The following is a 144,179-nucleotide window of genomic DNA, read 5'->3' as shown; positions in this document are numbered from 1 at the left end:
CATTCAATAATTCACACTGTAGTTTTGACAAATAATAAAGAGATACCTTTTTAAATATATCAATACTTTTATTGAGTGTCATTTTGGAGTGTCTGGGTACCAGACAAAAAACATTAGAAAACCTTTAACACCTCTGCTTTCCTGTCCTGTAGCTAATGACCGGGACCTATATTGGAACATCTGTGCAATGTATTGAATATTATTTTATTAAAAAAAGGTCACCTTAAAAAAAAAAAAAAGAGAGAGAAAAAGAATTCTGAAAACAATACTTAACTCTGAACATTCTGCACAAGGAAAATACAAATTTAAGCACAATGCAAGTTTGATAGTTCCCTCCTCATTGTAAAATAAAGAAACAAATAGTGTAAGTGTGTCTGTATGCAGTGATGAGTATTTGTTTTTCCATTTGCATTAAACAACCTATTTGAATTCCCTACAATTCCTAACACGAAGGGCAAGACTAAACCAGTGGTCTGCGCATAGTTAACAATTTTGTAACAAATTACAAATCTCCCATCATACTTCCTTCGGCCTAGGCCACATCCTTTTGTACCATCCATTTGGAATTATTTTAGGATGATGCAGAGGATGCTGGATTAATGACGTCAGTGCACTGTGGTTCACAGAAAGGACCGAAGCGACCATACACATCTTTCGCCCTCACGGCAAAATAATATGTCGACCCTGACACAAACTGGGTCAAGGTGCACGCCATGGGCAGTGGCAGTGCCTTCACCTCCCCGATCTTCTTCCACAGTGACTGAGCTGAAGCACCAGATGCTGTCCCCTGGTTGTCCTGGTGATAGGCGTACAGGTGATAGGTATCTACAGCGGCGCAGTTGCGGTCTGTTTCCGCAACACACCAAGAGAGAACGATCCCGTTTTGGCTCTGCACACGGGCCAGTTTGAGCTGGGGCTGCTGCGGTGGTGACGTGTGGGCAGCCTCGGGTGGGAGACGTGCCGGTGGCGATGGTGCCAGTGGTAGTGGAGGAAGAGAGGTGGAGGAAGAAGAGCTTGGACGGGAAAGAGATGGAGAATCCTGAGAGAGAACAAAGAGGGAATGTAAGAAAGATTATTATAAGAAAAAAAAAAAAAGTGATGTCAAAATTAACGTGTGGTATTGCTGTCCCCTCAAAATAGCTCAACACACAGCCATTAATGTCTAAAACACTGGCCACAAAAGTGAGTACACCCCAAAGTGAAAATGTCCAAACTGGGCCCAATTAGCCATTTTCTCTCCCTGGTGTCATGTGACTCAGTATTACAAGGTCTCAGGTGTGAATGGGAAGCAGGTGTGTTATTTGGTGTTATAGCTCTCACTCTCTCATACTGGTCACTGGAAGTTCAACATGGTACCTCATGGCAAAGAACTCTCTGGGGATCTGAAAAAAAGAACTGTTGCTCTACATAAAGATGGCGTAAGCTATAAGAAGATTGCCAAGACCCTGAAACTGAGCTGCAGTCTGGTGGCCAAGATCATACAGCGGTTTAACAGGACAGGTTCCACTCAGAACAGACCTCACCATGGTCGACCAAAGAAGTTGAGTGCATGTGCTCAGCATCATATCCAGATGTGTGTGGGAAATAGATGTATGAGTGCTGCCAGCCTTGCTGCAGAGGTTGAAGGGGTGGGGGGTCAGTGCTTGGTCTGCATGGCTGTCGTCCCAGTAGGAAGCCTCTTCTAAAGATGATGCACAAGAAAGCCTGCAAACAGTTTGCTGAAGACAAGCAAACTAAGGACATGGATTACTGGAACCATGTCCTGTGGTCTGATGAGACCAAGATAAACTTATTTGGTTCAGATGGTGTCAAGTGTGTGTGGCGGCAACCAGGTGAGGAGTACAAAGACAAGTGTGTCTTGCCTAGAGTCAAGCATGGTGGTGGGAGTGTCATGGTCTGGGGCTACATGAGTGCTGCCGGCACAGTTCATTGAGGGAACCATGAATGAGCAGCGTATGATCCCCTCCCTTCTGAGACTAGGCTGCAGGGCAGTATTCCAACATGATAACGACCCCAAACACACCTCCAAAGACATCTGGAATGTCTCCAGACCTAAACCCTATTGAGCATCTGTGGGGCATCCTCAAACGGAAGGTGGAGGAGCGCAAGGTCTCTAACATCCACCAGCTCTGTGATGTCGTCATGGAGGAGTGGACTCCAGTGGCAACCTGTGAAGCTCTGGTGAACTTAAAATAATGGTGGCCACACAAAATATTGACACTTTGGGCCCAATTTGGACATTTTCACTTAGGGGTGTACTCACTTTTGTTGCCAGCGGTTTAGACATTAATGGCTGTGTGTTGAGTTATTTTGAGGGGACAGCAAATGTACACTGTTATACAAGCTGTAAACTCACTACTTTACATTGTAGCAAAGTGTCATTTCTTCAGTGTTGTCACATGAAAAGATATAATAAAATATTTACAAAAATGTGAGGGGCGTACTCACTTCTGTGAGATACTGTATATAAATTATGCAGTGAAGACTGAAGTTTGATTCTGGATATTTCCTACCTGCTAGATCAAATATTTAATATATACTCTGTTGTTTCTACATTAATTTGGAAATAAAAGTGTTTAATATATATTTATATTGTAATTATTTCACATTTAATGTGCAGTTTTAATCGATTGACAGCACTATAAAATATTAAAAATATAAATCATAAAGAGAAAAAGGTTTTTGTTTTGTCTTTATATTTTTTATAGCAACACACTCACCACAGAGGAACGCTGTGCAGTTCGAACTCCTGAACCTGGTGAGAAAAAAATTAATTAATTAAAACATTAGTATACAACTCTGAATTGATGCATTTAAATAGTCATATTCTGAAGTGATATAGTAAGCTATATAATATAGAGCAGCAATAGCAAGGCAAAAAAAAAAAAAAAAGCAGAAAAGGGAAAAAGAAGAAAACAGAAAAACAAAATAGAGTCACTCACCAGCATTAGTGGTAGAGCTGACTAAAGGAGGCGGCCCAGATGTACGCTGGGTAGTGATGGGGGGAACAGTGGCCTTCTGGACTCCTGTCACTGCACAGCATCCACAAAAAGAGAGAAATTTTAGGAAATGCAACTTAAAAAGGTAGGTTAAAAAGCTCAAGAGAGATAAAAACCTCAACTAGGATGAGGAAATTAAGCAGTGCGAGTTAGTAAAGGTGCGGTTAACATTTACAATTACTATTCTTCATCTAAATTTGCAGGTGAAATCTAGTCACTTCAGTAGGGATCCACAAAATTGCGTGAAAGCGAAAATGTTCCCCACTCAGATTTAAGTTATATTTAAGTTGGTCATGCAAATTTGCCTCGCTGACAAACAGGAAGCGGCTTGGTTTGAAAGTGACTTTTGTGTGAGCTGTGTTTCATACGTCGCTACACTACTGACAAAAGACAATGGACCTTTTTTTGCCCACAAAAATTTGCTAATGTGACCGCACCTTTAAGATTGAGGAATAAAGAGCAAATGTATTTTACCCTGAACATCATCATCATCTTCAGTTAGATCTATCACAGAACCTTTGGGACGCCCAGGCTGTCGAGAGAGGAGTCAAATTTAGTGTACCATAATTTTACTGCACAAAAGCGGTATTTGCAAAGACATTTTAAACTTTGCTTACCTGAGAGGGCGTTTTCGGTGTGGAGGCCTGATTATCTGTTAAAATGAGAGATTAAAATGATTACATTATGAAAAATATGAATTGATAACAGTCATAGTTCAAATGTATATTAGATAATAAACAAAGACATTGTCTCATACCGGTCTTTGAGGCCAATGCGGAAGCTGATGGCGGACCAGCTGCAGCTGCTGCTGACCCTGTCGCTGCAGGTCCCGTGGTTCCTGGAGAAGAGGCCGCTGTAGACACTCCCACAACAGCAGCACACTGTGTAGGTGTGCGGGCAGTTGTCACAGATATCCCTGTGCTGGGTGAACTAACAATCCCTGTGCCACCCGGATACACGGCTCTCGCTAATGACACCGCCGGAGCTGACGACGTGGAGGAAGATGAAACGACACTGCCTGCTGGCTTTTGAAGGATGAAGGTGGTAGCAGGTGTAGTCGTCTTTGCCTTACTGATGCTACTAACCGTAGATAATGACGACACTGGTATTAAACCAACACCACCGGCAGCATTAACTAATGCCCCGCTTTGCCCATTTGCCATCGCTAAAGGCAGCTGAATTAAAAGAGGCTGAATAGACACTGACTGACCCCCTGATGTTACTGGGGTGTTAGTCATGACCCCTGTACCGGGACCCGTTTTTAGTAGTAGGGTGCCTGTCTGAGACTGGCCAGGCAAAGAGGTGGATGAGGGAGTAGAGCTTGTTGTTGTGGAGATGATCTGTAGAATGGGTGCAGGGGCAGCCAGAGCGGAGGAGGCTGGCGTAGTTGGTGTGGACAAAGGTTTGGGCTGAGCTGGGATTGCTGAGGGAAGAAAAACAAATATTTAATGAAATAGTTACTAACTGTATGTAAGAACTAGAATTAATAAAATGTTGTAAGCATTTTATAAAGCTCACCAGTTGAACTAGAACCAGTGGGTGGACTGGACAGTTTGGGATCCACTGTGGTTTTAACAGTACTGTAAAAGAACAGAAATGGTATGGAAACATTAAAAAAAAAAATAGCAATAAATAAATGGTGGACAAGCATTTCAAATATTATTTACTGTAGCTATTTGAATTAGAAACAGCAGCACTATTATGTGCAGTTTTTCCCAAATTAGTGTGTGACCAATAGTACGGCTAGAGAATTAGCTCTTCTGACAGTTACACTCTTAGAAATAAGGTTTTTTTTTTACTGGCATTTATGGTTCCATGAAGATCCATTAACATCCATGGGACCTTCCCATTAACAAAGGAGTTCTTTAGATTGTTCAACACACTGAAGAAAAATAATGGTTATTTTAAGAACTGTTTACTGAAAGCTTCTTTGGGGAACTAAAAATGGTCACAATCACTGCAAAAATACCCTTTTAAGAGTGTACTGAGAGTTTGTTCAACCAATGTGGATTAAGGATGGTGAAATTTCTAGATCTTGGCTAGCAGAAGCCCTGCCGCAATAGGGGCCATTAACACAAAATGCATTTTTGCATTCCACTGTGTTGCACTAAACTTGCGCAAGATGGACGTCTTTGTCCGTTGTACTCGTGTGTTTTTTGCGCATAACAAATTACATAAGGCATTGCATTTATTCCTATTCCACTGCCCACAACTTGCATTTTTCTACACAAAAACACATTCTGTGTGAATGGCCCCTTAGAAGGACTGAAAGTGGTGGAAGACTTAGGCCCTAAACTTAGAAGCTAAATGAAAAATAACGATTGAAATATCTTATAATGAAGCAAGAGGAGCATGAACTTGTGAAGATGAATAGAGATTGATATGTCAGATGTATTTACCGTTGCGGTGTAGTCATGTTGCTTGTATTGGCCTGAGCAGCAGAGGCAGCATGAACCTGATTAATGGAAAACAAAGTGCATTTTACCCTAAGTGAACTAAACTTTACATTGAAAAGCACACTTTGCCTACAAACTTTTCCATAACATTTCACTAAATCTATTTTAGCAGTGATGCACACACTTACCTCTTGAGTTCTCTTTGAGTTCTCTGAGGCCTGATTAGCAGCACCAAACTTTTTGGCTAGCCGGGAAATCTTAGCCTAAAGTTAAATCACACAGTTTTATTGATGATATAATCAGATTGAGCAAAGAATATTGCACTCTCTAGTTTAATGTCATTAAAAGCATCCAAAGAGAGACAAACCGTTTTCAATTTGATGCATGATAGCAATTATTCTAATATAATTCTGGCGAATATCGATTCTGGTGAAAACTTCCAAACTCACCTGTAGTGTGTTAATATGCTGCAAAGCATTCTGTTGTTTGGTTGCATTGTCAATCTTCTCCACTCTCTCTTTCAGCTCTTTTAGGCTTCGGTCAAATACAGTCAACTGCAGCACCCGTAACCGGTCCTCGACTAACTGCTGTACCATCTAAAAAGGAAGAGAGACAAGAAAACTAATTAAAATGTCTTAGGTTTGATAGTCTGGACAGTCCAAGTCTCGTTTGGAAGACTTATGTTTATCATGAACTTTATTTAAGAGTATCATTTTCCACAGATTACTCACAAAACTCAACCAAAACGGTTGAATTTTGGTTAGTTCAACCAAAAATGACAATTGGTTTCTCTCTACATCAGTAAGCACTGTTTCTGAACTCTTGAAACACCTTGACTGTAGTCTTGTTCTTTTCCGGAAATGTACAAGACACAGTATTCCTCATTTAAATAATTCCCGCCTAAGGCATACACAAAAAAAAGGAGGTGAGGCCTAGTTGAGTTGCGTTTGTTGCGTAATGAAACTCGTGGTTATGGTAAGAGGCTTCATAAAGATCGAAAGTAAAGAGTGTTACTGACAGACTGGAAAGAGAGGTGCTGCAACACACATCTCTGTATCCCATTCGTTTGTACGAAAGCATGTTGTTGTCCATGGTATGTGACTGCATGCTATAGACGTTATTAGGATTTGGGCAAATAAATAACAAACCTTCTCCAGTTTATGCCGGCTCCCTGCATTGGCTGTGATTTTCAGCTCCAGCTGAGCCTCCAACTCCTCACCCTCCAGCCTTGCTCGTTTTCCATCTCTCTCCGCCTTGATTTCTTCGTCATCTTCATCCTTCTCCTCAGACAATGATCTCTTTGTACCAGCAGGGGAGCTGATGTCTGCTGTTAAGTAGAGGCAGAGAAAGGTTTTAGGTTTAAAGTGCCTTCAACTATTAAAACAGAGCTATTAGCATAACGAATATTAGCTCCAAGGCTAAACATCATGTCAACACTTAGCTAGGAAACTCAAAATTGTTTATCATTTGAGACACAAAAAAAAAAAAAAAAAAAAAAAAAAGAAAATTGTATAATGTTGTTCCAAACATGTTGCAAACCGATTTTACTTTTCAAAAGATATTGAAAAATATTGCAGCTTTTTTGTCCTTACATGGTGAAATGTTGTTGTGAACCACTTTGATTTTCATTGTATGTGCAAAAACCAGATAACTCAAAATTTGTGTTGCACAGAAGACATGAGAGTGAGTAAATGGTGACAATTTTCATTTTTTGATAAACTATCCCTTTCATTAATCAGATTGCAAAGTAATTCATTATTCTCAGGATTTAAGCCAAATAAATAAATAAAAATAGGAAAGCTCATATTTTACTCTAAGTATTCACAGGAGTGCCATTTCACAGTCTCCGCAAATAAATTGTGTGGGAATGCAAGAATGACAAAGATCTCACCACCCCGAAATTAGAGATTGACCAGTAGTTTGCAGGCAGGTTGAGTTTCTAGACATTCTCACCTCCTGCATTCTCAGAAGTGCCTTCTTCGTCTTTTTGGTCCTCTTTCTCAGCATCTACGTTCATGTTCTCCTCACTACTTTCTTTATTTTCATCTCTGTCTGCTTGGATTTCATCCTCTTCGCTCAAGCACAGAAATCCTTCTTTAACCTCTGGATCACAGTTTAACCCAGATGGAGAAGCAGAGAGAGAAGAGGAGGAACTTTTATTGCTTGTCTCCTTTTTCTCATCTGTGGCCACAAGGGGGTCGTCCAAATCCATAGAAGGTGAGGTAGCCTGTGCGTTGGGTGGAGAGGGGGATCGAGAGACAGATGGAGAAGGGGAACAGCGAGCTGAATCCAGGGCAGGTGACATTAAGTCGGCCTCTTTATGATTCAAGTCCTTCTCCATTACTTTCTCTTTCTCCTTCTCCTTCTCCTCCTTCTCGGTGTGGGTGCCATTCACCAGTGGTGTCTGCGGTTGCGATGAGGAAGATGAGGAAGTGGCGGAGCTGGAGGTGGTGGTTGTCAGGGTGTTGTGCAGAGCTTCCAGTTGCTGCCGATCGCTCATCTTCATAGTTTTGCGTGCACGGAAGATTTTCTTCTGAGGCTCCTCTGGTACAGCTACTTCCATTTTCACCTGCGATAAAACAGTAGGAAGATATGGTCAAACAAATGTCTTATATCCTTAACAGGCTAGTTAGCAAAACTCCTTGCAGTACTCAACACATCTGATTAATCTGACCAAGTACAAGTGTCTTTACTGAAGAGCGGCCACAAGGTGTCACTGTCATTCATCTAAAAGCCATTTCCTGCTGTTCTAGAATTTTCTCTTGACCTCGATCACAATACCTTCTTTTAACTGTAACAAAACAGTAACAAAACTGTAACCATAGCCCTGGAGTTCTTTTTAGATGGTAATTCATCCAAAGTAAAAGTACTAAACTGTTTAGATCTGTTAAATCCACACAATCAGTCTAAGCTGAAGCACCTCTCTCTCACAAACCACCAGAAATCTGTTGTGAAAAAAGTTACCTAACGAAAACCAATAACCTTCCTCAGTTCAATTGACATAACTAGTGAGTTGGTAGGGCCGTAACAGCCAGCAGTGCATCTGATTTCAGAATACTAAGAGGGAGAGCAGACTTTGTGTCCTCCCCCTCAACCTGATTGGTGCAATTCTTAGCCAATAAGAGCTGCACACTACAGAATCTGCTAGCGACAAGAGGAGTTCATTATATAATGCAGATTTTCAAAGCTACCATCGTACTTAAACTAGACTCGTACTTCTGTCTCAGTGTTAATAAATCACAAAAAGACATTAGTTTGTCTTACCAGGCTTCTGTAATGTCTCGTACTTTCCTGTTCATGGATTAGGCAGCCAGTCGCTTGAGGATCCTAAAAGAAAAAGAATTGAAATGTTAGGTTTGAAATGAAGTTAAAAATTGTTTCGCACAACTCATTTCATGCTAAAGTTAATTCTTCATAACCAGATCCAAACATCCTTCAGTTCCTTTTTTAGTACAGCTCCCTCATGTTTTAATAAATAAGTTGTTCTCAAAATGTTACGCAATCATAACCCTGTAGTTTTAACATAACATATGAGCGCTGGCATATTCTCTATTTGATTATCTATTAAACTAATCGACATACTTCCTTGGTTCTATGTATATGGATTACAATCTGTGCTGAATCTGTAGCCAAATGTTATGACAAAGACCACATACAGTGAACTCATTGCAAGCTGTGCACAAATAACATATATCGTCTACAGAGAAAAACAAAGAACTTGAGCAAACAGCTAAAGAAACAAAGCTAGTGACATCCTGTAATTAAAGTAGAAGTTTACCCAATACTACACAATTTAGAAACTAATTGAATTCAGATTAATCACAAATTAAGTATAATCACACAATATGTGGTAAAGAGGTACACTGAAAATTGGTATCCTGATAAGACAAGGTAATATTAAAACCTATTTCCTATTCAAAAAGACTGAATTTTACAGGAGGACATATGTTTACAAAATAAATTACGGTACTGTGTTTTCTGTCAGTGCTTATTGAGTGACTAGAAAATGTCTAAATTAGTACACAAAGAATAGCCACCATAATTAAAAACTCGTGATCTGATTTCCAAAACAATAAAATCTTGTCAAGTTTGAAAAAAAGTGTTACTTTAGCAACTAAACTGTTAAATTCTTGTGAAATTAACTCCTCTCTGCCAACACCAACATTTATAAACAAAGTCAAAATACAGTAAACCTCAAAATATTAAACAATTTCCTGTATGTTCCAATATTCCCATGAATAAGAGTTGATCAAGTTGCTAGCAATGAAATGAACCTGCTACTAGCTTCAAAGCACCTTGCTGGATCCAAAAAAAATTAATCTGTCTTAACTTCATTCTAATGCTTAGCATCAATTTATTCTCAGTACTTATCCTCTACTCTAATTATTCTCATTTTTTCTTTGTTTACTACGCCTCCCAAAAATATCTTGCCAAGGTCCACAGGACACCGCATTGCTGCTGCACTGTTACATTAACAAACGTCATCCTGGCAGGTGTGAATGACGCGGCTTGCATACCATTTGCAAAACCTTGAACTTCCTGTCAGCAGCCATTCCCCCAAGTTCTGGTATCTATGACAACCACGAAAAATACTTTTACTCAATTCAATTAAGTTCCATTAGCTTCAAATAATTTTCCATCCTAAACACTGAAGTGTCACCACAAACTGCTGAGTCAGGAGCAAGACAGGTAACAAGGCTGTACAAGACACAAATGAGGGTGTCAACCAAGCTGACAATAGGTAGCCATTAGTAACCCACAAGGAACACTAAAAAAAAAAAAAACAACATTTTCAGATTTTCATGTCAGTAACCCAAGGGGAAAAACACAAATGTGTGACAAAAACTAAACAGTAATAAAGTGCATCTCTGCATTCCTCCATGTCCTCAGTTTTATATCCACAGACAAAAATACATTCATTTTATAAAAATGGCTGAGCTAGCTTCTGGTAAGCTTGTTCTAATGTTGATCTCCGCACACTGCCTCACTGTGGCCCTCCCCCATCCCAACTGTAAACATAGACACTGAGGTTCCCGCTCATTGCAAAATGGTCGCCAGAGCTGCGGTGTAAAGCCAGGCTCAGTTCTACAGTACTCCTCCTCCTGAGGCTCAGGCCTGAATATCCAAGTCCATCCAAGTTGATTTCAGCGATATAACCTCTTGTGGACTGCTAATAAAGAACTGTTCGCAAAACAGCCGAACACTGCATTTCGATCTGAAAACAGTTTCAAGGTAGATACCTGCAATAATTTCTAAGGTAAGCTGAAAACAAAAACAAAATGTTTACAATATCTAAAAATAAGCAAATCACTAATATTCCATTAAAAGGCATTAAATATCAAAAGATCGCAATGAATTTCGCTCGTTTACGGATTGTACGCAATCAAAACCTCCTTATGCGAAAGACCAAGTATGAAATAAAAATATCCCAGTCGAATGTAAAATAGATGATCTCAATCATGTTAAAACTGCACAATTCTCACTAACAGACAAAACAAAAAAACACTAGAAAAAAAAGAAAAAAAAGAAAAAAAAAAAATCGTAAAAAGGGCTGTTCCTACGATAATACGAAAAAAAAAAAAAAAGCCAACGATTTTGTCTTAAAACAAATAAAACAAACATCCACCAAAATTTCCATTAATCTTACGAGTACACAACAATAAAATTGAATGCGAAAAAATTTAAGTCCTCAAGAACTAAAACAGCTCAAAAAAACAACCTTGAGGTTTAGTCTTCAAGAGTAGGCCTTCATTAGTAGTGAGCGCAAAACCGGGAGCATGCCTAGTTTCCAACTAGCTCAAAGCGCACACAACACAGAAAAGAGGAACAGAGAGAGACAGAGAGAACGGGAGGGGGAAGGGATCTCATGTGGAGAGGCGGAGCACATTCTTTGTAAGGTGTTGGCTGTAACTAGAATAGAAAAACAGTGTAGCTACACACAATTGTAGCGTTACAACCAACAGGACAGCGTTATATGAAACAAAAGGTCACTTTTTGTCTCATGATTCTGTGAGATGATTCATCACCTCAAAAAAAAAAATCTCACTGATCGACCAGCAGTTTTCTAAAACCTGCGATTGAAGGTGTTCCAAAAGAAGACATTCATACAAAAACCTTTAGAAAGAGGAAAATAAAAGGACAAAAAAAAAAAAAAAAAAAAAAAAAAAAAAACAGCAGCAGCAAGAAAGAAAAACTGCCATATGCTGTGAAGCAAAAAAACACCCCTCCCCCACTGCTGCAGGCACAGAGAAACAGGGTGGAAAATTACTGCGATGTGGATCGTACCATTTCAACAGAGGAGGGGCGTCTCATGTGCACCGCTATGTGTCAACACAAGAGGGAGCACAGCAAAATTAAATCTGCTCTGCATTTTAAAAATATACCAAGTGACAACAATTTGCCTATATGCATTATTCCAAAGTCCCTATTTTTCAATAAACAACTCAGTAGCGTGCATCCTAATACAGCCCAAGCATCTTTTGGCTGTAACTTTGCTATTGCACAAAAGCAGGTTTATAACGAGGTAAAAGGTCAAACTGCTGCCATAAACAAATGTAAGCAACTGTATTGACCTCATAATGAGCTATGGTCACCATTTTCTATATGTAATGCCAGACAATTAAGTTTCTTCATGTTTCATGACTTTTGACTATTCCCTCTTAGTCACATGGAATCATTCTCAGCTCATGAACATTTTTCACACAGTTTTGCAAATCTTTCACGACAATGCGAAATCAAATCTAATAACTCACAAGAAAACACACAACGTATTAAACTTAAAAGAATGTTTTCTTGCGAGTTATTCCCAAAGGCAAGGGGAAACAAGCCCCTAATGTTTTATTCAGCGTTTTCCTAGTAAAGAGTCACTTGAAAAACTATCCTGACTAAACATCACTCAACAACTACATTTTAACAGACATAGCATAGCATAGCATGTGTTCTTCTGACACATTTAACTGAAGTGTTGATTCGGCAGTACAAGTACTAATCCGCTTCATGACATTTTCCGATTTTATTCCCTCCTCTTCTCCCCATCCTTTCCTGTCATCTCTCTACTGTGCCTATAAATAAAAGTGACAAAAAGGGCATAATATCCCTACATTCAGTCCATGAGAACAAAGCAGAGGACCTTCCTTATCTAAACAAATCTATTTAAGTTCAGATGGCTGATATGTCTGCGGTCAATTTTCACAAAATATATATATTTGGCTTTTACGAGATCTGTAAAATATGTTGTGCTTATATATATTAGCACAACGGCTTTTACAGATCTCATAAAAGCCTAATGTCATTTATGAGTTCCCAGCAGACATTAAATACTGGTGCGTTTTCACACACTCATATTAGGTCTGACACTGTCCAAACCAGACGCGACATGACCAACGCGCTCTTCCACATTCATCTGCACTCCTGTCCTAGCCATGACAAGCGACACTGCATTTTGCCCATCTCACGGTTTCCATTTTTGTGCATAACATCGGGTAGCCTCACCCATTTTCAGAAACATCAGACAAATCCCTCAATATCCAAAAGGATATGAAGAGAAATGGTGCCGCCTGGAAACACATTATAGAAGTCATGAAAATACAAGGTTCCTAGATTGATGCAGTTTCAGCAGTAATGTGCAAAAACATTACAAGTATGTGCAAACCAAGAAAACTACATACTAATCTGATTAGATGTGATTTTGTCGCAAAGCATTTTGACTTTCAGAGTGGACGGAAAGATCACTTGCCACTGAAATCTAGTTGCGCCACATCTGGTTAAGACACATGTCTGCCTAGCAGCAATGAGCTGCCAACATATTCAGCGCCATCCACAATCAATAAACGTGCATAGATACACACACAATGAACCTAATACATCTCAGGCGCATCTCATGATCGAGCACGTCTAGCCACCTCACACCAAGTGTGAATGGAAGGAAAAGAGTTCTCTGCAAGAACTCTACAATGCATACCAAGTTATTTTCGAAATGTATTGATTTTCACGCCAGAAACACCAGTCCTTCAGGGTTTTTTTTAAACTTTAGAAGACCACAAGGAAAAACTTTCCATGAAATTACAAAAAAAAAAAAAAAAAAAAAAAAAAAGGTGTAAAATGGGAATGGGAAAGAAGTTACTTTATAGTGGGGGTGAGAACACTCACTCCTCCCCCACTGCTGAAGAATGTGCAATCAAAACAGTAATAAAAAAAGACAGGGATTGTACGATAACTAAAAAAACAGGGGTGTGGAGATGCAGAACTTTGAATACAAGGAACACTGTAATAAAAATTCATATTGTATTGTGTGTACGATGTTCCTAATGTCTGATGAAGGCCTTGAAGGAGGCTGAACAGCATGGTTTTAATTTGATAAATGTAAAGCTCTTTGTTTTCATATAGAGGAAGTGTGGCGCCTTCTCAGTACGGTCACATGGGAATAAAATAAAAAAATGAGCATAATACTGCAGCTTTGATGAGAACAAAGAAATTGTATGCCATCAGGGTGTAAAATGAGATTCATTCTCTCTGTTGTATTCATTGGCCTCTATGGCGGCGCACTACATTTAGCTTTATTTTACACCGCTATAACTATTCTGATCTATTTTTGAAATGTCTTATTACGGCACTGCTAATATTGCTTGGTGCATGATTACTGGCTTCTATTTTATTCTAATTAAATTCATTAACAGAATATATTATGATATTTTTAATTGTGGAATTAAAATTTAAAAAAAAAAAAAAAAAAAAAAATTCACTCCATAGCGATTCTGAAAACTGACGATTACGCTTTGAGACAGCCGTTTTACAGGGCGCCCAAACTATACTTCATCGTCTTCCGTGGCAGCAGAAGATAAAGCATTACAGGCCTCATCCTTTGCTCTTTATTATACTGCATTAGTGCCAAATAAACTCCCTTCTTTGTTGGTGTGAAAAAAATAGGATTTTATTCCAACCAAAATCACTTGAAACCAGATCAGTTATTGCGAACTCCTAACTCGCAAGTAGAGAATTCCCATCTTAAATCCCACCAACACAACAACTGTTTGTACAAAAACAGCTTTCCTTTAGAAACTACTGTACGCACAGCCAGCTAATAAGTAATAACAGACACAACAGGCATCAACAGGCTGAAACCAGTTGAGATGATCTCATAGATCTCTCTCATGTGTTTAAAAACACTTGGAGGTTTCTGGAAAAGCAATCAGACTAACTAGTTTCTGTCAATTCTATTTTATAAATTAACTATTTTCAGTTTCCCCATTTAAACTTTGCTCACAGTCTGATCAATAACGCTTTCAAAACCCCACAAAACTGTCGTAAATGTGCGTGAAATAGAAAATATTTCAGGCACTAGAGCTTAAACTCCTTCTAGAATGACAGGAATCAAACGCGGCACCACAACAGTAAACCGTGCACACACTGCAGCTACCACTGAGAGCTGGAATTACAGCAAGGTCTCTTTAAGAGCCCCTCCTCCACTCCTGCCATTTCACACTAATAGCTCTGCACTGCAATAACACAAAATGGCCACCAGCTCGGCTGCTGGCAAGCCAAACAACTGCACTATCCATGTGACTTAAACCGGAATAGATTTGATTTCACAAGTTGTCTAATTTATTTTAGCCAACTTGCATGGAGCATGCGCCTGACTCTCTCTGGTTCCTAACGTCGAAGTTCCTTCCAGCAGTTGATTCTCAATTCGCAAAGAAGGCCCTATCGATTCCTCCTCTTGAAGGTTGTGAAACTTCTTCAATCACTCTTCAAAGCTGTCTTCAATCATTCACGCCTTTGGATCCCACAAAATAACCTGCTATATGATAGCACAGAGGTGGCTTTTTGTCTTCTGGACAGCGTAAAGATGTTTCAATTGACGAGTCAGGTGCTTGTCGCTCCTCCAAGCTATATCATCATCAGTCTTCTGGTTTTGCTTCATCGTGGTGTTCTGCGCTGTTATCGGTACTCTTCAATCCCATTCAATCTTCATCACCTTGTGCTTGACGAGTCACAGTTATAGAATAGCAGCAACATCTCTAGACATGCATGGCTAAGTTAATCTACTTATTTTAGTTAAATAGACTACATTTAGCAAGCACTGTTAACAGAAAGGGCCTAAGTGTGTTAGCTCTACCACAAGGGTGCTCAATCCTACTGGAGATTTACCTTTGTGCAGATTTGATTTTGAAGATTGTGATTGGTTCCAAAAAAGGACCTGAACCAGCTAATCATGCTCCTCAGGATCACCTGTAAATTACCACAGGTGAGTTAAAAGAGGGCTGAACCTAAATTCAGATGAAAGGAAAATCTCAGGACTGAGAACCCCTGAACAAAGTTATACCTGCTGAAATAAACTGGTTAAAAACCAATATACATTTAACACATATGTTTGACACTCATCAATATCACATTATGTAGCAAAATATGTTTTGTTATTTAAAAAATAAAATAAAAAAAATGCCCGCATTTTCCACTAACGATAAAATCAAAAATCGCAAACATGTCTAACTGCGATAAATCACATGTAAGTACATTTAGTGCAATCTAGTAAAATAAACCACACATTCACAGAAGGATTCTGAGAAAAGAAACAACACTACAAAGGTACAGGAAGACAGAGAGCTGTGACCTTACACTGCTATCCTCAAATGCAGGCCACCTTCTGCTTGGAGGAGAAATGTGCAAGCGTGACTAGCCTTCGTGCGATCAAAAGCCTAGTACTAAAACTGAGCACAGATGGGGGAGGGGCAGGGCTAGGGCTGTACCATGGACTTTACAGGGGTGCTACTATTATTCATTTCAATAAGTATTAAACACACTAATATACAATATCTGACACTGACAAATGAGCTGTACTATGTATGTCATCCACTTAACTAAAAAGGGGATGAAAGTGATAAAAATGAATGGGATAAAAATGAATGATTTACTCAGGGTTATACTTTCAGATTTTTCTTACTAAATTTAATAACATGTGGACCGAATTAAAAATGTTAAACAGAACTGAAACTGGAAACCCAGTTTAAACACACATTAACTCACAACATATCAAACTAGCTGAAATTAGTTCTAGAGCACAGTCACACTGAGCTGTAGCTCCACCCTCTTTCTGCTAAGTAACACGGCAGAGCAGACAATGGAAAATTACTGAGAGCACACCATCATAAGGACCGAGAGGGGGAGACACTCTTAACTTGGACGTTACAACGGTTCGAGTTCCAAGCAGACATTAATTACAGGTCTCTTCCATCTGAGGTCCAACTAATCGAGAGGTCTGATATGTCTGCCAAACAGCACTGAGGTGTTCCAGAAAGAGCCAATTGAGCGCACAGAGGCAGACCCAAATATTTTTCAATATAAATATTCAAATATATTATGAATCCGTAATACAGCGGTTCTCAAACGTAGCCCATGATTAGTCGTGAGAGAGCGCAAGCAAGTCTAGTCACATTACCTCAAGGAGCACACAAAGGAGTACATGGAAGGGGGAGGGGAGCATATGTTGGACTCTTCCATGTTTGCAGTAGTCTTTAAAACATGTTGACTTCTACACTACTATACAAGAATAGTATGACATTGAACAGGTCCTAACTATTACATCTTTGAAAGACAGCAAGAAACAACTGTCCTCAGCACCAGAACAGTTTGCAAGACCTTGCCATGATTGAGCAAGCCAAATTATTACAAAACAACTGCAGGCTTTTCATTAAATTATGCATTACGTAAAAAAGAAAGCAGCATAGAATGAAAAAAGAAAAGCTATCAAATTTTTGTGGGGATAAAATCATGATAGTGAGAACACTATCCCTTCCCCCACTTCTGCAAAACGTAGTTAAAGCGGTAGAAATGAATAGACAGGGAATGTACTATTGCTAAAAAGAGGGGTGTGAAAATTCATATTCCTTTGCATAGAAGAACATCTGCCTAAATTAACAATCACAATTTTATTATAGTGTGTTGCTGCATTTACAGATCTAGTAGCTTATATATTTAACGGAGGCCTATGCTATGCCAAGCTTCATCTCAGCAACTTATTTTTTTCCGATTCGTGTGTAGCACTAGCTTTCAATGCAGAGTACACACTCAAACTGCTAGTCAAATTGGTCACCTCAGTAGTTTCAATCAGAATGCCAGCTTTAGGAGTGAGTTCTGAGTCTATATATCCGTTTCAGTAGTGTGAATTCACAAATGGCAAGAGGTATTCATTTGAAATCTCAGTAAAAGTTCTGCCCAAATGCTAATTCATATCATTTTCATTCTTCATACAAGTTCAGTGTATCCAATGGCTTGGTGTTTTTTATTTCCCTGGATGCAGGCCCACATGCTTATTTTACCCTGCATAAGTAGCCACAGATTTGTCTGCACCGCTAATCAGAGACTACGACACGCTGCTGCTGCTGAATCTACAGCACCACGGCAAGAGAAATTATAGTTGAGCTGAGTTGTGACTTGTGAGTTCACGGTGTGAAGTGAACGTGATGAGAAAGACCAAGAACCGCAAAATAACTGTTAGTATAAATAAACAAAATAAACATTTTTATTGCATTGTTCTCGCTGGATGCACACAACAAAGACACTGAAAAACATTGTTGTCTAATTTGTGAGCAAATAACCATGTGCCGGTTCTTTGTAATGAATCATATTTTTGTTTCAAACTTGAGTTATCAGGTTGAATCAGTCTAATGACTCACTCAATTAATTAACATCTGACTCGCTGTCAGAGTTACTGTCATTTTAGTCATGTCCAACTCAAGATGAACAAAAAAATGGTGGCATTGACTAAGACTTGACATGATGTACAATTGCAGGTTCTGTGTGGGGATCTCAGTATTTGTAAATGTTACTGAAGCAGATGCCAGCTAACTCACTCACTAGTATTGTAAATTAGCCAGGTGATTGACAATTTAAGTCAATGTTTTAAGGCAAAACATAAATATCGAAACCTTTGCTTTCAAAAAATTTCCTAGTAGAGATCAAGTTTAATTTTTAATGGATATTCATCAATATTGATGTAATAATTTTTGTCCTGAAAAACAGTATATGTGCTAACTGCGCCGATAAAGTAATTGAGAAACTGTGCTGATCTAGCAACACAAAAACCATTTCTGATTAAATAAACAAAAAATTAGCAAACTATGGCAGTTCTCAGGCCTATGCTTTCTGCTTAACAGCAGCTACTTTATCACGACAGCTATTCAGGTCAGTTATAATTGGAAATATACTAAAACATTGAGCAACAAGAACACCACAAAATTGTATACCATCAGGGTGTAAAATGAGAAAATCTCACTTTAGAAGACCTAAAGCTTTTGCTAAAGTTTCTGAGGAAATAAGAGTGCCAGATCTATATCACATTTTTAAAGTTATGGAGAATTTTGGTATTTATTGGCCTCTATTATTTAGCATTGGTTTAGACTAAATATTTAATTTATAGCTTTATTCTCATCTATTTTTGTAATTCAGTATTGTGGGACTGCTAATCTTCTTGGCTCCTTTCATTCAGCATTTTTGTTTATATAATTTATAATTGTGTGTCGCATTCAACAAAAACTTTTTTTTTATTAATTAATGCAAGTATAATGCAAATATTGTGATATTTGCAAGTGCACTAAAATGTTTTGAAAATTCTTAAATGCATTTTGATTACTACTCAAAACAGATTCATAAAACTGCAAATCAAAATGACAGCTTTGCAAAATTATTCGCTCCTGCATGAAAAACAAGATGCCAAGATCCTCCCCCAATTCTGACTGAGAAGGAAGAGAAAACACTCAAGCAAATACGTAGATGCCCAAATGGAATATACCATTTTCTAAATTGTAGGGCAGCACACACATTAAGAGAAGCTAATCCATCCATGTCAAAAAATAAAATGCAAAGTAGTGTTAGAGAGGGTTTCTGTTGAAATGGGTATAAACATTACCTGCATACAACTTAAAAACTAGTAATTCAATAACTACCTTTAGCCAAAAAAAACAGCTTTCCTCTTGTAATGCTACTGTAAGCACAGCCAGCTAATCACAGACATGACCGGCACAAACCGGCTGAATCCAGTTGAGACTGGCTTAGCTGTGAGTTGTATCAGATCTCTGTCATGTGTCGGTCTAAACTGTTCCTGATAACATACACCAACTAACTAGCGGATCAAGCTACCATATTTAATATTACAAAGAACTGATCTAAAATTTCCTTGATCTGTGTAATGAATTATTACTTTCAAAAACCAACAAAATTATCATACAAGTGCATGAAATGAATCATTTCATGCATTAAAGCCTAAATCCTCCAAGAATGACTGGAACCAAATATGACACAACAACAGTAAACCGTGTACACACTGCAGCTACCATGGAGAGCCAGACTTACAGCGAAGTCTCTTTAAGAGCCCCTCCTCCACTCTGCCATTTCATACTAGTAGCTCTGCACTGCAATAACACAAAATGGCCACCAGTTCAGCTGCTGGCAAGCCAAACAACTGCAGTTGTACAAATGATGTCAATTAAACATGGAAGAAATGACCAAATTAAAATAAAGTGCCTCTGTTTTAGGACTGTCTGATGTAGTGTCTAGCTTGCACGTAACATATCACTTCACATCTGACATTCCTTGCGTCAAGATTTGTCCAGATTTTTTGGCTTTTAAAATTGTCAGCTTTTAATAATGCTGCATCACCAAGATTGTACAAATACCACAGAGGGCACAGTCTGTTCAGTTATTCACGCCTTGTCATCGCACCAGTGATCTTGTGCTAAAGGTGGTCTTCTGGATCACAAAGATGTTTCCACAATGCATAAGGTATGGGCTACTCCTGTGATTCTTGTGATTCTAGTTATCTGATCATACTTCAGTCTTGGGGCATTGCTTCATACTTGAGTATTGGAGAGCTTTAAAGGGATCTCTCTTCAATCCATGCAGACATCCCTTATCTTCATCACCTTAGTGACAGTTATGGAATAGCAGCAATGTCTCTGCACTGTTTTATAGATAAATGCAGGTCATGCAGTATCAGAAATATGGTTAAGTGAAAAAGCCAAAAGCACGTACTAACACGTCTACAATGCATGCGAGTGGCACGTCACATCAAAACTTAATCTGCCCCATTTTAATCAAAGCCCTCTACATTGGAAGCACCTGATGCCTTCAGTTGACAAACACCCGTTTTTATGCATGTCACGCAACAGCTACTCCAGCCACGTTTTCCCCTGTCCAACTGATATAAAATTTTATTCCTTTATATAAATTGAATTTTAAAATTTAAATAACTTAAGTTCTGAACCTTTCTCTAAGCCAGCTGGATTGATTTTTCTGGTCTGTAATATGGTCTGGTCTCTCTTTTTCTCAATAGTTAAAATACTAACAATGTGTAAATTAAAAAATAGCTCAAGTCAAATTTTATATCAGTTATTTTTATTGTAAGGGGTTTATATTGTATCATCATGTTACGTTATTAAAATCTAGTTTCAAGTTTACATCTGATTGGGCCAAACATTTTGTAGTGACATGCCGCTTTAAAGCTTTCAGTATGCAAGCTGTAACACAAGTGTGCTTAATCCCACTCAATCTTTTGTATAAACTAAAAAGTTTAGTTCAGCCCCTAAACAAGCACACAAGGAATCTAATCAAGGTCCTCGGGATCTTGTAAATTACCAGCAGGTGCGCTAAGGTAGGATTGGCCTTAACCGCTGCTGAAAGAAAAATCTCCTGGAGCAGGATTGAGTACACCTGAAAGACTTGTCTGCCAAAATCAACTGATTAAAAAAAACAATCAACTGCTTTTAGTATATTAGCATAGTCAATACGTGATGTGACAGCTAAAATGGCTAACACTTTCATGCTATTGCGAAGTAAATCGCAAGCACCCCACTCACTGTGTTATTACATTTAGTTCATTTAGTATATTTTATATAGTTCTATAAATCATACTTTCACTGAAAGATACAAATGAAAATACAATTAAATAAGTGCAGGAAGACAGAGAGCTGTGACCTTACAGTACTATCCTCAAATGCAGGCCACCTTCTGCTTGGAGGAGAAATGTGCAAGCGTGACTAGCCTTCGTGCGATCAAAAGCCTAGCAGTAAAACTGAACAGAGGTGGGGGAGGGGCAGGGCTAGGGCTGTACCATGGACTTTACAGGGGTGCTACCATTTAATTCAACTAATTTCTAATCAGTAAATACACTTACTACTTCCCACCAAAATGAGTGCTAATATAACTGCAAGGGGGGGGGGGGAACTATTTGTTCTCTTTACTTTAATTCATTCATTTATTCAGGTTTTACATTTTTCTTTACTAAATTAACTTTGAGGTGGACGTGCTGTGAAACAGAATTGAAACCGAGAACTGTTAAAACATAAATTAGGTCTCAACATATCAAACTAGCTGAAATTAGTTCTAGAGCACAGTCACACTGAGCTGTAGCTCCACCCTCTTGCTGCAAAGTAACACAGCAGAGCAGACAATGGAAAATTACTGAAGAGTACAGAGCATACCATTAGAAGGACTGAGAGGGGGAGACACTCTTAACTTGGACGTTACAACTGCCTGAGTTCCAAACAGACATTAAATACTTGTCATTCTGAGGTCCAAATACTCAGAGGTCCGCAAATTAGCATTGCGTTTGTCACAATCTCCTCTAATCAGCGCCCCTCAGCTTTAACGAAAGTGCGAACAAATAGACACACAAAAATGTGTTGATCTAAATTAAAAATACAATTAATTGTGGAAATGAGTCTGTAATACAACGGTTCTCAAGCTTAGCCCAGGATTAGTCATGAGAGAACTCAAGCACGTTTAGGAGCACACAAAGAGTACATGGAAGGGGGAGGGAAGCATAGCTTGTACTCTACTATATTTGCTGTGGTGCCTTTAATACATGTTCATTCTAGACCAATAAAGAATATTAACATCCTCTGGATCACTACTGAATCCTGCAAAAACAGACTGAAACAATAAACTGTTCTCTGTGCCAGAATAGCCAGCAAGACCTTGTCACGACTGAATAAACGATTGAAAAAACTAGCATTCCAAGAATGAAAACACAAATCAAGAATAAGATGAAAAACAGAAGTACTTAAATATTAGTGGGGGTAAAACTCATGGAGGTGAGAACACTCACCCCTCCCCCATTGCTGCAGAATGTGCAGAGTCAAAACGGACGAAAGGACAGGCACGGCACGGATCATACTATTATTTAAAAAGGGGTGTGGAGATCCATTAAAGGAAGTTGTGTAAGGAAAAGCACGACAAGCTATTTAAAATCTGCGCCATTACCACCCGGGCCGCTACAAAGCCTTGAATATCACACTGATAGAAGGTCAGACTATGCAAAAATGGCAAGAACAGTAATGGGCAACTTTAAATATCTTTAAATTAGTAATCAGTCTTACTTCTCAGTATCAAATTTGGCCAATCTATGTTTTTATGTACCGGACTTAAAATTAAAAAAAAAAAAAACACAGTATGACTAACTTGTAAGACTAGTTACACCGGAACTAGGTGAGTTTGATTAGAGTTGGAGCGAAACTCTGCAAACAATGTTCCTTTCAGGACCGAAGTTTACCATCCCTGGCCAAGAAGGTTAAATATGAAATTTTGAATCAAGCTCTTCCCAAATGCTTATAAATTAGCAATTCAATGCTCCGTGCAACATTCAGCGTACATTGCATCCAACGGTTTGATGTTTGTGGCTGCCTCTCTGGATGAACGCTCACATGCACCCAGCGCAAACAGGTATCCAGTGTTTTCTGCACCGCTAATTAGAAGCACCAACTAGACTTTTTATTTTGCCTAGTTGTGAGCTTGCAGTCTAAACTGAATGAGATAAAAAAACTAACGATTAATGATAAGCGCACTGCAGTTTTTAAGGTTATGGAGAAAAATAGTACATTATTTGTTGCTCTCTATTCCTCGGCACTAGCTTTAGCTTCATATCTTTAAAACTACCCTGGTATAGGCTATATCCTGGTTAGAGATGCACCGATTGCAATTTTCTTAGCAGATTTGTAATTTTTTTGCGTGCGTGTGTGTGTGTGTGTGTGTGTGTGTGTGTGTGTGTGTGTGTGTGTGTGTGTGATCTACCGATAACGATTTTTGCCGATTCCGATTTTCTTTCAAAGAACTAGAATTGACAGCATATAAACAAAAATCTACTTTTCTTCAACACAGTTTTATTTTCATAAAAAAAGTAAAAAGTCAGTAATAAAATAAGAACAAAAACAAATTGCAAACAAGAGCATAATTACATGCAATAGAATAGAGAGAGCTATGAAATAAGTTCTCTCAGGTGGGTCTAACAGTAGGTTATTATTAGGGTAAAGGCCTTTGCACACTGAGTCCGAAATTCGCACGCGAAATTTTCGCACGTTAAAAAATAAATTCTACCTCACGTTATGTCAATCACGTTTGCACACCGCCTCCGAAACTTTCGTCCGTCAAAAAAAATATTCGGATCAGGTTTGATTTTCTGCGTTTTTCGCATCCTTGGCACGCATTTTGAGAGAGACGTTTTGACAATTCAGAGTCACCGTACGCGAACGAAAAAATCTCGAATGCCCATCTGACAAGTTGATCCACGTTGCCTACAGCACAAAACAGCAGCTCTGAATGACAAACAACGTGCTGAATACAAAGACAAATTGTGCCAGTAGCAAAGCATCAAACCGAGCCACTGACATCCTGAAGTAAACTTTGAAACGCTCGGGATGATCACGCAGCTCCTTGATGAGGTGAAACTCTCCTTTCTCTATATGTAATCTCGAAATTGGATGGACCCAATATTTCCTCTTTTTAAAGAGGGGACAACTAAATCATGCTCACTGCTTGAAGACTTCATTTTGTATTGTTTTGCGATTTTTTTCGCAACGCATTCATTAATACGCATCGGACTCAGTGTGTCTGACGAATTTTTAGGATTACGAATACGAAAAAACGCATGCGAAAATTTCGGACTCTGTGCAAAGGCCTTAAGAAATACTACATAAATTAAAGTAATCATGTAAAATAACACTTGATAGTCTTCATTGTAAAAAATTAAATAAATACAGATTAATGCTTACAATTAAAGTTAACACCTCAAGAGCAAAGAGCAGAGAGTGATTTTCTTTGTCTTTTGTTCTTTGATTAACATGACAGACAGCAGCAGGAATATTAGACTGTTGTCATTTTAAGTTTACGCACGGACCCAAAATACTGTTCTACAACTTGCGTTATCTTTCTCAACTATTTAACGTTCCAAAACTGATTGTGTTTAACTGAATACCAAGACAGGAATTCTGACATAATTTTGTATGTATTTGAACGTTTAAGCACAGTAAGCCACTCATTGTGGTACTTGCGCGACTCACAATCTGTTTGAGGCTGAGAAGTAGCTTGTGCCACCAATCAGTGGTGCGCGCGCTTTTGGTGTGAGCGCGAAACCTGCAGGAATTAGTAAAATTGTGCGCAATACAAGCACTATTTAACCGAAGTGAATGAGTCAAGTGACTGAGAGGGGGCGTGTGTGTCACTTCTCCCGCTTAGGAGAGTGGAGAGTAAGAACGTGCAGCTGACGTTATTGACTGTGCCGCTGGTAACAAAACTAGAGATTTTCCGATACCCCTTTTCCATTCCCGATACCGATTCCGATACCTGAGCTCAGGGTATCGGCCGATACAGTGTACTAATCCGCTACCTGGGTGCAGGGCTCCGAACCGGTTCAAGGAACCAAAAAATGAACGAAATTGACGAAACGTAACCAGAAACGGAAACTGAATCAAATTGAATCGTTTTGAACAGAAACGCTCATTTGAAATGGCCATTAACCGGTTAAAAACGTTATTTTTCCGTTATTTAATATTTTGATTTGGCAGTCAACCAATCACGAATTCAAATAGTAGCCTACAGCCTATGCAAATGTGACGCTGATGCATCCAACGTTTGTGAAATGCCCGCGCTCACGTTCTAAAGTGAGATGCACGCACTGACGCGCTCAGCTCAGCTGTCATGTCATCATAGGTTAGGTAAGTCACAATGGCAATGCCCTGGCATTAGTTTTTCTGATGATGTGTCACCAACCGTCAAGCATTAGGCCTACATTTAAGTGCAAATGAATGTCAAGTAATATGCAGCTTGTTGTGCGTTTTGAAACCAGCGAAAATTACAGGATAGTAGAACATGAGTTCACACAATGCCACATCACGCACATGCAGCGGTTCGGTGAACGGAGAAAACAGAATAAAACTATAGGCTTACATAACACATATACAACAAAAGAATATTTAGGCCTATAGGCTACGCGAAATATTTCGCCATATAATTTGGTCTACAGATTAACAAAACGAAAGTGGTTCATTGTGGCGCACTCCAACAATCTAGGAAAGGAAACAGACATTCTGCTTGTTTTCGTTATTTAAATGTCTTTTGTAAATGTATGAATTGTGTCTGGCTTTTAAATTACGACCATAAACCATAAATTACGGAGAAGGCTACAAAGCTTACATAATAAATAGCCTGATAGTTTAGCATTCGTTTCGAAAATGGAAACAGTGCCGAATGAGAAAGGTAGGCTTCAGATTCACTATAAATTAATTCGTTTAGTATCTTATTTAGTTTTATTTCTAATAAATAACCCTGTTTTTCACTTCTTCGCTGCTCTAAACAGTGGTTGCTTATGGCAACACAGCACAACTTCCTGTGTTTGCATTCTGAGAAGAATTGATTTCCGATTTGCTGTGTTAAGCAAAGATAGTGGGCACAACTAGATATCGTTTAAGAAAATGGTATCGGATCGGTACATGAGTTTAATTACTCGCCGATACCGATGCTAGAATTTTTTCCTGGTATCGGTGGTATTTCCGATACTAGTATCGGAATCGGAACAACCCTAAACAAAACGGATCGGCTTGGAACCAGAAAGACACGAGACTGACCGGCCGGTCACCGATCCGGACCGATCATGCGAGAAATCGGCCGATTCCGGTCCCTGTCCAGTTGATCGGTGCATCTCTAATCCTGGTGTATTTTTAAAATTTGGTTGTACAGCACTTCTAATATCATACTGGCATTACTCCTAACTCTTTGTAAGTTGCTTTCAATAAAAGTATGTTAAACGAAATCATATAAATGTCAATGCTTTGATATTTGCTACTGCCTAATAAAACAGCATTGCTCATGATGCTCTTAAATGTTTTCTAAAATGCTAGATTCCTTAAACTGTAAATCATAAAATGGCTTCGAGACATAGTTGCAAAAACACACTGCTGCTAACACAACCAAAACCCCACCCCAGTCCTGACTGAGAATGAAGATGACCAAGTAGAAGCATAGATGTCTGGAAGTGGAATATACCATTTTCTAAGAAATGAAGCAGAAGCAGAAAGATCTAATCCATGACAAACATGAAATTCAAGATATATTAAAACAGAGAGCATTGTTGGTTAAAAACAGCTATCATTTTCCAATGCTATTATATGCTCAGCCACCTACTCACAGATATAACCGGCAGAAACTGGCTGAAACCAGTTGAGACTACTTCAGTTATTGACTGTCAGAACTCTCATGTATCTGTCAGAAGTTAAAGGATTCTGGTAAAAGATACTAAAATTAGCCATCTAAATCTACCAAATTAAAATTCAATAGTAAAATTTTACAAAATTGTAGAATTAATTAATTATTCTATTTACTTTCAAAACCCTCAAAATTTTCAAACAGATGCATGAAATGGAACATTTTTCATGCACTACAGCTTAAAATACTTCTAGAATGACCAGAACCAAACACGGCACAACAGGAGTGAAGCATGCACACTACAGCTACCACTGAGAGCCAGACTTCAGCGAGGTCTCTTTAAGAGCTCCTCCCCCACTCTGCCATTTCATACTCTGCACTGCAATAACACAAAATGGCCACCAGCTTAGCTGATGGCAAAGAAAACAGTTGTAAATGCAGTATTTCTGTAAATTAAGTGAGAGGAAACAAAGAGTGTCTTGATCTCAAAGGTTGTCTAATTTAGTCTACAGACAGAAATAATCTAGCCCGTTTCTTCTTTATCCTCAGGTCAAGGTCATCCGTGACCTTGTTTTTTACCTTTTCCTAACTGTTATCTCTTAATACTGTTCCATCATCAAGGTTATACAACTTAAAGACAGGGTACAGTATGTACAAACATTCAAGATGGTTCATCCCACAACCAAATCTGTTGATTTTTTTTTTTTTTTTTTTTTGCTTTATCCTCTGAAGAAATGTACTGACTGTTGTTGCTGAACTCTTGCTTAATAATTAAGAATGAAAACAGCATGACAGTTTCAACAGCTGCCTCTCATTTCCCATTATGTACTGCAAAGCCTCATTCTGACAGCAATTCAACCTGAAGCTCACTGAAATAAGAACAGGAGTAGGGGGCGTTTACACAGGAGTGTGTTTCCAATTTTCCATTGTTTTTCTGTGTAAACATGCGCTAGACGGACTTGTATGACCGTTGCGCTTGGGCCTTGCATCTTTTGCAGCGTCTCGCGCATGACGCAACGTTCTTAAAATGCGGCGCTTAAGTTAAAATCAGTTCAACTTTAAATATTATATATAAACACGTTTTGAGACCTTGCGTTTTTTCCCCATTCCACTGCCCGTGTCTCGCGTTTTTCAAAGCAAAAACGCATTCTGTGAACGAGCCCTAAAAGTACACATGAAATCAAAATTGACCTTATTTATTTTGTTAGCTCAAACTGCTAGTTTTGTGGTGAACAATTAATCCGTGCAAGTCAATCCACACAAAAAAAAATTGTTTGGCTTCGTAATATTTAATCAAAATCTGAAAATGCTCCTCCCGTCTGCAACGGTGCCCCTTCTCTGATGACGTCAGTTTGACGGCTTTGGTTGAAAACGCTTAAACCACTCTCCTGCAACCGTTCGTCTGCTATGAGTGAGAGATGGAGAGGAGGAGCGCTAAAGTAAAACTCTGCCCTCTATTCAATTCCGTTTCACTTGGAAATACGTCACAGTAGGGCTGGGCGATATATCGCATGCGATTGTCACGCGCATTTCGTCAGTAAAGCCGGTTCCCTGATTATCGCGAAATCGCCATCACCTGCTTTCAAATGGAGCGCCATTTAATAGACAGAACCGTAGATCACTGACAAGCGACGCAATATTGCATTCATTATTGAAGGCGATTCATCTGCGATAATGAACGTGATATTGCGTCGCTTGTCTGTGATCTACGGTTCTGTCTATTAAATGCCACTCCATTTGAAAGCAGGTGATGGCGATTTCGCGGTAATCAGGGAACTGGCTTTACTGACGAAATGCGCGTGACAATCGCATGCGATATATCGCCCAGCCCTACGTCACAGCACTGGAGAAAAGTCGTTTGCAACTTCCGGTTCACTCTGACTTTAAGGTGCAACTTACAGCTACGCAAATTGCATTTTGAGAGTTGTTGCATACCAAAAATGCTGTTGCGCAAGTATGCATTGCATTCTCAGTATTGCCACAGAGGGCACTAAAGCAGACATCATGTGTAATGACATAATGCAAACGGAACGAGATGGTGTTTTTCTTGAATATAGTGTCATTAATACCTATTGTCTCAATCTAAAACTCTCTTTCCACTCATTATCTGTGATGATTTCATTCTGATTGAAACATGAACCATGTCCATGTAAACATAGCTAGTTTGAATAGAACCTTGCTAAGTAAGTAAAAATAATTTATAACATTAAGTTTTTTTTTTTTTTTTTTTCCCCTCACCAAAAATGGTATAATCTTTTTCTGACCCTATGAACATTCCATTTTGGGGCCGCTTATTACTTTCAAAACTCACAAAATTGTCAAACAGGTGCATTAAATGGAACACATTTCATGCACTACAGCTTAAAATTGTTCTAGAATGACCAGACACGGCACACACCAGTGAAGCATGCACACTAAAGCTACCGCTGAGAGCCAGACTTAGGCAATGTCTTTTGAAGAGCTCCTCCCCCACTCTGCCATTTCATACTCTGCACTGCAGTAATACAAAATGGCCACCAGCTCGGCTGATGGCAAAGAAAACAGTTGCAATTGCAGTGTTTCTATAAATTGAGAAGAAACAAACATAAAGTCTCTTGATCTCAAAGGTTGTCTAATTTAGTCTACAGATTGAAATAATCTAGCCTGTTTCTTATAAAACAGCCTTGCTATCTTTTAATACCATTCCATCATCAAGGTTATACAACTTCAAGGCATAGTATACTCAAACATTCAAGATGGTTCATCCCACAACCAAATCTGTTTTTTTTTTTTTTTTTGCTTCATCATGCTCTAAAGAACGTACTGATTAAGAATGAAAACAGCATGACAACAACTGCCTCTTGTTTTCCATCATGTGATGCAAAGCCTCATTCTGACAGCAATTCAATGTGAAGATCACCGAAATAAGAACAGAAGTACCTTGCAAATATACACAATCATAAAAGACTGAAGGTGCAACTTGCTGCTACGCAAACTCCATTTCCAGTTGTTGCATACCAAAAATGCTGTTGTTCAAGCATCCATTGCATTCTCGGTATTGCCACTGAGGGCACTAAAGCAGACATTAGTGAAATCTCTACTATGGCCATTCTTCCCTCTAAGGCTAATACTGTTATGATACAGCAACAGTAGAAGCGTAGCAGAGTAGCAAAAAATTCTCTTTCCACTCATCATCTGGAACATCATGCATACACTGGGCAAAAGTCAAAATATCAATTCCGATTTGAAGCTTGTGAGATAAACGTGCACATCATCCCAATCACTTTATTTAGCATTCATGTAAACACCATGTTCAAATTCATCACTCTGAATGATTTCATTTCGACTGAAACAAAAGGGGTCCATGTAATCATAGCTAGTTTGAAGAGAACCTTGCTGAGCAAGTAAGGGTTCACTTTCCACTCTGACCCTTCAACTGAATGGTCCTTTTTGGGGCCACTTGTAATTATGCTGCCTTCACATGCTCTTGGAATTATCGATAATACGTTTCCTAGGTAAAAATTGCACATGAACACCCTCCCATTTTGAAAGTTGAATGTGATGAGCTCGTAATCACGACTTCAGAACTGGGAATTGTCAAATTTCCGTTAGCACGTGAAGGCAGCATTAAATGTAAACAGCCATGATTGTGATTGGCTAAAATCTTTGCAAAGGAAAGCATCAATGCCTCATCAATTATGTGCAGAATGGTTTTCAAAACTCCATATAGAAACGGAACTAAATTGGCACCAAGTCTGCAAAAGACATAATTTGATTGAAAATAAATAAATAAATTATATACCATCTAAAAGCTGTCAACACTGAACATAATTTAGACTAACAAAAGCTACAGATGTGAAGAGTTTATAAATCTGTCACAAGGTATCAGTTTATGTAGTTTGATAAGCAGCTAAGCATTACACATAACACATGCTTTGCATTGTATTACACCATGCTTCTCAAACAAATATTAAGAAACCAAAACATTAGAATTCAATTGTTTACTTACCGTCATCACAGTCAGATTCATTATACTGTTCCATCTTTCAATAAAAGTAACTTTGCAAATCCTGCTACATATTGTGAGTGTTTTACAAACAAATCATTGGTAAAATATGCCAAACAATCAAACAATCCCACATTTACACCATCAGGCACATCATTAGGGAACTTGGGGATCCTTTAGAAATGCATGCAGATATGCAGTTTTTCTACAACCAGGAACACAGCAATGTCTGGGGACCTTACCCAACATTTTAATTTTTCACCATTTAAAAGCAAAACACAGTAACAATTGTAACCCTTTCAGTGACCGAGTACCTCAACTGCTCTCTTCATCAAGACAATTACGCATGTTGCAGAGGTGGAGCCATTCAAATGAACACCACGTCCTGACCTCACAATGTGGCCTTTTCAAAACGAGTCGTTACCACAAGGTGAAATAATTAAATACTCTATATGGGCTGGGAGCAAGTTTTGAGTTGTGTAATTTAACTATATGTACAATGACCCCTTATGCAAAAACATCAACGTAAATTTGATTCCTCTAAACATGAACCCTTTAAACGAGGACCTAAATTTTTCTTGAAGGAAGTTCTCCAAGAGCGAGTACACCACAATACATCTGCCAAAATAAACTGGTTAAAAAAAATAATAATTAAAAAAAAAATAAAAAAAAATCAATAATTACACATAGGCAAATGAATGTTCTTTACAAAAAAAGCTAGCACTTTGCCCCTACTGCTAACAAATCGCAAACACATCACCCACTGCAGAATATTAGTACAACCAAATGAATCAAACCACACACACTTAAAGTTTCTAATGATGACACAACAGACACAACAGACACAACAGACACAACAGACACAACAGACACAACAGACACAACAGACACAACAGACACAACAGACACAACAGACACAACAGACACAACAGACACAACAGACACAACAGACACAACAGACACAACAGACACAACAGACACAACAAGCTGGGACCTTACACTGCTATCCTCACATGAAGGCCACCTTCTGCTAGGAGGCAAAACTTGCAAGACTGCACTAGCCTTAAATCAAAAGTCTAGCACAAACGAATTAGGGTGGGGGAAGGGCGGAGGAGGAGCTTGGATCGGATTGTACCATTAATTTTGCAGGGGTATTACGATTAATACTTCAACAAAGAGGCTTATATACTTGAAAATGAAAAATAAGCAGTACTTTGTACATAATTACACATAACACCAGGAGATAAACATAGTTGTTTTTTTTTAATTAGCCTAATTTAAAAAAGCCCTTCTTTCTCATATCATTAACTTCAAAATGAACATGCTCTGAAAAAAGTTTAAATAGAGAACTGTTCACAAATAGCGTAGTGAGTCTACGCAAAATATCAAACTACCTGAAACTAGTTCTGGAGACAGAGTCACACTGCAGTGTAGCTCCACCCTCATGCTACAAAGTAGCACGGTACAGCAGGCAATGGAAAATTACTGGAGAGTACGGACCATACCATTATAAGGACTGAGAGGGGGAGACACTATCTTGTATCGGCAGAGGAAGCCAGATGCAGGAAACAGCATTAAATGACAGTCTGGTGTTTATATTGATTGGGAATGGTAATAACAGTATCTACTCCCTAACCTTCTGCTGTAGTTCCAGCAGAACAGACAATAGCCAAGTAATGATATGACTATGAAGAGAGATTGTATGGAACGTTTGTGTCTGTTTAGTGCTTATGTAATGAGTAACTTAATGTTGTATGATAACACATGAAAATGAAAAATGCTATTGTTGAGAAAATCTGGAAAGCATCCTGTTTGCACTGTCGCAAAATAAATAATCAAGTCCTGGGTTTAATCAATGAATGAAGAAATGAAACATGAAGAGCTGAGAGTTTAGCCCTAAATTTCATAGATTTGTTCTGCTAATTTTTACTCTAGGATCAAATTTATACCTAGCATGAAGACAGAAAGTAGGCAAAGAAACATGAATCTGATATTTTCTCAGGGAACAGAATGCGAGAGAAAAGAAACCACTTTCTAGAAACTGCCTAGCTATTCAAGTATGTTAATTATTAAAACAAAACTAATAACCAGGAAAGGCAAAAACTTAAAATAATAAATCATGGTTACAGGTTTAGTGCCAATTTCGAAGCACAGAAAAATTGCATGCAATTAATGTGCATATTGAAAACTGAACTCAAGAGACAAAGGCGTAGGTTTTAAACTTTGATATTTCACACATAATTTTATCTGTAAAAAATACAGTGTCACCTAAAAATATGGCATGTTAGGGGCAAGATTACCTGTTTGCACAAATAATGACAGGGAGTAGGGCAGGAAGGGTGACAAAAGTGTTTGGCAAAGCCGTTTTGTCTTTATTTTGCAATTTCATTTGGTGCCACTGCTGGCGTCAAAAAAACCCCCAAACAACAACAACAAAAAAAAGATACATGGCGCAGTTGACGAATTTGACTAATAGGGCCAGTATTGGATTCATGCTGTTAGTTCAGTGCCATAATGTGTGTGTAGTGGGTTCACAAAAACTACATCAAATGCACACATACTTGCAGATGTGCAGCAGCACAGATGAGCAAGCATAATTCCCCTCACAGCACTATTCCAAATTTCTTGGAAGCATCAGTTTAAATGTCAAAACATTAACATTAATGTTTTCATTGTATGCTGCTGGTTTCCATAAAACGCTGAAAAGTCTGTTAGCTACCTTAAATTATTGTAAATGGGATTTTAAATTGGTTGTTAACACATAGTCTGGTTGGGAAAACAGATGGCCAAAACCCAAACCTATTTGGTCCACAAACGCTTCCAGTATAAATGACAGAAGAGCTCTATGTACATATGACACTACTGCATAATTCCTGTAGCTTAACTAGCATAGCATGGCGCTAACAATGCAAAGGTCACTGGAATGCAAATATGCAGATGTGCATCGGAAAGCAGCTGAGTACCGACGGCACAGCGCTCAAGTACAAAGTCATTACTCTGTCAATACTGTAGAGGAACATTAAGTATGTTTAAATATATTAATATCAAACCAGGGCCTATTTAGGTCAGCAGCCATAAATAAATGGTGAGAGCAGATTACACACAGATAAGATCAGGCACAATAGATAAAACCCCATTGTAAATAAAAAAAATTTTGTAGAGGAAATAAAACTGTTCTCACTCAAAAACCTTTAGGTACGACTAATTTTACAATTGCAAAAACCTCATTGGTTGTTAAATGTATGAATAGTAAACAGCACCACTAATAAAGAAAAAAGATGAAGTGGAAAAACCAGAGGAAAGGGTGGACTATACCATTATGTGTTTGTGCATAGGGGAGTGTTAACACCACATGTCATGGTTAATGAGAAGAACAAAAAGCTGTAGCATTTTGAACTAGTTTTGTCTAAGCCCTGTTGACCATTTTAAATCCTGATTTTTATGCAGCATGACCAATACAAATGTACTACTCTTGTAACAATGTTTATGTATACCATTTTAATTAAGGAAGCCAGGAGAAGTCAATCATGTGCCAACACGTGCTATATGAGTGTGGGGGAGGGGTGACAGAAACGAGGCTGTACCATGTGCATTGCAGGGGATTTTAGGTGTTGTCTAACCACTGGTAATGTTGTCGCCAACATTCGCACAGTTTCATCATGCCGCTTTTTTAAGCGCAACAGCGTTTCTCACCTAAATTTTCATTTTTAAATTATGAATCATTACAGAATCAAATAATTGATTTCCGTTAATGTAATAATGCCCAATGTTACATGATTCAAATCTATCATGCATATTCAACCGTCTACTTACGGTCTGTTTGTATGGTCTCGATTTAATATTGAAATACCCGTGGCTGGTTACTACATGGTATGAGCAGTACATTATTACACATATTACATGGAATTAAATAAATAACCTCTTGTGATACAATTTAGGAGTGAGTAAATGATGACAAATTTAAATTCCTAAATGTGACACTAATGTGTGGCCACTCTGAAGCTAAATTCACCCTGATCTATAACATGCATACATACTTCAAAATATACCACAATTATCATGCTGTCACTCTATATACAATTAGTGTAAGATAGGCCTATACTGTTAAAGATAAAAATAGTAAATCATGCCATCTTCACATGAGACCAACAGCAAAGAAAGCTATTCTGTTTACATAGGCTTATGGTGTACTGCAAAACAATCAATGTAAAATTAATCTTCTTCAGCTTCCTCGAGAAGCTGAAAAATGAGAACTGGTGATTTATTTTCACCAATTCAAAATGTATCTTTGCTTTGTTGTGATGTTATTTAAATGTATGTTAACCTCTTAAAATATAAAACATTTATTTCTTTATTTCTTATTTCTACTTTTATTTCTTTATTTCTTAATCAGTCACTAAACGACACCGCATTAAAAATCGTAAAATCACCTGTTGAACACAAAATAGTTGTATCGTTTAAAATTTGTTTTACATCACGTTATCCATATGGCACAAATAGCTAGTGACCTAAAAAACCTTGTTGTTCACAGTGCCGCTGTACATTCAGGAAGTAAAGCTGTGCTACCACAACCGGTTTCAACCAGTTCTGTCCTATTCTCTACACTAAGGATATGAGAAGCTCTCCTCTTCTCCTTCCATTCCTTACCCTATTTTTTGTCAAGTATTTATTTTGATGGGAACATTTCAGTCTTAAAAGATACACATTTTTTGGAGATTAAAGACCAAACTGAAAACTAAAAACTTTTTCGAACTATTTATAATCGACAACAGTATTAAGAATCATGAAACCTCTTAAATTTGATTAATCGCTTTATGCGTAAAATAGTTTGTGTAGTTTGACTGATGTATAATTAAATAACACAATATTCAAGTGGCACTGATAGCGACATGAAATCAGCCTGGTTTCAGACAGTTCTGTCCTATTTTCTTCACTCAGGATACAAGAAGCTCTCTCTTTTCCATTTTTGAGTTTGTTTTGATAAGATTATTTTGAAAAAATTCCAATTTTTTTTGTTTTGTTTTAAGAACAGCACAACCATGACCTGTAATAAAATTAACAGAGCTTAAAAGGGAAGGGAGAACTGAAGTTACTGAACTATGTACTCATGGAAACACATTGTACTTGCCACTGCAAATCTTGCATCTGTAATTGCATTTAAATAAAGTACACTCAGACCTAACATCAGTGAACAAACTATTTGTCTACGACTATCACATGACATAGAAGTGGAAACATACCAGGAAACGCATAACACACCAGCACAGCTACTCTGTGAAGACAAGCACAGTCGTTCCCCTCCCCCCACAGTGAATGTCAACGGGTGAGTGGAAAATTACTAGCAGAAAGGGCTGTACCATTTAAGAGATCTTTAGGGGTGGAACAGAAAAAAACTTTCGTAGTTTAATAATGTATTAAAAGAACACACTATTTCCCCTGAGAAGAAAAAGAAAAATAATATATTGCTTTACTATTATAAAATGAAAGCAGCCATTAAAGCTGTGGAATGAGTGGACAGACAAGGGAAGTAGGACAATTCAGCCATGGCTACTTGGTGGCACATGACGTGCACAAGATGCAGAAAACATGCTATATGCTATATATTTTCAATGGCCATCAACAACTTGCATCCAAAATCGCATACTTCCCTACAATGTAGTAGGGGGAAGACAGTATGTGAACAAGTAGTATGTCCGAATTCACAGAATTCGTAAAACCTAAGTAAACCTCAAGTACCCCGAGATTTCTGAAATGCGCATCCAATGGGCACTTTACTATCCCATGAAGCCACAGGAGAGGATTTGTGAATGGCAGTTTAGTGACACAACTGACACTAGTAGGTCACACGACAATGACAACAATATAATAAATTCGAATTGCATTCAGATTATACATATTCATACTACATAGAACATACTTTTTTAAAGGTGGCAAAGTATGTGAGTAGAGTATGCGTTTTTGGACGCAGTCTAAAGGCCTTTTTACACGGAGTCCGAAAATTTCGTATATGTTTTTTTCGTATTCGTGATCCTAAAAATTCGTCATGCACAGAGACCTTGCACACTGAGTCCGATGCATATTAATGAATTGTTGCAAAAAAAAAAAAAATGAATAAAAAAATATCGCAAAACATTTAGTTTAGTTGTCCTCTTCTTAAAAAGAGGAAATATTGGGTCCATCCAATCCCGAGATTGCGTAGAGAGAGAGAGGAAGGAGAGTTCCAACTCATCAAGGAGCTGAGTGATTATCCGAGCGTTTCAAAGTCTACTTCAAGATGTCAGTGGCTCAGTTTGATTCTTTGCTAGTGATACTGGCACAATCTGTCATTATATTCTGTCTCTTTGTATTTCGCACTTTGTTTGTCATGCAGTGCTTCTGCTTTGTGCTGTAGACGACGTGGAACAACCTGGCATTCTGGATTTTGTGAAAAACGCAGAAAACTGAACCTGATCTCTTTTTTTTATGACGGACGCAAGTTTCGGAGATGGTGTGTAAACGTGATTGACATAACGTGGGGTCGTATTTATTTTTTAATGTGCGGAAATTTCGGATGCGAATTTCGGACTCAGTGTGCAAAGACATTTATGCCGGGTTCAGACTACATGATAGTCACAGTGTCAGTCTAGCGACTGACTTGACAACAGCGTGAACAAACAATGGTTGTACTAGCCTAATGCTAATTCCAGTAATCAGCGGGTTGCCTCCGCTGTCGTTCGCCAGCATTTATCTTTTTCTCACTCTGGCGTCATAGTACCTCGAGGAATCATATAGATAGTTGTTGCCATAGCTCCACGAACCTTTCCTCCATTGCATAACTCCACCTAAGCAGCATCAATACCATTGTCTCTCTTTGCCATGTTTGAAAGCTGTGTATGGAAGAGCTTCTGTGCTCCTATTGGTCAATGTCACAGATGAGACCCATCCTGGAGGACCCCCCCAAAAAAAATGACACATGCTAGTCTTTCTCTTGTGAAGCGTCACAGACGCAGCATCAGTTGTCGTTCACTATGACACACTATACGAGATGAAACGATCGATTCTTGCGTCTCGCCACCAATTGTCTTTTACGAATCACCATAATATCCTACGTCAAACGGATCGTGGCAAAATTGGGTTGATATTGTGTAGTTTGAACCCGGCATTAGGGTGTTTTCAGATCTGTAGATGCTTTGCTTTTTTCCGAAACAGGGACTTATTTTGTTACAATGAATTTTTTCTTCTTTGTTTCGTTCACATTTACAAGGCAACATTTCAAAATGTACCAAAAGTGTTTATGTAAGTTACATGTGAGAAAAACTGTCCTCTTATTGGTCAGTTCCCTCTGCGTCATCCATCAAGACAGACTGACAAGTTTGCTCCATGAGCTTATTGGTTTTATCTGTTGCTATCGTGACACGCAACTTGCTTCGTTGGTCCATTATGTCGGATTGCTTTCTCATTTCAATCTAACTGCCCCACAGTTAATTTTCAATTTTAGCCGTGACCGCGATTTCGGAGCGATTGTTTTGGTGTGGATCTTATGCCTAAATGAACTGAACTAAAGAAGAAAATGCACAAGGTTCCAAAACAAACACTCCAACGAGCCAGGTGTGAAAACACCCTTATTCTCTGGTGGGTGTTGATCAACAGTTCGACTTGACTGCACAACTATATCTCAATGTTGCTCCGCAGGGCTCATGTCCAGGTTTCTGAACTCAAGTGAATGCACCTTTAACTAGGCCTGGACCATCTTTGTTATTGGGCAAGAGTACCGCACACAGAGGAGAATGACAGACACCAACAATTGTTGATGGTTAGCAAAGATTTTCCTAAAATCTCTTATAATGGATCTGTTCCAATCTGACAAGATGGATTCACTGCCGTCAGCTCTAATCCCTGGTAACATGATTCATCAGACCATTCTACTGTCTTCAAATATCGATGACCTCTAGTCCACACGTTTCCAGCCCAGTAATGTTGTGTTATATTAGGACAAAGTCACCGGCTTCCAAAACCCACAGTCTACTATTTCGGTGATCAACCTCAATGAAATTTAAGGCAACAGTGCACCATGTTCTTAAGCATTGCATAAAAGATGTACATGCCAAAACTGGCAACAGCATGTCAGTTGTCTTTACGGCAGTCAGATCTTTCTAGAAATCTCTTCATGAAGCAGTGGCATTAGAAGAGCCCAATGTGGAGCCCTCAGATGGAGTGATCGAACAAGTTCACTTATATCATGGATTATGCCCATTATAATCTCATAGAATTCTACGCTAACCAGAGGTTGAAGAGTGTGTTATTGTTGATTATTGTTGATTTCATTTTATGAAAGCTAGCTAAAGGGTGTCTGCGTAGGCTTAAATATCTAAATAAATCAACTTTGTAATAAATCAGTTGAACTGGCATTACTGATTCAAGTCATCCAAATCTCCTATACGTTTATAAATTAGTGTTCAGCTTTTACACATAAAAAACACATTGCCTTTCAAAGTATACTCCATTTTATAGCATGCATGAACACAGGCAGTTGACTAGAAATCTTGTCTGTAAAATTTCTCTCCAAAAAAATGTCTTTTAATCTAGAGTTTCACACAAGAACATTTGAAGAGTTCAGATGCAAAAATTGAGCATTTTTTTACCAGGCTCCTATGTTTAGGTTAAGTAATTTCACTTCAATGGAAATGAAAAGGTTATTAGTCAGTTATTGAAATGCCTTATTTTCAAAAATGTCAATTCATTGGTATTTAACATATTTGACTGTCTTTTGCAGCAAAACCAGCTAAGTCCATGTGTGCTTTTTTTGCAAAAAACTCTAAGTCAACCTCTTTGTAAAACAAGACATAGTAAAATGTCTGTTTACTTGCTGCTCGTGAAATCCTGTCATTGCCACTATAAAGCCTTGTTTACACTGCACATGTCTGCGGCACGTCACAGCTCTGGCGAGGTTTTGTTCCGTCCTCACACCAGGAGCATTTTAGGAGCGAAGTGACAGGATTCGCGAGACCACGTGATTTGCCTGTCCTATGTTGTTTTTCTTGATTTTTTTGTGTTCTAACATGGGTAAGTTAAATGTTTGTTTTGACCAGTTTAATTCTGTTTATTGTTGTGTTTTTGCTATCCCACATGAGTCTGCACGGGGTGTTTATTTTGAAATTAACAGAATTTTGGTCTTTTATTTTATTATCAAAAATAGGCGCCTATCTTTAGCAAAGTGGCGCGCCGAGCCGCTTCCGGGACGCTTCTGAAACATGCCGCGGCGCGGCTGGTGTAAACACAAGCATTGACTAGAGTGGCCGCACATCAGCTCAGGTAGCCGTGTCGCAGCTGTAACGTGCCGCAGACACGTGCAGTGTAAACAAGGCTTAATGATTTACATGATAAAAACATGATAAAAGCCTGCAGCTCAGCAATTGAAAGCTGGCTCATATGATTCAAATCGAATCATATGATTCGATTTGCGTCTTCTAATTGGTTCTTATGTGGACTTAGAGGCTTTTGCTAACAAAGGGAAGTGGCATTTAGCAGTTTCTGCCAATGAACCGGTATTTGTGAATGGGATGGCACTGGGATTTAGCGGATTTGAAGCAAAAGTATTTGATGAATGTATACTATGTGCGGAGAGCATTCGCTCAATATCATTATCTCATTTTTGACGGAGGTGGCATTTAGCGGCTTTTGCATCTGAACTCTTTATTTATTTTTCGACTGTAAAACAACAGTCATGGGCAACTTGTGGACAAGAAAAAACATGACCTGGGCGAACAGACTATGCATGGTTAGAAAAATCAGGCTGTGCATACAGTTGATGACGAAAAAACGAAGGATACTTTGGGCTTTATAAATAGAAAAAAAAATTAATACTTTTTATTGTTATTGACCAATTTTACTTATAAATGCAGTAAGTTTGAATCAAAGCAGTAGTCAGTGATCAATCTGAATCATTATAGTAAATGAATCTGAGGTGCAGGTTTGTGATTCTCCCATTATTATATATTTATGGTTTCAAAAGAAGCATCTATAAAGGTCATGTTCATTAAACAATTATGGGTGTTTAAAATAAAGAAGGGACACCATTTTGTTGATCATATTTAATGTATTTTTTGTACAGAAACCTTTTGTCAGTATTGTTTTTGGATATAAAACATTCCCCCAATTACCATTTTTGTATATGTAATCTAAAGACATCTGACCTAAATTGGCAAATGCTTTTACTCAGAGCGAGATGCACTGCATTCAGGGTATTCATTTTTTATCAGTTCATGCATTCCCTGGTCTTTGAACCCAAGATCTTGGCATTGCTGGCATCATTCTTTTCTGTTTAAGCTTTTCTATAGTGATATGAAACATGCAACCTAGCAATGTTATATTTAGGCTTAATGACTGCAAGCAAAATAAAATAATGATGAAGTGCAGTACTTAGCAAATTGCAAGATCTATTACTCAAAATAACATTTCAGTGGATTGTTAAGGATCCACTGAAATGTTATTTTAAGTAACAGATCTTGCAATTTGCCAAGTATTCAAAATAACATTTCAGTGGATCCTTAACAATTCACAGTCCCATGATTGATTGGACCTTTAAAGGTGAAGTGTGTAATTTCTGCACCACAAACAACATAATGGTATTGCAAAAATTATTGCTGATTTCCAAACGGGCTTCCACTGTTTAAACAAAAAGGCAATTCCACTCTAACCTCCAAAGTTGACATATCAGGATTTTTTAAAGAAACACAGAATCAAATACCCCTTTTCCACAACATGAACCAGGTGCTAGTTCAGAGCCAGTGCAAATGCAGCACTGATGCATCTCAAACAAGCCTTCCATCAACAATGGCGGACGTTGATGTTCATGGCTTTGCAAACCTACATCGCCATCCAAACACCGGCAATCCAACGCATTCATGCAGCTCGCCATAATTTGTACAGACGGAGATTACAATCGAGTTGCTATTAGCTTGATTAGCTGCTATTTCAAAAATGGTGGTCACAAGTTTCCGCTCATTTTGTTGGCCAAGGTAACCCCGCCCCCAGCCCCTGACACAAGCGATTCTTACTTCTAAACCAGCAATGTTTTGGTGCTACTTACGAACCACTTTTCCCGAATTTCCACTTTTCCGATACATCTTGAAAAAGCCTTCCATCAACAATGGCGGACATTGCATTACTATTGATGCTCATGGCTTTGCGAACCTACATCGGCATCCAAACATGGCCAATCCAATGAATTTGAGCATCTCGCCGTAATTTTTATAGACGGAGATTACAATCAGAGCTGGTGCTTTGGGTGTCAAAAGATAAAGAACTGATTTGAACCTAGGCTCTGGCTCTGAACCAGCACTCAAATACTCCCTTTCCACCAGCACGAACCAGGTGCTAGTTCAGAGCTAGTGCTAGTGCCAGTTCAGAGTTGGTTCAACTGACGAGCCTTCTAAGAACCAGTTTGCCTTTCCATGGGCTAGAGAGTCAGCACAGAGCCAGGTTTTACGTCATTGTATATGTCTCATATTTCACAACAAAGCTAGCGCTGCAGCGCAAAACACAAATACACTAAGCTTGTCTGAGATGCATTGGCGCATGACATCAAAGAACTGCAAGAATGATCCAAAAGCACAAGGAGTCGTATGCTCTACAAACACTCCCGCAGACCTGCAGCACTCTGATGTCACCCGCCGAATGCATCTCGAACAAGGCTTCCATGTTGGTCTTGTTGTTGGTCACGGTAACCACGGCCCCAGCCCTGACGCAAGCAGTTCTTTCTTCTAGCCCAGCAATGTTTTGGTGCTACTTACGAACCACTTTTCCTGGTTCGGAGCTGGTGCTTTGGGTATCGAAAGACAAAGAACTGATTAGAAACTAGGCTCTGGCTCCGAACCAGCACTCAAACTGCTTTGGTGGAAAAGAGGTAAAAGTGCACATTAAACATTCTAGCACAAATAGTTCCACCGTTTACTGCACTTTGTTATTCTTCTAGTTATTTACCTATAGTGGCTAATGAATCGGAAGTCTTACACATTCACAGAAAACAGCTTACATCCACATTGCAAAATAAGATGTATATAGGTAAGCATTGTGGCACTATAAAAACATTGCTGTTTTAAGAATGCCAACCAGCCTCACATAGCATGAAGTTTTGGGTGGGGCTATCTATTTTCTGACCAATGGCAGACATGAGGGTGTGTTGAGAGAAACCTGTTTGAAAACATTTTTTTTTTAATCCTTTTTTTGTTTTGCGACAATACTAGTGGCACAAAAAAAAAAAAAAACACTTCACCTTTAGAGTGAAATTATGGGTAATTAAGTAAACACCTAAGTTAGAGTGAAATTATGGGTCATTTTTCTCGATGATTTTAAGGTATTTCTCAGTCTCAAAATTTTTTTTCTTTTAAACAAAGAAATAAATAGTACTTATATATTGAAATGTATGCTTAAAAGCATACACATAGATGAGATGAAGACTTTAGTTGTATTCCATAGCCTAAATGCAGCTGTTTTACTTTACATGGAGGGGGTCACCTCAAGGGGTCCGATATCTTGAGATCACATGAACATACTACTTATTAATCTCAGCAAAGTGCCTGATATTGGACACTTTTTCTCAGGGAATAAATTAATCATGGCTGACATAATATGTATATTTCTACAATGACATCTGTGACACAAAACTTCTGCAAACAATGCTATACATTCACACTAATATCAGCCAGCCAACAAAAAAAAATGTTAAATGTTACATAAATGTACATGTGCAGCTTTTTATCTTTTGGATCTGTAAATATAAGTGATTTTTCCAGGTTTGGAAGAAATCACATTGCAGCTATCACTTTACAAAACAAAAAAAGATACTTACTTAAAATTCGCTTTATATAAATTTAACATAAATAGCATAGACACTCTAAATTGTGTTGAGAGTTTTATTTTTATGTGAACGGAGTTTCTAAATGAGTTAACACCTGCAATTATGTGACAGGTAAAATCACGTTGCAGTTAAAATATAAACATAGCCGAAATTCAAGATAACAAATATTACATAAACAACACATTAACCTAAATAAATGTATATTAAGTTACGATTATTCTCCGAAAAAAAGTAGGACAAACATTAATTTTGCAAAACCAAGTGTGAAAACTCACCCAGTGTTTTGATCAGTCAGAGAGATTACAACCGGTACCTCCAACAATTCGTTACCACGACGGTCTATGTTTCGTATTGTATACGTTTAAAAACAAAACATCAGCAAACGCGGATTCAGTTGGTAACGTCTTTATCGTCACGCAACGGAATCACGTACAGTCACACAGACAGCAGCACAAGGTGACTGACTGTAGGCTACAGTGAGAGCAGGCTGACAGCAACTCTACAGTGTAGTTTGGTTGGTGATTCGCGCTCTCGTCTTCTCCCCTCCAACGGTACAACAACAGGGGGAGGAGACATGCTTTTCGCGGGACAACATGAGAATCGAATATAAGCCCCTCCTACCTCCACTCGAACGTTTTCAAACGCGTGTTGTTCGCATGTTGAATCTAAATGTCCGTTGGTATTTTAAACAGTTTAAAATCCATAACGGTAATATACAGGGAAACTCGGTTTCTCACTGGTTCAACCGTGTTCTCATCCACCCATGAATATTTTGCTGGGGTTCGACATAGGGTATCAAAGTGAATAGTATGAGAGATTTACGAAACGATCGACAAATAGTGTTTTTAGTAAGTGAATTTTATTGACATTACCTACCGTTAACGCCTTTTAACAACCAAGCTCGAGTTTTGGTCGTACACAAACCCGGGCTATCCTCGTTTCAAACCCTTTCTGAACTGTATTCAGTCCCCTTTCTAAATATTTGTGAATTGGTGCATTAAAATTCGAGTTATCGTATAAACAGCCAGTCAGTACTGATTTATCACGAGTGCTGCGCGGTATAAGGTTTTCGGACATGAAAATAATTTGTGTGAGTTATTTTAGTGAGGAACCGGCTCATAAGAGTCATTCGTTCGGTGCTGCGTTTCCCAAAATTGATCGTGAACGCCACCAATGTTCTCTACGATCAACTAGTCGATGCTTTTGGAAAACGCAGCCCTGTTTGTGCTGCATTTGTTGGTTCACTAGACAGAATCGACTCAAAAGAGTCATTCGTTCTAGAATCGGAGTACCGGTCTTACTATTTCGCGCTGTTTTCTTGTGGCGCCGCTATGCGTTACTATTTAGCGTAATAACTGCACTAAAGCCGCGATGAAACCGCTCCAGAATCAGAATACAGTTCTACTGACGGTTCTCAGATATGCATTGTACTGTTTCTTTTATGTTTAAGAGCCGTCAGCTCTTGCTCTTCATGTTTTTACTTCTATTTATTTTCTCGAACAGTCACTCAAATATTAACAGGGAAGGAGGGCGTGACAGTGGGGGTGGGGGACTTGTGGTGAGGGGGATGGGAGCGTGACCCGCGGGAGGTGTTGTCTGCACATGCAGGCTCAATTTTTTTTAGATAGCCTCTTTTTAACAAACCTGAATAAATAGAAGAAAGGTTAAAAAACAACCAAGTATGTTTTTCACACACCCTTAGCAGAGCTGTTCAACGGTTCGCAATGACTATATATAGCAAGCATAGGATAGCAAGTAGGCTTTATTTTCGTTAAGGTCAGCCATTTTGTTGTCATTACTTGCAGCATGTGAAGCACGAGGATTTCTGTTTGAAATGTCTACTATCTGCAGTACCGCCTGCGAGCTGTTGGGGTGCTCACAAAGATAAGAGAGACGTTTTATGTAACTAATATTAGATAAGATTCACTGGGTAGAGGTCTTTATTTGTATACAAATGTATCTTAATTAAGTTCATTACAAATCAGTTATTAAAGAAGTGATATTTTAATTTCACAAATTTAACAGCCCCTTGTTTTCCTCTGCACCTAAAGTGCTGAACAGTTTCAGTTGGGCTCCACTTGATTGAGAACTTAAATTCATTAAGTTAGAGGAGGTAAAATGTGATCTGACAATACACTGACTAACCTAAAGAACCTACTTCTCTCAGATCATAGAGTAGGAAGAACATTTGGCTCCGCCTCCTTTTTCAAGCCAGGCACAAAGCTCTGAAACGACACTCGGAGAGACAAAGACGACGGTATTTCTGTATCGTATAAAAAGCCACGATAAATAACACTGTTAAATTGAATATCTCTTCAAATCAATTAACTCAATGCCAGAGGTTATTAAAGAGTCACCAAGCGAGGCGGAACACGTAAAGAACACGCTCAAAGGAGGTGCATGATAATATGAGGACAAGTTTAAAAGATTCATCTAAACAGACACTTATAAAAGGGTTTTTATTAAGTCAAAACCTAGTTGCAGAATTTGACATGAGTCATAAGACAAGAATTCGGATGGACTAGTAAAATGCTGTGTGAACTGAATAGAGTAAACTGATGTGTTGTTGCGATTCAGTATCGTGCCACCCAGTGGACTTTGTGAATACTGAAGCAAATTAGTCTTTTGTCATACAGCTCACCCTACTGGCAAATTCCGAGACGACAGTTTTCTTTCCGTTTCTGTTTTATACATCAAGAGAAACAAATAACTGCTGAACTGTCAAAAAAGAAAAAGACAACTGGCAACTGTTCTTAGATGCGAAAAAAAGTCAAGGCAATCATGGCAAACATGTTTATTAAATTAAAACATAAGTATCGTAATAAATAAAACATAAATACAATATAAATAATGCTTCATAATTATTGTTCAAAGGTGTTTTATAATTCCACACCAGCATTAATTAAATGTGATATGAAAAAGATGAATGGTGAACTGATTTAAGATCAGCATGAATCTGTAAGAGATTCCTACATAATGTATCGATCTGTGCAGAGATGCTTTTGTGAGATGAAATGTAATGTAAAAGTAATTACACACAATTTGAAATATTGGCACACATGGGATATTAAAAGGAAAATTACATCACGAGGCAGAAATAACTATTACCATAGGCAAAATGATGAGAAAGCTTTGTTAAACGCAACTTTTGTACTCATTCACACAAACAGACAGACTCATACAAAATGTGCTGAAGGAAAACTTCTTGATTTGTAAAAGGAACTGATCATTTTTAATCAGCGTTCTTTCAGTTTTTTCCTGAAGTTTAATTGGCCACTGGAAAGCAATGTAAACGCAGATATGCGTTAAATTGTTGCGCTTGTTTGGAATGATCTGTAGGAATATACTTCAATGGTCACTTCAGAGTCCTCTGAGACTTGCTTTGGCAGAGTTACACAGCAAAGGTAAAAAGTACTTAGAGAAACACTGCTGAATCCTTATAGGGCCAAAGAGATGACACTTATTAAAACACTTTGCATGTTAGTAGGCTTACTAGAGTATGTTCAATTGGCATAGGTACTAAAAGTGTGCTAAATGTTTTAATAAATAAGGCCCGTTGAGTAAGCTGCAGATTGCAGTGGCAGTGCAATCCCCCTTCTGACTATATTAAACTGCTCAAATGTGTCTAACAGAGGTTGCAGTAGAGGACGGAGGACAAGATACAATTATCACGAGCTCACTAAAAACAGCATAGTGAGCAACTGGGCAACTCTTTTTCTAATTTTCAAAGGTTGTGCAACAAGAGATGATGACAAGTTCCACAAAGGGTTAAAAGGAGTATAAAGACTAAACCTCCACAGCGATGAGATCTTCTGAACATGCACAGTTGAATTATTACAAGATGAATCTTTGTCTCCTCTCGCATCCTTACTATCCTGCTTGTTTTTTTTTTCTTCACAGGTTGCTTTCTTGTGTGTCGTGGCCAGAGGAGGAGATGGGATGCAGACCTCCGTTAGCGTTAAGCCTCTTGGCACGGTACGTCTCGTAGTGGATGTTATGAGTGACCTCCTTTAGGTCCTGGAGGTGAGATCTGAGTATATGAAAACATCGTAATTAGTGTTTTTGGAAATATTTCATAAAGACTGCAAACATGCATTTTTAAAATTATTAATAAACACTGACATATATATATATATATATATATATATATATATATATATATATATATATATAAATAAATGACTGAATAAATAATATTATATACACTAGGCATACTGTTCAAAATTTGGGGGATGATATGATTTTTAAAAGTCATCTCTTAGGCTCACTAAGGCTGCATTTATTTGATCGAAATTAATTTGAACAATATATTAAAAAATATATTCCTGTGATGCAAAGCTGAATTTTCAGCATCATTACTCCAGTCTTCAGTGTCACATGATCCTTCTTATTATTATTAATGTTAAAACAGTTGATATTTTTGAGGGAACTGTGATACATGTTTTCATGAATAGAAAATTCAGAATAACAGCATTTATTTGAAAAAGAAATCTTCTGTAACATTATTAATGTCTTTACTCTCACTTTTGATCGATTTAATGCATCCTTGCTGAATATTAATATCTTTCAAAAAAATCGCATTGACCCCAACTTTTGAATTGTAGTTAATACAATACAATATTAATATCGTTATAAAAATAAAGTTGTATACATCACCTAATCATGAAATCACGAAGCAAGGAGAATTCGCAGTGATTTGGGTTTTCAACTACAGGGATGAAAAAACTTGTTTTGTCAGAAAACATTCAACACAACAATATACTGTACACCAGCAGTTCTAAAAGTTTTTTGGTCATCATGCCCCCCTTTAAACTTTTAAAAAATATGACGCCCCAGATGGTGATAATAAAAATGACCTCTTTGGACAAAATCAGTTTTCTCCCCCCCTGCAGTACCTGTAAGCCCCCCCTGGGGGGCGCGCCCCACACTCTGAGAACCACTGCATGTACACAAGTACAAATGCACAAGGTTTACTGTAAAATAGGTCATATTCTTTATATGAAGTACCTCAAGAAGTTACATTGAAATGTGATTATTAGGAAATTGATGCTGTCCTGCTCTAAGTACTAACAGGGTAAAACAGTGCTAAGAACAGACAGAAAACATGTTTGCTTTTGTAACATTTTGAAATTTAATTCATTATAAAAAGTCAAAAGGTGACAAATAGCACCTGTAGGGACACAGTAAAATGTGTCATCTGATAGAAAAAGTGATTAAAATGCCTTTTGTTCACATGTGTGAATTATTTTGTGCAAATCTATATACTGTATAAACCTAAAACATAATCCTCTTGGAAGCAATTTCGGTCCATGTTTTGAATGCAACATAAGCTGATTTTCTGCAGGGACAGAAAAAAATATGGAAAATTACCCAAATATTTTAGGTGTTTTAGCATTTCACACACATCACAACGATGAACTTGGCAAGAAAGCTTTTGTGTATGCAACCCCGTTTGATTGGAATCACCTTCAATTGAAATTGAACTTAAACAATTTGCTGTCTTTGGATCAATTTAAAGTAGTCATCCGGCAAATGGAAGATGATTCAATGAAATGTAATTGTTTTTAACTGTGTGTGTATGGTGTAAATCTGTGTCGAAACAAATTGTTTTGCTGCTCATTTTGGCCAGGTCACTCCTGTGAAAGAGATTTTTAATCTCAGTGAGTCTTTCCTGGTTAAATAAAGGTTAAATAAAAAAAAAATAAATAAATAAAAAATGGTGATGTGCAAACTCCATTCACACGTATTGGGGTTCAGTAGGGTCACATTGGAAATCTGTTATTCAAAGTCTAATTTAAACCCAGAAACAAACTAACCTGTAGGATTTTGACAAATTTAAAACATATTTTATGGAAAAGCTAGTTTGTAATTGATCAAGTAATGTTTTATCATCAGGTTTCAACGGGGGGGCGTCGGTATGGCACAGTGATTAACTAGAAAAATTAAAAATGGCACTTCATTACAAAAAGGTTGCCGATCCCTGATCTAATAGAACTGAAATAAATATTATTCTGCCCACTCACCCTCCACAATTCCCCAGGCTGTCTTCCTCCCTAAAACTCGTTTGCCATTGACCTGGTACTCTTTATCACTTCCTACCACGGCAAAGGGCATTGTCTCCTGTAATGCACAGATTTAATGGGACAAACATAATGTGAAAACACATTGACCAACAGATGAGATATGAAAGAAGAGATAAGAATGAGGTAAAGAAAAAGAACAGCATACATGCAAGATGTGAGACCTTACCCTGATCTTATCATTATCACTCTTATCCTCCATGTCTTCATCAAACTCTTTCTGTGGATAACACTCGATCCCACACACTTCCAGCTCCTTCCTCACCTGCAAGGGATTATGGCAAACTCTAGTTAATCAGTGTAACTTGATAATAAATCACCCTGTGAATCAGTCTTTCATTCTCACCTTTTGTTTAAATTCAGTTTTCTCTTCAAGAGTGAGTGTGTCCGATTTGGCAATGACAGGAATAATGTTGACCACACGACTCAGATGCTTCATGAACTCAATATCCAATTGGCGAAGCCTGAGAAGGGGAAATAAGTGTGATTAATAGACTGATATAATGAGATTTTATAACAGGGACACTGATCTGCCTGAGGTTCACAGTTTGACTACTGCAGCTCATTCAAGCATTCAGAACTTTACTGGCTGAAAGAGGAGCACTCATGCACATGGTCTTAAATCAACACGGCGGCTTGACTTAATTAACAAATCTGCAACTGCAAGCATTTTTTCGATTATTGACAAATAATAAAAAGAACGTTAAGAGATGTGAATACTCTGAAGAAGCACACAGAAACCCAGATGTCTTATTGCTGTCTACAGTACACTAACATTACTATATTTCTTAACACACTTACACTGTGTCTACACCGGACGCGGGCGGCACGATGCGACACGACAAAAGACAGTATAACCCATTATAATCAGTGATGTTGTCTAAGCTGGATGTGGCGTGACGTGAACAACAAATCTCAGACAGTAAACCGATGCTTCGTTCTATTTATGACATACTGGCAAGAAGGACAAATGCTTTGCAACAGGCGCTAGATAGCGTAGACACAGTGTTAAAGGGATAGTTCACCCAAAAATGAAAATTGTGTCATCGTTTACTCAGCCTCATATTGTTCCAAACCTGTATGAGTTCCTTTCTTCTGCTAATCACAAAAGAAGATATTTTGAAGAATGTGGGTAACTAAACAGTTGAATGACCCCATTGAGTTCCATAGTATGGACAAAAAAAAATACTATGGGGTCTATCAACTGTTTGGTTTCTGACATTCTTCAAAATATCTTCTTTTGTGTTCAGCAGAAGAAAGAAACTCATACAGGTTTGGAAGAACTTGAGGATGAGTAAATGACAGAATTTACATTTTTGGGTGAACTATCCCTTTAAGTACACTAAAACGTGCACTGTGTAATTATTTTTAAATTAAAAGAATTCAAGGACACTTTAAAAGCTCTTCATGCTTTTAAGTAAACTTACTTTGATATGTTGACTGACACAAAGTACTTGATTATAATTTTAACTGCTGTGTGTTATTCAATATTACATTTAAAGTTAAAGGTGCCCTAGAACCAGTTTTTACAAGATGTAATATAAGTCTAAGGTGTCCCCTGAATGTGTCTGTGAAGTTTCAGCTCAAAATACCCCATAGATTTTTTAAATTAATTTTTTTAACTGCCTATTTTGGGGCATCATTAACTATGCACTGATTCAGCGCGCGGCCCCTTTAAATCGCGCACTCCCTGCCCCCCCCAGCTCTCGACTATAATACAGTGCATTTACAAAGTTCACACAGCTAATATAACCCTCAAATGGATCTTTACAAGATGTTCGTCATGCATACTGCATGCATGCGTCGGATCATGTGAGTATATTATTTATTTGGATGTTTACATTTGATTCTGAATGACTTTGAGGCTATGCTGCGTGGCTAAAGCTAACATTACACACTGTTGGATAGATTTATAAAGAATTAAGTTGTGTTTATGCATTATACAGACTGCAAGTGTTTAAAAATGAAAATAGCGATGGCTCTCTTGTCTCCGTGAATACAGTAAGAAACGATGGTAAATTTAACCACATTTAACAGTACATTAGCAACATGCTAACTAAACATTTAGAAAGACAACTCACAAATATCACTAAAAATATCATGTAATCATGGATCATGTCATTTATTATTGCTCCATCTGCCATTTTTCACTATTGTTCTTGCTTGCTTACCTAGTCTGATGATTCAGCTGTGCACATCCAGACGTTAATACTGGCTGCCCTTGTGTAATGCCTTGAACATGGGCTGGCATATGCAAATATTGGGGCGTACATATTAATGATCCCGACTGTTACGTAACAGTCGGTGTTATGTTGAGATTCGCCTGTTTTTTGGAAGTCTTTTAAACAAATGGGATTTACATAAGAAGGAGGAAGCAATGGAGTTTGAAACTCAATGTATGTCTTTTCCATGTACTGAACTCTTGTTATTCAACTATGCCAAGGTAAATTCAATTTTTGATTCTAGGGCACCTTTAATATTTTAAATGTAGTAAAATGCTTTTCAGTACATTCTGCAATATGCTTTAACTATATTTAAAAGACAATAGAAGTAATTATGAAATAAAAGATGTACTTAAGTCAGAAAAGCACTCTTAAGGTCAACTAATTGTATTTGATATGAATGTAAACTATAATATTCATTTAATTGCAGATAACATGCAGTTAAGTGTCTGAAAACATTACATTCAGTTCAAACATAAGTATTCTTTTAAAGTATATTATTTCTGTAATAAGTACTCTTTTTAAAAGTATACACACTATGTGAGCTGTTTTACATGGTATATGTGATAAAGTAAAACATGTAAACTCACGAGTGTCCAGTTGGGGATATGAAGTACAAGCAGCAGTGCACTCGGGTATCAGGGATGCGTTTCTTGCGAGCAATGTTGACTTCTTCCTTTAAAAACTTCTCATATTGTTCATTGATGTATTTGGATATGGGCTCCCAGCTAAGAACAAAAAGGAATAAATCAACGTTGTGGCATGTGGAGAGTTATGTTAGAGTACATGAAACTTTGAAACAAAATTAAACCAAATAGAAAAAAACATACTGGAATTTTTCTTTGTGAAGGCAGTAAAAGAACAGTGTTAAAGTTTAGGTATGCTTAGTTTATTCATGACAGTCAAAAACAGAAGATTCAACACCCAACACAGCAGCATTTTGTCTGAGGCATTTGTATGACTCAGAAAAATACTGTCACTTTAGTGAGACCCTTGGATGTGATCGCTGAGGGCGACCTGCCAAACCAGAATCACATTTGGCATCTCTACCAACAATCTGATTCTTGTCTGTGGAAATTAAGTGCGAATCTGGAAGTCAAAACACTGACCCTCACAATTTGAGTGTGTTTTTGATGCCATTTAGTAGCAGCTGACATAAATTCATGTCCTCTGTTCCCCATATGCAGTGATGCAGGATGCATTTTGGATAATTTGCAAAAACTAAATTGATTGAAACTAGCTATCAGTCCTCTGGATTGAACAGAAATCACACAATACTCACCAATTATCATTGTTGATTTGGTCTCCAAAGCCTGGTGTATCAACGACTGTTAACTTCATCTTCACCCCTCCTTCCTCAATCACTGCAAAATCAACATTTATCACAGCTACAAATGCAGCATGTTAGATTACAGTGATTCTTTCTGTTTAAATACCAGAGTATAACATGGGATCAGACAGGATACAGTGGTCCAATGTCACAAGATAACATTCTTAAAGGTATAGTTCACCAAAAAAATTAAAACTCTGTAATTATTTACTCACCCTCATGTCATTCTAAACCTACAAGACTTTGGTTAATCTTCGAAACACAAATAATTAAAAAAAATGTATTAATGTAACCTAAAAGGTTTCTCTAGCTCCATTGAAAGTCCAGGTAACCAAAACTTAGACCACGTTCACACACTGTCAGTTTTTTGGGATTGACAACCGCATTTACTTACAGGTTTGAGTCTCGAAATATCCCGAGTAAATGACAGAGTTGTCATTTTTGGGTGAACTATACCTTTAATTCAGACATGTTTATCCAGACACAATGTAATGCTGATTTCCACCAGATTTCTAAAGACACCCATTTACACATCCTACAACTTTCAGAACAATATCCCACAGGGGTCTACACAAGGTTAAAACCTGAAATATATTTAATATCTAACCTGTTAGTGATTTTTTTCTGAACTCCATTTGGATGCATATCATTTAGTTTGCCAGATGTTGACTTACCTAGGGGATTCACCATCAGCTGGCCTCCTAACTTGCCCTGGGCACAACATATGCCAGTCTAGACACATCTTACTAATAAGCACCTGTGCTATAGGTCCCCACTGTGCTACAGGCCCTGATGTACTGATTACATAAGCAGGCACTAACTGAGTCTTTCTTAATTATCCCACGATGTCTATTTCTATCAAGGTCTGTCCTATAGAAAACAGTGGATAAAACCCAAAGTCCCTTTAAGGCAAGTCATTTCTGTCACAGTCACTGTCTCATCCTGTTTGTTTTGGTTGTCATGTGCTTCTTTGTTCTAAGTTCCCGCCACTCATCAGTCACCATGGACACCAATCACCCTCACAGCTGTTTGTCATTTACATTTTGTTTTTTAGTTCCTTCCTGTGTTCAGTTCGTTGTCCGCCAGTATTGTTAATGTCAAGGTGTGAGTGTTGCTACCCGTTATTCTGTGTGTTCACTAAATAAACTACGTTTTAGATTATCTTCTTTTTCCTCGTCTATTTGCCTGCAGCTGCCCGTGATAGAATACCAGACCTAAAATGGATTACACAAATAAGTTTGAGCCACGATTTTTGTTTGTTCACTCAGAACTTTGTTCATCTTGCCCTCACCTGCCCCTACGGCGACGAGACACTGAAGTCGTTGTTCTGGATGGGGGCAAACTATCATCATCCCATGGACCTCCCAGACACCTCCGGACTCAACTGGAAAGAAGCCATCATCCAGTGTCTGGAGAGTGTCCATCCCCGGTCCAGAGCACCGCCAGACCCAGAGCCCTGATCGTCCCCAGGGACCGCGGAGTACTCGTGTGAGATCCCCACGCAGACGGAGAGTTAACCCCAACCACAACGCGTCAACCTGAGCCCGAATCTACGCGGACAGTGGTGACCCTCACCCCGGAGGAGGATTCTCAGCTAACGTCTAACCAGGAGCGTGAGCCCACGACATCTGTGGACGAGGGAGAGACGACCACGGAGAGGGAGGACTGGCTGATTGATCCCACCCGGTATCATCATCGGCGGCATTTTCTATGGACTACACAATGAACTCTGTCTTCCTTACCGTTGCTCTGCCCACGCTGACGTCACCGCAGTGCTCAGCCAGTCCTCCAGTCCCATCGCTGCCGGATGGCCACAGCCCTGCGCCGTCTCCGGGGAATCCCTGTGACGTCATGCCGCAGGTCGTACATCCATCAGCAGTGCCCAGGCAAGAGGATCCTGTGGCGCACCTCCCACCATCGACCTCTTCGCTCCATCTTTGCCTGTCGACCTGCTGGCTCCGTCCAGGCTCCTCCCACCTTCGGTTCCACCGGAGACCCTCCGACTGACGGCTCCTCCGGTCTCCCTCATCCGGCCGGCTGCCCCTTGGTTACTCGTCCCACCTCTTCCGCCACGGACTTGCAGGCCGTTCGTTCCACTCCGTCCCTCCACCCCTACAGCTACAGGGGCTTCCTCCTTCCCCTCGGCGTCACCTCAGCCCTCGAGATCTCCAGTTCCACCTTCGTTGATCGTCGCCATGACGTCGCCAGGGTCTCCTAAGCCTGCGACGTTGAGGGAGTTCGCCGGCTTTCTGTCTGCGCCCCTGGATCCACCTGCCGAGTCTCCGTCGGTCATCCCCCAGATGCCGTCAGTCCGCCCAACACCATCTGGGCTCCTCGACTTTGCCATGGACTGTCGGTTCTGGGGAGCTCTTGGTCTGCGCCATCGGCCGTCCACCACCAACGCCGCCAGGGGTTCGTTGTCCTCCCTTCACCACTCCATCACCGTCACTCCATCCACCTCCAGAACCCCCTCCGGCCCTCCCTTAGATGTTTTTGGTTGTCATGTGCTTCTTTGTTCTAAGTTCCCGCCACTCATCAGTCACCATGGACACCAATCACCCTCACAGCTGTTTGTCATTTCAGTTCATTGTCCGGTATTGTTAATGTCAAGGTGTCAGTGTTGCTACCCGTTCTTCTGTGTGTTCACTAAATAAACTACGTTTTGGATTATATTCTTCTTCCTTGTCTATTTGCCTGCAGCTTCCTGTGACAATTTCACTCAGCAGCCATCTTTGAAATGCCTCTCGGGAAGCTATGTCAGTCATGCAAGTACAACCATAGGCAGAACTCATGAAGGATTTCCCCCCCTTAAAAATATCATTAAAATCCATGCTGTGTATTGTAAATAATATAATGATCTAGAGCTGCACAATTAATCATAAAAAGATCACAATCTCGACTCAAGCACCCACGCAATCTTATTTTATTAATGACAACGATTCGCCCGCATTTTTTAAACCTTTGACAAAATCCTACTGAAACATTCAAATCTGTGTTTATGCTGCCAGAGAGAGCAGTTTTGAACCACACAGTAGCTATTTCAGTGTTACAAATATTCAAATTATCACAGAAGTACTGAGAGAAAAGTTTAAAGTTAGTATATAAACAATGATGTCTACAATAGTGATCAAAATAGAGCAAACCACTTTGAAACTTACTTGGCGTGTTAAATAACGGTTGAATCTATTACATCTTATTCCACTAGGTGGTGACAAGTGACCGTTAAAAAATGTATTTGTCATTGAATGATTCTTTCAAAAATATCAATTCATTCAGTAATGAAACAAGTATTTATTAATGAGTCATTGAATTCATTCATAACCATTTTTTAAATAATTCAAACATTTTCCAGCACTTAATATTTTGTCAGAACCTCTAGTAAATTACATGTTATTTTGCTTAGTTGTATATTCAGAATTGTGTGAGATTCGTGATCTCTATTTGAAACCAAAAAAATCGTGATTCTCATTTTATCCAGAATCGTGCAGCTCTATAATGATATATACTTTAAATAATTGTGCAAGTAAGAAAACAATATAAACGCAAACGAGGCAAACATGAGTCCCCCTATTCCGCCATATTGGGTTATTCACTTTTTTTGAGACACTGTTACATGTTTAGAAGTCATGATCGATATGCTCTTACCATGCGAGACAGATTTGATCTCCACAGTCTTTGGAATCTTCTCATCACGACTCCAGCCTGTGCTCCTCCTGCTCACCTGTGACTTGAAGAGAGTATTCACTAAAGTGGACTTCCCAAGACCACTCTGACCTGGAGAGAGAAAGCAAGGAGAAATTGTAAGAAACAACAGTTAATCGGGAAAAACTATAAAAACAGAAACTTAATCACTCTCCCACCCACCAACCACCATGATGTTGAAGTCAAAGCCTGTCTTCATTGTCTTCTTCCGCATCTGCTCAATGATGGTGTCTATTCCGATGTATCCAAGCAATGCAGATCCTCGACCTGACCCTTGACCTTCACCCCCTGTTCCTTGGGGTGAAGGCAAAAAGGGAGTGCTAGAGGGTGGTGCCACATGAGAGGGCTTAGCTGGGACGGCAGGTTTAGGTCTCACTTCAGGGGGCACAATTTCTGACATGTCTGTGTGAAAAAGTGAATGATAAACATTCAATAGATTTAATCAGGCTAGATGTTATTACACTATAAATTCTGTGCCACCTTTGACTCTAGCAAACTGTGCATAGTTTTTGTCATGTGGTGGACATATTTAAGGTGCTGCACATGAGAAAATTGATGAGCATTTTTTTTATGCTAAAAATGTTTTTGCATGTGAAAGTATTCTACATAGCAGGTACAATTAATTTTGTGTCAAAAGCATGTATCCATGTGAAAAAAATACATTTCAGACATGTTGGTGAATTGCCTATTTGTACAACCATGCAAATTATTTGGCTAAAGATTAATCGTAAATTATTAAAAGATAAAGTGTGTCAGACAAATGTACTACTACAAATCCTACCACAAAATATATAACTACCTTCAAATATTCTGAATAGTAAACTTTTAAATGCAATTAATAAACTTTAAAATAGTTTTGTTTACATTAAAATTATATTTGTGATAATAATTTATTTGAAATTATTTAAAATACTTTTATTTAAAATACAAACACTATATAACATATTCTGAATACAACTTTTAAATGCAAAAAAATGCAGCGAAATACAATTTAATTTTCTTTTTTTATAACAATATTAGTTGATAATATTATTTTAAATGCAAGTGGTATAACTACATTCAAATATTCTAAATATTAAACTTTTAAAGGCAAAATAAGACTTATTATATTGTTGTTTACATTAATATCTATATTAATATTTTTGAGAAGCCATATGGCCCTATGTCATATGCTATTTTCAAATTACACTGTATAGCAGAAATCTTGAAATAATAATTTTACCTAATTTAAGTCATATTTCTTCTTCCCTAAAGGACAATTTAAGTACAGCTTTCCCCACTCTTCCCTACTCTGTTTTGCATGTACAATATGTGGACAACAGTGAATAATTTGGCTCAGAAAGACAAAAAACCTGTGTATGTTATTATGTTTTAGTGCTCCTATTTCCCAGCCTAGTCCACTTTAAATGCTCAACTGAGTTGTCGGCCTATATTAACACCATATGCCACCCAAATAAGCAACAAATAATGAATTATTACAGAAGCACTCAACAAATCTCTTTATCGGATTAATCACCCACGGCTCGACCTTTCCCACGCACTAAGACGCTCTTTGAACACCAACGTACACACAACACGAGACATTTCCTTCAAGCGACACTGCGTGATGTGCGTCTTTTTGTAGAGAATAATAATAATATTACTCGCATTTTAAACGTTTCTAGCTGTTTATAAATCACGTGGAAACCAAACATAAGCATAGGTGGGTACATGCACTCATAATCCCCCATTTGTTCGTGTATTTACCTCAGAGGGATTCGTGTGATAACGAGTAATCTTCCCACTTACCAATTTCTGTTTTTGTAGCGATCGCAGGATGTGTTTTATTTTCGTCCTTTTTTCTGCCCCTCTCCGCTGTTTTACAGTCTATTAAAGTATAAGTAGGCTAAGGCAGTAGTTGAACAGGCGTTAGGGAATGATCATGTGTTCAGGTACCTCTCTCCCTCTTTTCTTTCACTCTGTCTCTCGCCTTTCTATTCGCAGCTCGATGCACCTCATTCCTTCCTCCACCCTTTTTTTCGTTACCAAGGAAACTAACGGGAGACTGGGGGATGCAGCGCGCATGCTCAGTGCGCGGGTCGAGCTGAAATTAGGGATTCGGGTCGTAGGGTGATTTTTGGTATTTTTCCGACACTCTGATATTTAACTGTCTGTGATTGTTTTAGCTTGTTTGTACAATTATTTATATAGGCCACTTAAATATTTACCGTTGCATGTAGCCTATCAAGCAGAAAAAATAGGCTGTGTCTTATGATTAATTACAGGACTGGTGACTAGTGTAAAACAACGCGACTCTCGTTTTTCCGTTTCCAAAATATATGACTATCAAAAGAATACATTTCCCTAAATGTAATGTTTATGGAGCAAAATAATTATTTACTTCATACTTATTTTCCAATTCTCCTCTTCATCCTACATTCTGTTCTCATTAAATATCCTGATATACATCATATTATGGAAATAAAGTCTGTTTCGATTGAACCTAAACTCACAATACCACATAACTTTAATTTTAATTTGCACCTTTCTTATGTCATCAAAACTCACATTACACGGCTTTGTAGTCCTGTGCCTGCCTGTCTCATGCGCTCTGTTCACATGTAGAGTGTTTGTGGCGTATGCTGTCGCCACTGAAGAGCCGTTGAGCGTCAGTGTGGCTTTTACCTCATAACAGGGTTATCTCAATGTGTTTAGACAGGCCTGTGCTTGATGATAAGGCAGAGTGCCCATTGCGCATGCTACCATTTACAGTTTGTCCTTTGTCATTTGTATTGTGGATTATATTCAACAAATACTTTGTATACTCATAATTATTTGGGTTTCTAAGGTTCATATATATTGATTCTTGAGCATTTACCCTTTAGGACAGTGACATCACAGTCTAATCACCAATGTTTATGTCACATGATCCCAAAGAGCAGTCACATACAGGGCCTAAAACTAACTTTTTTGGCTGGTGGCTTAAGAAAATTTACCGGCTATAAATATTTTTTACCAGCCAGGTTAGAAACCGGAAGATTAATCCTTATTAAAATGACAATCAGTCAAGAGCAATGAGTGATTGTTCTTTGTCATTTGTTTTTTGACATACAGTGTTGGGGGTAATGCATTACAAGTAACTTGAGTTACATAATCAGATTACTTTTTCAAGCAACTAGTAAAGTAATGCATTACTTTTTCATTTTACAACAAAATATCTGTTACTTTTTCAAATAAGTAGCGCAAGTTACTTTTTCACATTTATTGACTAACAGCTCTCCTGTCCCCATGTTGAGAGAAATAAAGTGCAGAGGTGTTGTGTTCGCTGTGTGAACGTGATGGTTATTGTAGTTCTAGACTAAATGTGAACATGAATTTACTCATCTCACTTGCATGAAAACATTCAGTATTCCTCAAAATGAAAAAGAAAAAAAAACAGTGAAATGTAATCTCAGAATTTTATGCAAACCTGTAATAATTAAGTATATTAAATTACACAAACACACTTTATATATTTAATCTCACTTTATTAATCAATAATGTCTTTGCTGCCGACCTTCAATGATCTAAGTCAACCATACTAATGAGCAAAAATACTTTAGATTATATTTAGAAATAAGAGTGTTGAACGTCCTTCTCCAGTATGCTATTCTTCTTTATTCCAGAATGGCAGCACAGCTGAAAGGTTTGTTTGAGCTGCACCCTCTACTGTACAGGCGTAAATATGCATTTCCTTCAGCCTGAGGCTTTCTCATTTCACTTTTGGTGTGAAAGAGCCTTAAAGGTGCCCTAGAACTTTTTTTAAAAAGATGTAATATAAGTCTAAGGTGTCCCCTGAATGTGTCTTTGAAGTTTCAGCTCAAAATACCCCATAGATTTTTTTTTAATTCATTTTTTTAACTGCCTATTTTGGGGCATCATTATAAATGAGCCGATTCAGGGCTACTGGCCCTTTAATTCTCGTGCTCCACGCCTACGGAGCTCACGCTTGCCTTGAACAGTGCATAAACAAAGTTCACACAGCTAATATAACCCTCAGAATGGATCTTTACAAAGTGTTCGTCATGCATGCGTCGGATTATGTGAGTATTGTATACTGTTATATTGTTTACATTTGATTCTGAATGAATTTGAGGCTGTGCTCCGTGGCTAACGGCTAATGCTACACTGTTGGAGAGATTTATAAAGAATGAAGTTGTGTTTATGTATTAAAAATGAAAATAGCGACGGCTCTTGTCTCCGTGAATACAGTAAGAAACGATGGTAACTTTAACCACATTTAACAGTACATTAGCAACATGCTAACGAAACATTTAGAAAGACAATTTACAAATATCACTAAAAATATCATGTAATCATGGATCATGTCAGTTATTATCGCTCCATCTGCCATTTTTTGCTATTGTCCTTGCTTGCTTACCTAGTCTGTTGATTCACCTGTGCAGATCCAGACGTTACTGGCTGCCCTTGTCTAATGCCTTTTATAATGTTGGGAACATGGGCTGGCATATGCAAATATTGGGGCGTTCACCCCAACTGTTACATAACAGTCGGTGTTATGTTGAGATTTGCCTGTTCTTCGGAGGTCTTTTAAACAAATTAGATTTATATAAGAAGGAGGAAACAATGGAGTTTGAGACTCACTGTATGTCATTTCCATGTACTGAACTCTTGTTATTTGACTATGCCAAGATAAATTCAATTTTTCATTCAAGGGCACCTTTAAAGGAACACTCTACTTTTTTTGAAAATAGGCTCATTTTCCAACTCCCCAAGAGTTAAACTGTAGAGTTTTACCGTTTTCGAATCCATCTCCAGGTCTGGCGGTACCACTTTTAACATAGCTTAGCATAGTTCATTGAATCTGATGAGACCGTTAGCATCTCCCTCAAAAATGACCAAAGATATTCAATATTTTTCCTATTTAAATCTTGACTCTTCTGTAGTTACATCGTGTACTAAGACTGACGGAAAATGAAAAGTTGCGATTTTCTAGGCCGATATGGCTAGGAACTAAACTCTCATTCCGGCGTAATAATCAAGAAACTTTGCTGCCGTACCATGGGTGCAGCAGGCGCAATGATATTACGCAGCATCTCTCACAAATGTCTCCATGGTTGCAAGGCATGCTTCCTGTGCAAACGGGGTCACAGCCGCTACGTAATATCATCACATTTGCCAAAAATAGTACTTTTTTTGTTGTTATTAAAAAAGAAAAAAGAAAAGAAGCAAGCCCAGCCAAGGTGAGAAAAAGTAATGCAAAAATTTAACGCATTAGTTTTTATAAAAAGTAACAAAGTAATGCAATTAGTTACTTTTTTAGGGAGTAACACAGTATTGTAATGCATTACTTTTAAAAGTAACTTTCCCCAACACTGTTGACATTATTTTGTTTGAATATGTCTGTTCAAGCTCATGAAGACATGAAAGAGATTCAGTACTCAGTATTCGCGCACTGTCTGAGATGCGGCTTTCTGGGCGCATGCTGCGGATGTTCGCGCACAAAAAACTTCCCACACAGCATGTGAATAACAAATTGTGTTCCCTTTTGCGTATTCTTGAGCTTGAATATTTAAATTGGCAAGGCTTAAACTTTCGTGACGATACAACACTGCCTCGTCAACTGTCCCAAGCGTCGTTCACATTTGTTCACATTCATGTTCTCACAATTTTGCGTTGTTACAACTGGCCATTGACACTATTTCATATACTAGCCGAGTATATCATATACTTAGCAAGTTTTAATTTAAGGCCCTGATGACACACATATGCTGGTTGTGATATCTTTCCCACTTACTCACAATTAGTGATAACTGTATACATTCATAAATATTAGAGTTGCAGGCCAGTATCAGATTCCAGACAAATATGCAAGTGGTGCTTGTTCATTTTGCCAGGTCAGTGCAATTCAGGTGCTAAAGTGAGCGATTTTTAAACGCTGATGCAGTTGCTACAGTGTTCTGGATGGTTGCTTGTTGCCACGTGAATTGATGTGTCAATTTGAAGTATCATATTATGCACCAAAGTAAAATATTTAGGCTTAATGAGTTTCAAATCCATAACCCTAAATATGAGAAGTGTTATTCTCGCCCAAACATGCACTACTCTCTGATACGTAATATTTTATATGCTAAGATTGTTTATACAAAATTTATATGAGACTGCTGTGTATACTATATTTGGGATGTCTTGAGTCTTTATATACAATCCTTCTAATGCAATTCCAGTAATTTGTCTTTGCACTCACCTGTAGACACGCATTCTTCAGGGCAGGACTGTACGTCAGCTCCACTCCTCATGCCTGCGGCTACAGATGGCTGTAATGGTGGGGGGTCTTCTTGCTCTCTTAACCACGGGTGGGTTACTTCTCTAAATCTGTCACAATCTGTAGTATGAAGTGTGTGTTTGGACTCTTGTTGTTGATCTAGAGTGAATGGACACTGCAGCATGCATCCAGCCATGGAACATTCCAGTATTTCAGAGTTAGTGTGTGTGCTTGGGCTGCCAGAGAGGTCCGGGTGAACAGTGGCATCATGTTTCTTGCCAACAAATTTAGTTGGACAACTAGTAGCACACTTTTTGTATAACCGTGCACCTCTGTATTTTCTTCCGAATCTGTAATCTTCATGCAAGGTCGCTTCGCTTGAAGAGGATTTAGAAGAATCTGAATCTGAAAGGTTGTATCTATTTTGAAATGAATTTCTGACATCCCTTCCTGTGTTTGCTGTTTGGTTAGAGGAAGATCTTCTCCATGCCTGAGGAGTTTTGAAGTATGTAGGTCTACTGTCAGATGTTCTTTTGATCACTGGTCTACAGATTCTGCTCAGCTGACCACATTCAGTGAATGATCTGGGACTCTTCAAAGGGAACTGGAAGCAGCTCATTCGGCCGCACTGATCTGATGCATTATTGTAATGGGATGTGATGACGGACGTCTCTGTCTCGGAAGCTGTGGACTGCGGCCTGCTCTTAAGTTTAGACTCTTGGTTGTCATTGGCACTGGTTTGATTGTGTTGGGAGGAGTTAATCGTCATATTACTTTCATTAGAGCTATCATTGGTGGTGTTACAGTCCTCTGAAGCTCTGTTTTGCCTTGTTGATGAGCTTGATGAAACCAGTTCACTGTATTCCTTTGGAGAACTTCCATTTTTCAGTTCTTGAAAAATATCCTTTTGGCTTGTTGTAGCTTTAGGTAATGAGATTGGATTTGTAGGTGTTGATTGTTTGTAAAGTTGTCTCTTTCCTTCAGCTGAAGCTTGTGGGTGGTTTTGAAGTTTCTGACACATCATGGTAGGTCTTATCTGCTTGGCTGCCCCTAACATTATCTTTGAATGAATGGGCTGTTGTAACTTTTCTGAAACAGCAGGATGTCCATCGCTCTGAATTTTTAGGTTGTTCTCTTCACTGCTTCCCTTGATCTTCTCCAGATTAGACAAGTGGGCAGCAGAATTTATAATCCTCCCTGTCTTAATCAATCCAAGCCGGATTCGAACTAAAGTAGGGTCCTGCGATTGGCGCTTCTTTTGATATCCGGTTAAATTTTGTGGTCTGCTTTCACTTTTTTCAACATGTCTGAGATTTTTAGGGCTTATGCTTTCAACCGTTGAAGGCTTGCTAACTTGGTAGCAGATATTCGAATTTTGTTTTAGTTTCTCTAGCGGTTGAGGTCTGAATGGATCTTGTTGTAGGCCAGTTTGCTTTTTTTGACCCCTCACGTTGGTTATGGGGATTGATCTGACGCTTCTCTCAGTGGATGAAATGGGTGTAAATCTAGATATTTTGCTGTCTGTTGGCCATGTTTTACCACGGATATCAGCAGAACGTAATGGTTTGCCTTTGTCAGTTGGTAACTGTCTAATTGTAGTCTCTATTTGAGAAATGGTCTTTACTGGCTTCAATTGTGGTGAATTCAGGGATGTATCCACTGTATTGATGTTGCTGTAGAACAAAGAACAATAGAAAATGGATGAGAGGCGTTAGGTTTGATAAATGAAACAAAATAACATTTGACCAAATTTTTCAACAGTGTAAAACATTGTAAAATGAAAGACATTAGCAATTATGTAATGTTTGGAAATGACAAATGATAATGTAGTATATTGAGACAGGAGGTTTCAAACTGGGGGTCCAAGGACTCCTAAAGGGGTGCAAGAGGGTTCTAGGGGATCTGTAGAATTTGTAATGATTTTTAGTGTTCTATGGGAGTCAATGGTGCCCTACAACTGTTTGGTTACCCATATTCTTCAAAATATCTTCTTTTATGTTCAGCCGAAAAAAGAAATTTATACAGATTTAGAACAACTTGAGGGTGAGTAAACGATGACAGAATTTTCATTTTTGGATGGACAATCCCTTTAATAATTTGCTTCAGTACAGTAACAATAAAAAAGTATTTAATTTTGCAAACAGCAATGCTTTATAATATCACATTGTTTCTCACACAGTATGAATGAGTCTATATTTTAGGGAGGGCGGTTAGTCATATGCAAATTTGAGGGTCCTTGACATCAAAAAGTTTGAAAACATCTGTATTGAGAGAAACATACCTGGTTGGAGAACTGTGCGTCTGGTTCTCTTGTTCCAAACTTTGGCCGGTCTGACTGAAGGAGGAAATGTGGATGGGCTTTTTTAAGACAACCGAGGGGGAAAGAGGCATGGGACAGGGGGACACTCTAGTGGGTGAGGTAGATGGGTCACATGTGGGACAAGGAGACAGACGGACAGGAGAGTAAGATGAAATAAAGTGGGACGATGGACTGAGACGAGAAGGAGAAGAGGATAAAGGTGAGAGACGGGAGGGAGAGGAAGCTGAGATAACTGGACATGGTGAGAGACTGGAAGGGGAAGGAGAAGTAGGGTCAAGACATGGAGAGAGTCTTGCTGAGAACAGAGAGGATGTGTTGAAGGAAGATCCTGTAGGTAATGTGTTTCCAGTTGGGTCTTGCTCCCCTGGGTTCATTGCAGTATAAGACACAGCCTATGAGATTTCATGAAAAAGTTTGAAGCATGTAATACATATGTAGTAAGTTGTTTAATTTAACATGTCACTGTAACTGAAAAAGAACCTTGACTAAATAAAAAATAAGACTAACACAACAAAAAAGGATTCCAAAGTAAATTTGTCCATTGAATCTAAAGAAAAGGTGTTGGATTATCCTACTATGGCATATAGTGAGTACATCAAATTCTGAAAGTGATATGTAATATTACTGACCTGTGATCCTGTGGCTTGTTTACTGGAAGAGAGGAGCGAGAGAATGAAGGGGGAAGAGTGCGTCAGGAAATGGTGGGTACTAGACTTACATTCCCTCCATTCTTCTCATCTGAAGCTCCACTGTCTCATTCACCCACTCTCTTCACATCATACTCGCTAAATGGCAGAATTTGTGAAACTCCAAAATCAAGTGGAAACTTGCAGAGAACTATTTCTTGACCAGTTTGTGTTTAATATAGTAATATTTCCAAGAGAGGAAAAAAACAGGCTCCAATTGATGATACAATTATCCACTTTATTATGAATGCCATTATTATGTGTGATTGTCCAAAGTATGATTAACCAACAATTTAACATTGTTTGAATCCAAGAAACATTGCATTCTGTTAATGAAAATCGGTGTGCATCTATGCTATACTGACTAAAAATATTGGCACATAAAAATAACTACTAAAACACTTCCAAGGCCTCAGGTAAAAACAGTAGCCCACAAAAAAGACTATAATAACAAAGTGTTTTTTTTTTTTTTTTTTGTATCTTAAGGGCCGTTTAGACATCAGTTTTCAACTAAAAACGGAAATCTTTTTATGCATTTTGGCCATTCATTTACATGACAACAGCGTTTTGGGGGCCTGAAAAAGTTATTGTCTCTGTGTAAACTACAAAAACACAAATTTGTGAAAGCGATGACGTCATGCGCGTAAGTATTAGCCTACATGTTCATTATGTTTGCGCGTAGACAAAGTGACATCGCCAACTACTGGCCTGGCATGAATAATACAGCATTTTTAGTCATTTTCGCGGATCCGTGTGAACAAGGATCGTTTTGACAAGGCTGTCATCTGTATTCAAAAAAACGCAAAGGAAAAACTTTTCCGTTTTTAGTACATCATTGTCGTAACGTACCCTTAAAGACATTGCAAAAGTTAACACATCTGCAACAGATGATACAACTAAAATGGTGTTATTAAAAAGAACAAGTCTCGAATATACTTTTAAAATATGGCAGATTTTTATATCAGCAGCTTGTACTGCTCAGTTTTAGATATTTCTACCATTATTTGATGCCTAATGACAATTATAGCATATTGAGTAGTTCAAATTCCCTATGGTTTACTCTTTAATTCACAGTATATGTATCTTGTGACAGATTTTCCAGATTTTTCAGGCATGTTCACAACCCGGAACATGACCGTCATGACCTGGAAACATTCCATTTTGTTTGTTCATTGTATGTAATGTGTTTTCATACAATACCCCCTTCACACAAATGTCACGGTTGCTCCTCCAGTTTGGCCAAATGTCACTTAAATTTACTCTAACATTGACTTGTGTGGGAGGTTTGTTGGGAACCATCTCTGGATTTGATCAAATCGTTTTGCAGGGCCGAAATCTTTATTTAGTGCTTTTCTGATGGCACATTTTGCGTCAGTGTCGTGGATATGCTACAACAGGTAAACATGTCAATCGTACACTTCATCCTGACCAAAAATTATGCTAGAATAGCAGTATGTATTTTTACTTTCGACTGCAATGTCAAGAGGTGGCTCATTCCTGAAGAATTTATATTCAACTGGTTTAACTTTGACTTTACCACCTTAACACTCTGAACAGCATACCGAGTTCAGTTGCCCACTGACCCAAATTTAATTACCATTACAATGTTTAATGCAAATAACAATCATTGTAAATATAAATTAATGGAGTACTGCAGTATTATTATACCATTTTACTCTGTAATCTGATTGCAGATCATTGCATATAACTAAAAAAAACCCTGTGATTTTGCTAAAGTGGCATCAATGGGTGATTTGGCACGAATGTCTCATTGCTGCGTCCACACATGTCCCATCATAACAAGGCGTTACTGTCGTCATCTCTGCAGTGTGTTTGCCTTGTGGGAGCCAGCGGCTGGTGTCTCATTGACTTGTTGCTCCACTTGTGGGCATCCTGAAGACCAGGCTCCAGAAAATACAGACACGCTCCGAAACCGGCCAGGACCAGGACTGAGACCAGCAGATAGACGGGGACGAACCAGTCTAGAAACATCCAAGGCATTGTGCTATCTCAAAAGTATAGAAAGAGAGAAAACATGGAGACAGTTTTTTTATTCTCTGAATTAAAATGAAAACATGTTTAGTGCAGTATATGAAACATTCCATGATCCATATCGAAATATGACTGTATTGTCACTCATCAACAGTACCTAACAGTAACAATTCCCATTTTACTCTGCAGTACAACATGAAGTACAATCAATGAAGATGAATACACTAAAAATTAAGGACAGCGTGCTATAAAACATCAGCTTTACATCATGTCTCCACATACCTGCAGTCTTTCTTTGATCGTCTGTGAACCGGCACTGTAGTTTGGGGTTTAAAGTGTTAAACCCAGATAGAATCGTCTTAATAAAAATGCTGATTAATGAAGCCAAAAGATGGCTGGTGCATCTACATGGACGATTATATTATTATTTTATTCGATGCTATGGAATGAGGGTTTTCTCACACCCTTGCTTTCGTGCTCTCCTTGTCAAAGCTGTGCCATCCAGTTGGGAGGGGGGTAACCATGGAGACATCTCTGACGAGGAAAGGGTCAGAGCACAAGTTACATAATTTTTTTTTTTTTTTTTTTGTGTAACCCTTTCTTCCCAATCCTGGTCATTTCATGTCAAACTGGATCATGGCAGATATTATTGGAAATCATTTTTAGGAAGGACGTTGTGTTGTATAAATGTTTTCAAATCCCTGAAAAGGTTCAAATAAGCCACAGCATCTTTCATCCGTCATTATTTACTCACACACTCATGTTGTTTTAAACCTGTATGGCTTCCTTTCTTCCACGGAACACAAAAGTAGGCATTTAACAGAATGTTAACGCTGCTCTTTTCCATACAGTGAATGGTGATGTGGTAAAATACAACCAAAGCTGTGAAAATAACAAAAAATTTCATAAAAGCGGTCCATATGTCCATATTTTATATATATCAGTCAGGACCACTTAAGTAAAAAAAATTACCAGAGACAAACTTTTTAGTCAATTTTTTATTGGCATATTTTGCTGAAGTTACATTTGGCGGTATGGCTCTGTTCTAAATTCCCCGTCAGAATGACACTGATTAAATTAAACACAAGTTTAAGGAGGAGCTGGGGAGGAGGTGGGTTGCAAGCAGCGTACAGTGGAAGCAGCCAAGCAGGCAGAGAGACGGAAGCTGCGGCTGACGGAAGTAATGCGCCTTATTTTAGAGTTGCCAACGGAGTCCATAGAAATCGGATCAGCTGATATAGGTGGGGTTGGAATTTGCGAATCAGCTGATAGTGGAGCTTGACTACGAGGCCTGCCTGAACTAACGCAGAATGCTTGATATATATATAAGATAATATAATAATAATAATAAGATAATAATATTTATATATATATATATATATATATATATATATATATATATATATATAATAATAATAAAATGTAATACCTGTTAGACAGGTAGGAAGGCCACAGGTAAATATGACATTTATTTCACTTAAATTAAAAGTTATTTTTTAAAGCCTAATAAAATTTGAAATTGATAGCTTTCAGTTATACTGTAATGTTGAATGTCTATAATTAATGTTTTTTTTTTTTTTTATCTATTTCATAGAGACATCAGTATCAGTATTACTGTCAGTGATACTGGCCTTCATTCATAAAAAGATGCCATTAAACAAACATTTAAAATATCTTTGTTATCTTTCTACATTAATTTGGAGAGTAACTGTGAAATTATTACATTATAAAAATATTAAAACTCCAATGTTTTTATTTGCGATTAAAGGATTAGTTCACTTTAAAATGAAATTTAGCCCAAGCTTTACTCACCCTCGAGCCATCCTAGGTGTAAATGAGTTTCTTCTTTCTGATGAACACAATCGAGTTATATTAATAAATATCCTGATGCATCCGAGCTTTATAATGGCAGAGAACGGGATCAATGAGTATGAAGCTCAAGAAAGTGCATCCATCCATCCATCATAAAAATACTCTGCACGCACATGGCTCTGAGAGTTAATAAAGGCCTTCTGAAGTGAAGCGATGCATTTGTGTATAAGAAAAATATCCATATTTAACATGTTATAGAGTAAAATATCTAGCTTCCGCCAGACCACCTTCCATATTCAACTTACGAAAGAAGTGCAACTGATGCTACGTCAGTTACGCTTCTTTCGTAAGTTGAATACGGAAGGCATATTATTTATTAACCCCCATGTGGAGTACATTTATGATGGATGGATGCACTTTCTTGAGCTTCATACTTGTTGATCCCGTTCACTGGCATTATAAGTTAGGATGCGTCAGGATATTTATTAATATAACTCAGATTGTGTTCATCAGAAGAAAGAAACTCATACACCTAGGATGGCTTGAGGGTGAGTAAAGCTTGGGGTAATTTTCATTTTAAAGTGAACTAATCCTTTACAGAAAAAATGTGATTAATTAGTTAATTTTTAAATCGACTGACAACACTAATCGATTATATATATATATATATATATATATATATATATATATATAAAATCATAATTAAAGGGATAGTTCACCCAAAAATGAAAATTTGATGTTTATCTGCTTACCCCAGCGTATCCAAGATGTTGGTGACTTTGTTTCTTCAGTAGAACACAAATGATGATTTTTAACTCCAACCGCTGCCGTCTGTCAGTCTTATAATGTGGGTCAATGGGAACTTCTTTTATACTTTCTTTTTTTAAATAAAACTTGCTTAGACAAATCCAAATTGAACCCTGTGGCTCGTGACGACACATTGATGTCCTAAGACACGAAACGATCGGTTTGTGCGAGAAACCAAACAGTATTTATATAATTTTTTACTTCTAAAACACCACTATGTCCAATTGCGTTCAGCATTCGCTTAGTGATGTCTGATCACGCTCTGACAGAGGAAGTGATGTCTAGCACTCATTGAAGTATATGCGCGAGACATCACTGCCGTTGTCAGAGCGCGATCAGACATCACTAAGCGAGTGCTGAACGCAATTGGACATAGTGGTGTTTTAGAAGTAAAAAATGATATAAATACTGTTTCTCGCACAAACCGATCGTTTCGTGTCTTAGGACATCAATGTGTCGTCACGAGCCACAGGGTTCAATTTGGATTTGTCTAAGCAAGTTTTATTTACTCTTATAAAAGAAGTTCCCATTGACCCACATTATAAGACTGACAGACGGCAGCGGTTGGAGTTAAAAATCATCATTTGTGTTCTACTGAAGAAACAAAGTCACCTACATCTTGGATGCGCTGGGGGTAAGCAGATAAACATCAAATTTTCATTTTTGGGTGAACTATCCCTTTAAGATTAATAAATGCTTTAGAATTATTTTTCATTGTTAGCTCATGTCTACTAATGTAGTTAACAATTATTAACAATTACCTTATTGTAAAGTGTTACCTGGTAACTAAAAAGTTTTGGTTCCCGATGTCTTCAATTGTATCATGGACCAAAAATAAATAAATAAATACATACAAGAAATATAAATCCAATACAAGTCAATGGGTACAGAAAGTTTTTGATTATTAACATTCTTCAAAATATCTTCATGTTCCATAGAAGAAAGAAAGTCATACAGGTTTGGAACGATACGAGTAAAAATGTATGAATTTTCAGGTGGACTATCCCTTTATCATCTCCTTTTGTGCACGGTCTATGAAATAAAGAAAATCATACAGATTTGAGGGTAAATGATTAAACTGAATTAAATTCTTTAACATGAATGACACTTCCCAGACTAATCTTCCTAATGTAATCTCTCTCACACACAAACACACACTTTGGAGCTGCTACATTACTCTTTAAGTCTTACTAGCTTGAGGTGAGCAATGCTTGACTGAATAAACATAAAGCAGATTCTTAAACACAAGCACACACACATATAATCTCATCACAATAATGCCCATTACACAGTTGTTGGTCTTCAGAGTATCATGCTATTGATAGGCTCAAATGTAAGGCAAAACTGAGCAGCAATGACCTACATATGAGCACAAGGCAAACGCAAGATGTGCAGCTTTCAGCAAAGCCTGAAGGAAATTAAACTCACAAATGTTTCTTGAGCAGCAAATCAGCATACTGGAATGATTTCTGAAGGATCATGTAATACTGAAGACTGGAGTAATGATGCTGAAAATTCAGAACATTTAATGGCACATAGTCAAACTATTTTTACATTTTGTTTCTGGCTCAGAAATTACACACATGATTCTTTAATTTTGTATCACCACAATAAAAAAATCAAAACAAAACAAAAAACACAGATGATTTTAATTAATATTTATTAACATTAATAGACGTTTTCACACAAAAAAAACTTTTATATGTATCATATGGCCAGCTTTTCTTTGAGTAGATTAAATCTAGTAATGTGTAAAGATGATTTGGTACTAAAGCTTTTTTTGTTTTAAGACTACAGTTAATGTCAGCAGCATTTCATTTTAATTACACAACATAAAGAGAGTCATTAACAAAAGGTATTCATATCCTTAACTGACTTAATGGGAAGACCAAAATTCAAAGCAATGCATTTTGCAAATCCATATCTCAAAAAGCACCATACCTCCTGTGAGGTGTGTGTTGTGTGGGTGATTTCCACCAGCATTAAAACTGGAAGACGAATGGATGAATGGAGTGCAAAACACTGCAAATGTTCAGAATGTCTTTTTTAACAAAACACCTTTTGTAATATGAGAAAATAAGTTTGTTATGCTTAAAAAAAAAGTATCGCAGTATAACACAAAATTATGAGAATTGGTTAATGATGTGAATACTTTGGATCAGTAAACTTCATTATTTGAATCTGCATGTGTGTGTGTTACAATTTCGAAGTCTGATTGTTGTCACATTCACTCTCTGTTTTGTCAGGACTGTGTGACTGAAGGAAATCAGTGATTATGGAGGCCACGGACTCGGGTTTGTTGAGGTGAATGTGATGGTCTCCTTCTATGTCAATAATGGTGGCCTGCAGAGGAGTGAGAAAGATATATTTGTACATACTGCCATTCCAGACATACATTTTGCCCTCATTTTTGAGTGCATGTGTATGTATCTTACTTTTTGATCAGTCCAGCTCTTCCGAATCATATCACCATATCCATTAGGTAGAGCAAACGTTTTGAATAGACCCTCACTTGCCCTGGAAAAGAAACATCTTTAAGACACAAATTCTGTCTGATAGTGTATGTATCTGATAGTGTTAGGATAAACAGTATTTTTAACAATCATCCCAAAAAGTATTTGGGCACTAAAGCCTCACTTACGCACATTTATACATCAATTGTTCACAGATGTCAATTGGTAGAGCTGCACGATTCTGTATTCTCTATTTTTGTTTAAAACAGAATTTCCCACAATTCTGAACAGACAGTTAAACAAAATAACATGCATTTTACTAGAGGTTCTGACAAAATGTTAATTGCTGCAGTCTATTTAAAATGTTTAATTAATTTAAATGAATTTGAATGAATTATTTTAAAAAAAATCAGGTTGAATGAATGATTCAATGACTCACTCATGAATGCTTCACTTGTTTCATTGCTGGATTTTTGAACAAATCTCTTGAATGAATAATTCAAATCACAAATAAACTGAACAGATTTTTTCGGTTAAAGCTGCAGTCCGCAACTTTTTTTGTGTTAAAGATTTACAAAAATTATATAATGAGAATATACAACATGAATCCATTTTCTAAACCATGTTTTTGTCTTATCCTGAATCATTATGCTACACTTATAATAAGTGTTTATATTCGGACTATTTCAGACCGAACTGGTAGGACTCGCCGCAGAGTATCACAGTAACTGTGTGACTCGCCATAGACTTACATGGAGAAAAGTAGCTCCGGCTACAATGTTCCTCCGCAAGACACGTACAGTTCTGTTTATTAACCGCTAGAGGGCCAAAAATCACAGACAGCAGCTTTAACAAGGTTTAACAGACACAGGCGAATCATTGTCGTTTAGGAATGAGATTGCGTGGGTATTCGAATCAATTGCGATTTTTTTTAACAATTAATCGTGCAGGTCTGCCACATGGTTTAAATATCTTATTTAGTACAATGACATTCAGGCATTTTGTGTAACTTAACTGTCGAATACTTTTGGGGCCACTTTATTTCAAATAGCAAAATATTATTCATACTGTACATTATAATGTTATGATGCCTAAATTGACTTGAGGCACTTAAAATGTCTTTTATTTTGTATTTATTTACACATAATAGTAGATCATTTAATATCTGCCAGTGCCAATTTACCACCTTGGAATTATAAGGTTCTATCTGCATTCTGAGCGGTTTAAGATATTGAGCTTCAAATTTTTTGCATTTCACTCGACTTTGTAGATAGAACCTTTTTGTTTTCTAAATAAAAAGTCCCAAAATTATGGAAGCCCATTTCCGCCACTAAGTAAAAAAAATAAAAGCAGTTTTTATCTCAGAATTCTGACTTTTTTTCTCACAATTGTGAGTTATAAAGTCAGAATTGTGAGATATAAACTCTTAATTGCAAGATAAAGTAAGAATTCTGAGAAAAAATTCAGAATTGTGAGATATAAACTCGCAATTATGAGATAAAAAAGTCAGAATTCTGAGATAATAACTCGCAATTACTGTTTTTATTTTTTTATTTAGTGACGGAAACAGGCTTCCATACAAAATGTACACAACTTAAAAAAAAAATAAATAAAAAAATCACAATGTAAATAAGTCACAGAATAAGAATATGTGAATAACTCAATTTTGACAAAAATGTCAGATAGAACCTTATAATTTCAAGGTGTTCCAAATTATTGATTTCTGGCCATAACATGAAAATAATCATCATCCTATCAGCACTGGACAGAAATGTAATAATGGTTGAGCATTGTGCATAAATGTATACAGTGTTTCTCATGAACTCTATGAAAACTTGTGTGTGTGTGTATGTGTGTGAATTGAACTCACAGCAGTAGCATCACTCTGGTTTTAATTAGTGACAGCATGTAGAGGCCTTGTTGCATACTAATATTCACAATGTTTTTCTGAAACAAAACCAAATATCAGAAGTTAGCAGAAAAAGATATATCACATTAATCATGATGTGTATAGCGTATATTTTCACACATTCCTTCCTAAACAAGACATTTGTAAAGCAGAAAACAAGATACATAAATGTGGGTTAAACAGTAGAACAAAATCTGAAATCTTGTTAAATGGAATAAACACACAAGTGAAATGTAAAAGAATGAATAAATATATAGAAATGGCTCACCAGGTTGATCCTGAAGTCTCTGGTGAATATAAATCCTTTAAGAGAAAGGAAATCATTTAGAGAGCTACAATGATATAATAAAATGTTTTGTGTGAGCAAAACCTGTGAGAAAGTCTAGGAATGAATGAAGTAGACTAGAGCATGTCTTACCTCCCTCAACCTCTCTGACTGCTCGCTCCAACAGAATATCAGCGGAATGATCGGAAAGAACGGGGTTTGCAATCTTCAACCTGATAGAGAACAATAATAAAAATTTATATATATATATATATATATATATATATATATATATATATATATATATATATATAATACATTACAATTTGTTTAGGGTCAGTACAACTTTTAGGAAAGGGAATTAATGATTTTATTCAGCGAGGATGCATTAAATTGATCAAAAGTGACAGTAAAGATTGTTACATTTTATTTTTAGGTGACATAGTTATTGTACTTATTCAAGTAAGTACTGAGAAATATTAATTAACTACATGTACTTACTAAGTAGGGTTAGGGGCCGTTCACACAGAGTGCGTCTTTGCGTCTAAAAACGCGAGACGCAGCGCTCAGGAATGGGTTTTAAAAAAGCGCAGTGTAACGTTAGAACGCGAGCGAGACGCGCCTTTGAGATGTGATGCAATAATCACGTCTCAAAGGCAATAACGGCAATAACGGAAATAATAGAAATGGGCAAACAGCAGAATTGACAGATACAAGTTTTGACATGGAAAAAAAGAAAATAAGATAATAATGAGCCATGTTGCAGTCATATAAAACAGTTGTCATGCCAACGTACTACTGTAAACAGAAGCTCGCAACGCTTGCCCCGCCTCCGAGTTCTTCTGATTGGTCGACTGTTTTGGAACTGATATTGATGAGCGGCGCTGCATGTAAAAGTTGAAATTCTTTTAACTTGACACGGCGTCTTAAAAACGCGGTGCTCATGTGAGAGGCGCCGCAAAAGACGCGAGACGCGAGCGTAAGGGGCCGTTCACACAGAACGCGTTTTTCTATTCCAATGCGCTACTTTCCCATTGTTTTTCTATGTAAACACGCGCTTGACGGACGTGCATGACCGTTACGCTCGCGTCTCGCGTCTTTTGCAGCGCCTCACACATGAGCGCCGCGTTTTTAAGACGCCGTGTCAAGTTAAAAGAATTTCAACTTTTACATGCAGCGCCGCTCATCAATGTCAGTTCCAAAACAGTGGACCAATCAGAAGAACTTGGGGGCGGGGCAAGCGTTGCGAGTTGACATGACAACTGTTTTATATAATGACAACATGGCGGAGGAGGCGCTCATTATTTTATTTTTTTTATTTTTTTCCATATCAAAACTTGTATCTGTAAATTCTGCAGTTTGCCCATTTCTATTATTTCCGTTATTGTCGTTGTTGCATCACGTCTCAAAGGCGCGTCTCGAGATTCTCACGTTCTATGCTGCGCTTTTTTAAAAACCACTCCTGAGCGCTGCGTCTCGCGTTTTTAGACGCAAAGACGCGTTCTGTGTGAACGGCCCCTAACGGTCATGCACGTCCGTCAAGCGCGTTTACATAGAAAAACAATGGGAAAGTAAGCGCATTGGAATAGAAAAACGCGTTCTGTGTGAACGGCCCCTTATAATTGTGCATGATTTACTGTTATTATTGTAGTACATGTAGTAACGTGTAACGGTCACCTTGATTTTTTTTTTACCAATTTAAAATGCTAGTATGTTACAAAAGATTTCCATTTCCATTTCTATTTCTATTTCTATTTTAAATTCTATTTCAATTAGACAAAGAATACAGAAAAAAATATTTTAAATTGTATTTCACAATATTAGTGTTTTTACTGTATTTTGTTCAAATAAATGCAGACAAGATGAGAAGAGACTTCTTTCAAAAACAATATATATCAATATGAGGTGAAAAAAAATGAAAACTAAACTTAAAATGGCAAAAATGTAGTTAAAGAGGAATGAGAAAGTTAGAGATAAGACCTTACAATTGTGGGCAAGAATGTGGCAAAGCTTACCTGTTGAAACTCAACAGAAAACAAGAACATTCATGTTTATTGCAGACAAACAAATATATGACATCAGGCATTCTTCACCTTTCTTTGGCTTTCTCGTACGTGTACACCTTCTCTTTCCTTTCATCCATCTTGTTGTCATAATGGATTTGATCATTTATCCCTTTTCTCATGTTTTCAAACATGTCAGGCTAAGGAAGGACAAATAAATATTTATCTTGTATGCATGTTGAACAAGAAGTTTTCTCTATGTTTACAGACAGCGACACTAACATGCTCTATTTATAGGGGCCAAGCACTGAAGGTGCGATGGCACCTATTGTATCAGATGGCGTTCTTATTAGGGCCCACGCACCGGTGGTGTGAGGACGCTATTGTAATTGCTCAGTCAATTCTTCTTCTTCTCCGAAATGAATCGCATTTTTGAGGGCCTAAACATGCTCGAAAACTCATGAAACTTTGCACACGCGTCAGAAATGGTGAAAATTTACGTCAGATATGGGTTTCAGAATTAGGTGTGGCAAAATGGCTCAATAGCGCCACCTACAAAATTTAAATTCAGCACCTTTCACGCTACGTTTCACGTACAGGTATGAAATTCGGTAGACAGATGTAACAGCCCAATACCTACAAAAAAGTCCCAGGGTGCAAAATCTGTAAACTCAACAGGAAGTGAGATATATTGAATTTTCTCTGCAATTTGTTCTCTGAATTTTTTGCCATTTCCAGACGTTGTACTTTAACGACCTCCTCCTAGAGCTTTAATCAGAAAAACATCATATTTGGTCAGTCTAGTCTAAAGGCCTTTGCGACGTTAAATTGTGAAGATCTTGAGTTTTCGCTGAAGGACGTCTCTGTGGCAGCCTGAGAAAGTTCGATGTTTCGCCATGAAACAGGAAGTGGTTGTAACTCAGGTATGCAGTGTCCGATCAAACTTCACATGTTTGATAAGAGTCCTGGCCTAAAGACATCTACATGCCAATATTCAGTTACAGTCATAGCGCCACCTGCTGACAACAGGAAATGGTATGCTTTGCACTGTAATTCACTCCCTAAAACACATTTCAATATGCCATGAAGTACCAAACATGCTAAAAACACGTTAAATCATGCAACACTTGGCTATGTGCTACTGTATGCGATTAACGCCATGAAACAGGAAGTTGTTGATCTGCTCCAAACTTCACATGCTTGATAATATTCCTGGCCTGAAGACATCTACTTGGGAATATTCCATAAAAGTCAAAGCGCCACCTGCTGGCAGCAGGAACTGTGGTGCATCAAAATGACTTTGCCATATTTCTCCTCTATTTATCCGCTTAAAGGTCCCGTTCTTCGTGATCCCATGTTTCAAACTTTAGTTAGTGTGTAATGTTGTTGTTAGAGTATAAATAAAATCTGTAAAATTTTAAAGCTCAAAGTTCAATGCCAAGTGAGATATTTTATTTAACAGAAGTCGCCTACATCGAACGGCCAGTTTGGACTACATCCCTCTACTTCCTTCTTTAATGACGTCACTAAAACAGTTTTTTGACTAACCTCCGCCCACAGGAATACACAAAAAAAGGGGGCGTGGTCTTGTTGCGCTCCCACGGAGAAGAGCAAGAGTTGCGTTTGTAGAGTGTGTTTGTCGCCATGTCGTCGAAACGCTGTTATTTTCATCCCGCAGTCCAATCACCTTTGTTTGGCCTTCCCAGGGACGCTGTACTTAGAGATCAATGGTTACAATTTATGTTTAACTCGGTTCCCGATAATTATAATCCACATGTAAAACTATGTTTACAATAACACTGAGCGCGTGCATCTCCACGTTATGGTAAGAGGCGTGACCTTTCCGGGCAAGGTTCGCTAAGCTGCTGTCGAATCACAACACAGGAACCGCTGGCACAATCAGAACTCGTTACGTATTTCTGAAGGAGGGACTTCATAGAACAAGGAAGTCATCAGCCCGTTTTTATGACAGTGGAAACAGCGGTATACAGATAAGTAAATTATGTGAAAAATACTGTGTTTTTTTACACGCGAAACATGAACACATGTTATATTGCACACTATAAACACAATAAAAGCTTCAAAAAACCACGAAAAACGGGACCTTTAAATGAATATCACCCACTGTTCAGTTTTTCTAAGGCCACCGGGTGGCAGTAAGCCTGGGTGCGAGGGCCCTTTCATCGCTGCTTGCAGCTTTAATTATTATTTTTCTTCCGTTCTGGGAGTCTATGGCAGCCCATAGAACCGCTTGCGGGAAAGTTATGAAATTTGGCACCCTGATAGAGGACAGTCCCAACTACAGCAAATTTGTCTCTAGATCAAACTCTCTAGTGCCACCACTTGCCCAAAGTTTCACTCATGTTTATGCTAATAGCTTTTGAACCATAAGGATTAGAAACAAAATTCCTTGGCTCAATATGATTCGATTTGATGGCATTTTCCGTCATTAAATTTTCCTGTCAAATTTTCCTGCCAAAAAAAACTACTTTTTCAAACTCCTCCTAGACGTTTGTTCCAATTTTCATGAAAATCAAATCAGATCATCTTCAGACTATGCTGGCAAAAAGTTATTGAAAATTCTAGAATAACATGCAAACAAATTTGGAGAAGAACATGCCAAATTGGATGCGAGGCTATATCTTTGCAAATGCTTTAGCACATTCTGACTGAACTTGGTACATGTCATCACAAGCATGCCACCGCGCCACACAGTGCCACCTACAGGTCTGGAGATAGCAAAAATAGAAAATGTCTATTTTTGCTCATAACTTCTGAACGGTTATTTCTAAAACTTGTCTTGTTAGATTCGTGGCATTGTGCTGAGTTGAATGATATCCAATTTGACCAAATCAGCCATTCTGGCCGTCAACCATATTGCATTTTGTAGCAAAATGCTGTGTTTTTTTAAACACATTAGCCTATCATTACGAAACTCGATATGGGTCATCAGCATGATGCCCTGAAGGAGCCTGAGAAGTTTTGTGACAGCGCCACCTAGTGGTGAAATAAAAATATTCATATGCTTATAACGTTTGATGTGGTTGACTTATTTTCATGGGAGTCATCACCTTAGATTCCTGAATCCTTGCTTAGTCCAACAATACCTAATATGCTAGGTTTCGCCTTATGGTTTGTGCAACGTTGCGATTTAGCATTAAAACAACATTTGAGAATATCTTCGAAACCGTTAGTCTGATTAAGACACAACCACCATCGGAAATTTAGAAACATAGGCCATTGGCTAAATGTTTAACGCCAAAATTTTGATAGAAAGTGGCAAAAAAAATGCAATTCATGTCATGCATGGGTCATTTTTTATGTACTCATGCATGTCTATAACTCCTAAACTCTGAGGACACATAAAAAAGTGGTGGGATTGCACCTGTTGGTGGCACTATAACTGAACAAAATATTAAATTGCCACTAACTACAATAAAGTATATGAAATAAAATGCTATATTTTACTGATGATTTTACTTCTTGCTTGCTTCTTTGTGCTTGGCCCCTTAATGGCTGATTGCAGCTATATTTGTTACCACTTCTGTCGGGAGGAATCCAAAAGTATCCAAGAGAACTACAGCTTCAACCATCTCAGGGTATAACGCGCTAAACTGAAAAATCAGAACATTCACACATTACATTTACACAACACAGTGACTGTACTAAAACATTGGTTCTTAACTGTTGCAAAACCCAAAAATGTATCTGTTCAAAGGCAGCAGGGAAAAGCTTTATACTCGTGCATAGGCAAGATAGCAAAATGTTAAAGGTGCCCAAGAACGTTCTTTCACAAGATGTAATATAAGTCTAAGGTGTCCCCTGAATGTGTCTGTGAAGTTTCAGCTCAAAATACCCCATAGATTTTTTTTAATTAATTTTTTTAACTGCCTATTTTGGGGCATCATTAACAATGCACTGATTTACACTCGGCGCCACCCCCTTAAATCACGTGCTCCCTGCCACACGAGCTGTCGACTATATTACAGCGCATTTACAAAGTTCACACAGCTAATATAACCCTCAAATGGATCTTTACAACATGTTCATCATGTATGCTGCATGCATGCTTCGAATTATGTGAGTAAAGTATTTATTTGGATGTTAAAGTTTTATTCTGAGTGAATTTGAGGCTGTCCTCCGTGGCTAACGGCTAATGCTACACTGTTGGAGAGATTTATAAAGAATGAAGTTGTGTTTATGCATTATACAGACTGCAAGTGTTTAAAAATGAAAATAGCGACAGCTCTTGTCTCCGTGAATACAGTAATAAACGATGGTAACTTTAACCACATTTAACAGTACATTAGCAACATGCTAACGAAACTTTTAGAAAGACAATTTACAAATATCAGTAAAAATATCATGCTATCGTGGATTATGTCAGTTATTATTGCTCCATCTGCCATTTTTCGCTGTTGTTCTTGCTTACCTAGTCTGATGATTCGGCTGTGTGCAGCTCCAGACGTTAACTGGCTACCCTTGTCTAATGCCTTTTATAATGTTGGGAACATCATGGGCTGGCATTATGCAAATATTGGGGGCGTACACCCCGACTGTTACGTAACAGTTGGTGTTATGTTGAGATTCGCCTGTTCTTCGGAGGTCGTTTAAACAAATGAGATTTATATAAGAAGGAGGAAACAATGGAGTTTGAGATTCACTGTATGTCTTTTCCATGTACTGAACTCTTGTTATTTAACTATGCCAAGGTAAATTCAATTTTTGAATCAAAGGCACCTTTAATAATTTAGCAAACTGTTGGGAATATACAGCTCATACTAATATTAACACATTTAAGGACATATTTGTGTACTTTTAACAATGCGTCATTTTAGTACTGTGATAGGTTGTGCCTTTATGTCAAATGTAAAATCTGGGTCATGAAGCAAGTTCAAAACTACTGTACTAAACAACTCATTTTCATAAAGAGAAAAGCATTATAATGGATGCTCACCATTCCCGCCACATTCCCACCTGTTAAAGAAACATCAAATTATGGTAAATGGACAAGTATTTAATCCAGATCAAAAACAATATAAAAACAATAATTGCATTTATATTTCAGTGTCAAAATTATTAATGTGGTTATGTTACACCAAGATTGTTTATAGGTGTATGTATTAACTCTAGCGTAAAATAAATATTATACATAATTCCTGGGCATTCACAGCACATTGCATCGTTTAGAACCAATAATCAGAGTCTAACATGTAAGGCCCATTCACAACAAAGACGATAACTATAAAGATAAATGTAACAATAACTGTTTTAGCGTCCACACCAGCGGACGATAATGTTCTGTTTAGCTGCAGTTTTGACGTCTGCCGCTTTAAAAGCTGGAGCTCTTTAAAGTAGGATGGATTCTGACTGGCTCTCAATGTTTTTATCGTTCATCAGCTGGAAAAAAAATCATTCTGAAAGTGATTCCAACTTTTCCAACAGGTGTGAACAGGCCTTAAAAATCATTCCAAATATAAAAGATAGCAGAATCCACACCACAACTATAACGATAATGGCAGAGATAAATCATATATATGTCATATATTGACATACATCCTATATCTTTACCCATGTTTGACCCTTTACATTTTTCAAAGTTTGTATTTAAAACACACACATGGATTAATTTAATAGATTTGGATTCATTTAAGCTCAAATCCTTGGAATTAATATTGCAGGTATTCAAAAACGTGGATCATAATCTGGCATGAATAAGGATGACATTTAGAGCACCGGGATGCTATAAATAGTAGGGCAATATGAAATCAGACTTGTGGAGTTCATCCCAGTGTCCTTCTAATGCCCTCTTACTGATCTACTACTATATAGTTATATAATAGAAGAAAAGCTACAGAATACAAGCGCTTTACAGAGCACTACAATAACACAGCTACACAATACTATTATTCATCTTCAGCTAATTTACAGTTTACATAGATCCTCCGACCTTTCACACACTAAAGAGAACTTTGACCCGTCAGTGAATGAAGACCACAGTAAAAGAGTTGACTCACCCATACTGTGTCCAATAATAGAGAATCGCTTCCACTGAAGAGCTGCGAACAAATGGAGAAAAAATACAAATATAGTTAATTATATTTTTGCCTTTTTTCCAGTTAAAAATAACTAGGAATTCTTAAAACAAGATATATTTACTTTAGAAGCAACACTGCATAAGACTGTATCTAGAATACAAGTTTATTTTGCCATACTGTACCAGCAGTAACTTTTGCTAAACTTGCTAAAAAAATTCAGGACACCTTCTCTGAAAACAAGTTTTGCTTCTCAGTTACATTTATCTTGTTGTAAGTATTTTTAGATATTTTAACTGTGGAAAATTAGGCAAAAATTCTCATCACGTTACTGTTTTTGTAGTGAAGATGATTCATTATCAGTTTGTAACAAAGTCCTGAGTTGCTTCAAACCTTCTACAACTCGCCGAACATCTGCCACATACAAAGGAAAGGTGTAAAAGCATCCATCAGGCCTATGAGACGAGAGACCATGACCTGGAAAATCAATGGCTACGAATCTCCAGTCTGAGAGAGATGTGGAGAAAAAGAAAAACAGAGAGAATGAGAACCACTGCCACTTCATCGACGCTTGTAAATGAAGTATGTAAGAATTAATTTATCAATGTGGATCTTCATAATGGTCATGAATTCTTCTCTGCTGGAATCAAATACTATACCTTTAGGAAGCAATGGAATCAGAGTATTGAACGTCCCGCTGTTGTCAGCCCAACCGTGCAAACACAGCACAGGACGACCATGAGAAGGACCCCAAACCTGACCTCTCATCTCTCCCCATGGGACAGTCAGTCGGAACTCAGACGCTGTGTCAAAGTACAGAAGGGTCATCATTAGTTAAAATGCTCCCTAAATGAATTTAAAAGTTCATTTTGAAGCAGCTATGATGAATGTTAATCAATATACTTTTCAATAATTAAAAAAGGCTGTTTCTTACCTGCTCTCCTCATTGCAGTTGTGCCAAAGTGTCTGAGACTTGTGAACGCAGGAATCATTCTCACACCTTGCAGTGAAGTTTAAACCCCCTTACATGAGAGGGAGAAGCTGATGTTTATTAGAAAAAGATATTTTTTAATGTTTTGAAGTTTACTTAACTTGCACCTTATTCATTTGAACATGATGCAGAAAAAAGTTTTCTTCACGGATGCAGAGACAAAATACTTTTACATGAATATAAAATTATAATAAAAATACATGTATATAAAGCATATCTTGATTGTATAGTCATGCTTTTCAAAATTAATTGCATACTTACGTCGAGGGATATTAATTGGCTGTTCTTGAAGTTTACTATTTACAAGCACATCTCGCACTGTAAGCAAAGCGCATCCTGGCCAGTAACCTTGGAGTGGTGATTTCAAAATAAAAGTCTTTTCAACTGAACGACAATTTCGTACCTAAATGACAAAATAAAATAAAACAATGCATTTTCAAAATGTATAACTAGTTTACCACTAGAAAATACTGTGCTATATTTCACAAACGTAAATTCATTGCTATTTCTCGTCCTACTTTTATATTGAAAATATCCGGTCACAATTTGGCATTTTGTACTAATCGTGGCTTCACGCATCCGGAACTGAAACACAAAACATCAGGTAAACGCTAGCGAGCAATGAAATATGCTGTAATTTTGATACCTGCTTTATCATTTCATATAATTTCTGTACTAGTTCGGCGTAGTGCATTCAGCCTCTATATATTTAGGAAACCCCATAATGTAGCCAGAGGCCAACAGCTACATGATAAGAGCAGCAATGAATGACATTCTGTGTTAATTCTTGACAGTTCAACTCTACGCATTCGCAAACATATACATTTACAAAGTACAATGTGCTGATTTATAACACAAACTGTCATTGTATTCCAGGGCTCAGGCACTTTCATTGTTTAATTCAGATTGCGATTCAAATTTGGTGTGGACGGAATGGAGGTCCGCTTCACGCGAGGCAAATCTGCGATCCTCGAGCGCTCGCTCACGCGTCCTAAAACGGAGGTGAGCGTTAGCGCGTTCGCGTTGCTCTTCTCCGAGATGGTCCAATACTGTCAGAGCCGCGTGTACTCGGTGTCTGAGCTCCAGGCCCGGCTGGCTGACATGGGTCAAGGTGTTGGAGCCAGTCTTCTGGATGTGCTTGTGATGAGGGAGAAAAATGGGAAAAGGGAAACCAAAGTATTAAACATACTTCTCTTTATTAAGGTATTACTTTTTATTTGTTTACATATTTTAGATCATTTTGGTTGAAGTTCCCATAGGCTATAAAGGGTTAGTTCACCCTTAAATGAAAATAATGTCATTAATTACTCACCCTAATGCCGTTCCACACCTGTAAGACCTTCGTTAATCTTCTGAACACAAATTAAGATATTTTAGTTGAAATCCGATGGCTCAGCAAGGCCTGCATAGCCAGCAATGACATTTCCTCTCTCAAGATCTATTAATGTACTAAAAACATATTTAAATCAGTTCATGTGAGTACAGTGGTTCAATATTAATATTATAAAGCGATGAGAATATTTTTGGTGCGCCAAAAAAACAAAATAAGACTTACGGGTGTGGAACGACATGAGGGTGAGTAATAAATGACAGAATTTTCATTTTTGGGTGAACTAACACTTTAAGTTGTTCCAAACCCATAAGACTTTTGTTCATCTTTGAAACACAAACTAACAAGATTTCTGTCCATCCACTGAAAGTCTGTTAACCCAAAACTGTCGTTCGTAAAATAAATCCATGTGAATCCAAGTCTTCTTAAGAGACACGATCACTTCATATGATGAACAGATTTGAATTATGCTTTTTTTCAGAAAGCACTCATGAGGATGAGTAATTGATGAAGGATGAGTAATTTTTTTTTTTTTTTTTGGGTGAACTAACCCTTTAACTTTCTTTCTTTCTGACTTCTTCCTAGGTAAATGTGTGGAAATCTTTGTTTGGAAAGGAGGCAGACAAACTGGAACAAGCCAACGATGATGACAAAACATACTACATCATTGAAAAGGAGCCTTTGATCAATGCCTACATATCAGTACCTAAAGAGAATAGCACTTTAAACTGTGCAGCCTTCACTGGTGGCATTGTGGAGGCTATCTTAACCCACAGTGGCTTCCCAGCCAAAGTCACTGTCCACTGGCATAAGGGAACCACACTGATGATCAAGTTTGATGAGGCGGTCATTGCTCGAGATAAAGCTCTTGATGGCAGATAGCAGATTGCTTAGCACAGGTCAAGTCTCAAGTTTTACCCTTGAGTCTGGAGTCTCAGTAGGATTTAAGTTGAATTGATTGTTTTTTCATTCATTTTTATAGCTTTGCTATCAAATTCGCTGCATTTAGCACACATTTCAAATAACTTATATTCTGTATCTGTCTCTCTTGCTTGTTTAATGATGTTACAGAATATTGATGAGGACAAGCCGCATCAGCACAGTCACCTCACTAGTCCAATCCAGTGAAAAACACAATGTGTTTACTGATACACTAATGCAGTGAAGGGTTATCATACAGTTCTCTGTATGAAGATCATAATCTTTGGATGTCTGTTTTGCATATGTGCTAAAAATATGAATAAATTGTAATAAATAATCAATGTAATAAGAATTGAATAGATTGTTAGGTTTGGAGTTAAGTATAAAATCTGCTGAACAGCATGTTACTACACAGATATTGTGTGGAAAAAAATGTCAAATGCACCTTTAACTGTTTAGTTTCCCTAAATTGTGCAGGCAATGTACATATGGCAAAATGAAAGAATTATATCTGTATGAAGTTTTATTTACAGGATAAATTACATTTGGACTTCTTGATCATTTTTGTATTATAGAGGATTGATCTATGTATGTGTATATGTTTCATTTGTTCACATGTTCTGTCATTGTCCTACAATATAATAAAGTCTTTGTAAATTTCAAGGAGAGATATGGAAATACTGTTCCGTACATAAATGTTCCATGGTAACCATAGATTCTGCCGAAACACTTAAACATTGTATACAGTAGTTACAGTAGTTAATACAGTAACATGACCATGATTAATATCAAAACCGTAAGATAATGTAACATTTGGTGTTTCTTTTCCGATGACAGTGGTGGCTGACACTAAGTTACAACAGTTTTATTGCAATAAATGGTAGCTTTTGTCAGGAACTGGATTTAGCAGTTGTATGTGTAATCATGACCTTTGGTAGTGCTTGATTTCCTTGATTTCTTGTAAATAGTGTCATGTTGTAAAAATCATGAACTTGGTCATATGTTTGGGCTCTGGGAAAACACTGAAAATAACATAAATCTTTTGAAAATGTTCAGAGGTATTTAAGCCATGTTTGGGTGCAACCTCCTGCTTCAATTATCTCCAAAAAGTCATTCAGTATGGGCCATATAATGTATAATTTATAATATATATATATATATATATATATATACACAAACACAGAGATATGGCCAAAAGTTGTGGCAGTGAAAACAATGATAAGCATTTCATAAGTTTTAAAGACTTATTGGCAAAAAAAAACATTCAGTATATGGTAAGAGTCAGTATTTCCAGTGATGACCCTTCTTCATAATGCTTCTAGGCCAAATCCTGACTGATGGTGATCCATTCTTGCCTTATTACGGCTTGGAGTTGATCTCAATTTGCCTTTTGAGGACAGACTATAGGTTCTCTATGGGATTATGATCCAAGGAGTTACCAGGCCCAAATCCCAAATTTCAGTGTAATGATCTCCTTCCCATTCCAGTATCACTCTTGTCTTGTGACATGGTGCATGGATCATTACCAGATTGCACCTGGATCATTGGGAGAAGTTGCTCGTGCAGGATGTTTAGATCTCATTTATTCATGGCAGTGTTTTTGGGCAGAATTGTGAGAAAGCCCACTGTCTTGGATGAAAAGCAACCCCACACATGGGCTCAGGATGCTTCACTGTCAGCATGACACATGACTCATATAGCATTCACCTTTTCTTCTCCAGACAAAGTGGTTTCTTTACTGCCCTCCTTGACACCAGGCCATTGTCCAAAAGTCTTTGGCTCACTGTGCGCGCAGATGCACACACACCCAACCACTGCCAATATTGAGCAAGCTCTGCACTGGTGGTGACTTGATTCCGTATCTGACTCGTCAGGAGGAGACGTCCTGGAGCTTGCTGGACACTCTGGGACATCCTGAAGAGGTTCACTAAAAAATATTCTTTGCAGCAATTTCCTTGCATGTGAGTCCATTTTGAAGCGATGATGGCTGCACATCTTTCTTTGAAGGTAGCCACTGCTAAAACAAGAAAACAATGATTGGAAGCACTTTTGTAGCTTTTATACTCCTATAAACCAATCAGAATGATAGAGAGATTTTACCTGACTAGTACTTGTTTACACTTTCCCATGTGCCAGTGATATGTTTAGTGAAATGATGTTAGCTGGTCATTTTGTGCCAGGGCCAAAAAACAAACATACAAACTTGTTGTGATAAAGTTTTTTTTTTTTTTTTTTTTGGTCCATGAAGCTTTTTGCAACTATTTGAACTGCATCTGATCACAATGCACAATAATCTAGAAACAACGTGAATCACAACTGAAGCAGCAAAACACAACATTTATGTCACTACCGAATTCTTTTGGCCACAGCTGTGTGTGTTTATACATTTATCTTTCACCTCAGTGAATGAATGAATTATGACTACAGCATGGTTTCAAATTGATTCTGAACTGAGAAAATGGGAAAAATTACCATTTTTTGCACATATGAAATGCAATAGTCATTTTTGGTGTTGCTTGGTTCTAGCAGGACCTATTTAAATAAGAAAAAGATTCCAAACTATTTTTTATAATTTTTGTGACAGAGTAAAAAAAAGAAAAGAAAAAAGAAGCACAGAACTTATAAAACATAAGACATCTGTAAATTGTGTTTTAATATAAAAGTGTTTCATTACTGATAATGTAATGCCATTTTTAAATTAAAATATAGAGAAAATCTAATTAAATTGTACATTTGTTTTAAGAACATTGTAGTGATCATCTCTAATTTATTTCATAATAGAAATGCTGCTATTTTAAAACTAATGGCAGGTAAAATTTAATTTTCAAGTAGCCTATCAGTAGCCTATCACATATCACTCGAGGTGAATAATACACAACAAGCTCTGTTTACAGTATCCACACACAAACAATGAAAGTTTCATGGCAGAGTCAGGTTGTCACATGATGTTTTCACATGACCTCACGCATCGGAAGTTCAGTGCTGCTCGCGAGTGAATGCTTGTAAACATGCGGTAACCGGAGAAGAACCCGTCAATTAACTACAGAGGAGCAAAAAAAGCCTGCCAAACACATTCAGGTCCCATTGTGCTGTGAACCGAACTGGGATTTTAATGCCGACAGCCTCTGCACGTGATTTTAAATCGCTGACATGGCCGCAGTGGACGCGAATAAAGCCAACATTTCCTCCGGTGAGTGAGAGACAATATAATGCTTGCGATGCGACGATTATGAACGATTATAATGAAGACTTTTAGTGCGTCAGTGAGGTGTTAGACAGCAAAAATGGCTCTATAGTCCTGAATTCGTATAAAGTGGAAAACAAAATAGTGCTTTTATTATTATTCTTTGTGTTGTACATGTGTAATATATATGCTATGTACAAGAATATCAAATGCCAAAGACACAGGAGTTTGATTATCACTGGTCACGAGCGCAGGATAACTCAGTATTTGTGCTGTTTTTAGCCTCAGTCTAGTATTTGACGTTTGTTGGAAGATTTTGTGGTTTGGATGATTCACAAGGTCTGATAGACTGCTGTGTTAGTGGATTATGTATGTGATGTATTTTCCACATGCTTGTTTTCGTTTTTTTCTTCCTCATTTGTGTCCCTTTGACTTTATTTCTACAGTTATAATACACCATAATACAGAGTTCTGATGTTATGTTTATGGGGTAAAGCTCGCTGAATACTGTGTAAACCAGTACATTTGCCACCTGTTTTCATTTTCATTTCACTCGGTTTATGATGACCATAAAATCACTAAATGTTAGGAGGATATAAACCTGATCTGCTCAAAAAGACCCAGTGATTCAGTTTCGGATATCTTTGGAGTTGTGAATTGGAGGCGTGTAGATTTTTAATCTGTTTTATTCCACAGCATTTATCTTGAGTTCTTTATTTTGAATGGCTGACAGATGTTCCAAGGTCCTACTGCACATTTTCTATCCATAGTATTCAATTAGGTATCAAACATCCTGCCACAATATTGCCGGAAAACACAATTTCAGGGCCAAGAAGTAGTTCCAGGTTTGTCGACCAAAATACAGCTCCATATCATTTTCCAGACTAATAATAGCAGTGACTTTGAATGTTTAAGCAAAGTTTCATTAAATTTTTTCCAGTAATTTGCTTTAATGTTTTTATCTTCTTAAAGGAATAGTTCACCCAAAAATGAAATTTCTTTCATGTATTATTCACCCTCATATCATTCCACACCCGTAAGACCTTCGTTCATCTTCGGAACACAAATTAAGATATTTTTGATGAAATCTGTGAGGTATCTGAACCACACATAGGCAGCAACATCATTGCACCTTTTGAGGTCCAGAAAGGTAATAAAGACATTGTTAAAATAGTCCATGTGACTACAGTGGTTCAACCTTAATATTATGAAGTGACGAGAATACTTTTTGTGCATAAAGTCTGTTCTGCAACGTAACATCCACTTTTCAGCATCCAATCAATTCACAATGGATTAAAGCAAGCTCTACAGTTTTTTTTTTTTTTTTTTTTTCTGGCCAATTGTGCTGTTTCACTGAAAAGTATACTAGGAAAATGGGTTGAGAAAATGAATTCACATTGAATACAAAATTTGTAATCAGTTGGAAAAGGGGCATTTTTGGTCACAGTGAAGTGTGTCCAGCCCACTCATCTGTCACATCTTACCCACACTAGCTTTTCCAAAAGTTTCTCGTCCACACTGTAACTTAAATAATTTTTATGCATGCGTAAAACATAATAAAAGCTCACTGAGATGATACCGAGAGACCAGACGTAATAAAGTTCTCATGCTATTCTTCTGACACGATCATTTTATTAACAAAATATTCTAACACTTACTGGTGCGTCCAGGTCACACTCAATCGCTATTGCATGGATGGTCTAAAACCCAATTGCCCTCATGTTTTGCCGCAGGACAGCAATTGCAAGTACATTTTCCGTCATATTTGCAGGAATGTAATATGAAGAATGTGAAAGTGAATAACATATAACTAGCACATGCCGGTATAACCATAGCTATCTATGGGTACAAGTGTGCGCCACATGACTAAACCTGCATCATCGTTTTCGAATACCTCCGTTTTAACAGTCCACACTATAACGCAAATATTAAATTTTTAAACTTATCCACTTTTAGGAGTGTCATTAAAATGCTCAGTTTTCTCAGCACAAAAATGCTGTCTTATTGTGGACGTCTGCGTTGTACACACAGCCTTAAATGTCAATGATTTCGGCTTTTCAAAACCATTTACTACTTTTTCTGTTTTGGCCGAATATTTTCAGTTGCTGAAATTTTTGTGCATGACTAGTTTTTTTTTTTTTTTTTTTCATATTATTTCAATTCATAATTGTGTATCATGTACCTTAGACATATATGGATCTTTTGTTTGGTTGCTTTGTGTGAGGGTGTGTGTAGTACACGAGTGGCCAAGGCAGAAGGACAACCCCTGATGTCATCTCTCATAGGGTTATTATAACATGCTGATAGTCATACCCTTGACATATTATGACAGCAAGAGCGTGTGAGGAGCCATTGTACACCTGTTATCAGGAAACATGGCTACCTGTAAAACAGGACGGATGAGATTTTTCTTGTTATTTTTCGCATTTGATTGACTCTATCACTTGCTGTCAAACTCCAGTGTTCATGAGCGGCTTCAGACCCTCATGTGTGTTGCGATTTTGCTGTCAAGATTCTTATCACTCCAATAGACCACATCAAAAATCTTCCTGTTATACAGTAACAAAAATCTCATGTATTTGAGGCATTGTGTTTTAAGGCAAGATTCTAGTAACTCGGCTGGGACAGACGGACCGGCACACAGATCTGCTGCTAGATGAACAATGAACGATGGTTTTGATTACAGAGAGAAGTGGTAACTCTACCAATAGGTAGAGTTGCATAAGCACTCTCTCCATTTTTGCTTAATCATGCAGTGATCTGCAGGTCAGATGTTCAAGGGAGTAAAGAAATTGGGGAAACCTCAGTTGCTCAATGTGGATGTTACAGGAACTTGGAAATTCGAGAGAAATATAAATAGTGTATTTAGTATCTGTACTTTTCTGCTATGTAGTATGAAATTTCCTATTTGTCAGCACATACACGCTTGTGATCATTAATCTCATTTGAGTGGCTGACCCACTTACTTTTGTCTTTTGTATTTCACTTTCCTTTCAGTCTAGATTAGGTGTTGTCACTCTGGATTGTGATTTATGTGGTATTTATGAGGCATGAAAAAAGGTGTTCCACCAAATTTCCGTTACATATGTGGGTGTAAATGTGTAAAGTACATCTGAATAAATCTGAATTGGAATAAAACTGAAGTTGCAATATGGCTTGGTGCACTGAAAAAAAAAAAAAAAAAAAGGTTGTCAAATAATCAGCTGTGATTTCATTAAATAAATATATGTGCAACATGTTTAAGAGTAGGGCTGGGCGATATATCGCATGCGATTGTCACGCGCATTTCGTCAGTAAAGCCGGTTCCCTGATTACCGCTAAATCGCCATCACCTGCTTTCAAATGGAGCGACATTTAATAGACAGAGCCGTAGTTCACTGATAAGCCACGCAATATCGCGTTCATATCGCAGATGAATCGCCTTCGATAATGAACGCGATATTGCGTGGCTTGTCAGTGAACTACGGCTCTGTCTATTAAATTTCGCTCCATTTGAAAGCAGGTGATGGCAATTTAGCGGTAATCAGGGAACCGGCTTTACTGACGAAATGCACGTGACAATTGCATGCGATATATCGCCCAGCCCTATTTAAGAGCAAAGCACATAATGCTCAATGCTGCTCCACACAAGTTCATCTCTGCATCTGCTGAGTTTGGGTTGTATTTGGGAACGTAACATGTGCCAACCATCTTCCCAAACTTGTAATGGGAAGCACCTATAAACCGGCTGAAAATTTAAGAGCTCGTTGCATTGTTTTTGCCAAAATAAAAGCTCTTTGGTTTGAAGTTTTAAAAAATAATATTACCATATTACCATTGTTAATTTACAGTTGTATTGTAAAATAAAATTAGTATTTTTTTTTTAAATACTTTAGTTTTTAAATTCACTGTGAAATATTGCAATATATTTCTTATTTTGTTTAATATTTTTTTTATTTAGTAGTAATATGATGAATAATATGAAAATTATTACCCTATTATTGTTATTATTATTATTATTATTATTATTATTATTATCATAGTCAATTGGGGGCCAAATGGCGGTTATGCGCAACAAACTACCGTTTTCTGTAAAAAAAGGTTGCATCGCTTCCGGTTCATGTCTTTTGTATGTGCTTCTTTAAATATAGAGCTGTTTTACTCAAGATGCCTTCAAAGATGAGCATAACTGATGTCCATCACATGCATATTGATATCTAAAAGTGTTTTATTTTTCTTCTTCTCACTTACATTTAGATATTTAAATCGAATAACCAACAAGAAAAATAACTACAAACAACCCTTTTTTAATCAGATTTTAAATCACAAACAATTTTTAGCTGAAAAGTTGAAACAATTACCCCCCTACCTTGTAGTCATGTAATTGAGATAAAGACCTTTAGAGCTGCACGATTAATCATATCGCAATCGCAATCGCGATGTCAAGCTTGTGCGATTATATGACGCAAAATGCTGCGATTTTATGAAATAAAATAATAATAAGTTAATAAATAAATAAAAAAAGAAAAAAAATACATGTGTGGACACAACAACCCATTATCTGAGAGCTGTTTGCCCATTTTATACACCACTAATAAAAAGAAGACCAGTCAGTTTCAGTTTAGGCATTGGCATGTGTGGCGCGCATGGTCATGACTTTTCCGGTGTGCAGCGCAGAGAACGGGTAAAGATGGATGCGGAGCAAACGGTCACTGAACTGGTGGCAAGAAAAAACGCTACCTCTGTTATATGGCGATATTTTGGCTATAAGATTATAAACCCAGATTAGTAGTGGTTGAAGAGGAAAGAGGATTTAATTCGGTATCGCTCGCAGCGCTGTTATCGGTGCGTACATGACGCACATACATACAAGGCTCGCGCGCGCACAGAGAGAGAGAGAGGCGCGTTATAGCTCGCGAACTCCAAATTGATTTCTCTTTCGCGTCCTCAGTGCACTTGGATGGTCACATACACGCATTATGTCAGTCAAAATACCCCTCTCAGCAAGTATTCATGTAAACACATTCAGTTATGTCTTAATTGAACGAGGTGAGAATTCGGATGTATATCTGTCCGATGTGTGCGTGCATGTCTTACTCTTAAAGTGACAGCAACCTATAAATACCTGCTGTTGTCTGTCATGTAAATCAAACAACAAAACACAGCTTTAACAAAGATTAATCTATATTAAATTTATACAATGAACAGTGTCATTTTACATTTAATTATTACATTTCTGTGCATGAAAATTAATACTACAGTTAGACCTTATACTTTATTTGTAACTTTATGTAGTATTTATCTATGCTTGTTGTAATTGGTGTACAGTATTTGTTCTTTTTACAGTCTGTTCACTTGCCTTTAATAATGTATTATTTAGGCTAGCAGTTATGCTATGGTATCAGAATAGTTTAAGTGGGCTAAGTAATAAATGCAAAGTTAAGTTACCCCCATCCAATTTTTTTTTTTTTTTTTTTTTTTTTTTGTGCTGATCCGAAAAATGATCCGATCTGTGACATCATAACCGTGATGTGATCCGAACTTTGAGTTTTGTGATCCGTTGAACCACTACAGATTAGTAAAGAAACAAATATCTTAAATGGGATTATAACAAGTTTGCAGTAATGCAAAGATGTTATTTAATTTCATAAAAATATTTTAATTTGAAAACGCTGTGCATTTGTTTGCTGTTGTTGCTAGTTTGAGTTGAGAAATACACATTTCAGCATTATCAGTAATCTGTGTGTGTATTTTCATTGAGAACCAAGCAAGATGACTCATGATACTATTTGTTTATTATATCGCTATCGCAAATCGCAATCGCAATATTGACCTCAATAATCGCAATATGACATTTTCCCCAAATCGTGCAGCCCTAAAGACCTTTATAAAACAGAAATTCACAGAATTGCTCAAGAAAGACACATATATAAATATTTTAGCCACCACTTCCAAAAGACATATTTGGTTCAATAACATGGCGTGCATATTTTTTGTGTCCAAGTGCATTATTTCCTTTTTAATTTAATTTGATAAATAATATACATCACTTTATTCTATAAAACCTTTTTAGTTTGAATTTATTTTTAGTGCATTTAAATAATACATATTTTATGTTTATCTTAAGCCCCCAAAATGTCAGGTGGTGCAACTGTCCGAACAAATGAACAGACTAAGAAAACTATTTAAAATGTGTCTTAATAATAAAAAATGAAAAACTAAATACTATGGCACCATTTAGGTTTGAAACATTGAGGAAATTTATAAATATCACTAGTTTTAAAGCTGTTGAGATAATTGAAAAACTTTTGGTCTAGCAATTTGTATATTCTCAAATGTCAGGGTGGCACAACTGCAAACATGGCTCTTTTATTATGAATTGAAAAGGTAATAACAGTAAATATGATAATGCATCATCCAAAGAACTCCAACTGATCCAGCAGAGTGAAAAGGTTTGTAGATCTCTCTCTCTAATACTAGTAAAAACTGCTCATTTTTAAGTATGGCTGGTTGGTACTCTTTCTATGTCAGGTCAGGTGGTACAACTACAGTATATATACATACAGCTATTTGGTTGTACTGCCTGACATAAAACAGTCAAAACTCAAAATTGCTTAAACACATTGTTCAAGACCCAAAAATATGCATTAAATCAGTTTTTAAAAGATTTTTAAAAAACACATTTTTTGAAGCTTTATTCATCAAGGCCCCATTTTCTGTAGTTTCAGACTTAAAAATGATTTTGGGAAGTGTTTAGTCAGTGATTTTAAAAAAGTGATGTGGAAAAAGAAAGGAAGGAGCAAAGCATAATTTTTGACTGTGCTTATAGAACAGCAGTACAGGAAGTGCAGTGGCAGGATTGACATCATTGACACTTTTATTGTAAGAAATGAAGACAAAAAAGAGACAAAATCCAACATTGATTCACAAACCAGCCATGCTACTTTAAAGACGTGTCCTTGACAAGCTAATGAAGCTAACCAGCCTTAAGGCCCTTTCACATGACTTGCACCACCATGTTATGGAGTCAAACGTCAAGATTTGATGCTTGCATTGTTATGCCATGATCAAAGTTCAGCTAATTTCAACAGTTCACAGGGCAGTGCACAGAAGTCATAGAATAAAGTCATACAGAAAGTAAGTTTTGGTGTTTGCTATGTTAAGTGTTTTGTGTTCCTCTTTCACTTTCTTGCTACCTGGCAACCACATAAAATCCTATCCATGAACCATGATACTATGTGCAATGCTTTTCAGGAGGTCAAATCGGTGCATGATGCTTGCGTTGATTGGTACAATGAAGCCTCAACAAGACTGTTGTTTCATAGATCAAATTCACACCCTCACATTTTTTTTGTGAAGTCTTTGACAACCCACCCAACCACCTATTCCTCAAGTGATCACACATCACTTTGAAGAAGAGAACACTCGTCAGATCTCAAGTGTCGGGTTGTGCACGTATAGGCTGTCTCTGACTTACTCAAGTAGACTGAAGTTCACGTCCTAAGGCTCTAGTTAAGACCATCTTCTCTTTCAACTGTCTTTTATTTGTCTCTTACTTTTAAAGGTGCCCTAGATTCAAAAATTTAATGTACCTCGGCATAGTTAAATAACAAGAGTTCAGTACATGGAAATGACATACAGTGAGTCTCAAACTCCATTGTTTCCTCCTTCTTATATAAATATCATTTGTTTAAAAGACCTTCGAAGAACAGGCCAATCTCAACATAACACCGACTGTTACGTAACAGTTGGGATCATTAATATGCACGCCCCCAATATTTGCATATGCCAGCCCATGTTCCCAACATTATGAAAGGCATTAGACAAGGGCAGCCAGTATTAACATCTGGATCTGTGCACAGCTGAATCATCAGACTAGGTAAGCAAGCAAGGACAATAGCGAAAAATGGCAGATGGAGCAATAATAACTGACATGATCCATGATAACATGATATTTTTAGTGATATTTGTAAATTGTCTCTCTAAATGTTTCGTTAGCATGTTGCTAATGTACTGTTAAATGTGGTTAAAGTTACCATCGTTTCTTACTGTATTCACGGAGACAAGAGCCGTCGCTATTTTCATTTTTAAACACTTGCAGTCTGTATAATTCATAAACACAACTTCATTCTTTATAAATCTCTCCAACAGCGTAGCATTAGCCGTTAGCCACAGAGCATAGCTTCAAACTCATTCAGAATCAATGTAAACATCCAATTAAATACTCTACTTACGCGATTAGACATGCTACATGACGAACACTTTGTAAAGATCCATTTTGAGGGTTATATTAGCTGTGTAAACTTTGTTTATAGCTGTTTAAGGCAAGCACAAGCTCCGTGGGCGTGGAGCAGGAGATTTAAAGGGGCCGCGCTGCATAGATCGTATGTGATGTAAATATGAACTCAAATTCAGTTAAAAAGTTCTGTTTAGCATCTGTATATATTATGTAAGACTCTTTTGTTCACTAAGGCTGCGTTTATTTGAGCGAAATACATTAAAAACTGTAATGTGAAATATTATTATAATTTAAAATGACTGTTTTCTATTTTTAATACATTTTAAAATTATTCATGTAATGGCGAAGCTAAATTTTCAGCATCATTACTCCAGTCTTCAGTGTCACATGATCCTTCAGAAATCATTAATTTATTATTATCACAGTTGAAATATTTGCCTAGTAATGCCTAATATTTTTGTGTAAACTGTGATACATTTTGTTCAGGATTTATTGGAAATAGAAATCTTTGGTATCATTATAAATGTCTTTACTGTCACTTTTGATCAATTTAATGCATCCTTGCTGAAAAAAAGTATTAATTTCTTAAAAAAAAAAAAAAAAAAAAAAAAAAAAAAATATATATATATATATATATATATATATATATATATATATATATATATATATATATATATATATATATATATATATATATATAGCAAAAAGACCATTTACTTTGTGATTTATCCAACTGACACTATCCGTCTCTCTCTTTCTCTTTCAGAAGACGATAGGTTACTGTTTCCGGTGACTTGCTATGGTTCGAATGACTGCATGGATGAGTATAGTAACCCCAGCCCGACCCCTCCAACAGATGGCTGGATAGGTGCTGACCATGAAGAGGAAGCACTGCGCAGGAAGTTAAAGTATTTCTTCATGAGTCCCTGTGAAAAGTACCAAGCCAAAGGCAGAAAACCTTTCAAACTGGGTCTGCAAATACTGAAGGTTCTTATAGTAACTATACAGGTATTTATTTTTTCTTAGATTTTCTAGTGTTGTTCTCTTTCTAGGGCTTGTATGCTCAACCCACTGCTTATTGAAGACAGTGTTGCAGGTCATAGTCTCAGTTTTCCCCCAAATTATTCTTTAACCACTATGATATTCCCTACTATGGGTCCATCAGAATTAACCTTTGGTTTTGCACTCTGAAGTGTCACAGAGTTTGCTAGGTTGGCTAGTAAGCATGAATTTCTAGAGAGATTTAAGCCACAACTTGAAACCACAAAGGACATTATGAGGACGTGAGGAAATGTGGCTCAATGTGCAGCAATTTTAACTATTCAATTCACTGTTGCACAGGAATAAAGGCGAAAATATATACATATATATTATACTCTCTCACTCTCTCATATATACTATTTTTACTTTTATTTGGCACTTAGCAATTGTTAATTTATACAAATTTGTTCTTTTTTGCTTTGTCATGATCTCTAGCTGGTACTTTTTGGCTTGAGCAACGAGATGGTGGTGACGTTTAAAGAGGAAAACACAGCCTCGTTCAAACACCTCTTTCTCAAAGACTACGCTGATTCAGATGACGCACTTGCTGTTTACACACAGAGTGATGTTTATGATCACATGTTTTACGCAATTGAACAGGTAATGTATCATTTTGACATTGACACATACACCAACTCTTATTCATATGGCTGCTTTTATCACTGCAATTATCTTGTAATTATTACTATGAAACTAATGGATATATTTTGAGGGCTATATTTGGGCAGAGAGCCCAGTGAAGTCATAACACAAATTTGTTTTCTGAATTTATACTTTTAGGACAAAATGTATTCCATAGCAGCTGGTCATGTTTTTTTAATGCCTTATATAACGCCCTTTCTTTTCACTTATCTTTCAGTACCTGGCTTTGCCGGAGATGACAGTGGGCCGCTATGCATATGTGTACAATGTCGGTGTGAACGGGAGTGCGCTTTCTCTGTGTCAGCAGTATTATAAAAAAGGCAGGATCGACCCAGCTAACGACACCTTCATCATCGATCCGCATGTGGTCACAGGTGATTTCCTTTTTTTCCTCCTAGTTTGTTCAATTGTTCAATCATTGTTTAATATACCTATGCAGGTGTGTATGGGATCAAGGCAAAGACTTAATCAAATTGCAATATTAGTTTACTAGCACTCATAATTGATAATAGTTTACTAGCACTCATTTTTTGGTTTATTAGTACTGATTAAAACTTGATAAAACTAAAAGACCATGTCATTTCCTCTTTTTGCACATTGTTGTTACTTGCAGTTCCTTGTTACTGAGAGCACCACAGGAATCACTTTCTCGTGTTACTCTAAAAAAAAATCATCTGATGACCCTGTCGGCCACTGAGGCTGTTTTAGGTGGTAAAGAATCTCTCTCTTCCTCTCTGTAGACTGTGTTGGCGTGAATCCTTTGTCCACTCCCACAGTAGGTCTGGGCCGTGATTACAGGAACTTCACCCTAAAGTTTCACAAGTAAGTTAAACTTGTTTTTTTTGTTGTTTTTTTTTTACTATAAGTTTAATCTAAAACTGCAATAAACACTCTCTCTCTCAGGCTCATTAATGTCACCATACAGTTCCAGCTGAAAGCTATAAATCTTCAGACCATCATCCACAATGAAATTCCCGACTGTTACACTTTCTTCATCACAGTGAGTTTGCACATGAAATGTTACTTTAACCAAATAAAAAAAAAATCTATCTATCTATCTATCCATCCATCCATCCATCCATCCATCCATCCATCCATCCATCCATCCATCCATCCATCCATCCATCCATCCATCCATCCATCCATCTATCTATCTATCTATCTATCTATCTATCTATCTATCTATCTATCTATCTATCATCATCAACCTATCTATCTATCTATCTATCTATCTATCTATCTATCTATCTATCTATCTATCTATCTATCTATCTATCTATCTATCTATCTATCTATCAACCTATCTATCAACCTATCAACCTGGTTTTTTGTTTTGTTTTGGGCCTATTGTATCTAGTATTTTTTTTGTATTCCAGTAATTTTAGTTTTTGACCCTGTGTGTCTAGATTTTCCAATTGGCCAAGTAATTTCATTTTGATACACAACTAATAATGTTTGGTGCATAAGTAATAATGTCATTTATACACACTCACTGGCCACTTTATTAGGTACACCTTGCTAGTACCGGGTTGGACCCGCTTTTGCCTTCAGAACTGCCCTAATTCTTCATGGCATTCATGGCATTCACACACAAACTAATAGTTTTATGTTTCTATATATATTTGTATTTACTGTATAAAATGTTTATATTTTATGCTTAGATTCTGCTGGATAACAAAGCCCACAGTGGTAAAGTTAAGATCAGTCTGGATAATCAGGCCTCCATAAAGGAATGTAAAGACCCAAGTGTGTCTGGTCACGGTAAGATTCTACTACTATTCAGTTCACTTTTCAGATCAATTTTATGGGATTTTCTTATTTTTTTTTTACATTGTAGATAATCTCTATATACGCTTGTACACAAGCTGTCTCTCTGTCTCTAGCTGATAGTTATGCTCGAGTGTGGTTTGATGTGACGGTTGGAGTGGTGTGTATTTTCTCTCTGCTCCTCTGTGGTCGCTCTATCATCAGAGGAATCATTCTTCAAAATGTAAGATATTGCATCAAACAATTCTACATTAATACACCAAAGATCACTCGGTGAATCCTGTCCTAATGTTCTCTCTTCAGGAGTTTGTAAAGTACTTTAAGACCTCTCTGAAGCGTGATGTCTGTTGGGGAGACAGAATGGAGTTCATTAACGGATGGTATATTCTGCTCATCATTAGCGACGTGCTCACTATCACAGGCTCCATAATTAAGATCGGCATTGAGCTAAAGGTCAGTCAGTGCTGATGAGCCTCAGAAAATAGAAATTTATAAAAACCTTCATGTATATGGAGGTGAACAAAGAACCATTGCATTAGGTCACCACAATCACTGATACTTTATGATACTTTGTTTCAACCCTCAGAACCTCTCGTCGTACGATGAGTGTGGGATCCTTTTGGGCACCTCGACGTTATTGGTTTGGGTTGGAGTTATTCGCTACCTCACCTTCTTTCAGAAGTACAATGTGAGAGACAAACACACCCACACACTAGTGTACATGCGATTACACTGGCCATTTACACATTTAAATATTCCTTTAACTTTAGAGAAAAAAGAGCTGAATTTACTGATTTTTATTTATTACATTATTTTTAATAAGGTTGCTGATGTGCAGTTTGGTTGAAAAACTGCTTAACCTTATTCATGCTGTATATTTGAGAAAATATATCTTTACCAAGCCTGGAACTCTTTCAAATTCTGGAATAAATGCACCACAGTTTTTTTTTTTTTTATTTAAATAACAACTTATGCAAAAAAAAACAAAATAAAAAGAGCAAGCAATGCATTTTTCACTCATTAAATGCACCTGAAATGTGACCACATCTCTAGAGCAGTTGTGTTTGTGAAACAATTGAGATGTTTTTTAGGATGTTGAATTTGTGTACTAATATGGTGTTTTCCTTTCTCAGATTCTCATTGTCACATTACGAGCTGCATTCCCTAATGTGATCCGGTTCTGTTGCTGTGTGGCGGTGATATACCTCGGTTATTGCTTCTGTGGGTGGATTGTGCTAGGACCATATCATGTTAAGGTATACAACTTAAGATTAAATTAAGCATAATTCAAATAATTCAAAATAATTCAGTATGGTAGTACATGGAACATGTTCAGAAAGATGGCATATTTAGTGTAGAGTAAAATAAAGAATATGTCCAGTTGGTTATTAGAAGTATTCCCCTTTCACAGGGTCAATTTGTTTGGCAGTTTTATATATAAACATATATTAGCAATCTTTTTGGCATTATTATTTTGTTTAAGAATATGACGTAATAAAACCGTAAAAAGGTTTATAGTGTATATACCTTTAAGTTTGGAGTCAGTAAGATTTGTTTTTTTGAATGAAATTAATATTTTTATTCAGCAAGGATGCACTTAATTGATCAAAAGTGACAGTAAAGACACTTTTTGTTATTGTTATAAAAGATTTCCATTTCAAATAAATGCTGTTCTATTTAACTTTTTATTCATCAAATAATCCTAAAAAAAACGTGTCACGGTTTCCACCGGGAGCACAACTTTTTTCAACATTGATAATAATAAGAAATGTTTCTTGAGCATCAAATCAGCATATTATATTGATTTTTGAAGGATCATGTGACTCTGAAGACTGGAGTAATGATGCTGACAATTCAGCTTTGCATCACAGGAATAAATTACATTTTAAAGCATTAAATTAGAAAACAATCATTTAAAATTGTAATAATATTTTACAGTATTATTGTTTTTACTCTATTTTTGATCAAATAAATGGAGCCATTGTGAGCATAAGAGACTAAAATATCTTATCATCTAGAAATTTGAATGTTAGTGTATTTGATTATGTACATAAGCAAATGTACATGTCTTCTCGCTCATTATCTATGGCATGTGGTATTTCCTCAGTTCCGCTCTCTCTCGCTCGTGTCAGAGTGTCTTTTCTCTCTGATCAATGGAGATGATATGTTTGTGACCTTTAGTGGCATGCAAGAGAGCAGCATGCTGGTCTGGGTCTTCAGTCAGGTGAGTTTAACCCTCAAATCAGGTACATGCATGTCAAATGCTACAGAATTCAGATCAATAATTTGCTCTGTTTTTTTGCAGGTTTACCTTTACACGTTCATCTCTCTGTTCATTTACATGGTGCTCTCTCTCTTTATCGCTCTCATCACGGGAGCTTACGAGACCATCAAGGTAAGAGTGAGAGATGAGTTAGATAAAGAGATTAAAATAAAATAAAAACATGTTTTTGTTCCTCGCACATGCACAAACAGGAATGTCTTCATAGAGAAACTTTCATTTTAAAACTTTGAATTCATTAAGGTTCTATTTTTTAATCATATTTTATTTTTAGTTTGTTTTTAATCTAATAAAAGTGTCATTTTCTTATCATTCTCTTTTTTTTTTTTATTTGTATTATTGTAAATTATAAATAGTTTTTTCCCAATTAACTCGAGAAGGTGACAGATAGTACAGAGTGTAAGATGATCCAAACAGCTTGAGTATGGTAATGTGATATCCTGTCTTTTCCATTCAGCATCAGACTCAGGAGCCGGTCCATATCACTGACCTGCACGCGTTCATCGCCGAGTGCACTGACACGCCCTGCTCTGGAAAGTTCCGCGGGATCGAGACCTCGCCCTGCTCTTTCTTCTGCTGCTGTGACAGGTGTGTCACTATAGAAACAAAGAAAATGCCTCTTAAAGTTGACAAGAAATGGAAGTTCTTCCCTATTGAAACTTATATCTAAGTGAAAACGTAGGGCGGGACTTTGTGTCCATGGGGAATCGATTGTTGTTTGCTATTGCTGTGATCTCATGTGAGTGACAGGTTGTCCCGCCCTTGTGCCAGTAAACACATTATCAGAAAAAAGATGTCTCTGCAAGAGGGAGGGGAAGTTATGAATTAAAAAAATATGATGTGCACACACTGCATGAATAAATCATTTAAAATAAATACAGCATTATTCCATATAAAAACAAGAATTGTCAATTTTGATTTCATGGTGACTTTAAAATCAGAAATTACAAAGTAGTGCCACTAATTAACTCAAATTGACTGCATACTGTTACATTAAAAATAATTAGAATATAATAGAGAAGGGGCAGAAATAATATTTGTCCGCCCACTTTTATGGATGTGGGAAACTGTCCAAGATGTTACAAATATGATGGCCCAACTTGCAGATGCACTATTGTAAAAGTTTACTTACAGTAAGGTGTACCAATCCACAGTGCAATCCATATTTGCAGTGATAACTATTTACAAAAAAAAAAAAAAAAGAACCTGCCGCCAAGTAACAAACTTGGAAAACAAACAAAATAGCAAAATTTGTGTATTAAAGTCAGCATGAAATTAAAATATTTTCTAAATGCATGTTATAGATCTTATGGTGAACAATTCATCTATGCATATGTTTCATCCATTTAAACCAGTGAATCGCAACCTTTTTGATTTAATTTGGCCCACTAACAAAATGAAGCCCTCCCCTTGTATAACTAGAAAGAATATTTATTTTACTCATTATAAAAACAACAAAATACTAAGTAATATCTTTTTTTGTTTTAGTTGTTTTAGCTTATTTTAAAGGGTTAGTTCACCCAAAAATGAAAATTCTGTCTTTAATTACTCACCCTCATGTCGTTCTACACCCGCAAGACCTTCATTCATCTTCAGAACACACATTGATATTTTTGATGAAATCCGATGGCTCAGTGAGGCCTGCATAGCCAGCAATGACATTTCCTCTCTCAAGATCCATTAATGTACTAAAAACATATTTAAATCAGTTCATGTGAGTACAGTGGTTCAATATTAATATTATAAAGCGACGAGAATACTTTTTGTGTGCCAAAAAAACCCCAGAATAACGACTTTTCAACAAGCTTTACGAATCCTTTGTTTTAAATCAGTGGTTCGAAAAGTCATTATTTTGTTTTTTCGGCGCACAAAAAGTATTCATCTCAGTAATCCAATCAACAGCCGATGCAAAGAACCGCACTTTTATTTTTTAAATAATCCGTTACACTTGGATGTACATCACAGTATAGAAGAAAAGGTTAGTTTTTATCACAACTTTAAACTGGGATAATAGAAAATATTTTACCCAAAAAAATTACACTTCACTTTTAAATATAACTGAAGGCTGTAATTGTGTCTGTTGGTGTAACCTTGCAGAACCACCACGTATGAAGACGTCCTCCTTGTCAACTAGTGAAGTCCTGAGGCTTGAGGCCTGACTGCATCTCCCTCTGCTGGTCACACTGCGGTAGTGCAACAAGACAGAAGCCAGTGGAAAGCTCCAGACAAAAAGTCGCAGCCGCTTCACTTTGGACCTGAAGTAGAGAAGAGCATATATGATTTTTACTGAAGAATCGCTTCAATCTGAGAAAATTACAGTTTTACCTCAACTTGTATTTAGTTTTAACTTAATTCTGGAGGTTGCCAAACGCAGCCCAGTGCCCTCTCTTAGTCTGTACTGATTAAAACGCTTAGAAGGTTTGACTTGAAAGACAGATAACAAACTGCACACGTGAAGCCGATATGTACAGTAATCATTCCCTGAATGTTGATCCCACATGTTCGTTCAGTGCACGTGCTGTGGTGTGCAAGTGGGTCATCAGTCGCCAATACTGAGAGACATAGTGGCGTGTGACGGTGGTCAATGACTCATAACTATTGAGTGATTCATATCAGTGAGTTACAAACATCTAGTCACGTGTAATGTCTGCAACAGAAAATGTTTCTAAAGGAGACTGAACTGGCAGACCTATGTGTTTAGCAGCAAAAGATGAGGAGACCATGTGTTTAAACACAATCAAGCTTTGGTAAAGTTGGCTCTTATTCAGCACTTAGAGCAGAAACAGCACTCCCCGGTGTCTTAAAGTCACCTACACTTACCCATAACAAAAATACCCGCTCTGCTAGTATGAATTCATACTCAGAATGCCTCAAAAACTTGGCCTTAACACTCTCCTGATGTGTATAGATGGCTATAATACCTCATTGTTGGATGTGATGTTGAATAGGATGATTCAGTAGTTTTTTTTTTTTTTTGAGCTTTTGATACACAAGTTCACCACCTCTATAATTTTTCAAAATACTGATTCATTGTTTTATATGCAGACTCAATCAAATCACAAATGAAATCATAGCTCCACCCTTGCTGATCTAGTATTTTTTAGAGAAATACAGACTCACAGCTCCTCTCCATCAGCTTTGTTTTAAATACCAGATCCTTCAAGTACGTTATTATTATAAGATAGCTGGCCAGGGCACAGAGTTCTGTTACCATGGTGACAGATTAGAACAATAGAACCCATCAAAAATGCTTGATCCATATCATGCATGAGTCTCACTTCAGAGGACAAACAAGCCTGATTTTATCTTATCCATTATACTTGACTTACAGAGAAGCAGGTATAAATATTTAAATTCTAGGGCCTGTGCAAGCCATTTACTCAAGTACAGAATAAGTGGGACCAGTCATATTATTTTGATGTCAGCTTTATGGTTTTCTTTTTCATTTTAATTATCCTGTATTATTTTAATTTGTGATTCAAACATGTTCTAGTGTACTTGTATTGTGTTGGCTCTGATGCTTTTCTGTTGATGAATTTTAAGCGCACAATCTGCAAACACAATATATCTTCTATTACTTACATGTGAAGTTGCACCAAGTGATGTTCAATGTTGAGTGTCTCAACATCATGTCATATGATGTAGATGTGTACCTGAAATATTTCATATTTCATTTTATCCTGCTAATTGTTTGATTTTTTTTTTTTTTTTTTTTTTTTTTTGATGGTTTATAATGGACAGCTTGTGCAAATACTTTGCCATTTTACTGTCAAAAACATGCATTTTAGATCAAATGATGTAGAAGAATCTACTGACCTTCAAACTGGAGGATTTTTCATTTCCTGTTTTTTTTTTTTTTTTTTTTTTTCGTTTTAAACACTTGTAAAAGTGTCATTGCACATTTTTTTTTCCTGAACTTTGTTCTTGACAGGGTCATATGTGTTATTTTAATGTTCATATGTATATGTTCAATACAGAGATTTTCTTATGTCTGTTTAATATAGTCACTTTTTCTTTTTTGCTGTTATACATATAAACATGTAGTCATTCATTACTATACCATATGACCACTAGGTGGTATAATGAGAGCATTTATTTCCCCACAAATCTGAACAATTTCAAATTTAAGGTAGTGTCCGAGGCACCTAAATTGCTCTAGTAAAATATTAAAGTTCCTGAAAAAACTGATTTGTAAAAATATTTGGCCAAGAAGAACGGTGTAGAGGTGTGTTTGTAGGCATGTTTGAATAGCTGGTCTAAGCAGGTGCACTAGCCAGTGTACATTGTTTGACATGGCTATCTGAAACCACAGAAAGAGATTACACACACTGTTCAAACAGAGCAAACCCCATCAAATTCTGATTTCAGACTTGTGGCCATTGATAACGAGAGAACAGTTCTATAAAGGCCTGCTTTACGATTCTCAACCTGCTGCTGGAGTCTGAATATGAGCCACACCCAGCTATTCAAACACTGAACAGGAAGAGATTTCATTTAACCACCTCAGTTAGTCCATTGTGATGACAGGTCTAACAGCAGTATAACAAGAAAGATAATCTTCTGAGACTCAAACTTAATTCGTATTATCCATAATAATTTCTGTGATGCTTAATGTATTCAGAATATCCACAATCTTACATTCTCAGTTAACCGTATAAGAGTGAGGATAACAATTGTCTGTCTTATGTAGACTAAAACTGTAAGGAGGTTCAGTGATGTTGATGTTATATGATATGATTGGCTTCACCCATTCAGATTAGCCTACTAAAGACAAAGCAGATCCTAAATAAAACCGGTTTAGACAAGAAGAGCAATGTACAGTGCACAGCTGCGGGCCTGTGAGAATCACTCTTTCACAAAGCTTCCTTTTGAGATATTCACTATTCACACTAAAATGTGTTTTGTCTGTTTTTTCTCCCTCTCATGTACGTACACACAAATCAAGTGTTGCTTGTCCATCAATGATCCTTTCTTTGTCTAAACAGGATGAAGTTTGCTGTCATTCTCACTGCCTGAATACTTTTAGGCCATGAATACACATTTTTTATGCACATTTTAATACACGATTTAATCCCTCTTCTCTTTCCCAGCTGTTTTTAAAGAATTTCATAAGGGAGTGTAATAAATTACTGACGTAATTTCCTGAAGGACATGTGCGCCCACGTTTTCAAATAAGTCATAACTCTACAATAATGACAAAACCAAAATTAATTTTAAACAGTCTTGAACTGATTGATAAAATATGCAATAACAAACATACTTGTACTATTTTCCAAAAACAAAATAAAATATCACCTAGAGGAAAATTCTTTTGGAACTCTATTATTGATCAAAATAATTGGAAGACTGCTTGTTTAATCCCCTTTATATATTGTATCAATAACAAAACTAAAGAAATACATTTTAAAATTTTGCATACCTGTTAAATCAATAATTTCAAGATACTCTGATACTGATGATTTATGCTCCTTTTGTAAAAATGACAAAGAAGTGTTAACACATTTGTTTTTTGATTGTAAAATTACCCAAAATTTTTGGAAGGAAATGGCAGAATTTATTTTTAATCTAGTAGAGGATAAATATCGTTTTGTTTTTTTTAAAGGATATTATTGTATACTATGGAAACATTGTTAACAAAGGTATTGAATACATTAATTTATTTATATTGCTTGCAAAATAATTGCTTAAATTCATCCCCAATATTTAATGTATTTTTAGTGGAATTTAATTTGATTGTTTTGTATCTTCTCTGAAATTGTTAAAAAAAACAAAAAGTCATTAACATGTTTAAAATATTATATTATTTTCAGATCCCCTATTACTAATTAATGTGACACTTTGTATTGCACTGTCTTATGCTATGCTCTGATTGTAAATTGTTCTATTCTCATAATAAAAAAAATAATTTTTCAAATAAGTTTTTAAGCAGTAAATGTTCCTATCTTCTATGTATTTTTCACACACTATAAAATTGCAAATAAAAACGATATTTTGTTTTGGGGGTTTTGTGTGTGCGTGTTTTGGAAAATATCAATACATTAATTTTTCAGATATTTTTATGTGTTGAGTTGCTAGTTCGCAGTCATGCGTGCTTTAAACATGATGGTGATACAGCGTGCGGGATGCTAGATGGGCGGGGCCATAGTTTGTAAAGTGACATCACTGCCCTTTGAAGTGAATTTCGGTACTTGACCCCATTGGATGAAAACCGGGAGTCCTATGGGCTTTTTGGTGGCTTGATCCTTTTTTTGTATCCTAATTGCCACGTTAGTACTCGGTTAACTTCCTTCACACTGGTTTGAGCTCACGGTGAAGCGCGAGGATAAAGCAGTGGGCAGAGATAAAGGTTTTTGCACGTTTGTACATTTTAAGCAATTTGCACAAGGAACCGCACGCCTCTCTTATCACCGGTGTGAAGTCGTGGATTGTCTGCTTTTCCAGACTGAAGCAGAGGAGTCGAAACCAGACGCTTTTAAGATCATCTGAAGGTAAATGAATGGCATTTAGAGCATGTTTACTTTGCGTATCTTTCAACCTGTTTGCCTGGCTCACATTCTCACTTAATTTGGGACCACTATCAACTTGGTTTACATCCCGTTTTCCTTCTGAACATTTTCTCGAATCGGGTTTGGTTTCGTTCGGATTTTACATGTTTGGGTTGGGCTGGGCTTTTAAAGGATGAATCGATTTATAACACATGGTATGACTCTGAACTAAACAGCGGCCTGCGCTCCGTTTAACACCGATTCTTTTTTGAATGTGTTTTTAATCACTGCGCGTGAAGGGCATCGTAATTAATGAAATGACTCGCGTGGCTACTGCGGTTACATGATGTAGCGATTCGTCTTCAGATTAAAATGAATGTCGTTGGAGGAACATTTGTTTTTCTTAAGCATAAAAGGTATTTTGTAGGGGGAAAAAAATTATCATCATATATCTTAAATCGCTGCATTTTGTGAGTTTTTCTCTAGTATATGAGCAGCTTAAAACGTGAAGTGCTGTTTTTGAGAATTAAAAGATTTGATGTTGAGGAATTCCTTGTTTTGAATCGAAACGCGCACTGATAGCATCGCTTCACTCGACAAACCAATCTAGTACACGCTGGTCCACATAGCTGTCCTGCGTGTTAGGCTATTCTGACCCGCCTCGCCTCTCTCTACCCGACTAAACTACTAAAGCTCAGAGAGAATCGATAGTATAAGTGGACTATCATGGATTGCCGTCGTTAGATATGGATGTGGACTACTTCTCGGAGCTTGTCTGGCCAATGCCTCGTTTTGACTTGAAATTATCGTTTGAATCGTGTTGATGTCATACTGTGTTATCACCCTGCCCTTGTAACGCCAGTAGGTCTGTAGATAACAGCGTGTCTCTCATCACACCCTGTCTCTGTTTACATTCTAGAATTCAGTTCTAGAAGTTCATGGCCGCTTTTAGCGCTAATGGCCCGGATATTTACGCGGCCTCAGGGAACTGTTGCCCGTTCACCAGCGGTTCTTTCATGAGCGGTCGTTTTGTGCGAGAACAAGTGTTGGTTTTAAGGTGCATTCGGTGATTTCTCACCAGTTTACAGGGTTTAAATAAAGAGATTGAAAGCACGTTATAAAATTAGGTACACCCACATTAGATAGTCGTATACCAAAAGACGTTTCATTCTACATGGAGCGGGTCGCCCCTCATGGGTGTGACCATATTGAAATCACGTGACCAGCTGCATCATGCAATTAACAAGTTACTAATTTTAACAATGAATTCACTTTATAATGTGATTTAAGTCAGTATTTCTGAACAAAGCAAGCTAGCAAAACAAGTTAACAGCATGTTCCAGATTGATAGAATAGATCTGTATGCGTGAGTTCTGTTTGAACAGAATAATTACAAGTGGAAAAATGTAATACATCCAGGGTGCTAGGTGTTACTATTAAGTCCAAAACCACTGGTACCATTGGATCGAATATGTGCCAGCTAAATGTATGCAAAAACTTGCTTAGTGCACCTTTAAAGGATTAGTCCACTTTCAAATAAAATTTTCCCCCATGTCATCCAAGATGTTCATGTCTTTCTTTTGTCAGTTGAAAAGAAATTAAGGTTTTTGATGAAAATATTCCAGGATTATTCTCCTTATAGTGGACTTCAATGGCCTCCAAACGGTTGAAGGTCAAAATTACAGTTTCAGTGCAGCTTCAAAGTGCTTTAAACGATACCAGAAGAGGAATAAGGGTCTTATCTAGCGAAACGATCTGTCGTTTTCGAAAAAAATACAACTGTTTATGCTTTAACACAAATGATCGCCTTGCACGTGCTTCCGCTTTCTGCATTCTTCAAAAAGCTTACGCTGTATGTCATACGCCTTCCCTATTCTACTTGCGGAAAAAAATGAAACTGCTGCCGTGTTCATTCCGTAAATTGAATAGGGAAGGCGTAGGACATACAGCGTAAAGCGGAAGCACGTGCAAGGCAATCATTTGTGTTTATAAAGCATATACAGTTGTATTTTTTTCCGATCGTTTCACTAGATAAGACCCTTATTCCTTGTCTGTTATCGTTTAAAGTCCTTTGAAACTGCACTGATACTGTAATTTTGACCTTAAACCATCTGGAGGCCATTGAAGTCCACTATAAGGAGAATAATCCTGGAATGTTTTCATCAAAAACCTTAATTTCTTTTTGACTGAAGAAAGAAAGACATGAACATCTTGGATGACATGGGGGTGAGTAAATTATCAGGAAAATTGTATTTGAAAGTGAACTAATCCTTTAAGCAATTTGCAAGAGATCAAATTCTTTACAGGGTATTTTAAAACACCCTTGTCGACGCCATATAATGTGAATCCACTATGATGTCTTGTTTAGCCCATAATGGTCTATTGTGTTTCCCAGTTGTCTCAGGAATTCGTCATACACGTTGTAATGCCAGCTGTGGTTGTGATTTGCCCCCCAAAAAACAAGATTGACCTGACTGGACAATCCAGAGCTAAAACCAGTTTGATGCTAGAATTGTAGAACAGAAAACAGGCTTTCATTGTAATGCCTACTTGTCCTAAGATTTATGATAGCCCCTCTCTGTTTCGACGTGTGCCTGAGCTCGGGTCAGTCAGGATGGAGTTGAGCAAGGACAGCTGCTATTATTGGTTGTTTTAGCCACACTTCTCAATGATGGAGTCCTTAAATTGACAGCTTTGTTTAAACAGGACATTTTCACCAATCGCTGACTTGTTTTTTAGTCAATAGTGTTATGTAGCGATTGATTGTGCTTTCTATTGCATCCTGTGAGCTAATGATTTCATCACTTGAGTCATCTTGTGCTGGAACCAATACATTGTGGTGTTGCATTTTGGTGCTGGTCCTTGTGTGTGGTTGGTATTTTCCAGATGACATAAGGTTTTTTCTGTCTTTTTTAAGTTAAGACACGGTCACATTAGCATATTTCTGTGAATTTTTGTGGGTGAAATCCAGTCATTTTAATAGGAGTCCACAGGATCGGAAATTTCATGTGGGGGTGAAATATTTCCCCACGCAGATTTTGCAAGATGTTCAAGATTCAAGTTGGTCTCACCACGGATTCGGTGTGTTGACCAAAAAAAAAAAAAAGCTACTTGGTTTGAAAGTGACTGTTGTGTGAGCAGTGCTTCATACATTGCCACATTATTGAAAACTTGGCAGAAATTTTGCTAATGTGACCAAACCTTTAGTTTTAGGTCTATGAAAATTCTGTAGTCCACTATTGTTCTTATAATATTGTATTGTCCATCATTTAAAAAGAGTAGAGTCAAGGTAGAAGAATTGTTTAAGGGTGCTTGTATGCTTATCTGTTGATGGTCCTGGCCAATGCAGCAGTCACAGATTGTACCATTTTACAGCTTTTGAGATGTCTGGTTGGCTTCGGCTTAGCCGTGACCTCATAGTGGGGTGGTCGAGTTGGACAAGCAGATGCCCAGCAAGGAAGAAGCCCCAATTTTCTGTAGCCGATTAATGACATAAACCATGTTAATCATCAAATCGGTTTGCTTATGCATCAATCCGCTGCCTTGCAAACACTCTGATAACCTAGTTTAGTATAAACTAGATTGACTCCAGTTGCAGTAATGTGAATTCCAGACAATCTGGTACTCTTTTGTTTCTTGCGAAATGGCTTCCTGAGTTTTTACCACAGGGATAATCTACTCAGTGCTTGACGTCAGTTTTGCATTTGGAAAGAACATTTTGAAATGCCCCTTTTATTATATTAAATCCTTTCTGGTGGTTTTATAACCCCCAAATCTGCTAAAAAACTGGCACAGACATGAGAGCTTTTAACTGTCAGCAAACTAGTGCTAGATAACTTGGCAGAGAGTTTGTTTGTGTGTGTGTTTTAGATGGAACCGATGTCCTGCTTTAATCCTCCCGGGCTCAGTTTCTATCCATCACAGCGTCCTGCTGCGTGTCCAGTATGCAAACTACACCCAAACCATCACGCCACCATTCACCATCTGTTCTTTCTCTCCTTCTCTCTCTCAAAACTCCCTCCCTCTCCATAACATCTTCTGACACTAATCTTTTTTTGTCTGTCTGTCTTGAACACGTGAGATGGTTCCAGCTTTCGCTTTACTCCTTTTACGAGCAAAGTTTAGAGTTTAGGAGCTTCTTCAAAAGTCCTTTTAGACCACTTTTACTTTAGTCCCATGTTGTTTTACTGCCTCTTTCTGTACAATATCTCTCATGTTGTTTTGGCAGCTCCGTTCTGGCTGTGCCCAGCCCCCGTCAGCATGGTGCGCCCCACACAATGGGGAATGTCCTCTCTTAATCCTTACATTACGCATGGCAAAATCAAACCCTGCTGGGTCATTAAGCCCCATTCACACCCTATACTGAGACAACACAGACAGCTCGCTTGTCTGGAGTTAATCCTGTTGGATGAGTGGGAGCAGGGTCGTCATGTTTCTTCCTGTTTATCTGGATTGTTACTACTGTTTCACACTCCCTGAAGTCTGACACTTCAGCTTGACCCCACACATAATACTGACCCATTGCCCTTCCCTACACCCATCCAGTAACCATTTACCAATGCTAATTACAGTACTAATGATGAGTGGGTGTTTAGATTGACCAGGAACTGAAACCTGCTAAAGAAACTATAAATGGTGCAGAACATTTACAGGAAGTGCTGATTTGCATAATATTTGTATGGGTGTATTTAATCTGTAGAGGTGTGTGTTTATGTGTGGAGAATCAGAAAGATGAGAAATCACACCCACCACTGGTGACTTTTTTTTTTTATTACTTTGAGCATATTAAAGAATTTCCCCCTTTCTGTGAGGAGCCTATTTCACAGGGAAAGTTTTCACTCTCACAGTTGTGGGTGTATATGAATGTTGCGACTTCCTGTCTCTTGTCCGTTTTAAGGAATGTGGTGTGCTCATAAACATGCTGAGATGTAACTCTGGGAGAAAGATGGGAATCTGGGTTTTCTAGCACTACGCAGCATGTTCCATTTTGTTCTGAATGTAACTGATATGCAGGCCAAGACAGAATCTGTAGAGGTTTTTTTTTTTTTTTTTTTTTTTTTCCATATTTTCCTGCGCTGATTTTGGAAAATCTACTGCTTTTTGCAGATTAGATTTAAACAGTAAAATGTGTTAAACAGTTCTGTTTATTAATTAATTTTTTTGCTAATTATTTTATGCTTTAAGATACTGGTAAGAGTTTAGTTGCACATTTTACTATGTTTCTGGAGATTTTTCTTCAAAATGAACACTGGAAGAGTCAGGCATAGTTATTACTGGCTGTCGTTTTCTATATGGGAAGAGTGAAAAGTGCACCCACAGACTGGTGCCCATGCAAATTTCAGAGGTCAGTCACAAGTGTGCAAATGCTGAGTACTGAATTTATCGACTTTATCGGGTCAGTAAGTACAAAAGATTTCTAATTTAAAATTGTTCTTTTGAATTTTCTATTCATCAGGGGGAAAAAAATCCTGAAAAATGATCATCACAGTCTTGACAAATATTAAGCAGCACAGCTGTTTTCACATTGATAAAAACAAGAAATGTTTCATGAGCACCAAATCAGCATATTAGAATGATTTCTGAAGATCATGTGACACTGAAGACTGGAGTAATGATGCTCAAAAGAACATATTAAATTATTTCATTATAATTGAATTGTATTTTTAATTATTATATTTTGGAATAAATGCAAATTAAAAACTTTATTCTCTCCATTTCATCAACTTGTTTCAGAGTAACTGCTATCAGTTATAAACAAGCACATTACTTAATATTAACACACATTAACTAAATTCTGAAGATTAAATTAATATTTCTTAACTTTCTGAATGTTATTATTCATTATTATATACTGGATTCTTAGCATTTTCTTTGCACAAAGCCCAAATGCAGTGCATTTTCATGCCCTCTTTTGATTGACAGGATATATCGACCATGACTATCGGCTGTTTTTAAACTATCGGCCATTATCCGATAGTGTGAAAATTAGCTTTTATCAGCCGATATCGATTATTGGCTGATATATTGGTGTATCTCTACTATTAAGAAAAACTATTGTTTGATGCAAACACTAGACATGTATGTTTTAGACCTGAAATGCACAATGCATTATAAAACCCTTAAATAATGGCTGTATGCACATTATAGCATTTTAGTCTTTGGTGAGAGCGGCCTCATGGAGTCGATGTGGGAGTCAGATGAATAATTGACTGTAATGTGGAGGGAGTAATAGAGAGGGAATAGGAGGGGCGTGTTGCTGCACTCTTTCAGTGTTTTCATGTGTTGATCTGTTAGAAGTGCGTGTGCCAGTGGTAGTGTTGTGAGAGCACTGCCTTGTATGGGCAGATTGTATGAGGGGTATGTGTCTTTTTTTTTTTTTTTTTTTTTTTTTTTTTTTTTTTTTTTTTTACCTTTCTGGTGAAATTCGTTTCGGTATTCTATCTCTCATCCCATCCCGATTATTTTTCTGTTTCTGCCAGTTACATGTGAAATTACAAGTTAAAACTAAACAAGTAGATATTTGTTAAATGGAGGCCTGGGTCCTGCTGCTAGCTCTTATTACAAGAATGCAGGATGTGGCCAACTACAGCTGCATGGAAATAGCTGCATGTTTGTCTATGACAGTTGGTTATGGCTCAGCCCTGAGGATCTGGAGGCCCTGTGCAGGAATTTGGATTTGCTTGGTCCCGTTATGTTCCTATTAATTTTATATCAGTTTCTCTTGCACACTTTCTATAGAAACTGGACCTAGAATGTGGCATTTGCTTTGTTCCTGTGTGTGTCACGCTAGCTGTCGTCTGCAGATGTTTCTGAGCTGCTTAGTGGGATGCTGTCACAACACAAAGTCCATCAAACCATTACACTAAGTAAAACGAGACACACTTTGGAAAGGACACCCCCATGTGGAAAGCAGCTTTATAAATTTTCATTGAGCTTCTGGTATTATCAGACCTGAAAGAAATGAAGTTCAATATAGAGTTAGGTTTAGGATTAGGGAAGCATGTTTTAAATGCTTTTTAAAATGTCCTCATGGCACCTTTTATAATCCTCAGTCTATACATCTAAATTCCCTAATCCAAACAAATGACAGATTAAGATATTGGACAAGACTGGCATGGGGTTTATTTGATGGTGGAGAGGCAGACGTCGGCTTCCTAATTTCATTGAAAAATTGCAAATATTATTTTTTTTGTTGTTGTTGTTTTTTAAAATCATGTTCTCCAAGCCTGGAGTCATGAATATGCATTTTCCTAGTTAGGCTGTGCTCTACAATATTATATTAGCTATTGCTTGCTTGTAAACCATGGTAATTTGATTTATGAGCGAATTGTTTCTTTGAGTAAGTTCTTTTAGATGAATTGGTTGAATAGGTTCTCGCATCAGTCTGAAAGACTCATTAGCAGATCAGTCTTCACTCAAAAGGATGAATAACTGGAAAGGCCATAGAAAATTTCACAATTTGTTGGTCAAAGTGTTTTCTGCACTCTTAAAAGTAGACGTTATTTATTGCCATCTGTGGTTCCATGAAGAACCTTTAACATCCATGGAATCTTTCCATTGCCCAAAAGGTTCTTTACAGTGGTAAAAGATTCCTTAGTTAGTATTAAGATGTTCTTCACACTAAAAAATTATTTTAAGAACTGTTCACTGAAAGGTTATTTGGGGGGATCCAAAATAGTTCTTCAATGGCATCGCTGTGAAACCCACTTTTGGGAACTTTATTTTTTAAGAGTGTGGACTGATTTGGTTTGGATGATAAAGTAGGCTTTTTTTCATGAGCACCTGAATGCTCTCACAAGTGCTTTTTAACCTAATGTAAAAAAAATAGCTAAAACTAGAACCAAAACTAAAAAAAAAATAATAACTAGATAGACATGAGAAAAAAAAAATTGATAAAACTTTAACTTTTGATATTTATGGGAAACCATGTTTTTTTTTTTTTTTGCTGAAACTTTGTCTTCTCTGACTGAATTGGATTCTCTTCTTTTCAAATGTCCCCTGGTTGATCTTCACATCACCATGGAGACACAGAAGCAGGGCTTCTGGGTAATTTTTGTGCTGTCCTGGGCAGAACGATGACCTCCCAATTCATCATCTTGGCCTGTAGGGTGACAAGGTTTCAAGAACTTGTCATCCATCTTCTTTGTTTTCTGTCTCTTGAGTGACTTGCTTCAACATTTTTACTCACGGTTTTGTTGTTTGTTTTCCTCATTGGGACATACTTGAGCCCACTCATCTCCTGCATGATGATGATTTTAAAATTTGATTTCTCTGCTTGCCTTGTCATTGTTACTTCATCCCACGATTTCCCCCTTTTCCCTTTCTTTATTTGCTCTCTGGATTGGTGGCTTGGGCTTGTTGGAGAGCCAGAACAATAGCTCAGCTGCTAGGGCCATCTGTATTTCTGCAGACGGGGAACAGATCTGATGGAGAGGAGGAGGGGAAGGAGAGTAGAAGAAAGAGGGGGGTTGTGGTTATGTGGTTAAGGAGTAAGACAAGAGGATTCTGAATAAAGGAGTTTGGAGAAAGGAGAGGGGTGAATGGGTGCATAGCCCCCCTCTCCACCACATTGACCCTTTATCCTTCTTTCTTAAAGCCCAAACGGCACAATCGTTTTGCTGACGAGCTTTTGCGTCACTCCCTGAAGGAAAGAAAATGACTTGCATCGCGCAGTGCTTCAGTAAAATGGTTATATTGAAATTCTTTTCTTTTCGAATTTTACCAAATTTTGATTTGCGTTTATTTATGAGACATGAAAAGTTGTGGATTTGAATCGGTTAGGTGAAAAAGATGTCTACTTGGACATGGGCGTTTCTTCACTAATGATATCATCACTGTTTACACTTGGCAGACAGGAAATTACTAGTTTGTATGAGCAGGTAGATGAAACCTACAGTCCAGATAATGGCATCGTATTTCTGTATAGCAGGTGGTGGTGATGGCTCTGTGTAAATGATCCACACAAATCAAAGCTAAATCATCTTAATATCCTTTTTTTTTTTTTTTTTTCTTCTTTTAATGGAGCCATTTCTGACTAATGTATTCTAGAAGTAAATGTCATTCCAAACCTATATGATTTTCTCCCACAAAAGGAGATATTTGGCAGAATGTTTTTGCTGCTTTTTCCATACAGTGAAAGTGAATTTATAAGTTGTAAAATATACAGGGATCAATTTCCATCCTGTAACATGACTTTGTATTTCTGGCAATCACAATTGATTTTATTATTAATTTTTTTAAACAGAATTCTTTTATAGTACTCCATTCTAGGTTGTAAACAATTTTAAGACTTCATTGACTCGTTCTCTAGGATGTTTGACCTGGACTTGATCTTTTTTGTATTTTGGTTCTTTCATAATGCACCATTTCCTGTTTTTCCCAAGTTGCACTTCATGGGAATGGTTCCCTTTAGAAAACACTGCTTCCCATTTAACTTAGTTTTCTATCAGTGGAGTGTTTTATTTCTTAACCCTCTTAGTTTCATAGTTACTTAAAAGTCTTTAATTCTATTACACATGGCAAAAGCTTTTCTCTGCCATACTGATTGTGTTTGTGTTTTTCCCATGTTTTTACAGGGCAGTTATTTAGTTGGTCAACACATCCATTATCCCTGGGTTCAGTGTGTGAACAGCACTGAATCCAGCGAGTGTCTCTAGCAGCAACCAATCAACGGGTAATATTGGAGATGAAACCTGATGGGGTGGCCACATCACCATCTGAACCAATGGAAACTGAAGGAACGGAACACATAACGGAACCAACCGGCAGTGACGGGGCATCTCAAAATGGCACTACACCATCACCACCACAACCCGATGAACCCCAAAATGAGCAAGCAGCTCCTCCAACTGTGAAGGAAGCTCCTGGGAAAGCAGTAGATGCTAAAACCAAACCAAAAGGCCCAGTCAAAGGCAAGACTACAGCTGCAGGCCCAGCAACCACTGGACCAGGCACACGACCCAAAGCAACCCAAAGCCGTGTGGCTAATGGTCTCACAAAGACTGCAGCAAGTACCCCAACCAAGAAACCCATTCCAGCTTCCACTAATGCTGCAGACAAGAAAAAACCCACCACTAATGTTGGACCTTCTGGTCCCAGTAAGAAACCTGTGAGCTCTTCTGCTGTTTCAACCTCAAGGGCCCAATCTAAAGTAACGACTGTTGGAACTAGCAGATCAACAACAACAACAACTGCTGCCAGTGGAACAAAGACAGGAACAGCTGTCAGCACAGCCACCAGCCTGAGTAGAAGACCTGCCACCGGTGCCACAAGTGCTGCAACCAAACCCAGAACCACAGGTAAGATGGCCTGGCATGTATGAGTTTACTAGATGACTTACTGAGTTTAATTTTGGTACTTCTAAGTTTGGATTTAGGCATGTACCAATGACTAAGCGTTATGCAAATAATGGATTATTTTCTAATGTGTTAGATGTAACACACACCACTTGCAATGCAGACAATTTATTGTAAAATTAAAAATGTCATTTTATTTAATTGTGGTTCTTTTCATCATGACTTTGCATTTTATTTTACCACTATTTTCCAGAGCAATCCCTGTGAATTTTCAATTTGGACCATGATTTATTTCAATTTCTTTTCTTCAGCTCCAGCTCCAAGGCCAGCCACTGCCCCTTCTGCCAAACCCAGCACTTCAGCCACAGCCAAAACCACTGCAGTTCCCAAAACTAACAGGTAAAGCAGCTTTTGGAAGTTTAGATGGTAGTTTGAGCTTGGAAATTTGAATGTATTTGAATGGAAAATTGAAATGCTGGGAAGTGAACAATTATTCTGCTTTTATGTGGCTTTAAGGCATCAATAAGGCAGCTCTGGATGCAGTCACATTTGGGAACTGCTTTGTGTTTGGGACACCATTTAGTGGAGAAACCATACAAATATCAATGACTGCATGCTTTTTGCGATGGAATGGTCTCTATTGTGTGTCTGGCAGTTATTGACTCAAGTTTCTGTCCCTTTGTGAGTCAGTCTCCCTGAAAGACTGCTTAGATCAGGCTTTACCAGAGTATAGGCTCAACAGTGATCTTTTTGTTGATGATACTCTCTGGGAATGATAATTGGTATCTTCACTTGAGTTAAGCTGCTTTTATGATCTAAGTTAGCTACCTTACCTATTATGTCTGTCTGTCTTTGTTGTCTTTAGTCTCTTGTTCATTCCTTTCATCCCCAACATTTTTTTTTTTTTTAATTATTTTTTTTTTTTTTGCAGTTTTACTCAATCATTAAAATGTCTCGGACTGATCAAGTTTATTTCCATCCCCATCTCCTCACAAATGATTTCCTTTCCCAACTTATTACTATTTATTCATTCTTTTTATTCTTTTTTTTTTTTATAACACAATGAAAAACTTAAGCTCCATGGTAAGTTTGGAAATGTATATAAAATATTACATTGTTTTAAATCAGTCAAAAAAATTTTTTTTTTGTTGCTCAGATCTAAAATCGTATCATTAACAATTCACTTTGTGAGTGTGATCTCTGATATTTATCATTAAAAACAAATTGTATTATACATTTATATTAAAGGGGACTTATTATGCCCTATTTAACAAGATATAAAATAAGTCTCTGTTCCCAGAGTGTGTATGTGACGTTTTAGCTCAAAATACCTCACAGATAATTTTTTTATAGCATGTTAAAATTGCCACTTTTAGTGGTTGAGCAAAAACACGCCGTTTCAGTGTGTGCCCTTTAAATGCAAATGAGCTGCTGCACTCAGCCTAAGAGGGCGGAGCTTCAAGAGCTCGTTCTCCCCTGTCAGGAGTCTGTCAGGACCATAGACAGTAAAAAAATATGGACGTAGCGTCCGTGACGTCACCCATAGAGTTCTGAACAGCAGTTTTGACGCCTAAATGAGGCCGCGGCCATCTTAGCTGCGCGTCACCGCACGTCACTCCCGGATAACTGAAAATGGGCAAAGAGGCGGGGAGGTGGTTTGAGCTGATATGACTGGTTGCTGAAACCACGCCCGCCTAGCTCGACGTGACCATGTTAGCAAGCAAAGGAGCTATCTATCTTAGATACGATCTAAAATATTAATGAAGATAAGTTTTATCATCAGAACGTTCTAAAGGTTTACTGTCAATCTACAGTGTTTTTTAAGATATAGATCCTCCAACACCAGTAGTGTTGGTTGTGCAAATAACAACATGGAAAATCAAATGGGACTTCATACCTTTATAATGAAATAGAGATCGCGAGATGAATCCAATCCGTGGCACTTGGGTAAAATATGAATGTCCATTGCAAAACAAAAAAACATTTCACATTTCTTCTGAATGATCTGCTCTCTGTTATCGTTCTTCAAGAAAGGATGCAATCTGAGCAGCCTTTATGTTGTAAAACTGTATACGATCGTATCTAACAAACAAATGAGACCGTGTCCAAAGTATATTTTTTTTCAAAATAGTGCAGCAGTTTTAGTTATAATATCCAAGCAGTGCTGTCGGATTTTGATATCCTCCCGCCATTGTCATTGTAGTAAATCTCACAATCAAAACTTTCAGCCAATGCCACGATCCGACAACGTGTGTTCTGTCTCTTCCCCATGCATGCGCATCTACACAGACACACATCAGTCTCGAATATTATGCAGCAAGCCATATTTTATAATTGTATAAAATAATCGAGAAAAAAGCACAAAAACGGCTGAGATGCCAAATTCAGCGGCAGCTGAGGTAACATGACTGCTCACAGAGAGCAGTGCCAATCCACCTGTCACTCAAGTGACCACGGCCTTAATTATGCAGAACTTTAAGGCTTAATATAATTTAAACGGATAAGTTATAAAAAAATTCACCCCCCTCAGAGTTGTCATGAAGGGCAAAAATAGCAGTATAGACCAAAACCACAATTTGAACCAACTTGTAAACATGTTTTTTTCTGCTATAAACTTGGCCAATTTAACATGGGACTCTATGAGATTCTGCTCTCTTTTGGAGCCTGTCCCTAGCGGCCAGTCGATGAATCGCAGTTTAAGTTACTTCCGTATTGGCGTCATGAGAGAAAGGGGGAGGTTGCCGCTTGGTCAGGACGCACTATAATGTCAGAAAGTGTGAATATATGCTTCATGGAGATAGAACAGATATAGTTTAGTTCAATTACGGTTATAACTTATATTGGCTTCTTTTTTTCCCCACTATAACTAACAAGCCTGTTGTACTGTCCGAATGATGGCCAAAACAATACAGATGAGTTTTATGTCTATTGTATTTCACACTAAAGATGAAGCATCCGTTTCCACTCAAGAAAATCACTGTAAGAGCTTAATAAAACACTGCAAGTGTGCATTAAAATATTATCCATAAACTCTCTCTCTTATCCTTGTATTATCACCAACACACATTGCGAATTACACAGAAACACTTGTTACAACTAACAGTAAACAAATGTATAAAGACCGTATGCCTTTCGGGTGGTGTTTAATAAACTTTATACCCATAAATAAACTCAGATGAACTGTAATAAAGTGCCCTCACCTTCATTACTGCCATATAGTATCACTCTGGAGATTGTAAGATGGATCACAAACATTTTTTTTATTGCTCAATTCTTTTTTGTGTTTTGCAAAACTTTATTTTTGTGCAAAACTTTAAGGCATTAATTTGACTCCATAGTATATCCTTGAGTAGCACATTTTACTAGTCTCTGTTTTGTATTGTCCCATTGTATTGATATTCATTCACAAAGCAGTCCGGTGTGAAATTCGCGCAGACATAAACGAAATTCGACAGAACTGAGGGAGCATTTTCCTGGAAAACCAAGTTAATCCACCTCGTTTTCAGCAGCTCAGATTTTGGGAGTAAATGGAGAGAACTATGTGGATTAATCCATCCAGCTACAGAACACCTAAAACGCTTGGAGAATTCTCGTCAGTGCAGCAATGGCGGACTGCGTAAACTGGCTGTGAACGCGCTCAGGGCGGTTCTATGTTCAAACGTCAGTGTCTGTCAACACTTTGGTCGGAGCCTGTGGCTTTTGTGACATCACACTGCCAGGTATCTGGAAATGGCTTGTTCTGAGACACTGCTTATGATTTATGGGGATTAAAAAAAGAGTGGATGGATTTTTATCACTATAGGGTGGTTGTGTACACACACTGCCAACACACATTTATGTCCCAACACCATGCAAAAGTGAATTTTGCATAATAGGTCCCCTTTAAATTTAAGTTATATTCAGTAATCATAAACGACTGCACATCATTGAAGTCATTGCCAAAAAAGTGTGGGAAACCTGTTTTGAAGAGTTAAACTTTGTTGCGGCTGATTACTTCCCTATCCAATCTCCCCAGTAAGCCAGTTACTGTGGATATGACTGGTATTGTCTGCTGATTAGTTTAATTATGTGCTTAATTCCATGTATTTATGTTGCAATGTCAGTTTACAAGGCTGTTTTGACTTTTGTTAGGATGTGTGTTTTAAGCAAACAGAACTACAGGGTGTGGTTTGTGTGCACACTGTTTCTGCATTGACTCTGAATTCAGTCTTGAATGAAATGCTCAGATAATGGAGGAATGGGTAGTGAATAGTGTGAGTATATGAGCACCCATTTGATCTTTTTGTTTAGATTTTTCTGTCTTCCTTTGATGCATGTCACACAATATATAGCCTCACTCCAGCTTCAAATGAAATGTTTGCACTGCAGAAACACAATCACACCCCCGACTGTGGGAAATGTAAACTAGTTCCATCAAAGTCTTCTCATGATCCAACTACAGCGTCTCCCCCTCCTCATATCTTCGCCTTAACTCTTACTTACTTCTTTCTGGTATATGTACATGTGCTGGCTAGATATTTCAATATTCCCGTCGATTGATAACATTATGATTGTGAGGTAAAAGAGGTTACTGGCCATGGTTCTTTGTCTGTAACTCTGACTATACCAACCGCCTTGCTCACACTGTTTGTAGTTTCATGGGATTTGGATAAGTGCTGTGCTCCCCAAATCAAATTTTCTTTTGTATTTGGGAGTTTTCCTGTCTAGGTTGCAAAGTGAGCCTCTTAAATTTTTAGCCTGCGGGAGTCATGGACCATTTTAATTTGCCTTGAACCAAGCTGCTGGTTAGTCTTTCTCCATTTGTTTTCCTCTTTCCTTTGCTACAATATTACTGGTAAACCAGATGGCTTCTGTCACATTATACCACAAGACAAATATTTAAAAATGAATGAGCTTATAAATTTTAAAATGGACCCTTAAAGGTCCAGAATGAATGAACTTTGAGTGATTGTTTCAAAGCAGTGTGTTACTATGTGAGAAAAATGCACTGCCCAAGGCTCTGCTGAATGACAGAATGACTTTTTTTTTTTTTTTTTTTTTTTTTTTTTTTTTTACAAACCCAGAACAGTACCTTCATCCTAATGGCCATTACTTAATTAAAACTTAATTATTGACATGCAGATGTCTGTGCCAGTGGGTGTTGTGTTCTTTCTCATTGTGTTAAAGGGTTAGATTGCTTCTAGGAGCGTCTTTGACCTCTTAACCTTAGAAAAGTGCAAACTCTACTACCATTCACATTTGCAGAGCATTTGGCTTTGACGTTTTATTGTCATCTTAAACTTCTAAACCAATTATTTTGTTTAGGCCTTGGAAAAATAGGTACATAATGGGGTTGACCATGTTAATGTCTGTTAGTTTTGTCTTTATCAAAATTATATCCTTGGCAATTTGTGTTCTGTTTGGCTAGAAGTATAATGAGCCCTAAACAGGCAAAGTTTTTTTTTTTTGTAAGTACCTTATCCTTTGGATGTCTGAGCTTTTGAGGTCATCATCTCTGTAGAAACTATTTGGTTTGTTCTCTCCATCTGCATCATTTTAATTGAGTTGTAGCCATAATGCTACAGAAATGAAGATAAACAAATCTGTTTACCTTAGTGGGTATGCTACGCTTATCTAATGCCTTAATGCTCTCCTGTTGTATTAGTTGCCCTCTATTTATGTAATGTGATCATAGTCCTATTTTCTTTTTCCCCCTTGTTGTCTTTATTCTGCTTTTAATTTGACCAAAGATGGTTTAATCGGTGTCCTAGTTAGTACAAATAAACTTAATGTAGGTCATAGAATTGTATTGGGAAATTCCAGTTCTTTTGTTCTCATCCTATTTAACAATTGGCTGTTGTTTCAGAATAATTTGTGGGGGAGATGTTATAGCCTTGGCATGTGGGGCCAAGCCATTTGACCATGTTCTCTATTGTGCACTCTACTATAAGGAGTTTGCTCATTGCCTGTATTGTCTGCACAAAGAGCTGGAGTATGTCTTGTGTCATGGTTATTGGCATGGAATTGAGCATTCCAACATGCTTCATACAGTTCTTATCTTTTGAAGTTCTAGTGGATCTAATTCTTGCTAACAAAAAGTCTTTTATGGTGTTTTTGATTATAAAGACTAATGCAAAGGTCATGACATTTAAAGAGATGTTAGCTAATTGGTTCCAATGGCATTCCGCAGTGTTTGACTGTATCTACATATATAACTAAATATAGATGTTCTTCTGAGTCAACAGTTTTCCCTGCATAGTATTACTCTTATTATTGTCTTAATACTTTTAGTTGTGATTAGTTGCAGCCTGTTATTTAGGTTAGTAGCTTGTAACTGTTATCTGGGATTCACTAATGTTGAGCTTAAGCAAGTTAACATGGCATCAGGGTCTGTGGGTATACAGTGGCACTAAACTGTGAGTATTTTTCAGTTGCGTTATTTGTTTCTGTGACCACGTTACCCTGTTGTGCTCATGTCTAAATAAAACCGACTGTAAACAAGAACTTTATCAGATCCTATCAGCGTGTTAGGCTGAGTGATGGGTCCAGTTAAGGCAAATTTGCTTGTCGATCATCTAGCTAAAGGCAATTTTGAACTGCAAGTCTTTTTGACTAAAAGCATCTATTAAATGGCAAGTAACCAAAGTATATGAGATGATGCAAGTGATCTTCTCATCACTAATTCTCCCCTATGAGAACATGAAAGGAGGAATTAAGAAGCAACTACATTAAGGGAGTGTAGGCTAGACTGAAGGAAATTGATTATCATCTTCCATTTCTCCCTAATGTGGTCACTTACAAAACGCTTTACCCATTCCCGCTCCTATTTCCTTCATCACACAATTTTTTCTCTCTCCCCTTTCTCGTTTCTTCCTCCCAACCCAAGTCACTTTCTCTCAGGTTAGAGAAATGAGTGGTAGATGCATTAGTTGATGAATGGCCCTAGTGGATTGGTTTTCTGCTTGAAATTGCTTTTATGGTACGCATGCAGACTACAGATTTACTACCCAAAGCAGGAAGCTGGTTTGATAAGAATCTATTTTGTGCATGTACTGGCAAAAATCAATATCTTGAAAGGCACTGTAATGAAACAAATTATTACAGCTTGAAACATACCTCATCTATATGCTTTCTGTACCTTTTCATACAGTAAAATATCTGAATGTGTAAAATGCATCCAAAACGCTAAGATTAAAATGGCAAACATCAAACAGACATCATTCTTTTTCTAAACTGCTCATTACTTTTTTCTTTTTTTTTTTGTGTGTGTTCTTTATTAGGGCAACTGGAAGTTCTGCCCCACGACCAACTGCTATATCTGCTACAGGAAGAACGGTAACCAGTACAACTGCTTCTACTGCTGCAGTTACTAGGACAAGCCGCACTGCTACACAACAGCCTGTTAAACCCTTGGTTACAGCATCAGCTGCTCGGAAAGGTGGCGCACCATTTATTGGATTACCATTTATTAAATTTATATTATTTATGAAAAAGCATTGCTTAATTTGTTCATTTCATTAAGTCATCGCAATCTATTTGTCATTTATAGATGTTGGAAAAACAAGCACTACAGCACCTGCAAAAAGAACAGTTGCCTCAACAATATCTCGTCCTGCTTCCAACAAGCCTTCAAATCCAGAGGCTCCAAAGCCAGCTGCAGCAACTAAACGACCTCCATCTAGCATCAAAGCGCCTCAACCCAAACCAGATGACAAAAAAAGCGTACCAACACGTAAGGTGCCCCCTAGTCCACGAAACAATCCCTCACGGCCAGCATCAGGCAAGAATGCTGCCGCGTCTCCTAGTCACAAACAAGCAGCTAGCGTGGTTGGTGTGAAGCTTCAGCCTTCTAAACCAACACAGTCTGTTTTGCCCCTTGTCAAAGGAAAGCCCGATGATAAACAATCTGCAGCAAAGCCTGATGATAAAGAACCTGCAGCAGAGTCTGTGCAACTTTCAGCAGCTGCTGTAGCTACTGTTGCTGTAGCAACAGCTGCTGCCATAGCCAGGGAAGAGTCTGTTTCAGGGCCTGAAGTTACTCCAACTGTCGAGAGCTCTCTGGATGCACCAACCTCCTCTTTAGATGTGCTGGAAAACTTAGATGTGCAGGTCCCTAATGTAAACTCCCAAAGTGTGCTGGATATTTCTAATACAGAGCCAGAAGCTCAGGAGGCCTTAATAGAAACTATTCCTGTTGAAGTGGCTTGTCCGACATCATCTGCGGTCGATCAGGAATCTGAAGAGCATGTGTCTGGCAAAGTTGATGAAAAGCTTATTATGGCTGTGGCACCAATTGCGCAGGAAGCAACTGAGCAGGAAACCTTGACTTCTTCACCAGTTAATAACTCTGTTGCTACTTTAGTGTCCTCAGGTGTAGAGGTGGCGGAAAAAGCTGAGCCGATTAACAGTGACTGTTATGAAGATGTGGAAGAAGAAGAAAGGGAAGGCAGTCAGCAAGTATCTCTGTCAGAAATGAGTGGCACCCAGCCTACCGAAGAGTCTCGACCTGGGTCAGCCGGGCTTGCTGGGTCAGTTTGGCGGGCAGGGGCCTTGCTTTCAGAGCTTGACTCTGAGGATGTGAGTTGCAGCCAGCAGGGAGCATCAGAGCTCAGTGCTCCAGGTGTCCTAGAGGGCACGGAAAGCATGGATGATCTAGGTGATGCAAGCCTTAAAGGAGCTGATGGTGAAGGTGCATCTGTTGGGTCCCCTGACTTTGAGAAGGTTCCTGATATTCTTGCTAACGAAGATGATGATGATGAGGATGATAATGATGATGATGATCGAGTTTGTGACATGGAGGTAGGGTCAGAAAGAGCAGAGGACTCTCATGGGCAGCATCATGACAATGAGGATGATGAAGAGGATGAAGATGTAGAAATGGCAAGTGAGGGCATTACTGAGAGTGGGCTTGAAAGTTATGGGAATGCAGATGAGGATGACTTGACCGAAGACTACAGATTAGACAACTTGAACCGAATCCAGCCTCCTCCCATGGTTCCCTCTGCTCCTCCGGCAACCCAGTGGAACCAGTCTAGTTGCTTTGCTGATGCCTGGGCCCAGCCACCACAACCTGCCTTTACTCTTCTCTCAAGTCCTTCCTCTGAATGTTGGCAAGCAGACCCAGAAACCCCAACACAAACACCTGCTCAAGCTAGACTTGATGTTAGCTCTGAAAGGGGCTCTTCCCCTCTACCACCAAACCTTTTTGAGCCTCCAACTTGCTCACCTCAACAATCCCCACTAACTGCTGCAGAGGGAGATGTTAGCCCCAAACCAGGCTTGACACCCTCTCAAACCTGCAAATTCCAGTCTGGTACCTCCAGTGACCCTGAACTAGCATCTGATAGTAACAGAGACACAAGTATACCAGAGGAGGTAGAAGATTGCAACAAGTTCACCGGTACTGAAACTCATTCTAAAGAGGAGCTGCAACCAGAACCGCTAAACCCTATCCCCACTGTCCTGCCTGACATCATGCAGGACCTAGGCATCCACCTTGAACATGCTGATGAGGAAGATGAACCAGAAACTCTGCCAGCTGATGATGTACTGGGTGGTCCAGCAACTGCTCCATCATCTCCTTCATCAGCTACTGAGGATGAGGCAAGTGACACAGAAGGTGAAATGCAGATCAGTGAACCTCAAGCTGAGCTACCTGGCACTGGGAATGCCTATGGAACTGCGCCTGTGGGCCACAATTTGACCAGTTTGGAGGAGCGTGAAGAAATGGGCGGGGAGAATGAAGCTGGTGGTGGTAGTGAGACCCCTCAGTCTGCCACTTCTGCTGCATCCTATGGCTTTGACTACATGACCTCTAACTCCAATGCCCAGTCATCTGCTGAGAGTTGCAGCAAGAGCCCTGGCATCTTTTCTCTTGAAAATGAAGAGCAGCTCTCAGATGAGGCCAAGGATCCATCTCTTCTTAAAGAGTTGATCATGATACCTACTACTCCATCTGGGGGAAAGATTGATAATATCAAAAGCCAACATGGGGAGTTCCAGTCCCACCCAGAACAACAGTACATGCTGTGTGGAGAGTCCAGGGAGCTGCCTGAGCCTGATTCAGTACCGGGAGCTGTACCCTTACAGTCAGGTTTGACTGACCCTTCGTCCCGACAGCACCTAGAAGAAGAGCAAGATCTTGACACTCCACATCCTTACTACTCCACTATATGCGAAAAGACTGATAGTCCCCTGGCAGGTAACGTATAGAGTGCACTTTAAAAATCCACTCTCCAGTGAACCATGTTGATGTCATCCCTAAATAAGGGTTTTGTCTAGCTTGGGGTTTCCCAGTTGATGTCTTTTCATTCAGTTAAGAAAACACTCATTCAGCAGTGCCACTTACACAATATAATACAGCTATTAAAATTACATTTATAAGTATATGGCTTAGAACCTGTATGTGCAATAGCTACTACCGTATACACTTGAGGTGACTTTTTCTCAACTATTCTTTTTAAAACTAATAATGGGTGTTGGTCTGAACTGGCATGAAATCGTTTGTTTGTGGAGTCTTTGAAATGACAAAAAAGAAGCCTTGAAGAAGAAAAATGAACAATGTAATGGGACTTTCAACATATTTTGTGTATTTATCCAATTCTTTTTTTACTGAACAAATGCATATTCATTGCTTTTTGTATTCTGTTGTCTGTTAACTGTAAATGCCAGTCTTTCATTCCTTTCCCATCATCATCATATTCTGTCCTCACATGTTTCTCTCTTCTGCACTTTAGGGTTTGCTAACCCCTTACTTTTTTATGCCTTGTTTATTTGGAGTACTTATTGTCTTAGCGTTAAATAAAGGTTAGATGTTTAACATGATTTCTTTTCTCTCTGTATGTTTCTTGATGTTTGCGTTTCAAGGTAATTTGCACTGGTCTATTTTAATGCCCACTGTTCATCCATCACTGAACTTTTAAACTGGTAACATATGAAGTAGCCAAATAATAAAGATAATGATATATTCATCTTAATATTAGGTATTTAATATTATAAAACATAAAAAAAATTAAATATTTAGTACATAAGGCCGAGACACTAATTCTTGGTATCATTTTTTATGTTGTTAAAACATCAGAGCACACTTTAAGTCATAATAAATGGAATATTTGATTTATTCACTTACGGCATTATAATTAAGTTGCTAATTCTAAATTGTAAACTTGTACATACACATTTGCACACGAATACATATGTTAAATCTTCTGTAAGTGAATTATGTAAAGAAAACCAGATACTTGCAGCAGAAGAGTTTCTGCTGCAGAAGTATGTCCTTCTGCTTGTATTCCCTCCTCCTTTCCTTGTTTGATCCCGCCTTCTTCTCAACTCCCTACCATCCAGAGGAGGAAAAACAAGATCTGACCCCATCAACCTTCTGGATCTCACACTCTATCAAGGTGCTTTAGGTCCTCCACCTCCATATTTTTTTATTTTTTTTAAATAAATTCTCCATCTCTGTATTTTGATACCACTGCTTCTGGAGTAGACTTTGCACACCTTCCACTTTGGGACTAACAGGGTGAAACTGCTTTAATCACTCTGATTATTAACTGTTTGAGCTGAAGCTATTTGAAAGGACCTGGCTTGACATATTTACCTGGACTAATTGGACTTCAGTAAATCCCTATGCTGGGTTGTTCTTAATCCCCAAACTGGACTTGCTTTGCACAATGCACTTCTGCAATTTTTCCTGTTTTTTTTAAGCATGCTCACCTCACCAAAGAAATATGCTGTACACTGAGGTGGCTAATTGTGTAAAGCATGTTTTGTTTTATATGCATGGGTCTATTGGTGGGTCATGTTTTCTCATTGTTTAAAAAAAGAACCTGTTTGCTTCCTGCTGTATTGTAATATGCATGGTGAGCACTCACTTTTGCATGTGTTCAGCTCGTCACATTAAGGGAGATCGTTTACCTCATCAGCTGCTTTTTTTTTTTTTTTATTTTTTTTTTTTTGCTCTTCACAATAGTTAGTGGTTACTGCATATACAGGGTGTAGCCACTTTTATTGCACAAATCTCTTCACAAAATGATTTTAAGAGAATGTCACAAGGTGCAAAATTAGTTGTTCATTCCTTCTTTGCTACAATTGTTTCATCTTATACTGGATCTCACAATTTTGTTTCTCCATAATGCTTTTTTTCTGCTTCACCACAGCCATCTTTGACATTGTGTTATTGCATTCTGCTTCACTCTCCTATTTTAATATGCTTTGGACACTATGCTTCGTTCACAGAAAGGAACTTCTGCTTTCCACCACAACCAAATGACTTGCTTTCCATCCAAATGACGATGTCATCCAAACTTCGTCTCCGGCCACGTGCTGCCCATGTGACCCAACCACCACGACTGCCCACTGACCTCCCACCCAGAATACCAAATGCGGCGTCAAACACACAGCTTCGATGTCTAGAGCAACACCAACAGCACCTTCATGAGATCCAGCAACGACAGGAGAAACGTAATCGAGAGCAAGAGAGACAAGAAGCAAGAGAAGAAAAACAAGTGAGGAATGAAAGAGAGGAGCAGGAGGAGGAACAGAGGAGAAATTTACTTGAGTTGCAACTTAAGCAGCAGGAGCAAGAACTGAAGCAGCGACAACAGATCATGCAGTGGCAACAAGAACTTGAACAGCAGCAGCAGCAGCAAAAACACAAGGTGCATACACCAGTCGTCCTCTCTCCTTCATCAGGACTCTCCACCATCTATGAAACTCTGGAAGCAAGTGACACAGAAGATGAACAGGAGGAGGAGGGACAAAGAGTGGTTGAGGAAGTAGAAGATAAAACATCTTTTAATGTGTGCCCTGGAGAAGACATGCAAAGATGCACTGAAAAAAATGACTCTGCTGATCTTTATTCACAATACTCAACACCTTTCCCAAAGTCTACTACTCAAGATCCACAGCAAGAACTTCAGGACACTGACCCTGCATCACACCAAGACAGTCCTTCTCCCTTAGGATTTTCTGAGCAACCTCCACCTTTGGAATTTGACTGGAGCAAGAAGGTGGACATTGTTCACCAGCTCATCAATCAGACATTAATGCTTGCAGGTGATGGTTGCTCGCCCCTTTTTCTGCTACCTGGAGGTGCAGGTGGGACACTCAGCCCCCTCGAAAGCAGCCTGTGGCCCAACTTGTTGCCACCTTTGACACCCCCTTCAGCCACCGTCACGTCTGTGAGCAGTTTCTCACCTGAGGTTCCAGGCAGCTCTGCTCAAGGTGAGTGGACTGTGGTAGAGCTGGAGACACATCACTGAGGAAAGTTGAATTGGAAGCTTCCAAAATATGAACTTCTGGACTCCAAAAAAACTTAAGATGAAGGTCCACCAATAGAGAAGCGCATGTTGTAGCATTAGATAACGGACCCTTGTCTTGATAGTCTTACGGAGGATGTAGTCACGGATTGGACAAGTTGATTCAGTTCTGCAGTATTTCAGCTAGTGTTTGAGTAGAAAATTGGGTAAAAATGAAACTGATACATGCAGAACAGTGTGCTGGACTATCATAATTTTGCTCTTTGATTTGTCTTCATCCTGAGAGTTATTCTAGTGCAGTGAGCTTTCATTTCAACTCCCCACCCAAAAGCAATGGAAAACTACAGTCCATATTTTTATGCTACTGATACAGCCTCCCTGCCAAATTGATCAGCCATATCTGACCTGCCCCCATGCCATTTCCATAAGGTTTAATGGAGATGGCTGGCTTGGACTACATACATTTATCTCATTATTGAGCCCTCTACCCACAATGGAGGCAAGATGCCAACTCAGTGACTGAGCAAGTTAAAAGAAAATGGGCTCCTTTCTCTGGCTTCTCTGAGCAAAAGATCTGTGAAAAAGATGAGGTAAATTGAAACATGCAGGTTTCAAATTCAGATCAAGCAGGTGTTTTTTTTTCTTTTCTTTTTTCTTGCTCTATGCTGATTACAAAAGACAAATGGTTTAATTCAGCTCTTGTGCAATTGAATAGCACAAAATGTTATCGAACAACCCCTTTTCTGTGCGTTAATTAAATCTACTGGTTGACACACGATTTGCAGGATTAACTAGAGGTATTTTGAAGGCAATTTCACTCGACAACTTCAGTTGCTCCAAATTGCAATGTTTGATTGCAAGTTCAATTACAGATTTTTAAAAGAATGCACAGCTACACAAAATTTCTAAACCGATCTTGGGGGGGCTCAAAGACTGTTTTTGGTCTAATCCTTATGAAGAGTGACACATGAAAATTTGTGACCTACAGTTATGATTTGGCTTTTGTTTGTTTTCTGAACTATATGCACTGCTGTAACATTTTATAAATAGCTGACACCAGAACCTTTGCCATTCTAGATTTTAATGTGTTACAGAAATATTGTAATTATATTATGAGATGACAACTGTGCAGCTACATCAAATAATCTATACTGTGAACCTTCTGAACACTGTGCCTCCCTTACCTGTCCGATCTTTGAATGACTATCTATTTGAGGAACAAGGAGCAGCTCTCATAACCACACTCATGCAGTTTAAATAAGGTTTTCTGGTTTGCTGTGCCTCAGAATGACTCCCACCTTTAGAGAGCTGGAAGTGCTAAATTAGCACTCTCATACACTGTCACAATAGTCTACCAAGTGTTTACTGTCCCTCCTTGGGGTCAAATTGTTTAGTCTCATCTAGTATGAATGAGAAAAATTGTCTTTTTGAAGTGTTCTGCACTGATCTGTCTCTATGTATTTCTCTGCATCTTATCTCTGTGTTAAAGTCTGGGGGAAAAAATGAATTATTGGAACAAAGAATTCCAAAGAATCCAGTGGGTCACATGAGTAGGCCTAATATGTTCACCCAAATTTAACGTGTAATTAGATTAGACAGATGTTATACATTAATTGATGTTTGTGTGTCTGTCGAGGAGTTTTGTTTGTCACATATCTGATTGAATGGATTGACTGAACTTGGAAATTGGTGATTGCCCAGAGAAATGTTAAAGCACAATTTGATTGTTGGAGCTTATCTCGCCTATATTATCTGTTTTGTTGTTTGTGAAGGTACATGTATATTATTTTTAAAAAGGGAAAATGTTTAAAGTCCATTTACTGTATTATGAAGAGAGATTATGAAGAGGTTTTATTTCATTTGTGCTATAATGGTGTACTGCCTGTTTGTCCAGTGCTGTGAGGTAGTGGTTATATAATAGTAGATTATATATAGTACTGTTTTTGACACTGTAATTGCAGAAGAATTGTTACTACTACTTTTTTTTTTTTTTATTTAAAAAAATATATCAAAGGAACCACTTTGCTTTTTAATCAGGGAACACAGGGATTCCAGGTAGATTGACTTACACTGTATTTTGGCTGAACTACTGTTGTATAACTTGACATATCACTTTACAAAAATGTACAGGGAAAGCTACTGTATAAAGACACAAACCAGCAGTAAAAATAATGCACTGAAAATGACTCTCTAGCTCTGACTGGGCTGATTTACAATAAGAAAAATGAAGGAATACAACATTATTCATAATGCTCTGCCCTCTACACTGATATTTATGAGGTTTTCCATCAGCAAAGACATAACTGCATCTGTGTGGAACATTTTCCTACTTTTATGTATATTTTTGTAATTTATTATTTTGAAAGGAAGCTTTGTTTTATTTCTTTGTTTTATAGAGAAAAGTAGGCAGTGGGCCAAGACTGCCAGCAGGTTTTATTTCTGGACTTTGTAACAGATTACTTGGACGCCCACTGTATTTTAATGTTTTCATGAAAAATAAAGTTGGTTTGACATTTAATCTTGAACTTTTACTGTTTGAGCTTTCCATAAATAGTGACAATTGTTTATCATATAACAAACTGACATTGCAGAACAACACTAATAACAATAGTCATGAACTATATAAGTCATTTTGAAAAATGGTTTACAACTTCTATCTGTATTCAGTTACCCATGTGATTTCAATAACCCAAATGCTCTTTCCAGAATGGGTGAGGCCCTGAGCAAGCACAACCTCATGTTTTAAAGCAAACTGTACCATCTATTTCCTGAGAAAGCAGCACCCCCAGCAGGCAGTCTGTGGCAGTGCAGGATGAAGGCTCTTCACTTCCCAGACACAACAGCTGCTTGTACTGACCACAAGGGACTGAACACAACACCCTACAAAACATATATACACACAATGAATTTACCAGCTAGGTTTAACTGTTAGTCCTAAATCACATATTTACACATTGCTTGATCTAAAAATGATCTCAAACTGGGTGACTGCTTGTCTAGGATTCGCTTCAGTTTTTGTTTGTGTATTGTGGAAAGCAGAAACCGTAGCTACAGTATTATAAAATGGTATATGATTAGATAGTAATGTAAGTAACCATAACACATCTTTGCATATGTAACTGAGGGCAGTACATTACCAATCAGTGATGTCCTCTGGGTCAGGGTACGTCTGGACCCACTGACCAATAGACCAAATCCTTGCCACTCTGCTCTCTCTCTCTGTATTTTCTCCCTCGCATCTTCCGTCTCCATTTTTATTATCTTCTGCCTCCGTGACATCCTCACAGCACAGAAAGTAACTGTGAAGGCAAGAAATAGTTGTTGTAGAGATGAAAATGTGGCATCATTCAGAGTCAAAATATGATTTATGTTCTCATTTTGATGATTATCCTGAGATTTACTGGAATTTAGAATGATGTTTATTTTTTTTGTGTGTGTTTATATGCTAAAAAAAATAAGACACAAGGCTCTTAACACACAATATATAATTCAATCCTATGCCAAAGTGAACAAGAAACTGGATATTTGCTGAGATATTGATCCTACACGTATCATTGTTTCCCTATGCATCTAACTTGTGCTAATATTAAAGTTGCTTTGGCTGAAAAATTGATGTTTAAATAAGTGTTATTAACTAATAACAAGTATTATAAACATTATTATAGTAATAATAATAAAAATTACTATAAAAATGTTAGTAAAAATGATAATAAAATGTGCATTCCCCTTATTCCTTTTTAAAAACAAATGGGATGGGACCTATAAATGTTTGTCTTTCTGACTAAACCTCACTTACAACTCTGCACTGTCATAAGTCTTTCCTTCTCCTTCTCCCTGTATCTCTTGCTCCACGTTCCAGCGCATACGTTTGTATAGCCCAGTACTGGCTGAGGCAAGAAAGGGGGTGGGGCAACAGTACCGGAAGACTGACAGCTTCATGTTGTCTATTTGACACTGGCCAATATAGAAGTGTGAGATACTGTAGAAAGAGATACTCTGTGAAAATCTGCAATGAAATAAATAGTACTAACAGAAATAATACAACCCCTGGGTATTTTATGACTACACTTAACCAGAACCTTCCTTTTGTGCTAATAAAGGATCCGTATCTTCTGACTGAATCCTCACCGTCATTTATAAGTCTGATGCCTGTCTTTATCTATGATTTTTAATCAGTTTGTACCTCAGTGGATCAGATTCCTCCAGTGAGACGAAACTGAAGGAGGCGTATAGCAACATCAGCTGTTCCAGACGAGAACACAGTTGCTGAGAGAATTGCAAAAGCTGTGATGGATACAAACACAGTGAATATGTGAGTTCCTGCAGTCCACGTTCACCTACAGTGCAGAGTGTGAGATGTGTGGAATAAATCAGTCTTTCACCTGTGTGCGTATATATGTGGACAGAGGTGGGCGGAAGGGGCTGGAGTTTCTGGCTGTGGACTCCAAGTAAGTGAAGTACGGCTGACAGGTTTGCAAAAACATTGGAACAATATGGGCAAACTCATAACTCTGGAGGCAGTCTCGGCTAAAACAACAACATACACAAGAGCGGATATTTTTAATCAGATGGGTAACATAAGACATTTGGCTGTTAAAAAATAGAGCTTTCTTTTCTGTGTTGGTGTATTTGCTTTTATATCACGAGACTGTCTCATCTAATATAAAAACAATACTAATATACATACATATATGTTGGCTTATTAAAGCATAATCAATCATCAGACATGTAACAGAAAAAAATCGGAATCTTCTTTTTCTAGGTATAACCGTACCTCCACAAAAGCTGTGTTTGAAACGCATCTGCTTTGTTCAGCAGGTACTCAAGTTGTTTTTCGACGGGAGAGATTTTTTCATCCATCATTCTCTTATCCTGACAGGATGGAGAAGCGTTTCCTGCGACAGGACCTTCACCCAAGAGATACCTCTCATCACCGAAAGAGGGCGCCATTGTAGCGTCTTCTGTAAACAAGAGCAGTAATTACGCATCAGTGTGCCGCTGGGTTTGGGAATAGATAAATAAATTACAAAGTATTGTTTTCTTCCAGTACCTTCAAAAGTCTGTGTAATCGTTCCTACTTCTCTCAGAGACTGTGTTGGTTCATTCTCTCTGCATAGTGAAGACTCATCATACTCTGTGTTTGCCATCATGGCTTAATCAGCAAGCCTGAAACCATGAAATAATGAGCTCTGTGACAAAAAAACTTGTCTAAAAATACATTTAAATATAACTGACGACTGCATCCGTGCTAACACAATCGATAATCGTCTGCAAACACGTCAACATTAGCCTAGTATACACGTGACAGCAGCACTAAAGAGGTGTTTTTTAAAAGATGTCATAACTTACCTGCGACTTCACAAACTTTGACGGCTAATTGTTGACCTTGCATAATAATTTTAGTCTGTACATTGTATTTCACCTGTGACTAAACTTATAAATACGAAAATAACATTTACTGTGGCAAAGTGTCGCAGTTTAGAAGTTTGAGTGATTTCACTTACCGTTACCGTATTTGTATTTCCTCGCCCGTTGTATTTTTGACTAGCCATGACCATATTTGTATTTCCTCAACCGTTGTTAGGCCGCTCGTTATGACCATATTTGTATTTCCTACTCTGAACCTAGCTAAGACAACGAAACCCTCCCAATAACAGGTATCGGAGTTTTACTTATCTAAAAGGCTAAATGTTAAACAGACCTAAATGTTTTCAGTTTTCAGTTTATTTAATATGTGTACAAACTCAAATCTTACTTCTTAAGTGATTTCTTAAGTGACTTCTCAAGATTTAACCGTGTTACTGATGATCTCATGCGTCATTATAGGAATACTTTAAAATTATTTTAAGGAATAGTTTTAAATTATTTAAATAATTAGTTCACATAAATATAAAAATATAAAATCTCATAAAACTCATTTTACACCTGTATGATGTATTTTTTTCATAGGGAAGATTTGATTGGTCAAAATCAGTGTAGTGCAGGTTGAGTCATCAATATTTTGGTCCCTTTATCAAGATGTGATCTTGTCAACTTTGTTAACTTTGCAAGAAAAAATTGTGAGAGAAAATGTATGTCGCAATTAACGCAGTTGGTATGCCTGCAATTATTTATTATTCTGTGATGGAAAGAAGCTTCCATAGATTTAAAGGATTAGTTCACTTTCAAATGAATTACCTCAAGCTTTACTCACCCTCAAAACATAGGTATATATGACTTTCTTCTGATGAACACAATCAGAGATATATTAATAAATATCCGGATGCATCCGAGCTTTATAATGGCAGTGAGCGGAATCAACGAGTATGAGCTGAAGAAAGTGCCTCCATCCATCATAAACACGGCTCTGGGGGTTAATAAAGGCCTTCTGTGTTGCCAAGTCCGCGGTTTTCCTGCGGAATTGACCCTTCGCAAAGACTCGCCCCCCTTAGTTACTGTTGCTCTGTCCGACAAGCCATGGCGTGAAATACACATCGTGGAGCAAATAGGACACTGACAACACGTCGACAGACAAGACAGAGCAGGTTACTTATGATATTAAACAAAGTCCCAGCTTTCAAACTGAGTAATTTTTAAGAAATTCGAACAATAAAAAACGTTTTGTGGCTCTTTAATGTGTCGTGACAGATCGCTGTAGCGCCTCAGCTCAAGCGGCTTGTGAACCGATCATCTCTTCCTACTAGTTAATGTACAGCATCTCATAATTATGAATGAACATGAGAAGGAATGTTGTTTCAAATACGGAAAGAGGTCAATACTACTGCTTTGTCGGACAAAATGGCGGATTTGGCATTATGATTGGTTAGATCGCTTTGTCAATCAAACTCCCAGCAAAGGGTCAATTGGGCTACTTTTTTCACACTCTTGCCGCGGGTTGTTTTTCATGTCCGCGGGTTGAATCGACCCCATATAACGTGGTATTTAGCCCCTGGAATGCGAATTTTACCAGGGGAGCCCTTTGCCTCCCTGAAATGCGATAGGGCTAGTTTTGAGGAGCAATTGGGCGGTTTTTGTTGTGAAAACCTGGCAACGCTGGAAACCATGCATTTGTGTAAAAAAAATTATCCATATTTAACAAGTTATGAAGTAAAATATCTAGCTTCCGCCAGACCACCTTCCATATTCTTCTTACGAAAAAAATGGAACTGGCGTCATGTCATTTGAGCTTTAGACTTTCTTCGTAAGTAGAATACAGAAGGCGGTCTGGCGGAAGCTAGATATTTTACTTCATAACTTAAATATGGATATTTGTTTTTACATAAACGAACCGCTTCGCTTCAGAATGCCTTTATTAACCCTCCGGATTTTTCAGAGAAAAATAATGACAGTCGCACACATTCAATATTAAGTAGTCTATCGTAGGCTATTTAGGATGTTTACCAGAGGTGTAAAGTACTTGAGTAATTTTACTTGATTACTGTACTTAAGTATTATTTTTGGGGATTTTTACTTTACTTGAGTACATTTAAAAATCAGTACTTTTACTTTTACTTGATTACATTTTTTGAGAAAAAAGTACTTTTTACTCCTTACAATTTTATTTACAGTCAAAAAGTACTTATTTTTTGGAGATCACTTCATTCTATTTTCTTTTGCTATTACCAAACCAATTGAATTGCGCTGATGACCAGTTTAATTTAATGGTTATTTATTCAATGAGATTCATTTTCACATTCCATGAAATTGGTCAGACATGTTCATTGGTCCTTTGGAAGTGACGTCATGTTGCATCAATTACCACAATGCACAGCACCTTGACCTCAAAGAATATACACTAACAAGAAGCAACACTCAACAGAATGTTCCATTGCAACACCTGCGCCAGCAGCGGCCTTGTATTTCCGCCATTTTGGGGTGAAGGCGACTTGGCAGTCCACTAGTTTCTATGGCAAAATCAGCTGCTTTGTTAAAAAAAAAAAAAAAAACTTTTTCACAAAAACTTTTTGCTCTCAGTCAGTTTGGGTTAAAACTCTTTAAAAGATCTAGTATTAGTATTAGACTTATAAACACTGAATTAATACCGACATATGAAATTGAAATTATGACATGCATCAGAAAAATTGGGAATGTTGGACAATAAATATATGAAAATAACAGCTTGATTTTGCAGTGTTGTCTAATGTCCATTGAAGCAAAAGTGTCCAAAAGTGGGAATTATGCGATAATGGACACAGCAGATCATAAGATCATTATGTTTGTAGCGTGATCCATTAAAACGTACAATATAGCTTATTTCAGTTCAGATCTAGATATTATTATTATTACTCCACTAGGTCTGAAATATATTGTTCGCTGCAAACATGATGATCTTAAATTAATTAATTATTAATTTACTATTAATAAATGTGTAAAGTTTCATAAAATGAAAATGCTCAATAAAGTAGGCTAACTACGTTACCTCAGATGGATGAATGGTTGGATTCCACAACTGGTAAAATAAAACGTATATAAGACAATACAACATTTACTGTAGGAGCCATACAATTTACTGGTGACTTAATTTAAAAAACTGTTCTATTGCGCTTCTGATTTGGCAGTGAAATTCACCGATTTGGGGTGCATAAGATGTGAAGGATTCAATGGTCCAGTTAGTATTTTCACCCCATAATGGTGGCCGCGCTACCGGAGCGCCATCTAGTGACTGTTGCCTAAAAAGTATCAGAGTGTCGCCTCTTGGGTTCTAAGCTCTTTGTTGACCTGGAAATTACAGTGGGTACGGAAAGTATTCAGACCCCCTTAAATTTTTCACTCTTTGTTATATTGCAGCCATTTGCTAAAATCATTTAAGTTCATTTTTTTCCTCATTAATGTACACACAGCACCCCATATTGACAGAAAAACACAGAATTGTTGACATTTTTGCAGATTTATTAAAAAAGAAAAACTGAAATATCACATGGTCCTAAGTATTCAGACCCTTTGCTGTGACACTCATATATTTAACTCAGGTGCTGTCCATTTCTTCTGATCATCCTTGAGATGGTTCTACACCTTCATTTGAGTCCAGCTGTGTTTGATTATACTGATTGGACTTGATTAGGAAAGCCACACACCTGTCTATATAAGACCTTACAGCTCACAGTGCATGTCAGAGCAAATGAGAATCATGAGGTCAAAGGAACTGCCTGAAGAGCTCAGAGACAGAATTGTGGCAAGGCTTCTGGCCAAGGTTACAAAAAAATTTCTGCTGCACTTAAGGTTCCTAAGAGCACAGCGGCCTCCATAATCCTTAAATAGAAGACGTTTGGGACGACCAGAACCCTTCCTAGAGCTGGCCGTCCGGCCAAACTGAACTATTGGGGGAGAAGAGCCTTGGTGAGAGAGGTAAAGAAGAACCCAAAGATCACTGTGGCTGAGCTCCAGAGATGCAGTCGGGAGAAAGTTGTAGAAAGTCAACCATCACTGCAGCCCTCCACCAGTCGGGGCTTTATGGCAGAGTGGCCTGACGAAAGCCTCTCCTCAGTGCAAGACACATGAAAGCCTGCATAGAGTTTGCCAAGATGGTGAGAAATAAGATTCTCTGGTCTGATGAGACCAAGATAGAACTTTTTGGCCTTAATTCTAAGCGGTATGTGTGGAGAAAACCAGGCACTGCTCATCACCTGTCCAATACAGTCCCAACAGTGAAGCATGGTGGTGGCAGCATCATGCTGTGGGGGTGTTTTTCAGCTGCAGGGACAGGACGACTGGTTGCAATTGAGGGAAAGATGAATGCGGCCAAGTACAGGGATATCCTGAATGAAAACCTTCTCCAGAGTGCTCAGGACCTCAGACTGGGCCGAAGGTTTACCTTCCAACAAGACAATGACCCTAAGCACACAGCTAAAATAATGAAGGAGTGGCTTCACAACAACTCTGTGACTGTTCTTGAATGGCCCAGCCAGAGCCCTGACTTAAACCCAATTGAGCATCTCTGGAGAGACCTAAAAATGGCTGTCCACCAACGTTTACCATCCAACCTGACAGAACTGGAGAGGATCTGCAAGGAGGAATGGCAGAGGATCCCCAAATCCAGGTGTGAAAAACTTGTTGCATCTTTCCCAAAACGACTCATGGCTGTATTAGATCAAAAGGGTGCTTCTACGAAATACTGAGCAAATGGCCTGGATACTTAGGACCATGTGATATTTCAGTTTTTCTTTTTTAATAAATCTGCAAAAATGTAAACAATTCTGTGTTTTTCTGTCAAAATGGGGTGCTGTGTGAACATTAATGAGAAAAAAAATGAACTTAAATGATTTTA

General features: G+C 37.8%; 7 protein-coding genes across 31 annotated transcripts; 3 read left to right on the top strand and 4 right to left on the bottom strand.

Annotated features, from left to right (window-relative positions):
• Window positions 1–47: 47 nt before the first annotated feature.
• On the bottom strand, window positions 48–44,246 carry LOC125272010 (activating transcription factor 7 interacting protein). 12 transcript variants are annotated; one of them, XM_048196513.1, is made up of 15 exons: window positions 43,959–44,244; window positions 15,542–15,622; window positions 8,660–8,722; window positions 7,349–7,964; window positions 6,544–6,722; window positions 5,845–5,991; window positions 5,584–5,658; window positions 5,399–5,454; window positions 4,518–4,579; window positions 3,757–4,422; window positions 3,617–3,651; window positions 3,474–3,531; window positions 2,943–3,032; window positions 2,721–2,755; window positions 48–1,039 (listed from the first exon to the last, which is right to left on the bottom strand). In XM_048196513.1, the coding sequence occupies exons 2-15, from the start codon at window positions 15,605–15,607 to the stop codon at window positions 572–574; spliced, it is 2,616 nt and encodes an 871-aa protein (XP_048052470.1). In that variant the 5' UTR covers window positions 15,608–15,622; window positions 43,959–44,244; the 3' UTR covers window positions 48–571. The 12 variants fall into 12 exon arrangements, with proteins under 12 accessions (XP_048052470.1, XP_048052471.1, XP_048052474.1 ...); XM_048196514.1 differs by lacking the exon at window positions 43,959–44,244 and adding an exon at window positions 16,010–16,024; XM_048196517.1 differs by lacking the exon at window positions 2,943–3,032 and having other exon boundaries at window positions 43,959–44,246.
• Window positions 44,247–46,462: 2,216 nt separating this feature from the next.
• Window positions 46,463–63,263, bottom strand: septin3 (septin 3). 4 transcript variants are annotated; one of them, XM_048196508.1, is made up of 10 exons: window positions 63,244–63,263; window positions 57,180–57,419; window positions 56,961–57,089; window positions 53,268–53,349; window positions 52,576–52,713; window positions 50,110–50,227; window positions 49,933–50,028; window positions 49,707–49,803; window positions 48,340–48,391; window positions 46,463–47,713 (listed from the first exon to the last, which is right to left on the bottom strand). In XM_048196508.1, the coding sequence occupies exons 2-10, from the start codon at window positions 57,415–57,417 to the stop codon at window positions 47,578–47,580; spliced, it is 1,086 nt and encodes a 361-aa protein (XP_048052465.1). In that variant the 5' UTR covers window positions 57,418–57,419; window positions 63,244–63,263; the 3' UTR covers window positions 46,463–47,577. The 4 variants fall into 4 exon arrangements, with proteins under 4 accessions (XP_048052465.1, XP_048052468.1, XP_048052469.1 ...); XM_048196511.1 differs by lacking the exon at window positions 63,244–63,263 and adding an exon at window positions 59,565–59,678; XM_048196512.1 differs by lacking the exon at window positions 63,244–63,263 and adding an exon at window positions 58,953–59,532.
• A 9,258-nt stretch (window positions 63,264–72,521) lies between these two features.
• serhl (serine hydrolase like) lies at window positions 72,522–85,411 on the bottom strand. Of its 4 annotated transcripts, XM_048196504.1 has the most exons (14): window positions 85,053–85,411; window positions 84,796–84,937; window positions 84,478–84,584; window positions 84,203–84,346; window positions 83,937–84,050; window positions 83,526–83,567; window positions 82,466–82,485; window positions 81,048–81,122; window positions 77,599–77,708; window positions 75,659–75,738; window positions 75,509–75,543; window positions 75,202–75,278; window positions 73,314–73,395; window positions 72,522–73,221 (listed from the first exon to the last, which is right to left on the bottom strand). In XM_048196504.1, exons 3-14 carry the CDS (start codon window positions 84,533–84,535, stop codon window positions 73,075–73,077), a joined length of 984 nt encoding a protein of 327 aa, XP_048052461.1. In that variant the 5' UTR covers window positions 84,536–84,584; window positions 84,796–84,937; window positions 85,053–85,411; the 3' UTR covers window positions 72,522–73,074. The 4 variants fall into 4 exon arrangements, with proteins under 4 accessions (XP_048052461.1, XP_048052459.1, XP_048052460.1 ...); XM_048196502.1 differs by having other exon boundaries at window positions 84,796–85,411; XM_048196503.1 differs by having other exon boundaries at window positions 84,478–84,565; window positions 84,796–85,411.
• Window positions 85,412–85,467: 56 nt separating this feature from the next.
• On the top strand, window positions 85,468–87,448 carry trappc5 (trafficking protein particle complex subunit 5). Of its 2 annotated transcripts, XM_048196507.1 has the most exons (3): window positions 85,468–85,737; window positions 86,450–86,763; window positions 86,936–87,448. In XM_048196507.1, exons 1-2 carry the CDS (start codon window positions 85,468–85,470, stop codon window positions 86,744–86,746), a joined length of 567 nt encoding a protein of 188 aa, XP_048052464.1. In that variant the 3' UTR covers window positions 86,747–86,763; window positions 86,936–87,448. The 2 variants fall into 2 exon arrangements, with proteins under 2 accessions (XP_048052464.1, XP_048052463.1); XM_048196506.1 differs by having other exon boundaries at window positions 86,450–87,448.
• A 2,243-nt stretch (window positions 87,449–89,691) lies between these two features.
• mcoln1a (mucolipin TRP cation channel 1a) lies at window positions 89,692–107,921 on the top strand. Of its 2 annotated transcripts, none has more exons than XM_048196496.1 (15): window positions 89,692–89,975; window positions 98,954–99,195; window positions 99,664–99,828; window positions 100,088–100,244; window positions 100,611–100,692; window positions 100,774–100,870; window positions 101,532–101,631; window positions 101,736–101,860; window positions 101,941–102,090; window positions 102,224–102,325; window positions 102,771–102,893; window positions 103,745–103,861; window positions 103,943–104,032; window positions 104,376–104,506; window positions 106,016–107,921. In XM_048196496.1, exons 1-15 carry the CDS (start codon window positions 89,936–89,938, stop codon window positions 106,050–106,052), a joined length of 1,758 nt encoding a protein of 585 aa, XP_048052453.1. In that variant the 5' UTR covers window positions 89,692–89,935; the 3' UTR covers window positions 106,053–107,921. The 2 variants fall into 2 exon arrangements, with proteins under 2 accessions (XP_048052453.1, XP_048052454.1); XM_048196497.1 differs by having other exon boundaries at window positions 89,693–89,975; window positions 101,754–101,860.
• On the bottom strand, window positions 105,825–139,539 carry lg7h19orf67 (linkage group 7 C19orf67 homolog). Of its 5 annotated transcripts, none has more exons than XR_007185749.1 (10): window positions 139,441–139,539; window positions 138,987–139,102; window positions 138,711–138,897; window positions 138,319–138,463; window positions 138,120–138,220; window positions 137,733–137,915; window positions 137,074–137,235; window positions 136,695–136,816; window positions 118,592–118,826; window positions 118,349–118,504 (listed from the first exon to the last, which is right to left on the bottom strand). XR_007185749.1 is itself a non-coding variant. In XM_048196501.1 (9 exons), the coding sequence occupies exons 2-9, from the start codon at window positions 139,084–139,086 to the stop codon at window positions 106,163–106,165; spliced, it is 1,011 nt and encodes a 336-aa protein (XP_048052458.1). In that variant the 5' UTR covers window positions 139,087–139,102; window positions 139,441–139,539; the 3' UTR covers window positions 105,825–106,162. The 5 variants fall into 5 exon arrangements, 3 of the variants coding, with proteins under 3 accessions (XP_048052458.1, XP_048052456.1, XP_048052455.1); XR_007185750.1 differs by having other exon boundaries at window positions 118,683–118,826; XM_048196501.1 differs by lacking the exons at window positions 118,349–118,504; window positions 118,592–118,826 and adding an exon at window positions 105,825–106,173.
• Window positions 110,080–136,454, top strand: si:ch211-214c7.4 (nucleolar protein dao-5). 2 transcript variants are annotated; one of them, XM_048196495.1, is made up of 7 exons: window positions 110,081–110,406; window positions 119,979–120,701; window positions 121,010–121,097; window positions 127,958–128,115; window positions 128,227–130,878; window positions 132,021–132,076; window positions 132,915–132,983. In XM_048196495.1, exons 2-7 carry the CDS (start codon window positions 120,089–120,091, stop codon window positions 132,966–132,968), a joined length of 3,621 nt encoding a protein of 1,206 aa, XP_048052452.1. In that variant the 5' UTR covers window positions 110,081–110,406; window positions 119,979–120,088; the 3' UTR covers window positions 132,969–132,983. The 2 variants fall into 2 exon arrangements, with proteins under 2 accessions (XP_048052451.1, XP_048052452.1); XM_048196494.1 differs by lacking the exon at window positions 132,021–132,076 and having other exon boundaries at window positions 110,080–110,406; window positions 132,915–136,454.
• Window positions 139,540–144,179: the final 4,640 nt, after the last annotated feature.

The sequence above is a fragment of the Megalobrama amblycephala genome, linkage group LG7, assembly GCF_018812025.1.
Source record: "Megalobrama amblycephala isolate DHTTF-2021 linkage group LG7, ASM1881202v1, whole genome shotgun sequence".
In the NCBI taxonomy this organism is placed as follows: Eukaryota; Metazoa; Chordata; class Actinopteri; order Cypriniformes; family Xenocyprididae; genus Megalobrama; species Megalobrama amblycephala.
This window is presented reverse-complemented; position numbering and strand designations above follow the sequence as displayed.

Coding starts and splice junctions, on each gene's coding strand:
- trappc5 (XM_048196507.1), top strand. CDS start 85,468: ATGGAGGTCCGCTTCACGCGAGGCAAATCTGCGATCCTCGAGCGCTCG. Junction 85,738..86,449: donor ACATACTTCTCTTTATTAAG/GTATTACTTTTT, acceptor ACTTCTTCCTAG/GTAAATGTGTGGAAATCTTT.
- lg7h19orf67 (XM_048196498.1), bottom strand. CDS start 139,086: ATGATGGCAAACACAGAGTATGATGAGTCTTCACTATGCAGAGAGAAT. Junction 137,916..138,119: donor GAGGAATCTGATCCACTGAG/GTACAAACTGAT, acceptor CTCTTTCTACAG/TATCTCACACTTCTATATTG. Junction 118,505..136,694: donor GCTTTCTCAGGAAATAGATG/GTACAGTTTGCT, acceptor GTCACCCTACAG/GCCAAGATGATGAATTGGGA.
- si:ch211-214c7.4 (XM_048196494.1), top strand. CDS start 120,089: ATGAAACCTGATGGGGTGGCCACATCACCATCTGAACCAATGGAAACT. Junction 128,116..128,226: donor AGCATCAGCTGCTCGGAAAG/GTGGCGCACCAT, acceptor TGTCATTTATAG/ATGTTGGAAAAACAAGCACT. Junction 130,879..132,914: donor GACTGATAGTCCCCTGGCAG/GTAACGTATAGA, acceptor CTTCGTTCACAG/AAAGGAACTTCTGCTTTCCA.
- serhl (XM_048196502.1), bottom strand. CDS start 84,535: ATGATTCCTGCGTTCACAAGTCTCAGACACTTTGGCACAACTGCAATG. Junction 84,051..84,202: donor GATTCCATTGCTTCCTAAAG/GTATAGTATTTG, acceptor CATCTCTCTCAG/ACTGGAGATTCGTAGCCATT. Junction 77,709..81,047: donor GATTCCTCCCGACAGAAGTG/GTAACAAATATA, acceptor GTCCTTCCTTAG/CCTGACATGTTTGAAAACAT.
- mcoln1a (XM_048196496.1), top strand. CDS start 89,936: ATGGCCGCAGTGGACGCGAATAAAGCCAACATTTCCTCCG. Junction 103,862..103,942: donor TGGTCTGGGTCTTCAGTCAG/GTGAGTTTAACC, acceptor GTTTTTTTGCAG/GTTTACCTTTACACGTTCAT. Junction 104,033..104,375: donor GAGCTTACGAGACCATCAAG/GTAAGAGTGAGA, acceptor TTTTCCATTCAG/CATCAGACTCAGGAGCCGGT.
- LOC125272010 (XM_048196513.1), bottom strand. CDS start 15,607: ATGATTAGCTGGTTCAGGTCCTTTTTTGGAACCAATCACAATCTTCAA. Junction 5,992..6,543: donor GCCGGCATAAACTGGAGAAG/GTTTGTTATTTA, acceptor CTTCCTTTTTAG/ATGGTACAGCAGTTAGTCGA. Junction 4,423..4,517: donor CACTGGTTCTAGTTCAACTG/GTGAGCTTTATA, acceptor TTCTTCCCTCAG/CAATCCCAGCTCAGCCCAAA.
- septin3 (XM_048196508.1), bottom strand. CDS start 57,417: ATGTCAGAAATTGTGCCCCCTGAAGTGAGACCTAAACCTGCCGTCCCA. Junction 50,228..52,575: donor ATATCCCCAACTGGACACTC/GTGAGTTTACAT, acceptor TCCCCTTCTCAG/GCTTCGCCAATTGGATATTG. Junction 49,804..49,932: donor GTGATAATGATAAGATCAGG/GTAAGGTCTCAC, acceptor TGTGCATTACAG/GAGACAATGCCCTTTGCCGT.